Raw genomic sequence first — 140544 nt, forward strand, 5'->3', positions numbered from 1 at the left:
ATATTATTAGCACGACACAATCCCTTCTGTGCAATAACAATGTGCAATATCGTAGATTGTGCAATAGTTTAGAATTTACCTTGCCAGAACGTGACTTTTTAAATTTTTATATAACTTATTTATGTTTTTTTACTGGGAAAACGCACTTTGTGGAGTAGCACCACCAATTTCATTATACGCAGCTGTGTATGATGACAATAAAGGCTTTAGATTTGAATTTACTATATATCAGCAACATTTTGAAAGAATTGCCATTCTAAAAATGGTCATGTTCATACAGAAAGTAGGAGATTAATACAGTGTATATCGTAATGTAGCAACGTGTCATTTAGCTTTTCTTGAGGGGGGCCCAGTTTAATTCAAAGAATATTATTCACTATTTACTTGTATCAAATTGGATCGGTATCGGCAAAATATATGGCTTAGCAATGGGACCCAGCTAAATACCCCACTTTTGTAATCATCAAAATTCGTTCATTCATTTTCTGAACCCCTCACAAGGGTCGCGGGGGGTGCTGGAGACAATCCCAGCTGACTTGGGGCACCCTGAATTGGTGGCCAGCCAACCACAGGGCACAAGGTGATAAATGACCAATCACACTTATATCCAGGGGCAATTTACAGCATTCAACTAGCCTAGCATGCATGTTTTTGGAATGGGGGAGGAAACCGGAGTACCCGGAGAAAATGTTTCCTTATAATTTTCTCTCTTGTGTGTTTCCTCACATCTTTCATACAAAATTGGGACACTTTGACCCATTTTAAAGGGTTTAGTTGGTAGTTGTGTGAGAACTGTGGAAAGAATGAGATAATTTACATATAAAGTACACCTCTACTTACAAAATTTTCAAGTTACGAAAAAAGTCTGGAACCAATTCATTTCGTAAGTAGAGGTACAACTGTATGTTTTTGTTGTTTCTTCCACTTCTGCTCAAGATTTCAAAAGGTAAAAGCAAGAGACTTTTGCATCGTTTAGTTTCAACTCTATTCCATTCCGGCAGCTTTTCCCCTAAAAAAAAAAAATTCTTCTGCCGGGACGAAAGACCGAAAGCTCGCGTGAACACAAAGAAAGAGCCTGAAGAGCTTTTAAGCAAACGGAGATGGCTAACGAAGATGGAAGAGCAAAGAAAGGGGAAGAATGAGGAGTGGGGGAGTAAAGGAGGGAGGGAGGGAGGTTAGGTGGGAGGAGCTACCCCATAAGTGCCTGCATTTACTTACTTAACGCGACTTCCCCGCTCGGGCCAAAGCAAACACGCTGCGCAGGCGGCGGCTGAGGAACGTTGGGACCACTTTGGGAGCGCCTGGCCAAAAAGTTAAAGGCTTCTTACTACGTACTGACATTTTGATTTTTCGTCTTTTTTTTTGTTGTTTTTCTGCTCCGGACACGCCGACCTTCCGCTCGCCTGCTTTTTGCCTCATGGATAACCGGATTTGCCACCCGCCGACGACTCAGGCAGAATAATGGTAAGTCATACATAGATTTTCTACTTTTTGTGGTGTTTTCTTTTTTAATGAGTGAGTCGCAATTTAAGACGGGAAGACTTTTGGAAAAGTGGAGTGAAAATAGAAAATCAAATGGGGTTATTATACCTTGGAAAAAACAAAGAAAATTTAATCAGGGGAAATACAGATAAATACAGATAAAAAGAAAATTTAATTGGGGGAAATACATATTAATTTGAAAATTTAAGCGAATGAAATTTAGCTAAAAAGAACATTTATTTGGGGGAAATACAGATAAAAAGAAAATGAAATGAAAAGGAAAATTACAGCTAAGAATGAGGAAATTCTGTTTAAAAAAAGGATAAAAAGGGATAAAGGTTCAACAGTGAAAATGGATGACTCAAGTATTTAGAAAATAGAAAAAGTAGGCATTTATTAAAATTGTACTGTTATTTATGCATTTTTAATACTTTCAGAAAATTACTGAAATGTTTTTTTTTTCACTTTTAACTACATTTTTGTATTTTCCTCTTGATTTGGAGCTTTTTATGTTTTCAAATGTACAATTTTCCAATATTTAGCTTAGTAATTGGAATTGGGATGTTTTTAAGATAAATGATTTTAATGGTTTTCGATGTATATTTGTCAACTCAAACACCATCACCGCAAAAAAAAGGATTGCATTCGCAGGTGATGTGTGGTGGTAGTTAGTAAAAAACATAATTCCATGTATATTAAAAGCATCCATCGACGGCAATGGGCGTCCAATCCACTTTTGACCAGGTGGGATGAATTTGCCCCTCCCCGTCAAATTGGATTGGACATTTAGCAAGTTAGGGAGGAGTTGAGGGTGCCATTGACGGCCATAGACGTCCAAACCATTCCAACTTGGAGAACTAATTGAAATCATTGCTAACTTCACTTGATTTCATCTTAAAATATAACGCGAGTCATTGCACTAGTCAACAAAAATAGTTGCATAAAGTCACAGTTAATAGCAAAATAATATCTTTAATGGCATGTTTTAAACCTCCGCGATTTTTTTTGTACAATTTGAGAAACTAAATTTAATGTAATAACCAGAGTCATAATTCCACTACTGCTTCATATTTTTTAATATATAATCAATTATAGCAACAAAAATAACAACAGTGCTCATATGTATAGGATGTTAATGTAATTAGTAATCATAAAGAAAATGAGCTCATTGTTCATAACTATAGAAAACAACTAGTTTTTTTTTATTACTTGAACAGCTAACTTATATTGAATGTGTATAAACTAGCATTTCATCTAAAGCATCTTTTATTATTTTAATTATTAATAAGGAACCTACTTCTATCTTTTCTGATCCCACCACTTTAATAACACTGCAGAATAATTGGAAAGAAATATTCTTTTTACTTTCATTTTTCTTGCCATTGCAACCAAAATTGTCACGTTTGTTCCTTTCATATTTCATACGTGGATCATATTTGAGTATTTATAAAACAAGATATTAGGAACAGTATTTTATGATATTTTAAAGTAAATAAGTGCTAAAGTTCCAGAACTGTTAGCAAAAAAATAAGATCATTTAGTTAGTCAAATGTCTTAAATGACTTCTGAGTTAACTTAGCAAAAACATGGCTGCCTCTTTTCTACTTTATCTTATGCTGATATTTTAACATATCAACAAAAGAACACTTGTTAATGAAAGTATTTTTCATATAAATAAAAAATCCTGAAGTTCCAAAATGGATGTGAAAGCAAAAAACTTGGGTTAAAAGTGTTCCATTTTCTCAGTTTATTCTGCCTTAAAACCATTAAATCAACATTATTTTCCCAAGTCAACAATTCCCAAACATCCAATCGTCCGACTAAAACACCAATAACGGACCCCCCCCCCCCAACGTAATCTCCGTGCCATCGACGTCTATGCCCCCACCCAGAAAAAAAAAATGTCGCCTTCGCCTCACATCGGCGTGTTTTAACTCTCAAACGCAAATAGACGAGGTGTTACTCTTTGATTTGAGCTTGCGGTTTGTCTCCTAATAACACCCAGCCTCAAGTTTATGGACTCTGCAGCGAGACCCCCACTACAACCCCCCCCAAAATCCACCGTAACCCTTCACGCTTCTGATTGCCAGCTCTAATAAATGGTGAATAAGCCCCCCTCCTCAAAAAAAAAACGGCAGACGGGAGAATTCCCCATCCTGTAAGACGGCGGCCCCCCACCCCCGAAGAAAACACAAATTAATTCCGAAGCCGTCTGTAAGTCGACCCTTTGTGGAATGATAAATATTTTGGTAGGGAGCTGCCGCTTCCTCGTTTCTCGCATCGCCGTCTCTTTACCCAGTTACGGGTTTTTTTTAGGGGGGTTGGTTTTTTTTCCAATGGATCGGACAGTCGTGGATCGAGTGAAATTCACGTCAAAATCTCTTGGTTCGCGTCTGGTTTTTAGGAAGAGTAGGGTGGGCACGGTCACATGATTTATTGACGAATTTGGCGGTTGAGCTGGAAATTTGGACCCAAAAATTGGTTTCATGTTTCAAAGTTTGCTAGCATGATGAATATTGTGAAATGGAAAATCTTGCATCTTTTGGTTAGACCGATTTTGTGCTTAAAGCGTTTTTTTAAAAAGTCATCAGTTTTGGTGTGTGTGTTTGTTGATGAAACGTAAGATTTTTTTTAACAAACAGTACATTTGGATAGAAGTGGATTTAACTTACCAGAGTGTTTCAGTTTAATTTAGAAAAATGGAAAGTTTCAGATTCATTAAAACTTAATTTATCAATATTTTTTTATTTAGTTTTAAATAAAGGTCAAAGGTTAACTTTTTTTAGATTTTCGAAACGTCCCCGTCTGATAAAAAATCCTGAATTTTTAAAGATGTTGTCCTAGTATAATATGAGTTTGATGTAAAAAAAAAAGTAAAGTTTCTGATTTATTTAAACTTCTAATTTTTCAATATTTTTTTATTTAATTTTAAATAAAGGTCAAAGGTTAAATTTTCTTGACTTTCAAAACATCCCCATTTCTAAAATAAATCCTGACATGTAAAGATCGCTAGTTTGATTTTTTTTTTTAAGGAAATTTTCAAATGTATTTAAACTTTTAATATTGCAACATTGTTTTTTATTTAATTTTAAATAAAGGTCAAAGGTTAAATTTTCTAGACTTTCAAAACATCCCCATTTCTAAAATATATCCTGATATGTAAAGATATCGCTACAGTTTGATTAAAAAAATATTGCTATAGTTTGATGTAAAAATAAAATAAAATGCAGTTTTACATTTATTTACAGCAATTAAGGATTTAAACCTTTAACTGTGCACCATTTTTTTTAATTTATTTTGAAATATAGCTCACAATTGGCTAAAATAATCCTGCCTTATAATAGATCAGTTTAACCTAATAAGGTTTGCCATTAAAGAGTCCCAATTATGAAGCCATTTAATTGCATTTAAAATAATTCCCTTATTATTTATTAAGCGGCCTAAATATGAAAAATGAAAATAACAAAACACTCGTCTTCGATACGCTTGGAAGCGAGTCCCAACACCGCGTCGCTGTTAGCGAGCGTAGCCTCATATTTGGGAAGTTTGTGATGACGCTGCCGTTTTTTTGGAAGGCTCCTTTTTATACGGGTATTTTCAAAAATTGAACACGACAGCCGTGACGCCACACACGTCGCGGCACCCCCACTCCTTCACACGCGCGCGGCCCCGATAATAATCTCGACTTTCCACTGAAAGAAACGTAAGAAGAGGAACTGTTTTGTTAGGTGTGGCCATTTTTTGCTCGGGTGTTTTTCCATCTCGGGATTTTTACGGACGCTCGGAATTATGAATTATGATGTTTATGGATTCTATTTTGGGACGTCTTGTAGATTAGGTGCTTGAACGTTTATGCGTTGTGGTCGGGTCAAATGAAGCGTTGTTTGTGGAAGAATATTTAGAGGTATTCTTAGATTTTAGTATTGCTTTTATGCATGATTAGAGATGGGTATTTCACTGTTTTGTTAATTTGCAATCATTTTACTGCAGTTTTTTTTATATTGTGCACATTTTAGGAGTAGTTTTGGCATCTGAATGAACAGTAATTGGAATAATGTCCAAAAAAATGTACAATTCATCCATTTATTATGGCTGACAGGTTGTTAAAAAGTACAAGTCTGCAGCATTTCAAACAAAAATAATATTCAAAAAATATTAATATTTTCACAATTTAACAATATTTTATGTACTGATGAGTTGTGTTCAACTTTAATTTAGTTCGTGTTTGAACTTTCAAAACTTTGTTTTGAAAGTTTTTTTTACGAATGCCAAATTCCTGTAACTTGCACAGACAACATTTTTACTAAAAATGATGCGGCGGGCCAGATTTGGCCCCCGGGCCGGCACTTTGACACAGTGGGTTAGCGCGTCGGCCTCACAGTGGGTTTTCTCTAGGTGCTCTACTTTCCTCCCACAGTCCAAAAACATGCATGCTAGGCTAGCTGGCTAACGCTAAATTGTCCCTAAGTGTGAGTGGCTGTTTGTTTCCTTCTGCCCTGTGATTGGCTGTGTCCCACACCTCTGCCCCAAAGTCAGCTGGGATAGGCTCCAGCACCCCCACCCTTGACCCTTGAGCAAATGAAGAGGCACTGATCAGGTGACTGACTCCATCTGGTGTTAAATTTAAGAAATGCAACTGAATGTAGACCTGAATTTAACATTCTTTTGTCAGCCATATTCTATGTCAGGCCTAGTTGGTAGACTTGAGGTCCCTCGGAATTAACCCGCAACTACAATTTGTCTTGGACACCTGCGCTCTAATTGGTCCTCTCCCATCCTATCAATGCTTGGCTTTCTTCCTATGATTGGCTCGGAGGTTAATAACGGCCGGGCGCGCAATTTCAAGGGAATGGGAGCAGCGAGCGGGTTCTCCATCTGACTACGGCAGATGTTGTTCACCTGGGAGCGGGACCACCATCTGACAGGGGTCAGCCCGATCCCTCGGACCCTCCAGGCTGTTCGAGGGGGGGCGACCAGCTGGTCGGCCATCGCCGCCGGTGACCCCGTCGCCGGGGTGACGGTCCTGCTCTTTCACCTGGGTGTAGGTGGTCTGTTTTTGGGTGGTGAAACAAAGGAAGGCTTTATTTTGAGCTCCATTTTGGATGGAAAAAACTCTTATTTTGGAATTAAGATCTTTTGAAATTTGAAAGCAAGTGGCCTAAAATGATAGCACGCCATATTTTGGACACAAATCCGTCGCAAAAAGTGATAGAAAAGGCTTCAAAATGAAATTACATTCGAGTTTGTCTTCCTTTCTCATCTGTTTTGGCCCCGCCCCTTAAAATATTTCATAATATAAGTTGCGGTGGAAGTGGTTAGTACGTCGGCCTTACAGCTCTGGGGTCCTGGGTTCAAATCCAGGTCTGTGTGGAGTTTGGCTGTTCTCCCCGGGCCTGTGTGGGTTTTCTCTGGGTACTCCAGTTTCCTCCCACATTTCAAAAACATGCATGAATGGTTGTTTGTCTCCTCGTACCCTGCGATTGGCTGGCCACCAATTCAGGGTGTCTCCTGTATTTGGTCCGAAGTCAGCTGGGATGGGCTCCAGCACCCCTGCGACCCTAGTGAACATAAAGCGGTTCAGAAAATGAATGTAAAATACGAAGCAGTCTGCTAGCATGCTAGCCCTAGCTTTTCCATAATGACCTTGTGTCATTCTGTCAACGTGTGCTAGCTATTTAGCTAGCGGAACACTAGAAAGCTAGTCCTAGTTGTCAACGCTGGTTGTGATGTCACAACCAGAATTGCTGACAAAAAGTGGGTGTGGTTTGGATGGAAAAAATATGATAGAAACGTTTTAAAAACAGATTTGAGAACTAAATTCATTTTCTGAGTGCTGGCATTTTTGTTCGTTGTTATGGTTACCATTTCATATCAGCTGTAATTAATTGGCTGCCATTGATGACGATGGTAGTGGAATTTGGGACTACTTTTGTCAATCATTTTTGGCTTTTTATTTCAAGGACGTCGATACCAAAAGTAGTTGAATTTTGACGTTTTGAGTTTTCTTAGGAAGTGTTATTCTTTTTGTAAAAGAAAGTTTTTAAAGGCGTCTTTGACGATGGTGGCGATCAGCGGGTGTGCAAACTTTTTCCACGGAGGAAAGAAATGAAAGGAAAAGGAGGCCCACTTCTTCTTGTGTTTTTGAAACATGCTAGTACCAATTCAATACGCTCTAAGTCAATATATGCTTAGCAGTTAAACATATTTAAGGCCCAAATCCAACGGAAATGTTAGCTTGATGTTATCGGTGTCGAACCAAATTTTATACTTTCTCTTCAGTAATGTCTATTTTAAATTTTGGGAAATAGTATGACCATTCAACTTTGGTCGCTTATTTTTAATTTACCCCACAAAGCACCAAAATGACTTTTTCCTAATACTATTACCTGATTTAATCGTCCAATCGTGGCAGATCTGATCCATATGGTGAGGAAAAAAATGGCCTCTTTTTGACAAGAGATTTTTTTTCCAAGTTACAAAGCGCTTCTTTTAAGTCATTCATCATTTTGCATGCAGCTTATCCTCACAAGGGTCGCAGGAATTTATCTCATTGTTGCATTGTTTCATCGTTAGCTGATTGCTAACAGGCAATAGTGGAAGAAAAGGCCACTTGTTTTGTCCTTTGTTTCTTATCAAGCACACAAAGGAAGGCTGTGTTCGCATTGGGCAAGTCACCTTAAACGCACCTTTGCCCCTCCCACCCGAGACCCCCGGGTGGTCTTCCATACGACCCGACTAAAGCCGTTTTAAAAATCAATTCTGCGATATATTACCTTACACAATGCTGGTATGAATTGAAAATCCCTTTGAAAGGATCTGTAAATAAACACTATGTTGCTTCACTTGCACGTTTGTCCACTAGTAGGCAGCAGTCAGCTACCATGTCCTGACGTATGGTAAAGTAAAAAGTGCTGTCTCTCATCAAATTTGACTAAATACTTTATTTATTTAATAAGTTCGGTAATACCAAAACAAAAAGAAAAACTGTTCCACCTCAGTAGAATAAGTTATTTTTCTGTTTTGGGCATGTTTTGGTTAGTATAGCTGTTTTGACCTGCCATTTTTTAAATAATTGTTCATTATTGATGCAGTATGTTCTTTAAGATGTTTTTTTCCATATTTAGAATCCTGCATGTAAGCAGGTCGGCACTAAACATACAAAAAAATGTTATCTTAAAGGCCATATGTTGTTGAAACATAAAACCAAAACATGTTTACTTTAATGCTACAGATAAAGGCAGAAAGTGTTACCCGCGTTTCCCCCGCGGGAGTCACGGGTGACTAAAACCAGCAAGTCCGGGAACCCTAATAAGTCTGTGAGTGACAACTTATTGGAAATACGTTGACGGTAATTATGGAGTCAATATGCTTGATTTGAAATATTGTCAAGAAAGCCACGGTGACTTTGATTTGTTTCCACGGCAAAAGTCATCATTCATTATGACTCATAATCCAATCATCGTCATCTGTTCCAGTCGTCAAAAAATTGAAATAGCACTCCGTTCGTTCCGAGATTTTATGAATGAGTTTTTCATTGCAAATAATTCCAAGCAAAATCATTTATTGGAGTTCTTGTTGTTTTTTTCCCCAAAAAAATGGCGGCCTCAGAAGCATGAGTCTCGGGTGAAGCGTCGCCCCGGTTGCCCCGGTGGCCTGGCGTGACCCCAACCGCGACCCCTCTGCGCCTAGCTGCGTCCCCGCTGGGTTTGTTTTAGCTTGAGTTTCATCCCCTCTCCACTGAGCTTCCACTGGTCTTCCCTCCGGCGTCCCCCCGGCGTCCCACTGGCATCCCACTGTTCTCACGCAGAACTCGCCCTGTCGTGGCAGACTCTTTCCCTTGCCGTTTGGCGCCATTGGCGGCAAAATATGTCTAATCCGCTTCCGCCGGGGACATTTTTATTCATTTCCGTACGGCTTATCCTCACGAGGGGGTGCTGGAGCCCATCCCAGCAAACCCTGAAGTAGTAGACAGGAATGCTTTGTCTTGTGAGAAATGCATTTTTCAAAAGTCAATAAAAAAATAAGGGAATATTTACAGTTAAGTGTGTACAGTCATACCTCTACTTACAAATGCCTCTAAGTACCAAATTTTCAGGTTACAATTTTTTTTATATGCAAATGAGTGACTCGAGATATGAAAAAGATCCAAGTTACGAAATCCCCCCTGCATTTCCTTATCCGTTATTTTATTTGGAATTCCCCTTATTAAGCGATTAAAAACTACAAATGCAACGTAGCACATCTTTTCACACACACACACACATAGGGCACACGTAAAAGTCTAAAATGTACTACAAAGTGGACGGCTTTCTGCCCTGCTAGAACGGGCTCTTGCCGCCATCTGTCGGACAAATATGGGTATTGCATCTATGATGGCCGCGGAGGGACATATTTTAGCAGTGCAGGGCACATTTTCATATGCTTTATTTATTTTAAGACATTAATAAATAATTTATTTATAATTTTCTCTCACTTTTGTCTGTTTCCTCAAATCTTTCATACAAAATTTGGACAGTTGTGTTAGTTGGTAGTTGTGTGAGGACCGTGGAACGAATTAGAGATTTTACATATAAAGTACACCTCTACTTACGAAATTTTCAAGTTATGAAAAAATTCTGGAACCAATTAATTTCATAAGTAGAGGTACGACTGTATATTCAAACCAAAGCCTATTCATCCAAAAATGAGGATAATGAATCCATAACAAAAAGAAAATATCTTCCTCTCTCTCTCTTTCTCTTTCTCTTTGTTCCAATTTGGGCAAGCTGCCAAAAGTCTGCAACAAGTCATTCTGCAACGAGTCATTTCGAGCTAAAGCGTACACCAGCACGCCGTCCACGTGAACGGCGCTTCTATTTTGGCCGCCGCGTTTCCGCCGCCTCATTTCTTGGAAGTGACGACGCGTGCTCGGCACCCCGACAAACTCCGACCGGAGCGACTGGACCGGCAGGCGCGTGTCATCCAAAAAGTATTGCCCAGCACCCACGCTCTTTGTTTTATTCTCTTGGACAGGAACGCTGAGGACACCAAAGACGCTGTTGACGCCAGGCAGAAAAAGTGGACCTGATTGACTCTCATTTTTAGAAACGGGTGAGGATTTTAGTTTTTACTTCATTTCTTTGTTTACACGTCTATTATAGTCCTTGGCAGTATATTTTAATTTATTTTTTAACTTGATGGGGATATTCCCCAAATTTCTCGATTTCCCGTTTTTTGATACTATGTCAATAAAAATCCCAAATGGATTGTTATTAAAATCTTGAAAAACAGCAGCAAGAGCATAGAAGGCCTATAGCTAGCAAGCTAGCAGATGCCCAAAAACCTGGGGCACATTCTGGTTATGACATCATCTACGAGAAAATTTTCGTCGTGGGCGGGGCCAGGTTAGCTGGCATTTTTGGGTAACTTTTATTGGACAAAATTCCAAAACAAAGAACAGACACGTTATCTTGAAAGCCATCTAAAATAAGAATAGAGGCAACAACAGGAAACCAAAAAAAGTAATTAGAATTTTTTTGTAAAGCCCTTCTGGGATGTTTTTATAAGTGTTTTAATTTATCGCCATTGTTATCATCATCAACACAGTGCCCTCTTGCGTTTTAGTGTAAAAATAATATGAAATGTTATTATCATCTGTTAATAATTTCATACTTAAATCACTCCATAAAATAAGATGACTTTTTTTTAAAAAAATAGCGGCTCATACTCCATAAAACACGGTATCTAGTATTTAATTTAATTTTCCGTCAATTTTTTTATATAGATTGGTCCCCAAAATATTCTCTGCCATCATTTCAAAATCTCTCCCTCTTATATTTCATAACACATTTTTGTCATTTGCTATTTTTTGCAGGGTTCGATCATTATTGATTGGAAACTCCACCAAACCCGCAGCTGGTGAGATTCTGAGATTCTGCTCCTTTTTGTTTTCATATTAAAGTGACTGGTCACTAAAATGGACTTTGTTGAACGGTCTCCTCCAGGCTCACCTGATGGGGGACGGCATCATGGCGGCGTACGGACAGAGCCAGTACAGCCCCACCCTCCAAGCTGCCGGACCCTACGCACCTTACACGCAGGGCTACGCCGTCCCTCCTTACAGTGAGTGGTCGATAGGCGGAAAATTCGGCGATGGGAGGTCATGCACCTAAAAATTTGCTGTTTTCTCTCTGCGCAGACATTAAAACGGAGGAAGGTTTGAGTCACTCGCCGGGCCAGGCGGGACTTTTGGGCTACTCCAACTTCAGCGGCGCCCCCACTGGTCAAAGCCTTTATGGCTACTCGCACACGCACGGTGAGACCACTTGCAGTATTTTCGCGCACATACGCCGTATTTGTTGCTCCAAAAAAATGATGACTGAATTGAGGGTACGGCTTATATGCGCATAAATTAGACTTGACGTGAACAAAACGTCAGAACGCAAGAAAATGCGGCCGATACAGTCATTTATTTCAAAATAGAGAAAAGATAAACAGATAAAACGCTAAACGAAATTTATTTTGACGTCTATGAATGAAATTCATGAAGAAAAAACGTATCTTGCATAAAACGTGGAAAAACTGAATTACTATTCATGAAAAACCATGAATAAGGAGGTGAAAATTGTGAATCAGGGGGCTTATACGAGAGAAATTGTACAATTCAACGATTTTAAGGCCATTTTAAGGGTACGGCTTATACGCAGAGATGGCTTATATGTAAGAAAATATGGTAATACTTAACGGTACAAGTACAAAAACTTTTTGAGGAAAAATATCTCGATAAATGACCAAATGAGTGTGATGCGTGCTTTTGTCTCGCCATGCGGTTTTCAAGACAATTTTTTTTAATCACATTTAGTGTTTTTTATAAGAATATTTGTGTTCCTGCATAATGCCTGACACATACGTGCACGCTAAGCTAACTGAGGCCTGGGATAGGCTCCAGCGCCCCTTGTGTGAATAAGCAGTCCAGAAAAATGAATGATTTTATTGTACTCCATTATTTTAGTTCAGGGGTTGCCCTTTTGACTTGATGCTAATATGTTAGCACACTTGTATAGCCTTATTAAAAGCTTATTTTTGCTAAAATGATATTAAATGAAAGAAATAATGCATTTGCATTTAAGCGTGTTTTACCGAGAGCCCCCCGGTCAAACCCACTTTAACCCCAGCGCCCCCCGTCACGCACAAGGTCAATTTCACGCCGCTTTTCCAAGCCCGGCGCCGCCCACATTTTGACGGGCGCCTCTTTTGTTTTCCCCGCTAGTTTCCTCTCTCCCGCTCCGTCTGTTTTCTCACTTTCCCTCCGTCCGAGTGGGGAGGGGGCGTGGCCTGACCCTGAGAAAGGAGGGGGAGGCGTTTGACGCCAAGAGTCCAGACCGCAACTAATGGGGAACAGGTGTGAGGGGGCGGAGAACGGCGAGGTCACCCCAACAAAAAAAAACAGAGACGAGGACGACGAGAAAGACGGTCGACCCGCAAAAATCGTATTTTTGTCGTTTGGATTCTCAATATGAGAACCATGTGACCTATCCCGGCCAATCCGTCTTCAAAGGGATGTCCAATCCTGTTGGCGTGGGATGGAGGGCGGCAGCCAATGAACGATTTTCGTTGGAAATGTTCAGTGAGGATGAAAAAGTCACCGTTGATCACGTGGTGTCTTGTTTTTGGTTTTGCAGGCACAAGCATTTTCCAAGGCGGCCACGCCATCGCCACCGCCACGTCCACGCCGTTCAACCCGACGCAGCAAGTGAGCACACCTCAAATATGAATTTTAAAAAGTTTGGCTGAAAAAGGGGGAATCTGCCATGAACGGGATTTGGGGTTTTTACTTTGGAGTTATGCCATATACGGTATGCCAAATATTGAGGTTTTTTTAGTTTAGAGTTTTGAACATTTATTTTGAAAGAAATCATTGAATTTGTTTTTTAGGTGATATTTGGATGTTGATTTTTTTTTGTCAGTATTTTTAAACTTCCATTTTCTGGTGTTTAGCAGAATTTGAATCACCAGATTTGGAAAGATGAAAGAAAAAATGGGGACGTGTGATAGCAATATTTTAGCGTATTTAGTCAACTGGAGGTCTTAAATTTGATCAAAATGATCTTTAACAACTTGACGCTTTCATTTAAATGTTTGCGAGTATACTGGAGAAATGCAAAAGTACATCCATTCAAAAATATACTAAACTTTTATCTAAAATTGAAGAAATGATTTTTTTAATATTATTTGTTACATTTTTTTAAATATATCCTAAACACACACATACAATTTATACATATAGCTGTTCTATATATGTAAATACATGACAATATTTATATTGTTACACTAGCATATATATGTAGAGCCACTAGGCTCAAAGGTTTTGGGACGCTTCACCATTCATTCCGGATGAAAAAGTGTCTCAAAACTTTTGACGGGAAAACGGATTTTTCAAAATGTATTTTTAATGTTATTAACATTTTAAAATGCTGTTTAAAAAATCCGATGTGACACGTTTTCTGTGTTTGGCAGGATTTTTCCTCGTATTCCAGCTACAGCCAGTCTCAGTACTCTCCATACTCGCAGTACTCGCATCACTACAACAGTCCGTACCTGAGCGGCAGCAACATAAGCCCCGCCTCCATCGCCAACCCGTTAACCTATCAGCACCCAGAGCACCCCGTCATGTTACCCAATCACAGCCCGGAATCTCACACGGGTGCGTTTTTTTTTACTTTTACGTTCTGGTAAAATGAAGTTCATCCTCGTTAGCTAGCATTTTGCCAATTCGACGTCTATCCGTGTCGATGCTAGCTTTTTACAAAATGTATCTGTTTTATTTTAGGGGAGTACCACCCACCCCCTAGCCCACCCACACCCAATAAAGATGACGGCGAGAGGGGCACGGTGTCCATGCGGAGGGGCTCCGACGGGAAGCTAAGGGGCCGCAAAAAAGCCACTGACCCGGCGCCACCTTTGGATGCCGACATTGAGGTAACCCACTTTAGTTAGCGGCTAATCCCTAGCAGAAATTTATTGTCTTGTTTTTATATGAAAGACATGCAGTCATACCTCTACTTACGAATGCCTCTCGATACCAACGTTTCAGGTTACGATTTTTTTATATGCAAATGAGTGACTCGAGATACGAAAAAGATCCAAGTTACGGAATCCCCCAAAAAGTAAATATATTTCCTTATCTGTTATTCATTTTGAATTCCCCTTATTTAGCGATTAAAATCTGTAAAAATGCAACACGGCACATATTTTCTCACACACACACGGCACACGTAAAAGACTAAAATGTACTACAAAGTGGACGGCTTTCGGACCTGGTAAACGGGCCCTTCGCCCTCTGGCGGACAAACATGGGTACTACATCTATAACGGCCGTGGAGGGAGATATTTCAGCGGCGGAGGGCATATTTCCCTATGCTTTATTTATTTTAAGGCATTAATAAAAAATGTCCTTATAATTTTCTCTCATTTTAGTGTGTTTCCTCACGTCTTTCATTCCAAAATTGTGACACTTTGACCAAATTTAAAGGGTTTAGTTGGTAGTTGTGTGAGGACCGTGGAAAGAATTAGAGAATTTACATATAAAGTACACTTCCACTTACAACATTTTCAAGTTACGAAAAAAGTCTTGGAACCAATTAATTTTGTAAGTAAAGGTACGACTTTACTGTATTTTAAAGATTTTCTGATCCATCAAGGCGCGTTTAAACTTCATTAATTTAATTTAAATTTGGAGGGAAAGGGTCGTGTCAAGAGTCAATTATTAATAATTAAGTAAAGATTCACCTACTATAAAAAAAAGTATTTTTTATGATTTTTATGCAAATATCCACCAAAAGGCACACTTGAATGGTGAGTAATGCATTCAAAACAATTGGAAATGGCAAAGTTCAACAGTTGTGCAGTTCAAATGGACGAATCACCGAGTTAACTCACTTAATATTCGCACTTTGGACATTTTGTTTTGGACAGATGGACTTTTAAAGCTTTAAGCTGAGTTCAAAATGTGGAGCGCTCTCATTTTTCCATGGACTTTTGCTCCCAGATGTTTGAGTAGCACGCTACGCCAAAGACGGGAGGAGATGCTTTTGTTTTCTCTCCGCCCGGCGCGGCGCTTTCTGCTTTTCGGAGGTTAACGCTACAACGTGTGTTATTTCACTGCAGCGGGTGTTTATCTGGGATTTGGACGAAACCATCATCATTTTCCACTCGCTGCTCACGGGGACCTTCTCCTCCAGATTTGGCAAGGTACTGCCCACAAAGGCACTTTTTTACGCATGTATGGGGATTATTTTATTGGATTTTATTTTAAAGCCTTACTGGCCACTCATTGGCTGCCATTGATGCCACTAAACGTCCCATCCATTTGGACTGGGAAGGACAAATGTCAAAATGGATTGGACGTCAAGCACCACCAATGGCATCGCAAAATTGAACACTAAATATTTTGTTGTAATTCTTTGTCTATTTTACCTTTTTTTTTACTTAAAGCAATGATAAGAAAGGGAACACATACTAAATGTGATTTTTTTTTAAACTAAACTTAACTTTGGACCTCAACTATGGCCAATGGCATCACAAAATTTAACACTAAATATTTTTATTGTTTAATTTTTAAAGTAATTCTTTGTTCATTTTACTTTTTTTACTTAAAACAATGATAAGAAAGGGAAGACATACTAAATATGATTTTTTTTAAACTAAACTTAACTTTGGACCTCAAGTACCGCCAATGGCATTGCAAAATTTAACACTAAATATTTTGTTGTATTTCTTTGTTTATTTGACCTTTTTTTTTTACTTAAAACAATGATAAGAAAGGGAACACATACTAAATATGATTTTTTTTAAACTAAACTTAACTTTGGACCTCAAGCACCGCCAACGGTATCACAAAATTTAACACTAAATATTTTGGTGTAATTCTTTGTTTATTTTACCTTTTTTTTTTAACTTAAAACAATGATAAGAAAGGGAAAGAATATGAAATATTATTATTTTTTAAACTAAACTTAACCAAATTAAAAAATGTTCAATAAAATACAAAATTGGTATAAAAGCAGTAGATTTTTTAAAAATGTTCAACTTTCTTTTTTTAACAAAAAGTGTGTATATATATATATATATATATAGTATTAATTGGTAGCAGTTGTAATGTTCTAAATAGAAATAGGAATGAGTCCTTTAAAGGGTTAAATGTCTTAAAATAATAGTTCAAATTTCATTTAAATGATGAAAAAAAGTGACTTGCTTTATTAAGGGTGAAAGGCAAGCACCCCCATACCCGCAAAATGAATGAAAAGCCTGATTAGCTGTCAAGTGTCGTGACCGCGGTCCCTGAAAGGGTTAAATGTTTTATTTGGGGGGGGTAGATTCACCCCCCCGACAGGTTTCACACGCCGAGCGTTTTGCCCCGCGTTGTTTCTTTTCATTACGCGGCCGGTTTGTTTAGCTTCGCCGGCTTCCCGCCGCATGATTGACAGCCAGCGGGAAATTTTTACATAACAGCTTTCTGGCTTTTGACCGGGTTTCTGCTGTTCGGAATTCTCACGGTCCAACCACCCGCCGTCCGACACCGGGCTTAAAGGGCGAGCTTGGCGCACGCTGTTATTCTTCTGTATCCTTTTTTGTTTCTTAGGACAAAAAAAATCGGCTGGGCGAGTGTTGAAATATGACTCATGCGCCAAAAATTCCGGGTTTGTTCCCAGCGCCCCAACGCCTCGCCGCCGGAAGCAGGGAAGGGAGTCAGAACTGAACTTAACGGGAAGGATCGATAAGTTGAGCTGAGAACAAAATTGACATTCAAAAGGCCGGCCATAATTGAAGAGTATTTTCCCTGGCCGCTAGGGGGCGTTGAGTTCCGTTTCCAAAAGTTATTCTGTCAATCAGTACTTTCTTGCGAGGCAACAAGATAACATCATATTTATTCTGACGAGTTGAGCTAAGAACAAAATTGACATTCAAAAAGCCAGCCATAATTGAAGAATATTTTCCCTGCCCACTAGGGGGCGTTGAGTTCAGTTTCCAAAAGTTATTCTGTCAATCAGTACTTTCTTATGAGACAACAAGATAACATCATATTTATTCTGGATAGACGGGAATTCCGATGATTTGAAGTTAAGCCAACAATTGTTGATCATTTAGCACGCTAATGGCGTTCCACAGGGCTCCGTCTTAAAGCCCCTTTATCCTCACTCGTTTTTCACTAAGTCTAAATGTCATTTAACGACGGTTGATGGCCAGCCTTCTCAATATTTTTTTTTCACGGCCATCCTGCGCTTTTATCTTTTTCAAAACTGGAGTTGACTAAATTTCCGCACTAAAGCAGCGCTTAGCATGTTTTATAGACTGGAACAAAAAAACTGTGTGACTCGGGAACACAACAGGGATCCAAAATGGCGGCGAGTACGGCTGCAACGGCTCTTTGCTCTCCAGTTTGGTGTTTTGTTTTGTAGATTGTGCAATATTTTAGAATTGACCTTGCCAGGACGTGACTTTTCATATTTTGATATTACTTATTTATGTTTTTTGTACTGGGAAAACGTACTTTGTGGAGTAGCACCACCAATTTCGTTATACGCAGCTGTGTATGATGACAGGCTTTTAAATGATTGATTGTTTTTTTTGTTTAGTTTAGTTTTTAAACTGCAAACTCAAGAAAGGCTTTCTTAAGTCGACAGGGTGATTACAGACAATTATTCCAATTATGAGAGAACAGTGGTGTCCTAATCCTTCAACTCCTCCCCTTTTCATTTTTCTCTTCTTCATCTGCAACTCAACGTTATTTCCGCGTACAAAAGGCCTTTTAAATGTGAACGGGGTAATTATTGGGCAGACTCGTTTTTGTCAACGGGAAAACCTGACGGGTTAATCTGACGTTCACCTTTGGCTGACACTCCGCCCGCCGCCGCATTTGTGCTCAACGAGGGCTTCGGTTGGCTCGGGTGACGGCGCGCCCACGCGGCTAGTAAAGTTAAAAAAGCATGCCCAGAGTTGACTGAACTTGGCTGGTTGACTGATTTTGACTGGTTGGAGACAGTCGTGGATGTTTGGATCATTTATGCAGCACTTTGAAGTTTTGTTAGATGTTAGCGCCGGAACGTTAGTGGCAACCATATAAAGAGGCTCGACTGCAAAATGACTCAAAGGGAGTTAGCCCACTCTTGTTCATATTTAAAGATTTATTTGGATGCGGCAACTTGGACCACTGCATTTACAGTGGCCATCATATGGATGTTTTGGTCAGATCTTCAACAGTAAACAAGCAGAATCACATGAATGGAGTTGGCCCACACTTGATCACGAAATATTCATCCACGTCCGGTCTTAGAGCCCTATTGTACTCCACTCATGGACATCCTAGGCAGATTTTGTCAAATTTTCAATGGCTCACCAGCAAAATGACATGTATGGAGTTGGCCCACTCTTGATCATGAAATATGAGTAGGTTTACTCGATGTTTAGACTTAGACCTCTATTGTATTCTATTTTTATTGGCCGTCAGTAGGTAGAATTTGTACACGTTTCAACGACTCACCAGAAAAATGGAGTTGGCCCACTCTTGATCACAAAATATTCATCCACGTCTGGTCTTAGACCCTTATTGTACTCCACTAATAGACATCCTAGGCAGATTTTGTCAAATTTTTAATGGCTCAACAGCAAAATGACATGTATGGAGTTGGCCCACTCTTGATCACGAAATGTGAATAGGTTTACTTGATGTTTAGACTTAGACCTCTATTGTATTCTATTTGTATTGGCCGTCACTAGGTAGAATTTGTACACGTTTCAACGACTCACCAGAAAAATGGAGTTGGCCCACTCTTGATCACAAAATATTCATCCACATCTGGTCTTAGACCCTTATTGTACTCCACTCATGGACATCCTAGGCAGATTTTGTCAAATTTTCAATGGCTCACCAGCAAAATGACATGTATGGAGTTGGCCCACTCTTGATCACAAAATATGAATAGGTTTACTTGATGTTTAGACTTAGACCTATATTGTACTCTAGTTTTATTGGCCGTCACCTGGTAGAATTTGTTCACGTTTCAACGACCCACCATTAAAAATGGAGTTGGCCCACCTTACATCAAGAAATATGATTTCATTGATATTTGGACTTTGAGCACTATTGCCAGCCATCGCAAGGCATGTATCAAATTTGAAGGGCTCCCCTGCAAAATGACATAAGTGTAGTTGGCCCACTTGATCACGATATATTGCTCAAATCAGCAACAGGCCATCTCTATTTTTCACATGACCGTTGCAAACTATATCCTGTCAAAATGCCAATGTAACCGCTGTTTACGAACTTGGACACTCTGTTGTAGGATTCGTCCAAGGCCGTGTCTCTCGGTTTGTGGATGGAGGAGATGATCTTCAATTTGGCCGACTCGCGGCTCTTCTTCAACGATCTGGAGGTGGAGCTCAATCAAAATATATTTACACTCTGTAGGAACGGATTTAAACGGAGAACGCTTTTTTTGCCCGCCTCCAGGAATGTGACCAAGTTCATATCGACGACGTGGCGTCAGACGACAACGGTCAGGACTTGAGGTGGGGGAGACGAAATTCACCTTGGCCGTCGCCATTGTTTTTTTTTTTTCTAAATGTTGTTAAAAGTGTTTCTTTCCCGCAGCACGTACAACTTTGCCAGCGACGGCTTCCAGAGCCCGGCGGGAACCGGATCCCTCTGCCTGGGCTCGGGGGTCCACGGCGGGGTGGACTGGATGAGGAAGCTGGCCTTCCGCTACCGCCGGGTCAAGGAGATTTACAACACCTACAAGAATAATGTTGGAGGTGAGCTCCAATTCAACATTTCCCCAAAATACGACATCTAACAGGAAAATTCGTAGAAATTAACTGATGGATGAATTATTAATACAATTTAATTAACATGGAAGACACCTTTAAACATACACTGGTTACAACTTGCAAGGAGAATCACTCATAACTCGCCTTCGTTCAAGAGGATTCTGAAGAGCGGCATACTCTTCTCTCCATTTAGTCGCGCCATACTCAAAACATTTAATCTAATCTGATTCAAAACAATTGCATAAGCTAACCCAATAACACCATTAAGGTAAAAAAACAACTGCTCATATTAGATCGAAACCAAAACAGCTGCGTAAGAATTTGCAGTATAAGCACATACCTGTCAACCTCTGCCGATAACTGCCCTTATAAATGATTATGATTCCCCTTACAAACCCCCAAAAAACCTTACAAACACCGTACGAGTCGTACAATTAGTTTTTTTTGGGGGGGGGGGCTATAGTAAACCTTTATTTTAACAGTTACCTTCTTAGCCTGTTTTCGCTATTAGTCTATTGTTACTTTAACGTGTGTTTCTAATCAAATAAGAAATTGCCCTCCTAAAATTGCGACCTATTTTTCCGCCTCATTTGCCCGCAGCGACTCGTATTCCGAAAAATTCAGTCATTTGGCAGTCAAGGCGGAAACGAAGGAAGGAAATTTCACATTTTCCCGTACTTTCTTATTGTATTGTGCTTCAGATTTCACCTTTGGAGGTTGATTCACTCAAACAAAAGATGTCGTTTCGCAACTTGTTCTGTTTTCAGCAGCAATTGAATGAAACGCACTGTTGAGCAAGTTGGCCGAGCGCCAGGCCTTTTAAGAAAAATCCCCGACATGACAACTTGACAAACGACCAGCTGTCTAGAAATCTAAAAAGCCTTTGTTTAATGAACCGTCATAAACGCTAATTATACAGACGAGCTATCATGTTAAAAAAAAGATACCTCCCTCCCTCCCTTTTTGTGGGGGAATCATTTTTTGTAAGTCATAAAAATGTGAAAATCCACGCTGAAACTCGCAAACGGAAAACACTTGCAACTTGGACTCAGCAGTGAAGTAAATAATAAATTTAAAAAATAAATATATACAGTGGTACCTCGACATACGATCGTAATCCGTTCCGAGACTGAGATCGTATGACGAGCTTTTCGTAACTCGAGCGGACGTTTTTACCATTGAAATGAATTGAAAACAAATTAATTCGTTCCAACCCTCTGAAAAAACACCAAAAAGAAATTTGATTTTTTTCCACGACAACGCACTCGTAAACGGAACTAACTAATTAAAATTTACTTGGATAAATATATACAGACACACTCAAACATACATTTTATGTAACTTTACACAAAACTGAATTCTAATTTTGTTTTAATCTTTTTTTTTTTACCTTTGTTCTCTTTGGGTTAGCGGTTTGCCACGCCTCCACCCTCACGTTCGCTATCGATGGCCTGTTTGCTGTTGTACTATTCGCTTCAAAATATTCCGAAAATGATGCACACAAATGTCCTCACAATAGGATAACGCACGACCACTTGCCAACGAGAAGTAATCTTGAATGAGCGATCGCGGGAGCTAACAGGCTAAGGAAGGAATAACAGCCTACCCACGTATTGATTGTGGGTAATGAAGTTTTATTCTGCGAAAGAGTGCCATTGGCTATCGGCGTTGTGTGCACCAGTATACTTCATTACCCAGAAAGCCCTCTTTTTGATCGCGCATGCGCGTTGTGCGTTTCCTGGTCGATGCGTAGGAGAAACTCGTCTGAATTACTCGTTCAGTACTCGTAGATATTGTTATACACGAAAGAGATGCTGCAAAAAAGTGCGCTACAATGATAAACAGCCTCTCATGTCATGGCCACCTGGCTTGGTCGCATCTCGAAATTTTAATCGTATCGCGAGCGAATTATTCGATCGAAATGTTCGTCGTACCACGAGCATGTCGTATGACGAGCGGTCGTATGACGAGGTACAACTGTGTATATATATATATATATATATATATATATATATATATATATTTTGTTTTTAATACAGGGGTGACCCTACTTTGCGGTTTTTCGTTTATCGCGACCATGTCTGGTCTACATGAACCGCGATAATCGAGGGATTACTGTTTCCGTGAATGGTAACATTGTGGCGCTCTCTGGCTCCCTCTGGCGGCCACAGGTCTGCTGGGCAGCCCCAAGCGCGAAGAGTGGCTCCAGCTGCGGCGAGAGATGGAGGTCCTCACCGATTTGTGGCTGACGCAGGCCCTCAAGGCGTTGGCGCTGATCAGCACCAGGTGAGTCCGTCCCATCACATCCAGATTTTTCATTTCGAGAGTTTTTTTTTCTGTCCAACAACGGCGTCAGAACTTTTCGACATTAACCCCGACTAAACTAGATGAACTTTTTCTTTCTCCATATCCCTGCTGACTTGATTTCATAAGATTTTCAGATGTTTAATTTATTAGATTGGATCCCCTTTTAATTCATTCCATCAGAACTAAAGTAAAATTTACGACTTCAGGATTTATCAGGGTCGCTAGCAAGGACAGGGCGCTAACAAAAACTTTAATGACTGTGCCCGGATTATCCAAAAATAACAAAGACATTGGAATCAAATAAGAAAATTCAACCTGACAGGGAGGGTTTGGGAAAACAACAAACGCAGGTGATCCGACAGTGACTGACAAACACACAGGGTTTAATTAGACAGACAAGAGTTGATGAGACAATCACAAACACCTGGTTCAAACGAGGTGCAGCCACCAGGTGAATTCAATAGGCAATCATGGAATTGAATATGGTTGGTGAAAAGCGAAATGCTTCTATTGAGGGAGGTGCAAGGAAGAGGCAAGCCATTTCATTTGAAACGAGTGGCAATAATAACAAAGCTTGATGCGCGTCAGAAAGTGGTGAGCGTTGCATGTGAGTACAACTTGAATCGTTCGACCGTCAGTACCATTTCTAAACATAAAGATCGAGCAGCAGGACCCAAATATTGAACGTTGCACACAAAGTTTGCAAATCAATTGAATGATGCCATACAGTGCTACCGCATCATTTATGATGAAAAAAGGAAAACTGCAATCGTCATTAGATAGCTTCTTTCGGCCAGTTTCTAGTAAATCTCTCTCTCTCTAATGTATGTATACAGTACTGTATGTATTCTCTCCATTTTATTAAATGTTTTTTCTAGTACAAACCAGTGCGTGTTACTTATACAAGCCTTAAACATACAAATGCACTTATATAAACCTTCAATATACTTATATAGGCCTTAAACATAAATTATAATACAAAATATAGCACTGAGCAACTTACGAACAAATTCAACTTATGAACAATCGCTCGGAACCTAACTCGTTCGTAAGTAGGGGAGCGTCTGTACCTTTTTTTTTAATTATAACACCAACAGCTTGTTAAGCCATATTTTTTAGGATATAGTTATCCATAAACTGTGAATATGGTAATAGTTATCCATAAACTGTGAATATGGTAGATGAAGCAATGTTGCGTATTTTCCAATGAATTTAAAGTCTAATGTTTGCTCAATTTTTTTTTTCCAGGCCCAACTGCGTGAACGTCCTGGTGACCACCACTCAGCTGGTTCCGGCGCTCTCCAAAGTGCTCTTGTACGGTTTGGGCGCCGCCTTCCCCATCGAGAACATCTACAGCGCCACCAAAATCGGTCAGTGGCGCAGGAAAAAAGTCGAAAAGGAACGAGGGCGGCGAGGACGATGGCGGCCGCCAACTCTGGCTCTCTGCTCTTGGTCCGCAGGCAAGGAGAGCTGCTTCGAGCGCATCTCGCAGCGCTTCGGCAGGAGGGCCGTCTACGTGGTGGTCGGCGACGGCAGCGAAGAGGAAAGCGTGGCCAAAAAAGTGAACGCTGACCGTATCGCCGTAGGCCTGCCAGAATAAAGTCACCAGAAAAGTCAAAATATTATGAGAAAAAAAAAACGGAATGTAACCAAAAGTCATGGCATGACTTGACAGATTTTTTGTAACCAAGGCTTTTTAAAAAAAAAACGACATAGTATAGTAAGGCTTTTTTTTCTTAAAAAAAAAACGACCTAGTATAGTAAGGCTTTAAAAAAAAAAACATAGTATATTAAGGCTTTTTTTTTTAAAAAAACAACATAGTATAGTAAGGCTTTTTTGTAAAAAATGACATAGTATAGTAAGGCTTTTTTTTTGTAAAAAAAACGACATAGTATAGTAAGGCTTTTTTAGTTTAAAAAACGTCATAGTATTGTAAGGCTTTTTTTCTTAAAAAAACGACATAATATAGTAATGCTTTTTTTCTTAAAAAACAACATAGTATAGTAAGGCTTTTTTTGTCAAAAAAAATGACATAGTATAGTAAGGCTTTTTTGTAAAAAAAAAAATGACAGTATAGTAAGGCTTTTTTTCTTAAAAAACAACATAGTATAAATAGTAACTCTGTTTTTTCTTTAAAAAACAACATAGTATAGTAAGGCTTTATTTCTTAAAAACGACATGGTATAGTAAAGCTTTTTTTGTAAAAATGACATAGTATAGTAAAGCTTTATTTCTTAAAAAACGACATAGTATAGTAAGGCTTTTTTCTTTAAAAAACGACCATGTACAGTAAGGATTTTTTCTTAAAAAACGACATAGTATAGTAAGGCTTTTTTGTAAAAAAAAATGACATAGTATAGTAATCAAAAGTCATGGCATGACTTGACAGAGTTTTTGTCACCAAGTCGGCATATTATGACTTGACCTACTTTAGAAAATAGGCCTACAAAGTCAAAATATTACGAGAAATGAGATCAAGTCATGACATAACTTTTTTTCTAATAGCCTTCAATTTAAGCTAAGCTAAGTCGTCATAAGACGTACTTCAGAAATATTATGAGATTGAAGTTGAAATCTATACAAGAATTTTAAAAAAGTAGCAAAATGATATCAGGGTCACTTTATATCTATGGATTCAGCACAGTAATATTACATACGCTAGGCCTCAAAATTATTAATTTTTGAGTTGAAATAACGAGAACAAAGTCCGAATTTTAACGAGATACATGGTCGTTTTTTAAGAAAAATGCCTTACTATTCTATGTCGTTTTTTTACGGAAAAAAAGCCTTACTATACTATGTCGGGTTTTTTTAAAAAGCCGTACTATACTGTCGTTTTTTACAAAAAAGCCTTACTATACTATGTCGTTTTTTAAAGAAAAATGCCTTACTATACTATGTCGTTTTTTTAAGAAAAAAAGCCTTACTATACTATGTTGTTTTTTCAGAAAAAAATAGCCTTACTATACTATGTCATTTTTAAGAAAAAAAGCCTTACTATACTATGTCGTTTTTTAAGAAAAAAGCCTTACTATACTGTGTCGTTTTTTAAGAAAAAAAGCCTTACTATACTATGTTGTTTTTTAACTAAAAAAGCCTCACTATATATACTATGTCATTTTTTACGAAAAAAAGCCTTACTATACTATGTCGTTTTTTAAGAAAAAAAAGCCTTACTATTCTATGTCGTTTTTTAAGAAAAAAGCCTTACTATACTATGTCGTTTTAAAAAAAGCCTTACTATACTATGTCGTTTTTTACGAAAAAAAAGCCTTACTATACTATGTCGTTTTTTAAAGAAAAAAAGCCTAACTATTCATCACGAGATCAAATTCCGAATATTACAATGCAATACGTATAGATTCAGCACGGCTCATAATATGACATTACGGAAATAGGACTTTATTCTTGTAGGCCTTTTTTTATGTTCCATTTTAAAACGGCAAAAAACAATCCTAATTTCTCTTCATTTTTTGTTTTGTTTTTTTTCTCCTAGAAGAACATGCCTTTCTGGAGGGTGTCCTGTCGGGCCGACCTGGAGGCGCTCAGCCACGCGCTGGAGCTCGACTACCTGTAGGGGCGCCATTGGTAAATTCCATGAACTCTGGGACAGAAAAAAAGCCACCAAAACAAGCGGCTAGAGGACCAAAGCTTCGAGAAATGTTCTCAGTAAGGAACAAAAAAAATAGCATTCTAGTTATGATCTAACCATTCCCCGCCGGCCACGTGAGCTATTTATTGTCGGTCGTGAAATGACTTTTTAAAAGAGGAAAAAGGTTTGTACGCTCTGTGCTTTTTAACCCTATTTTTATTTTTTTTTGTAAATTAGTGTTTGATTTGTGGCCGCCGCGCATGTGCCAGCTTAGCTTTGATGATTTGTATATAAGGTGCTCCATTTCTTTTCACATGAATGGACAAATAAAACATAAGTTAATTACGCACCAGTACTTAATTTTAGTAATCGATGCATATTAAAGTAAGAATGAAAGAAAATATTCTACTCTAAAACCCCAAATTTCTAGCAGAAAAAGTTCCATTTCTTTAAAACGCCATTTTTTTTAGATAAAAGCGTTACTATACTCTGTCGTTTTTTGGGTCAAAAAAGCCTTACTATACATGGTCATTTTTTGGGTCAAAAAAGCCTTACTATACATGGTCATTTTTTAATACAAAAATAAGACTTACTATATACGGTCATTTATGCAAAGAAAAAAAGCCTTACTATACATGGTCGTTTTTTAAGGAAAAAACCCTTACTATACTTGTCTATACAAAAATGACCATGTATAATAAGGCTCCCCCCCCCCCCCCCCAAAAAAAAACGACCATGTATAGTAAGGCTTTTTTTCTTAAAAAACGACATATTATAGTAAGGCTTTTTTCTTAAAAAACGGCATAGTTAGTATAGTAAGGCTTTTTTCTTAAAAAAAACGACCTAGTATAGTAAGGCTTTTTTTCTTTAAAAAACGACCTAGTATAGTAAGGCTTTTTTTTTTAAAACGACATAGTATAGTAAGGCTTTTTTGGTTAAAAAAAAAAAGACATAGTATTGTAAGGCTTTTTTTCTTAAAAAACGACATAATATAGTAAGGCTTTTTTTTCTTAAAAACAACATAGTATAGTAAGGCATGTTTTTGTAAAAAACAACATAGTATAGTAAGGCTTTTTAGTAAAAAAAATGACATAGTATTGTAAGGCTTTTTTTTCTTAAAAAACGACATAATATAGTAAGGCTTTTTTTCTTAAAAAATGACATAGTATAGTAAGGCTTTTTTTTCTTAAAAAACGACATAGTATAGTTTGGCTTTTTTTTTTGTAAAAAATGACATAGTATAGTAAGACTTTTTTGTAAAAAAAAATGACATAGTATAGTAAGGGTTTTTTGTAAAAAAAAAAAAAATGACATAGTATAGTAAGGCTTTTTTCTTAAAAAACAACATAGTATAGTAAGGCTTTTTTTTCTTAAAAAACAACATAGTATAGTAAGGCTTTTTTTCTTAAAAAACGACATAGTATAGTAAAGCTTTTTTTGTAAAAATGACATAGTATAGTAAGGCTTTATTTCTTAAAAAACGACCATGTATAGTAAGGATTTTTTCTTTAAAAAATTGTGTCATTTTTCCCTTAAATAGAAGCAACCATGTGTACTCAAGGGTTTCCAAAAACTACAAGGTAAGGTGTGGCTACTTCATGGTGTAGAGGTTTGTTCACCTGACTGACATGTGGGTAGGTGTGGTCTGAATCCCAGTTGGGAATAAATTTTCCCTTAAATAGAAACAACCATGTGTAGTCAAGACTTTCCAATAATGACAAAGATAAGTGTGGCCACTTGGCGTAGAGGTTTGTTCACCCGACTGCAATGCGGGCAACTGGGGTTCGAATCCCGGTCGGGAAAACTTTCCCTTAGTTGTTTCTATATATTTGTAGTCAAGACTTTCCAATAATGACAAAGTAAAGTGTGGCCACTTCGTGGCGTAGAGGTTAACTCACATGACTGCCATGTGGGAGGCTGGGGTTCGAATCCCGCTGTCGTTTGACTGATCACTACACTATGTAGTTCAGTAAATGGATGATCCTTTTTTCATTAAAATAAAGACTTAGTCATTTTTTTCAGCAAAACAATTATATTCCGGTCAGCCTTCGGCTGACCGGAAGACAGTTGGGGGGGAGGGGTCCTGGTGGTGTTCGACAGTCGGCCTTCGGCCGACTGCCGACACCATGCAGTCGTTGACTGGCGACACCGGGACGTGAACCCTCGACACCCAGGTCGCAGGCAGGTGACTAACCCACTACACCACGAGGCGGCCCGCCTATACATGGTCATTGGGTGCTCTTATTTAAGGAAAGATGACTTAGGTAGTCTTTTTTAATGGCAAAATGGTTCATCCACCAGTCTGTTGCAAGTCAGCAGCCACCGGGATTCGAACCCCACCTGCCCACACAGTAGTCAGGTGAGTTAACCACTACACCATGAAGTGGACATACTTTACTTTGACATTATTGGAAAGTCTTGACTACACACACTTGTTTCTATTTAAGGGAAAATGACTCCACACCAGGAGTTGAACCCGACCTGCCTGCATGGCAGTCAAGTGAACAAGCCACTACACCATGAAGTGGACACACTTTACTTTGTCATTATTGGAAAGTCTTGACTACATATGGTTGTTTCTATCTAAGGGAAAAACAATTCTTAACTGGGGTGTGAACCACACCTGCCCACATGGCAGTCAGGTAAGGGAACCACTACACCATGAAACAACATAGGATGGTAAGGCTTTTTTCTTCTTCTTAAAAAACCACATAGTATAGTAAGGGTTATTTTTCTTAAAAAATGACATAGTATAGTAAGGCTTTTTTTTCTTAAAAAACGACATAGTATAGTAAAGCTTTTTTTCTTTAAAAAATGACATAGTATAGTAAGGCTTTTTTTTCTTTAAAAAACGACCATCCATAGGAAGTCTTTTTTTCTAAAAAAAAACGACATAGTATAGTAAGGCTTTTTTTTCTTAAAAAAACGACATAGTATAGTAATGCTTTTTTTCTTAAAAAACGACATATTATAGTAATGCTTTTTTTCAAAAAAAAAAAAACGACATTGTATAGTAAGGCTTTTTTTTCTTAAAAAACGACATAGTATAGTAATGCTTTTTTTCTTAAAAAACGACATAGTATAGTAAGGCTTTTTTTTCTTAAAAAACGACATAGTATAGTAATGCTTTTTTTCTTAAAAAACGACATATCATAGTAATGCTTTTTTTCTTTAAAAAATGACATAGTATAGTAAGGCTTTTTTTTGTAAAAAACGACATAGTATAGTAAGGCTTTTTTGTAAAAAACGACATAGTATAGTAATGTAGTACAGTACGGCTTTTTTCTTCAGCAAAGCAAAAGCAGAGATAAATACATTTAAATTATCACAGCTGAACAAATGACAAAAAAAGTCAAATGAATCAGTTCAAGTGCCGTTTATCATTCACATTTGACAGGAAAAACAATATTTTACGTCTAAAGATGCTCCACGGACACCATCTTGAATCCTCTGACGGTGGTCTTGTTGGAGAGCATTAAGGACACTTGTAGCATCTTCTGTCCCACCCTCGCCGGCACGAAGGTGAAGCGTTGCTCGCCGCTTCCTCCCGGACGCAACGGCAACATCCTGGAAAGGACGCAAAAGTCAGTCGGACGCGGAAACCGCCAGATTGAAATGCGCGTTTACCTGAAAACGAGGCGGGCCGGCAGGAGTCCGGCGCCAGAAACGCTCAGCACGCCGCTTACGGGATGCGAGAAGGGGTTGACGAAGACCACGCGGGCGCCATGCTCCCGCTTGAGCGCCACCTTGTCCTCGTCCTCGAGCTGAAGTTTCAAAGCAGACCGCGCCGGTCGATATCGGTTATTTCGTGTACACAGTTGCGTCTCTACTTACAAATTCGTACTTCTAGATACAAAATTTTCAGGTTACAAAACCCTTTAATATGCAAATTAAATCATTTTCCTTCATTTTAGTCTGTTTCTTCATTTTTCATTTAAAAAAAAGTGGGACACAGAATTTACATATAAAGTACTGTTCTGCTTACGAAAAAAAAAGAGTTTTGTAAGTAGAGGTACGTCGCTTTTTTTGTGATGACCCACCTCCACGACGAGTTCCGGCGCGGTCACGTGGAACTCCTGGACGGCCAGCACGTGCTCCCGCGTGGCGGCGTCCTCCAGCACGGCCGCCAAGTTGACCAGGTCGTCCCCCACCAGGTCTTCGTACTCCGTCGGAAAGATGCGCAGCTTCAGAGATTTGGCCTCCAGGGGGCCCAGTCGCAGGATGCCGTGCTTTTCCCAGAAGGTCTCGCCGGGGCTGTGGTTGTACTCCTTGGTCTGCGCGTTGAGGTGGACCTTCAGGGTCTTGGCCGCCCGCTGCCGGTTCACCACTTTCAAAGTGAGACGGAGGACGCCGCCGGACACCGGGGTTTCGTCCAGCGTCAGGGCGGCCGACATTTTGTCTGCGGGGAAGATTCGCCATGAATAGTTAGTGACTCAATATCATCAGGAAGTGACATGTAAAAGATGAACTTTAAATCAAGGGGGTCAGACTTGGGTTGGTTCGCGGGCCGCATTAACGCCAACTCCATTTCATGTGGGCCGGACCATTTTAGATATAATATTTAGATTTTTTTTTAATAAATGGATTAAAAACCCTGAATATTCAGTTTTTTTATAGATCTAAAACAATGTTTATTGGAGCTTTTTTTATATTTTAAATTTTACAAAATGATTTTTGAACTGAAAACACTGTTGGGTTACTGTACAGCAGGGGTGTCAGACTCGGTCGGGTTGGTTTGCGGGCCGCTTTAACGTCAATTTGATTTCACGTGGGCTGGACCATTTTACATATAATATTTAGATTTTTTTATTTTTATAAATGAATTAAAAGCCCTGAATATTCATTTTTTTATAGATCTAAATCAATGTTTATTTTAGCTTTTTTATATATATTTTTAGATTTTACAAAATGATTTTTGAACTAAAAACACAGAAAAAATGGATTAAAAAATGACAATTATTGATTTAAAAGGGGGAAAATCAGAAAATGTAATAAACATCTATACTCTTCATTTGAATTTGATCCTAAAACAGAAAGTCAGCACTCATGATTGACTTTCCCGGGCCCCACAAAATGATGCGGCGGGCCAGATTCGGCCCCCGGGCCGCCACTTTGACACCCGTGCTTTAAAATCTCCAGTTTTCTGGCTAAAATTTCCCGTGTCACTTCCTGTTCAGTGACCCAAAATGAACAGAAAGTCATTTCAATCAACAAGAAGTGACCAAAATGACAAAAACAAATTGAGGGCACATGCGCAGGTTACTTCCAATTGGGTTACTGTACAGGAAGTGAATAGCTAGTAAACAGGAAATGACCCAAATGAATAGCTAGTAAACAGGAAATGACCTGTAAAAGACAGGAATGCTTTCCAGGTATGGAACATTTATCTATCGGGAGATAATGGCGGAGCCCACCCCGAAAGGGAAAGGTCGCCGACTCGTTTTTCTCACCAGAACTCCGGCTTGCCGTCGAGCTGTCGGACCTGCTGGACGAGAGGCTGCAATACTGGCCTGTTCAAGGGAATAAAGAGCTTTTTAGTCATGCAAAAAAAAGGGATTAAAATGTTTTTTCTCCAAGAAAATGCTCTCTTACTTTTGACGTTCTTATAATCGGCGGTGACGTCGTGGATTCTGGGAAATCCGATCTCCTTGGTGCAAATGACGGGGCCGACCCGTTGCGTGTCCACGCTGCGGCTCACCACGCGACCCCCGCTGACCACCGCCGTGTACACGTCGGCGTTGACCTCGGCGTACACGAAGGAGACGTCGTAAGGCAGGTGGACGCGGCGTTCCTTGATGGCTCGGACCGGCGCCGGACCGCAGCAGAACACGCCTGTGGAGGAGAGTTTTAGGGCCAACGGACGGACGGACGGGGGGTGGGGGGTGCTTCGGCACCCTCGCCTGACCTCGGCTCCTCTCCTGCGGGGTGGGATCAAGAACCTGCCAGCCGTCCATGTCGCCGCCCAAATCCCGTCGAGTCATCCAACACTCCACCCACACGTGGAAGTTCCTGTTTGAAAACAGTCCGGGTTACAGGAAACGGTTATTTTTTTTAATTAAATCAAAAACCCACCAAATCTGGCTTGGAATTTGTCTTTAAATGCTCTGGTTTCCATGCACTTCCTGTTCAGTGACCCAAAAATCAACAGGAAGTCATCTGCAGGCCCTGACATCAATTGAAAGTACCTCAGAAATGGCCCAAAAGCAAAAAGGAAGTAACAAAAGAGAAACAGGAAGTGAGCGGAAAAAGGGGGAGGCATGCATAGGTCATTTCCTGTTGGGTTACTGTATAGGAAGTGACCCAAATCATCAGCAGGGCTTCACATCAACTGAAATCACCTCAGAAATGCCCTCAAATTAACAGGAAGTGACCGGAATGACAAGAAAACAAATGAGGGGCCATGCACAGGTCACTTCCTGTTGGGTTACTGTACAGCAGGGGTATCAGACTCTAATTGGTTCGCGGGCCGCTTTAACATCAACTTGATTTCACGTGGGCCGGATCATTTTAGATATAATATTTAGATTTTTTTTTAATAAATGGATTAAAATCCCTGAATATTCAGTTTTTTATAGATTTAAAACAATGTTTATTTGAGCTTTTTTATATATATATTTTTAGATTTTACAAAATGATTTTTGAACTAAAAACACAGAAAAAATGGATTAAAAAATGACAATTATTGATTTAAAAGGGGGAAAATCAGGAAATTTCGTATACATCTATACTCTTCATTTTAATTTCCTAAAACGGAAAGTTGGGACTCATGATTTACTTTCCCGGGCCGCACAAAATGATGCGGCGGGCCAGATTTGGCCCCCGGTCCGCCACTTTGACACATGTGCTGTACAGGAAGTGACCCAAATCATCTGCATGCCCCGACATCAACCGAAAGCCCTCCAAAAATTCCCCAAGAGCGATAAGGAAGTGACAAAAAATTAAATGAAGGGCGTGGCCAAGTACTCCGAGGCCCCTCCCCTTAAACAGAAAGATAGAATACTAACCAAATGGAGTCTTTGGTGCTTTTCAATTTCACGCCCATCTCACTGTAGAACTCCTCGATGACCAGGTTGCCGTTGGTGTCGTGCGCCGAGTTGAAATTGGTGACCACTCGGCAAGGGATGCCCAGGGCGCGCATGACTGTCGAGACAAACATTCCGTCGTCCAATCGCCGCCCAGATAAAAGCCCGGAAGAATTGGCGGGCGAGCCGGATCACCCGTGCACATGACGGCGGCGAACACCCAGCACTGGCCGTACTTGACCGGGTGGAAGCCGGAGCGGGCCCAGCTGGTCAGGATCTCGCCGCTGCCCGTCCAGGACGACGCATTGACGCCGCCGCTGAAATCTCCCGACCAGTTGCCCTGCAGGACGCCGCGGTCGTCCTGGCAGTTGATCTGCAAAAAAAAACGCCATCTTTAAAGCTTGAATCGTTGGCCAGCCAATCACAGGGCGCAAGGAAGACAAACAACCAATCATAGCTAGGGGCAATTTAGAGTCTTCGATTAGCTTAGCATTGTTTTTGGGATGTGGGAGGAAACCGGAGTACTGGAAGAAAACCCACGCGAGCCCGGGGGGAGAACATGGGATCGAACCCTCGACCCCAGAACTGCGAGCCCGACGTGCTAACCACTCAGTCTTACATCGGTGGTACTTAAAAGATGGAACCAAAATGACGGAAATGGACGTCCAATCCATTTGGACTGAAAAAATGTCTTCCAATCCAAATGTTTGGGACGTTCGTCGCCGTCCTTGGCGGCCATTTTTTTTGCGCTCACCATGGCCGAAACCACTCGACTGATGTAGACCGGGTCCTTGCGGTGGAGGTAGTCCAGTTTTTCATTGCGTTGGTGCTCCGGACTGACGTCCAATAAGTCGAGACACGCTTCCAGGACGTCTGGCTCAAACTACGACGGGAAAAATTATAATAATATTTGTGACAAATGAGAGAACTGTGTTTTTTTTTTTTTTGGACAAACCTGGTCCATGGACCAAGGCCTGGACACGATGTTGGTAGCCGTCCCCATGAAAAGCAAGCTGGAGTCGTTCTGGACGTATTCTTCTCGTTGGTCCTCGTGCGGGAGGAAGACGCTGTCAGCTGGGAAGGCAGTAAAACTACTTTTAATATTTCATTTTCATTTTGATAAGATTGATATTTGGTTAGATTTGTTGAAATATGCCCGTTTGCTTTGTCTGGGATCATATTTTTAGTTTATGCTACATGAGTAGCATTAGCATTGCAAAGTAGTCCTGACTTGATTTAGATCAGGGGTGTCAAACTCGGGTTGGTTCGCGGGCCACGTTAACGTCAACTCGACTTCATGTGGGCCGGACCATTTTAGATATAATATTTAGATTTTTTTTTTAATAAATGGATTAAAAGAACTGGATTAAAAGCCCTGAATGTTCCATTTTTATAGATCTAAAACAATGTTTATTTTAGCTGTTTTTTAAATATTTTTTTTTATTTTACAAAATATTTTTTTAACTAAAAACACAGAAAAAATGGATTAAAAAATTACAATTATTGATTTAAAAGGGGGGATATCAGGAAATTTAATATACATCTATACCAGGGGTGTGAAACTTGGGTTGGTTCGCGGGCCACGTTAACGTCAACTCGACTTCATGTGGGCCGGACCATTTTAGATATAATATTTAGATATTTTTTTTAATAAATGGATTAAAAGAACTGGATTAAAAGCCCTGAATATTCAGTTTTTTTATAGATCTAAAACAATGTTTATTTTAGCTTGTTTTTATATATATTTAGATTTTACAAAATGATTTTTGACCTAAAAACCCAGAAAAAAAAGATAAAAAATGACAATTATTTATTTAAAAGGGGGAAAATCAGGAAATTTAATATACATCTATACTCTTCATTTTAATTTGATCCTAAAACAGAAAGTCGGCACTCATGATTGACTTTTCCGGGCCACATAGCGACCTTGTAAAGGCCCCCAAAAGAACTCAATGCTTTGTTTTTGGATGCCATTGACCAATCCGGTCCAAGTGAACCCCCACACTTTTCCAGTGGAAAATGTTGTTAGCAACCTATTGATTCATTTTCTTTGAAACAGTGACACCTTTTGGTAACTTTGAAGTCCGAGTCGACTGGCGTTCGGGGACCGATCTTTTTGGAAGCTGGTAGCTATGTCGCACAGGTCACTCACTATCTTTTCATTCTTGGGGCCCCATTTTTTGTTTTATTTTTTGTTTTTTTGGGGGGGGGCTGTAAGACAGTTAGCCAGTATTGATAAGTTTGCATGTGAAAATGTTTTAACATGAATTCTTACGTTTGTGTTTTGTTTCAAAGTTTTTCATATTTTTTAAAAACGGTATGACTTGGAAAAAAAACATTCATTCAAAAGAAATTGGCCACCGGTTCAAGCACCCCCCGCGAACCTAGTGAGGATAAGTGGTTCGGAAATGAAAGAAAAATCAAGATTTTTTTTATTGGAAGCAGAATCTTCCATTTAATTTAATGTTTGTTGATGTTTCAATAATTACTTGGTTTTTTAACACGCGTTCAAGCCGTTTCCAACTGGGATTCCCGTCGCCGTGACGACGAGGACTCACCTCGACACCAAGGGTTGCACAGCAGGATGAATTTGCCCGAAGCGCGGAACGTCAACTCCTGGCGGGCGAACGCCGATATTCTCAAAGCGTAACGTCCCACCGAGGCCGAAACGGGGCTCCAGATGAAGACCGAGAGCTTGCCGGGGCCCCCCTCGGGGTCCCGGAACGCTACCCAACGGGACAGGTGGCGGCTCGGGGAGGGGTTGACGGGAATTCTCACGTACAAGCGACCTGAAAATGTTTAAAAAAGAGAAGCCAGGTGATGAAAATGAACCAAGACGAGAGATGAATTCCTTTTCTTACCCAGCGTGATTTTGACCGTCAAGGCGTCGAAAAGGCGAAGCGTCCTGGGCAGACTGACTCTGAAGACCGCCCCTCTGCGGACCACCAGGGTTTGGGAGTGAGCGAAAGCGTCGGTCCGGTGTCGCTGCAGGTTCTCCTCGATTTCCAAATCCAATTGTCGCATGCTGGAAACGAGCTGGCACGAAATTAATTGCGAATGATCGCACAAAATTAATTGCGAATGATCGCACGAGATTAATTGTGAATAATCGCACGAGATTAATTGCAAATAATCGCACGAGATTAATTGCGAATGATCACACGAGACGAATTGCGATTAATCGCACGAGACGAATTGCGATTAATCGCACGAGACGAATTGCGATTAATCGCACGAGACGAATTGCGATTAATCGCACGAGACGAATTGCGATTAATCGCACGAGACGAATTGCGATTAATCGCACGAGACGAATTGCGATTAATCGCACGAGACGAATTGCGATTAATCGCACGAGACGAATTGCGATTAATCGCACGAGACGAATTGCGATTAATCGCACGAGATGAATTGCGATCAATCGCACGAGATGAATTGCGATCAATCGCACGAGATGAATTGCGATCAATCGCACGAGATGAATTGCGATTAATCGCACGAGCGGAATTGCGATTAATCGCACGGGATGAATTGCGATCAATCGCACGAGATGAATTGCGATTAATCAAATGAGATTAATTGCTACGAAGCGTCCGAGATGTCAAAAAGACAGAACGAAATGTTGCTCACCTGAACTCGTTCTTTGGGCTTTGACTGCCGCGGCCACGCCTTCGTCGGCATTCCGTTCGACTGGTAACGCCAGCGATGACGCAAGGCCCACGCCCAGACGCCAAAATTCCTGCCCCCAAAAAAAATCTTACGCGTTGTTGCCATTTCTCAAATGGTGCCCGTTAAGATCGGAGCCTGTGTTTTCGGCACACTCACAATTTTTAGGTTGAAGGAGTGGTTAGCGCAGGGGTAGGGAACCTATGGCTCGGGAGCCACATGTGGCTCTTTTGATGGGTGCATCTGGCTCTTTGCTAACCTGTGAGCTAAAATATGGAAATCGATGGTGACAGAACTGAGATAATTACACCTAGAATTGCTTTAATCTTCTTTTTTTTTTGCAGTAGACTCTTCTGGAATGCATCCTCTCATTGATTAGCAACAGCATAGGAATCTTTTAAAAAATATTCAGTTTTTTCCACTTTAAAAGTGGTGAAATTACCCCCCAAAAATTGAAAAGGCACTCGTTTACATGTATGTATTTTGACTTTTAAATTTGTGGTATGGCTCATAAGGAATAACATTGGAAAATATGAATTGTTTTGGGCTCTCTTCGTCAAAAAGGTTCCCGAACCCTGGGTTAGCGTGTCGGACTCACAGGTCTGGGGTCCTGGGTTCGAGTCCAGGTCGGTTCACCAGTGTGGAGTTTGCATGTTTGCCTGCGTGGGTTTTTTTTCCCGGGTACTCCGGTTTCCTCCCACATTCCAAAGACACGTGTGGTAGGCTGATTGGACACTCTAAATTGCCCCTAGCTAGGAGTGTGGGCGTGAATGGTTGTTCAGGGTGTCCCCCGCCTCTGGCCCGGAGACAGCTGGGATAGGCTCGAGCACCCCCTTGCGACCCTAATGAGGATAAAGCAGTTCAGAAAAAGAGATGAGATCAATCAAAGCGGCGGTCCGGTGGGAAATAGTGGTTATCATTACTATTTGAAAATGAAAATGAAAATATATATATATATATATATATATATACATATATATATATATATATATATATATATATATATATATATATATATTTTTTTTTTTTTTTTCATTTTCAAATAGTATATATATATATATATATATATATATATATATATATATATATATATATATATATATATATATATAATGCATCAAAAAAGGCAATTAACATTTTAGATTTTAGTCTGTGGTCCCAGATTTATGTTTATCATCACTATTTAAAAATGTAAAAAAAAATATATATATATATATATATATTTACGGTTAACTATTTAGATGTGAAAAATGTATATTTAAAAAAAATGCATCATAAGAGTAAAAAAAAATATGAAAATTTTAGATTTTAGTCTATGGTCCCAGATTTATATGTTTATATTACTATTTAAAAAATGTAAAAAAAAAAAAAGGAAAAAAAAGAAATATTTACAGTTAACTATTTAGATCTGCAAAATGAATATTTTAAAAAAATGCATCATAGGAGTAAAAAAAAAAAAGGAAACTAAAATTTTAGATTTTAGTCAGTGGTCACAGATACAGACACTCCTCAACTTACGAACGCAATTGGTTCCGAGCGATTGTTCATAAGTTGAATTTGTTTGTAAGTTGATTTAGTGCTATATTTTGTATTATAATTTATGTTTAAGGCCTATATAAGTATATTGAAGGTTTATATAAGTGCATTTGTATGTTTAAGGCTTGTATAAGTAACACGCATTGGTTTGTACTGAAAAAAAAACATTTAATAAAATGGAGAGAATATGTACAGTACTGTAGAGAGAGAGATAGATTTATGTATTAGAAACTGGCCAAAAGAAGCGACCTAATGACGATTGCACAGTTTTCTTCTTTTTTTCATCATAAATGATGCAGTAGCACTGTATGGCATCATTCAATTGATTTGCAAACTTTGTGCAACGTTCAATATTTGGGTCCTGCTGCTCGATCTTTCTGTTTATAAATGGTACTGAATGTGCAACGCTCACCACTTTCTGACGCGCATCAAGCTTCGTTATTATTGCCACTCGTTTCAAATGAAATGGCTTGCCTCTTCCTTCCAACTCCCTCAATAGAAGCCTTTAGCTTTTTACCAACCATATTCAATATTGGATGCATGAGATATTTAATGATACAAATGAAAAAGGTTCTTTGCACACTGGAGATACATTCACGCACTTCTTCTTCGTTGCAATGCGGAAGGTAGATGCTGGGTGAGCTGAGCTCTCACAGCGCCAGGCGTCGGTATTAGCGGCGGAAAGAAGTACTACTCCGAAAAAGACGCGAAATACAAAATTGGACTTGCGAACATTTTTGGACTTAAACGCAATTTGCAGACATGTTCGTATGTACCGTTCGTAAGTTGAATGTTCGTAAGTAGGGGAGCGTCTGTATATATATATATATATATATATATATATATATATATATATATATATATATATATATATATATGGTTATCATTACTATTTAAAAATCTAAAAAAATTAAAATATTTACAGTTAACTATTTAGATGCCAGTCAAATGCAATGTTGTTGGATCAGTGGCAGCCAAAGAGTTCAATGACTGAACTACGAAAAACAATGACATTTAAATAGATATTATTTACAGTCTTTTAATATGTAGGGGGAGGGGCCTGACTTTGTCAAATGTAGACATCCACGTCCGCTTCAACGCCCGGACGCAAAATGCGTCAGTCGCCTCAAATGTTCATTTTAGGGCAGGCGGAGAAACCTTGTTGTAAAGCGCAAAGTCCCGGACGTCGTGCCACACGTCGCTGTCGTGGTAAAGGTACGTCATGGACGAGCGCAGCGACGGCTGGAGCGTGTGCGGGTGGTACTCGAAGAGCCACAGGACCGCCCCCCACACCAGGGTGGCCAAGAGCGGGAAGGGGTCCCGCCGGGGACGGGGGCAAAGCCCCTTTTCCACCGCCAGACGGGAAAAGGCGAACAAGATGCGGGAAAGCAGGTACATGTTGATCTGGAACCACCAAATCCGGAACACTTTGCATTAGGGCTGCCGCAAAGCATGATGGGAATTGAAGCGGTTCAGAAAATGAACGGACAAATGAGGCGACTGCCGGATTTTGAGACTTATAGTCCCGAGAATACAGTCGGTAATCAGTTTGTGGGTTTGTCTTGGAGATTATTCGGGAATGAATAGGGGGATTATTAATAAACTTGAAAAATAAAATGGAAGAGGCCATTTCATTTTGGGGTCATGGGGTTGAAGGTCAAAGGTCAGAGAGGGTTTTTTTGTAGGTTTATGTTCATGATCACTCAAGAATGAATGAAGGGATTATCATCAAATTTGCAGATGTTTTGATTAAGAAGGAGAAGAAGTGATTATATTTTAGGGTGATGAGGTCAAAGGTCACAGAGGTTTGAGTTCAAAATAACCCAAGAAAGAATAAAGGCATTGCAATCAAACATGCGGGATCTGTTTTAAATATGAAACGGAAAATGTGATTCAATTTGAGGGTGAGTGGTTGATTATTTTACTTTTGTTATTAAAAAAAGAGAACCAATTAAAATAGCAAACAGGACTGACTATTGACTTATTTGTTTTTCAAATCAAATTTAAAAGAATAAAAAGACTACTTTTACTGTTTGTTTTCTTTAAAAATGACAAAAAAAATCATTTAAAAAAATTGGAATAGAAAAATAAATAGCACAATAATATTAACAAGAGAATAAAAAGGATTCAGAGCATTTTCAGGTCAAAATAAATACATTTTAAAATGTGAGCGTCCTACCTGGCTGTTGATATTGTTGTTGTCACCAAACACCAAGCAGCCTCCGACGCAGGCGGCCAGGAAGGAATGGGACTGCAAACGGCGCCCTTGGAGCTTCGCCAACAGGGCTTGCAGTCCCTTGTACGTGAAGACGAAACACGCCAGGTTGCGCGAGTGAGTGTAGGTGGCCTTGAAAATGGCTCGCAGTTTGTCCGCCACGCTTGAAAAGGAGAGAAAACATCGGAATTAATCGCATGAGATTAATCGCCATTAATCGTATTAGATTAATTGCTAAAAGTAGTCAGAATACCCAGACTTTTCGGGTCAAATGGACTCGGTGTCTATGGCCATCAATCGGTTAAAAGAATTAACTGTGAGATTAATTGAGATTAATCGTATTCTGCCAAACAATGAATTGTTGAGCACGCTTTTATGATCGGAAATCGGGCCAGATTACATAGTTACCCCAAAAAATATCAGGGTTTTAAGATATATTTATTCATTCATTGTCCATACCGCTTATCCTCAAAAGGGCCGCGGGGGTGCCGGAGCCAATCCCAGGCAACTATGGGCATATTGTTAATAGCAGGTCATCAAAGGACAAAATATTGCTAACATTTTGGTCAGTGGAGGATAAATTATGCTCTGCAGAATGCAAATATTTTTATCTGATCACTACACCTGTCATTTGGGGTGCCATTGACGACAATCAACGTCTATCGTCGTCAATGACACTGAAAAATGCTGATTTAACCCATTTAAGATTCCATCTCTATCAATGTCAACGAAGGAGTTAAATATTGAAAACTCACCTTCCACTCCGGAACAGAAAAGTCATGACAAATGCATGCGGTGCTCTGATTTTAGCTCCATATCTGAGACACACAAAATGGCGAAGAGATTAAAGATACGTATTTATGATATGAAGCAGGCACATTTTCGGATAAAACTTTTTCAGGGAAGAATTTGAATTCACTCACACAACGCCATTTCGGAAGCCTTTAAGGACTGCAAGAGCTGCTTTGTATTTTTCTTGTTGTAAAAGGTGATTGACGGTGTAAAGTAAAGTTTTAAGAAGTTCTGGTACCGCCATGATTTACTATTGACATTTGAAAACTCTTAACCATTCACACCTGGGTGGAGTTTAATGATGTGTCACTCTAAAATAATACCGTTGAGGTACACATTAAAAGCATTACAGTTCCGTTATTAAACGTAGATTTTTATGATAACTGTATGCTGTTTTTTTGTAAAACCGGGTTTTTAAAATTATAAGGATTTTTTTCTGGAGAAATTTATTTTAAAATTCAATTTTTGTTAGCTTACCGTGTGCTAAATGAAAAAAGGGACAGCTGTCATCATGATACGTCACATCCGCTCGTCAACGCATTGCATTTTTATAATTATTTTACACTATGGAATAAATAATCTACAGCACTAAATTCAAAAACAAAATGATACTCTTGAAAACTGTATAGTTACTTAAAAACACCCTATTGTTTTTGTTGCTATATGAGCAACCAGTAGCTCTGTCCCAAAATGACCACCATGTGATGTTTTTTTTTGTTATTCAACACAATACAGTAGCCTTTTTGCAGTCAACGAGGAAACTATGAGACCATGAGAGTAAGTGCTTTTTAAATTAATATATTAAATTATAAAAACCCATTACTAAAAAAAATGTTGCTGCAGATACGCGACTACATAAAAAAGATCAGGCAAATAAGAATGCTTCTATTTCCGGGTTCAAGGTTCCTTTAGAGAGGTCCTTGCGGCGCGGCTTCTTTACTGTCAATTGAGGCGTTGCAATATTACCATCAAAACACAGACTTTTTCCACATCGCTTTGCTTATCTTAACTCGAAAAGATGTCTGGCAGGGAAGGTGAGAGATTATTTCATATCACTGATAACACCCGCTTTCATATATTTGTGTAATTATAATAATCAAATCATTGTGGCAAGGCTGTGTGCGTGGATAAACTAGCTTTAGCTGTTGCTATAGAGAACAACGCTTGTTGGCATAGTCATTAAAAGAAGTACACTAAAGGAAAACATGACATTTCTAGACTACTTTAACAGTTACTAACCGTTTTATGAACTTATAATCATACCTGTTAGTCAGATGTATCCTCCATTAACAATAACACATCCATGTCATCACCAGGAGGCAAAAAGAAACCGTTGAAGGCTCCCAAAAAACAGGCCAAAGACGCAGATGAGGTAAAAAATACTGCAATGTTTTGCATTTCTATTAAAGTAGATAGACATGCACGGATTGTGTTCAACGGAATTATCAACTGAACAATATGAAATGTGCGCAGGAGGACGCGGCCTTCAAGCAGAAGCAAAAGGAAGAACAGAAGGCTTTGGAGGCTTTGAAGGCCAAAGCTTCAGGAAAGGGACCTCTAGGTAGACCGTTATTAATTGTTATTTACGGTCAGATTATTCTGATTTGCATGCTCAATATGATATGAATAGATTATTGCAGTGTTTCCCAACCACTGTGTCGTGAGCAATGGTCAGTTGACACGTGGGAAATGCAAGAAGTCATACAGTGTAATATTTAGAGAGAAATATGAATATTTACAAAAAGGAAAATTCTTACTTGCATTTGGGATGAAATGAATTTTCTAATGCAGCTGTGTTGTGCTTCCACCAGGTGGCAGTGGCATCAAGAAGTCAGGGAAGAAGTGAGGCCTGACAATTTTCTTTAAGTCGATTTAAGTGTCGGTTTTTTTGGCGATGGCTCCCAAACAATGTCAACTAACTGGAGGACTCCAGTGTACTGTTTTCACATTGTGATATTTTCTTGTCGTAAACATTGCCCAGCCAAACAAGGTTGGTCACTGTTGGAATTGAAAACTCACTAACATGTTTGGGTTTTTATGACATTTTGTTGTAAGTGTGGGAGAGACTAATAAAATGTTTTAAAATTAGACCAACTATGGTGTTACCTTTTTTTTATTTTTAAATCTTTGGCTCTAGTGTTGTACTGATAAAGAAGTAAAATAACTTCATCGATATAGAGTCAAATAAGATAATAATGTGCCTTGTTTGAGAATGAATTCAACTGCGGTCGCCCCACCCAAGATGGCCGACGATTACGCATGTCACTGCAAAAGGAGCACTTTTTTTTACCCTGAAGCTGAATCATGTGGCGTCCAATCATCCTGCTGTGGATTTCAATCAGTTTGTCCCAAGTATGGTAGTTTTAATGGGAACATTGCCCCCACCAACATGGCTGCCTTGAGGGCATTTTCAGATTAGCAAAAAAAAACAGGCTAGTTTATCACTAGTAGACGTCCAATCCAACCTTGCCACCCTTCTAACTTCAAATAGATTGGACGTCTAGCGCTGTCAATGGCAGCCAACGCGGTAAAAAAAATAAACAAATGTTCTTCTGGCTAAGAGGCATCCTGACCAGTTTATCACTAGTAAATGCCCAATCCATTAGAAATGGAAGGGTGGCAGCAAATGTAGGTGGATTTATCCGCTGCCACCCTTCCATGGCAAATAGATTGGACGTTTAAGACAGTCAATGAGGTAAAATAAATTAAATTTCTTCTTCTGGCCAATATGCACCATCCTATTAACTACTGTTTACAGTCAAGTGAATATGCAGTCATTTCATAGAAAAATGAATGTGTATTTTAAAAAATCTGTACAATATTGAGATCGGCCAATATCTCACAGGGGTGCCGTATCAGGGGCCCAAAAAACGCTATCGTGCAATACTATTTCTTAGTACTACTTTATAAAGTCAATATACATGAAAAAAATAGAGCTGAATAGTGTTGAAGTTTCTGAGTGGCCTTCAGGGGTCCCCGGAATTTGGACGTTTGATTTTTTTAAGTAGTCTTTGGCAGGGTTTTGTAGTACCTCATTTTACTGCATTTTGCAGGTAGAGTTGCGCGACGACCGAAGCAGGGGTCGTCGTTCTCCACCTCTGGGCTCCATTTTGGACAGTTTCATCTGCAGGACTTGAATCTCCAGCTGGAGTTTCTCGCGCTCCAGCAAAAGGTTTCCTCGCTTCAATTCCAGTAATTCTCCGTCCAAAAGTGGACCTGCCGGGGGACAAAAAATATAGACGTACTTAGCCATTTTTTAGAGTAGATTCTTGCCTCACAGTGAGAACTTTTGGTGCAAAACAAAGCTTGGAATGTCAGTCAGCTTAGTTTGTTTTGTCTTTGTTTAACGTCTTATGTTCTCTTTGATAATAATTATCTTTTTACATGATGTCCACATCATAAGTGGACGCCAGGTCCTTGTAGTCCAAAATGTAACATTGTAGTCTTGTGACAACCAAAAATGTGATGTCCACACATAATGATGAATAATAAGAGGATTTTCCAGGGTCGAAATGTTTTGGGAGTTCCCCAAGGGTCTATACTCATCCCATTATAGTTCTAATATGTCCATCCCAATATCATATATCACATTAGAGACTGTATATTAGTCCAAAAGTCCTCACCTTGATTTTCTTGCGGTGGTGGTTTGGCGAGGGACCTCAACTCAACCTCTACTGGGTAATGATCGCTTACCTTTAGCGTCTGTAAAAGCAACAAACCCCAAACGAATCCCCCAAAATTTAGGGTGCGTTACATTTAACTTTTGTGCACAAATGATATTTTTCATGAAATTCCAATAGAAGATGGTCTCAAACCTGCGGCCCAGGGGTCAATTGAGGTCCACAGGATAATATTTTGAAGACTTCCAATTGCAGTATTAGTGTTTCCCCACATATATTCCAATGGGCAATAAAAATTGTAAAATGAATTAGTTAATTGGAAAATGATCTTTTTTGGGGGGTGAATTGTTGAAATATAATTTAAAATAACAAAATACCATATTTACTCGCATATAAGTCGCCCCGGGTATAAGCCGCACCCTTAAAATTGCCTTAAAATCGTTGAATTTTACAATTTCTCGCGTATAGGCCGCCAACTGATTCACAATTTTCACCTCCATATTCATGGTTTTAATAGGGAGTACAAATGTGTTACTTTGAAGGGAAAATCTTGAGAAAAATCATTGCACGTGGTATTTCTGAAATACTGTATAAATCAAAAGCACATTATTAGGGTCAATATCATCAATTCATCCAGTAATGGTTGTTTTCTTGCTGCAAAACAGTAAATAAACAACAAATAGTAAAAGTTACTTTGCCGACATCTACTGGTGAAAAAGAATATAGCAAGTCTTGTGCGCATATAAGCTGTACCCTTAATTCAGTCATTTTTTTTTAGTTACAAATACGGCTTATATGCGAGAAAATACGGTAAATCAGCAAATAAATTGGTAAAGGTCATGAGCAACGAAAATGTAAATTAGAAAAAAATATTACTACTGATTTCAAAAATGAACTTATATATAATATATTGTAATTACTTTAAACTAAGAAAATAATAAAGACGTAAATTCAAATTTGGAACCCGGAATTTTTTTCGTCAGTTCTTTTTTTTCACCTGCTCGATGCTAAGGTTGAACGCTTCCTGGAAGTTGAAAGGTCGGGCGGAGTTGGCCACGACGGCGGCCAGCATGTCGTCTCCGTACACCACGATCCTGAAAACGCCAGGTCATAACTTTGAAGGTCGCTAGCCAGCTAGCTAGCTAGCTAGTAGCGCTACGTTTTGTTCCAGTCAAACCTGTCGTACGTGTGGGTGTTCCCCGCGCTGGCCGTGGTGTCCACGTCGTCCCCGATCAGCCAATGGAAGTTCTTGTCGGCGCGGATGCGGATGCTCTGCAGTTCCCGCTGGGAAACGTAGGCGCCGTCCGCGTTGAAGTCGCCCAGAATCATCACGTTCTGTCGGGAGGAAAATGGCGTCCATTCGAGCACACGCAAAAAAAATGCCAAGGTGAATTCTAAACTATAAATATTCTTACATCCGTCTTCCACTTCATCTTGACGTGCTGAAAGACGTCAAAGAGCTCGTCCAGCTCGGTCTCAGAGTCCTCCGGTCTGGTGTGGACGGGAATCAGGACCAGATCCTTCAGGACTTGACGACCAGGGAAACGAGCAAAAGATGTTGAAAAGAGGCCAAGCCAGACCGGGCCAGGCCAGGCGACAGGCGACAGGCGACCGCTCGCTCGCACCCGTGTGGTGAAATCGGAATCTCAGGATGTAAGGGTCTCTGGCGAAGACGTCGCCGCCGTCGATCAGCTGGTCGTCGAATTGATACCAGTCCACCAGGTCCACCAGGTCGTCCCTGTCAATTTCAGAATCCCCCCCCAAAAATGAATCCAAATAGACATTACAAGTACATTTATATCCATTTATTTCTGAGATCTCATTTGTTTTATCTTTAGCCTTTATGATAACACTATTTTTTTTAATGCAAACCAGATTTAGTCCAAACCCTCTTAAATGTAGAATTCTAAATCTAAATGAAAAAAAAATTTAAAAGGAGGTGTAGCACTCAATGATGAACAGTTATTGTTTTTAAAAACATGGCAAAATGCAAAAATAAACCTATTTATGTTAAAACTTGCCACAATACAGAGGTTAGTTTGAAAATGATGATAAATGTAGGTAGTAACATTTAATATGGGATTTTGAGCTGTGAAACAGCACCCTCGTGCGTCCAACTACCGTTACTACATGTCAGCGCGGTTTGTACAATTATTTGGGCAGATTTCAAGGCACGGCGGCTGCTACCTAGCGGACGGGGGTGGAAGTACAGCCACTTGTTGTTTATTTTCACCACAAACAAGGGTAAAAATCTTTTCGTACAGTTTTGAATCAATCGATATGAGAATTTTGCAGCGTGATATCGCGATATATATTGCAAAATCCATTTTTTTTTTTCATTCTCACCTGTATAAGAACATGAACTGCTCCTTGTAGCGAGATCGTCCCAGACGAGTGCTGATCTTCAGAGTGTAGTGATGAGCCGCGTCGGATCTTCAATTAACATTTTTTTTGTCTTTTTATCGTTGTTATCATTAATAATTTAGCATATTTGGCGGAAACGTACGTGTTGAGAGCAGCCAGGAGGGTTTGGACGGACGTGCCGCTGACGTCCACCACCTCAAGGATCACGATGATGTCATAGCGGCGGATAATCTGCAGGGGAAATCATATTAACGGGTTATTTTTGTTCTTCTTGTGAACAGTAACTTTGAAGTCCGAGTCGACTGGCGTTCGTGGACCGATCTTTTTGGAAGTTGGTAGCTATGTCGCACAGGTCACTATCTTTTCATTCTTGGGGCCCCATTTTTTGTTTTATTTTTTGTTTTTTTGGGGGGCCTGTAAGACAGTTAGCCAGTATTGATAAGTTTGCATGTGAAAATGTTTTAACATGAATTCTTACGTTTGTGTTTTGTTTCAAAGGTTTTGATATTTTTAAAAAAAATGGTATGACTTGGAAAAAAACATTCACTCAAAAAAAATTGGCCACCGGTTCAAGCACCCCCCGCGAACCTGGTGAGGATAAGTGGTTTGGAAATGAAAGAAAAATCACAATTTTTTTATTGGAAGCAGAATCTTCCATTTAATTTAATGTCTGTTGCTGTTTCAATAAATACTTTTTTTTTTAAACTGTTACTCTTATTTAACTTTAATTCACTGCCAACCTTCCTAGTTCAAATGAATTGGACGCCTAATGCAATAAACTCATTCCAAATAGCCGTAAAAGGACAAAAAAATGGAATTCTTTTGAAATGATACATCATGCCTTTTATTTTGGTCATTTGAGAACATTAAAAACATTAAAAACATATTTTTTAAAATACACTTACGTCCACCAGGATCCGAACGACATCCGGATCGGACACTTTATTCCGTCCAAACTTCTGGATGTTGAACGCGGCTATTTTCATGGCACTTGCTGTAAACGATAGAAAGATAGAAATACCTGTTGAGACACGCTAAAAGGCACGTCAGGCATCAGTGGATTTACACAAGATGAATGTTTTTATGTTTTTAGTCCAACTATGCGGCTGTCAATCAAGCCCGAGGCTGTCTTTATGGGAGACAGATGGCCAGGGACGGATCTAGAAAATAAGTTTTAGCAGGGTTTCGGGGGTGGGGGAGGCTAGGAACTGTTTCTGGGGTGGCAAACATTTCCTAATGATTTTTTTCACTTGATTTCATTCGTTTTGTATCCGATTAATTAGCCTAAAAGCGGAGCGTCATTACACGACATTTTTGGAAGCAATTTATTATTGTCGGTATGTTGATTGACGGTCTGGATTTGAAGGCGCCGCAAGGCAGGTTGGCTCGCCCCGCGACCGCAGACGTTGCCCGAAGTCTGTTTACAACTCCCAAAATTCACGAGAAAAATACAAATGGAACAAAAAAAACAGACGTGGACGAAACTTCAAAAAATAGAAATCCAGTAAAAAAGGAAATACATGAATACCTAGCTGGCAAATCAAGAAAATACTAAAAAATACGACCCCATTTGATTCTAGATCACTTATTGTCTGATATATGTATTACCGAAAATAGAATAACATTTTCTTATGAATATCAACAGATTTTTTTTCAAGATTGGACAATAGTGGCCAATTTATTGCCGATAAAATAGATTGGGTTTGGGTGATTATCATTTTAGTGAAGTTATGATAACTACATATTATGTTTAAAGGTCGACCGATATGTCACGCATACAAAAAACATTAGAATAATTCAAAAAGTTGTTTTTTTCCAATATTGGGTGTCAAAATAAATAGCATGGGGCAACACTAGTATAGACATTACTTGGCAGTATTCGTTCCTCAATTCAAAAGAAGAAATTCCTTAAAGGGATTGTTAAACGACAGCCTATTGTTACGGAACATTCAGGTATTTTGTGACCAGGGAAATGCTTGCTCACCTGCAGGAAGTCAAATAAGCAGAAGAGGGAATAAAACCGTCCACTTGTTGTAAAGCCAGGAGATCCGGCAGCAATCATCTACTGTACAAAAAAAAAACAAAAGCAAGAAAAGTCCATACACAAAGCTCAGAAACACACGCACACACGATATGAATGTGGAGCTGTGATTGGACCACAGGAGGTTCTGTCGTGAGGAAGTGCTGTTGTGGGAGGGGCTAAGGAGTCAGATTGCAAGATAAACAGACAGACACAGGAAGTGGTAGCCCAATAAAACCGGTTGACAACTGCACACATCTTGTTTTGCTTAGAAAAAAATGTTGTCTTATTCTACTATTATTTCTGTATTTGAAAAATACATAAAGAATCCTAGAAAAATGAAAATGACATTGAATATTTTCTTCCCTTAAAATGCATTTTACCTGAAAAATCCCAGATTGAGTTTCTTGACTTGACTGTGATTGGCTGGCCACAATTTCAGGTGCGCCCATACTTGGCTGGAATCAGCTCCAGCACCCCCTGCGATGGAAAATGAATGTAGATTAAATTGAGGGAAAACATGAATTGAATAACCCTTGTGGATGAATAATCTAAGAACATTAAAGTGGACTATTTTTCAGATCTAGAAGTAGACTTTAAATGTCTTTACGCATTATATATTAATTTTTTTTCCAAATTAAAGACACGTCCGCTTTATAATTCCAGTTTTTATTGCTCAAATGTACAATGGAAATTAAGTGCGACGGCATCTGCGTTCCAGTCAAAACCAAAAAACTAAAATAAAAAATAAACCAAATCCAGACTGAAACCCACTTCAAGGAGGAGCAAAGGATTGTGGGAATTCCCAGAGCGGACCAGGACTTCAAACTTCAGTAGTGATGGCGAGGGTGTGCAAACGGCGTTTGAGGAGGAGGAGGGGTTGCATGTGATTGGCTAAAAGTGCCTGATGAAAAATCCCTATCTGTGCACCTGAATTTGTTAATAATGTCCATTTATTTAAAAAAAAAAAACGGAATTTTCAACCATGATAGGCTTGTTTATAAATGCTTATGTCGTTTAAAATTATTATTTTTGTCTTTGATGTTAACCAAACAAATAAGATTTAAGTTTTTTTTTTTTATTAACTCTTTAAAACGAACGCATTATTATTATTATTTTTAATCAGGCACTCCTCGGCCAAACGCAAGACCCTGAACATGAACAGTATGCGTCGCTACACCCTTGCTCAAAAGTTTTGGGACGCTTTCCTCATTCAAATGAATGGTAAAGTGTCTCAATACTTTTGAAAAAAAAAAAAAGAGGCGCACAATGAGAGAATCCATCTTTTTTTACGCTTTTGGCAAAACGCAACACAGTTCAGACGCTACGTCTTATTATGGAGGGTGACGACGACGACGACGACGAATGAAACGGATAACGATTTTCCCTGAACTCTTGACGAGGTGAAAGGTTTCGGGGGGGCGGGGCTTCAGGGAACGGTGACGCGGAAGGGCGAGCCGGGGATGTGGTCTTCGCCCCACTTGACCACCAGGACGTAGCGGCCGCGCTCGCGCAGCACGTAGCTGACGTTGTAGTGGAGGTCGCCCAGGTGCTTGACCAGGACCTCCTCGCAGGGGACCTGGGGGCCGTGCACGCCCACCACCAGCATGTTTTTGCCTGGCGCCAAATGAACAAAAAAAGCATTTTTGGTCAGAAAAGCGTCTCCATGATGCAACTATTTTTACATCTTTAAAAATGATTCAAAATTTAAAAAATAAATAAACTTTTTTTTAAAGGTTAGAAAAAAATACTTTTGTTTTTTGGAAATATTGAAATTAAATAATAGATAGCATGGAATCATAAAAAAAATAATACTACTACAAAATTACTACTACCACTACTACTACTACGAAAATACTACTACTACTACAAAATACTACTGCTACTGCTATTACTACTACAAAAATACTACTACTACAAAAATACTACTACTACTACTACAAAATACTACTACTACTGCTACTCCTACAACAATACTTCTATTACTACTAAAACTATTACTACTACTACTACTATTACTACTACTACTACTACTACAAAAATACTACTACTACTACAAAAATACTACTATTACTACTACTATTACTACTACTATTACAAAAATACTAATATTACTACTATTACTACTACTACTACTATTACTACTACAAAAATACTACTACTACTACTACTATTACTACTACAAAAATACTACTACTACTACTACTATTACTACTACAAAAATACTACTACTACTACTACTACTACTACTATTATACTTCTACTACTAATCTAACTTTATGTAGAATGATTTTGTTTGGTGAAAAGGAATGTGACTCATTTGCTAATTTGTCATTAGAATGCTACATCGATGAGAAAGTTAGTCATAAAAATACCTCAAAAATATCTTTAAAAATGTTACATATGTATCGTGAAAATGGACTTTCTGCATTTGAAAATGAGTGCGACCAATTGTTTGTTTTGAATGTACAATTTAATCTAAGGGCACTGACCGGCTTTGCTGCAGTCGACGGAGAAGCTGCTCTTCTGGCCCACCTGGGCCGTGCTCAGTCCCGCCCCTCGGCTCAGCACCTTGCTGGCGTCCGAAGCCTCGGGCAGCGTCAGCGTGGACGACACGCTGCCCTCCGTCACCTTCACCAGGGGGGGGCCTGAAAGCAAAGACCCTTCCAATGTTACAAGTCCAAATCAACGACTACTTGCTTCCAAAATAATATTGTCATGACGACTGTACTAGATAAAAGCTGTTGAGTTGAAAAAAAAAATGGTATCGTTACCGGTGACTTTGGCCACAAAGGGGCTGCCGGCGACGTGGTGGGGTTCGCCGTACTTGACGCAGATGAGGTAGCTCCCCGGCGCCACGGGCGTGTAGAGCACCTTGTAGCCCCGCTCCACCTCCAGACACTCCAAGTGGACCTTGGACGGACCCTCCACCGTCACCGCCAGCCGTTCCGACGACACGTCGTCGATGAAGAACTCCGACTGGACGCCTGCGAGCCGGCAAAGCGTCACGCTTGGGAGTAACTCCCTGAGAAAAATCACTAGAAAAGCGACAAACCTGTGGTGCCCCTCTCCAGTCCGTCGCCGTACACGACCACCTGCCTGCCTTCTCGTGCGGCGTGCTCCGGCGCCCCCACCTGGACGGTTTGATGCCCCGTGACATTGAGCCGTGGGCCACCGCCGGGCGCCACGGGGACCAAATACGGGCTATCCGGGATGTGGCGCTCGTTGAATTTGATGGCGATCTCGTAGTCGCCTGCGGGACGACGTCGGCGTCATGAAAAAGAGATGGCAAAGACGTCTCCATTTTTTTCCCTTACCGGGCTCTTGCGCCACGTAAGAGACGCCGCAGGATCCGTCTTTGCGGTCGTCGAAGGAGATCTCGGCCCGGCTGGGACCCTCCACGGCCACGGACAGACCCCCGGCGCCGGCCTCTCGGGTCCAGATGCTGAACTCGGCTGCGAAGAGCGCTCAACCGGTTAAGAATCGCCATCTACGTAATGGTCAAGGCGGGTCTTTTGACCCAAAATGGCGGGCGTCCCACGTACCCGGTTCTCCCACCAGCGCTCCCTCCAATCCGGGTCCTCCGGCTTTGACCTTGGCGGCGCCGCCCTCGCCCAGCGGCCCCACGGTGAACTGGAAGGGACTCCCCGGCACGTGCTGGCCGCGGTAGCAGACGCTCACCCCGTGCTCGCCCACCTCGGCGGGCACGAACTGCACGCAGTAGGCGTCGTCGCCGGCGGCCACCAAGCGGGCGGCCTGGACGGCGCCCGAGGGGCACGTGACCTCGGCAGTGACGTCGCGGACGTCCAGCTCTGTTGGCACAAGGGACGGCATTTTTTTGCGGAGCGAGCATTGATGCTAATGCGGAGCTAGCATTGAAGCTAATGCGGAGCGAGCATTGATGCTAATGCAGAGCGAGCATTGATGCTAATGCAGAGCGAGCATTGATGCTAATGCAGAGCGAGCATTGATGCTAATGCAGAGCATACATTGATGCTAATGCGGGGCGAGCATTGATGCTAATGCAGAGCTAGCATTGATGCTAATGCGGAGCGAGCATTGATGCTAATGCGGAGCTCGCATTGATGCTAATGCGGAGCTTGCATTGATGCTAATGCGGAGCTTGCATTGATGCTAATGCAGAGCTCCCATTGATGCTAATGTGGAGCTCACATTGATGCTAATGCAGAGCTAGCATTGATGCTAATGCGGAGCGAGCATTGATGCTAATGCGGAGCGAGCATTGATGCTAATGTAGAGCTAGCATTGATGCTAATGCAGAGCTAGCATTGATGGTAATGCGGAGCGAGCATTGATGCTAATGCGGAGCGAGCATTGATGCTAATGTAGGGCTAGCATTGATGCTAATGCAGACAAGGAAACCGTCGAGAACGGGGGCAGGCACCTGTCATCTTGAGGCTGAGTTCGCAAAGGCTCCCGACGCCCGCCACCGGCGCCGCCCTCTGTTTGCGGGTGACGCTCTCCCGGATGCGGCCCTCGCCCGTCACCTGCACCGTGAATGGGCTTCCTGTTGGACAAAAATCACACCAATTCAGACATTTTTTTAGCGCCTCGTCGCTGGCTTCCTGCCAATGGCGGCAATAGACATCCAATGGCTGCCAGTTGGACGTCTATCGCCGTCAATATGGTGTTGCAGAGTTTAAATCTTAAGAGAAAACAGTCAAAATTGTCCTATTTTTTTATAAACATTTTCAAAATATTTAATGGATTGCATTGATGATCTTTTTTTTTAAAGATTTGAATTAAAAAAGGGTTTAAACAGATACAGTAATGATACAATAATGAATCACTTTACTCTCAGCTAGCCTTCAAATGACGGATTAAAAAACACACAAAATAAAATTTAATTCATTTTTGTCTAATTTTAAATTGCAATGCTGTTTAAAATTGTGCTCCGTGTGTGTTTATGTCTAGTGTGTGTCATCGTTTATCTTGTAGCTACACAAAAGATTAGCCCTCGGCTACAATCTTACATATTTACATATGTTCATTAATATGAATATAAATATTCATTAGTATATGCTGTCCCTTATCAAATCAATCAATCAATAAATATACTTCTGTACATAATTTTTTAAATGTTCTGAAAAATGGCGACTTTTTGCAAGAAAAATAAATAATAATCTTTTTTTTTTTTTAAATAATAATTTTCTTTTTAATTTTAACTTAAACAGATTTGATGAATGACTGGAAAAAAAGGTGAATATGTAATATTGGGATAAAATAGAGTAAAATGACCCGACCTCAAAAATGCGGGGCGATTGATTGGTCGATACCTGCGATGTGCTTCTCGGAGAAGCGGATGGAGACGATGTAATTTCCGGGCTCGGTGGGGCAATAGGAGACGCGGCAGGTGCCGTCCTCCACGTCCTCCGTGCGGATGTCCACCTTGCTGGGACCCTCTACGGCCAGCCCCAGCCCGCCGTAACCTGAGCGAGAAAAAAAGGGAGTCAGCGACGCCCACGCTGAGGCTACAACAACAACAACAACAACTAATACGTCATTACATTTGTTGCCAATTAATTTAATGAGATCAGCGCATCAGAAAAATGTCTTCAAATTTGAATGATTATTTTTGCCTGATTTTTTTCTAAGAGAACTTTATTTAAGCAGACAAAATGTCAATCAGCAGCTTTTCAAATTTGAATGATTATTTTGCCAGATTTTTTTCTAGGAAAACTTTATTTAACCAGACAAACGTGTCAATCAGCAGCTGTTCAAATTTGAATGATTATTTTGCCAGATTTTTTTTCTAAGAAAACTTTATTTAACCAGACAAAATGTCAATCAGCAGCTTTTTAAATTTGAATGATTATTTTACCTGATTTTTTTTCTAAAAAAAACCTTTATTTAACCAATCAAAAATGTCAATCAGCAGCTTTTCAAATTTGAATGATTATTTTGCCTGATTTTTTTTCCTAAGAAAACTTTATTTAACCAGACAAAAATGATTTCAAATTCTAATAAACATCAATTTGGCGGTGGAAGGACTCACCGGCGTCACGCGCGTCCACCACGAAGCTGGCGTCGGCAAAGGTGGTCCCCCTCACTAGGCCCTCGCCGCGCGCCCTGACGCGGTCGGCGTCGCCTATCTCCGACTGGACGACCACCACGGTGACGGGGCTACCGGCCACGTGTCGTCCGTCCCTGGTGACGCTGACCCGGTGCTCGCCGGCCTCGCGGGGGACGAAGGAGATGCCCACGCGGCTGTCGTCGTTGGGCATCCGCTTGAGCAGGCAGGGCTCCTCGCGGCCCGACGGCGACGCCACGCTGGCGCTCAGGAGGCTCAGGTCCGTCTCGGCGATGTCCAGCAGGAAGTCAGCCGCCGAGCCCAGTTTGACCTGAGAACGCCGTTGTCTGTCCTCTGTCAAATTCAATGTATTGAATTTAATTACAAAAAATAATCAGTTTAGATTTGATCATGCCTGCAGTTTTAATGAAACTGTAACCGTTTAAAATAAATAATTTAATAGCAGTTTTTCCCCTTTTTCCTTTAACCCCTTGATTTAGCCAACATAAATAAAGTGTAGTAAAGAAAAAAATGTATTTAAATGTTTTCATATTTTAATGTGTATTTTAAAAATGCAAATAATCAAAATTTAGGCTTAAAAGATACAGCTATAGAAGCATAAAATTTTAAACTAAAGTTGAAAAATTGAAAAATGACTCATGCGTGCGTCCTAGCATGATTACTCGGCGGTTGGGTGCTGCCAACCAGTGGACGGGAGTGGAAGTGCAGCCCCACTATCATTTATGCCTACTACGTGTACAAGACACAGCTATAGAAGCATCAAATTTTAAACTAAAGTTGAAAAATTGAAAAATGACTCGTGCGCACGTCCTAGCATGATTACTCGACAGTTGGGTGCTGCCAACCAGTGGACGGGAGTGGAAAAGCAGGCCCCCTATCATTTTGGCCTACGACATGTACTGATTGTTTTAGACTGATTTTGAATCTTTACGTGAAAAGTGGAATGTAATATTTCAGAATATTTTTGTTTTTGTTTTTTAAAGACCTTGACACCAATGAATCTGAACCCGAACCCCAGAAAAAAGACTGACGTGTACCAACCGGCGATCCTGGCGGTGAAAGGGCTGCCGGCGATGTGCCGATCGTTGTACTTGACCAGGATGTTGTAGTCGCCGGGCAACGTGGGCAGGTACCCCACGCTGCACGTGCCGTCCTTGTTGTCCACGCAGCTGATCTCCGCCTTGGACGGACCCTCGATGGCCAGGTCCAGACCGCCTGCGGCCAAAACGTCATGATGTCAGCCAATGAGTGAAGACCATTGACAGCATTTATATATATATATATATTTTACCTTCCACCGCGTCCTCCGTGTTGACCATAAAGGTCGCCGTCTTGTTGGCCACGCCGTAGCTGAGACCGGCGCCGTAGGCCGTCACGCTGGGGCTGGCCGAGCGGTTGGCGTAGAACTGCAGTGGCGACTCTGCGACCGTACAGGTTGGTTTTTTTTTTTTATTTCTGGCCATTTTTTTCCTGTAAAGCGGCCCAATTTGGGCGTCGACGTACCGGGAACGTGCGCCCCGTCGTACAGGATGTGCATCTGGTGCAGGCCGGCCTCGGTGGGAGAGTATTGCACCGTCATGGTCCCGTCCGGGTTGTCCGTGATGGACGGTTGGGCAGATTTCCCAGAAGGCATCATCACCTCGCCTGAAAGAAGTCGTCCAGAATCCAATTTTTATTTTTTAAATGGTTAAAGACAAGGGCTCCTAAGGACCTAAATGTTTTGTTTTTTTTGTAAATTAATATAATTTTTATGTTTCGTACCCTTTTTGCTTTTCCAATGTGAAGACAGTGAAGTTTTTCACCTACTTTTTGACATTTATCGACATCTAAATTGTCAATGTAATTGTAACTTTGAAAAGGTATTTTAATTCATTTAACAAACCAACATATGAAAAAGTATGGTGACCGTTGATGTAGTTTTTTTTTTTAAAGAAAAACTATAATACAGTTTGGATCATATTCATAGGTTGCATCCATTTTTATCATGAAAGAGAAGCATTAAATTGCTCAAAATTCATGTATCAAATATGATAGGCTTTATTTAAACTAGCCCAAAACGTTTTTTGCTTGCCTTGCTCGCCACCAAATGAGTCAATTAAGCGAAAAATAATAATAAAAAAAGATTAAAAAAAAAAAAAGACTTGACCTTTTGTGGCTTCCAAGTCTTTGAAATCAGAATATTAGTCTAAAACCTTTTCTTTCTCCATTTTTGTGTGAAATACTTACCGGTGAGCTGTCCTCTCTTGAAGGAAAAGGGGATGAGCATGTGGAAGGGTCTGAAGTCACTCCCGTTGATGTTCGAGTCTTGGGACGGCGGCTAAGCGTGAGGAAGAGGAAGAGGAGGATGAGGGGCCGGGCGAGCCATCTGATTGGCTGTCGTCGTCCAGACGCCGGTGCGTACCCAGAGCTGTGAGCCCACTCCTGGCGGGCTGGCTTGTTGGCGGACCGAGGTCCGCTCTTCTCGCATGACCAGTCCCTCGTCGCTGACCTGAGGATTAAGAGTGGTTAGAGTGTCGGTGGCTCGCAGTTCTGGGGTCGTAGGTACGATCCCAGGTCCTGACTGACTGTGTGGAGTTAGCTTGTTCTTCACATTCACCCAAAAAATAAAAACAGGCAGGCTAGGCTGATTGGACACTCTAAATTGCCCCAAGCTATGATTGGTCGTTTGTCTCCTTGTGCCCTACGATTGGCTGACCAGCCATTCAGGGTGTCCTCAGTTAGCTGGGATAGGCTCCAGCACCCCCCATGATAAGCGGTTCGGAAAATGAATGAATGAATTGAATGCTGTTATTGTTATCATACAACTGCAATGAAATTTAAAGCTTGACCATAAAGTGTACACATAAATAAGGAGTCTTAAAAGGATTTACAGTGGTACCTCGACATACGAGCAATTTGAGATAGGAGTAAAATTTCGGGCAAATATTTATCTTGAGATACCAGACACATTTTGATATAGTTTTTCCAATCCAATATCCTGTTTTGGGTGTTTTTTTCAGAGGGTTGGAACGAATTAATTAGTTTTTAGTTCATTTTCTATGGGAAACGTTCATTTGAGTTACGAGTAAATCGACATACGAGCTCCGTCCCGGAACGAATTAAGCTCGTATCTCGAGGTACCACTGTTTTTACATAAAAATGAAGTGAGGTTAAAAAAAACAGACTAAAGTGAGGTAGCTCTGGTGTTTTAGTGCAAGTATTAAAGAGTGAGATAAAAAAAATCAGCATTACCTTGACCTTAAAGGGACTCCCGGGAACCATCTCGCCGCCGAAACGGACAAAAACCAGATAATCTCCGGGCGCCGTGAGCGTGCAGGAGGCGCAAAAGCTCCCGTCGCGGTTGTCCGTCACCTCGGCGTCCGTCTCGCTCCCGTCGGGGTGCATCACCACGCAGGTGACCCTGCCCTGGCCCGCGCTCTTGGCGTCCACCGGGAGGGAGAACTCCGTGTTGGGCCCACGGACGTCATGTCCTGAGGTCCAAAAAAACATTTGGCGTTTGGAATGTCGAAAATAAATAAATAAATAGAAACACCATCTCCGCTATACACGTCACGGCCAATAGGGGCGCACCTGGAGTCACCACGCACTTGCTGGCGTCCCCCGTGGCCGTGGCCCGGACTCGGTACGGCGAGTCCAGGATGTGATCGCCGCCGTACTTGACCACGATGGCGTAACGGCCGGCGCGGTCGGGCACGTACGTGACTTTGTACGTGCCGTCGCCGTCGTCCCGGATGTCGGGACGCTTGCTTTTTCCATCCGGGTCCTGCGAAAAGACCAAATAAAAAGGACATTGAAAAATAGTTTTTTAAAAAACAAGTCACTTAAATGAAAGACAGAAGAAAATATGTTAAAAGATAAAAACAAGGAAAATAATTAAAACAGGCAAAAGAGATACTGACGGTGATGAGCACTGCCAGTTGTCCCTGTCCCGCTTGCTTGGCGTCGATATTGAATTCCACGGGGAAGCTGGCCAGGACCTCTTTGGTCAGACCGGCTCCGCTAGCGCGCACTTTGCTAGCGTCGTGGGTGGGGAGTACCCGAACTTGGAAGGGGCTGAAACGCCAACAAAACAGACATTATGATATCCACTCGTCCACAACTACGTAGTGAACAACTATATACGGAGTCGATTAATTGTTTGAAGCAGGGTTGTCAAGCTAGCTTGGTGCTAACTATGTGCATTGACTTTGGTTTATTGTTAAAAGAAAGTTTCGCTAAACTTGGCATCATTCAGAATTTAGAGCTAGCAATTGTTTTTTTCCTTCATTTTAGATTTCTTTGCTGTTTTTCTGGATGTAAAAAATATTTTGTACCAGAAGCATTTGTAAGTAGAGGTAACACTGTATTTGTATGTATATCTACATCCACATCCATTTCTACACACACATACACACACATACACACACATACACACACATACACACACATACACACACATACACACACATACACACACATACACACACACACACACATACACACATACACACATACACACACATACACACACACACATACATACATATACATATATATATATAATTCAATTCAAATCAATTCAATAATTATTAAGAAAATAAATAAGAGAATATTCTTTAGTTTTCATGATTAAATGCAAAAAATAGATATGTAGTTATAGATATAAATACACACAGTGTTACCTCTACTTACAAATGCTTGTGATACAAAATATTCAGGTTATAAAAATGCTCCATGGGAATACATTTATTACAATAACAAAAAAATCATAACGTTAAACGAAATCCAACATCCCGCGGAATGTAAATACACTTGCCGCAAGCGTTATTTTATTTTGAAATTGTCGTGGTAGAGTTGATTTCCCATTGGCTCCCTTGCCAAAGCTGCGTCGAGATTAGCTTAGCGTGCTGTAGGCGGACCCAATCAAGTACGGGATACAGGAAGTGCATTTACATTTCAGGGATGTTTATTTTGGTTTGACGTTTTTGAAATTTGATGTTTTTCGTATCTTGGAACAAAAGGTTGCCCACCAAAGCTTCTCTAACCTGAATATGTTTGTATCTAGGGGTAGCATGGAATATGTGCAAAGGCATTTGGTTACCTTCTGGGGATGTCTTCTTGTGCATACTGTATGGAAACCAGGTAGGGACCCTCCACGGAGGGCGTGTAGGAAACTCTATGGGTGCCGTCCCCGTTTTCCAACACGTCCACATGTTCTGATGAGCCGTCGGGGTTCTTGACGTCGACGGCGAGGGGCGCCGAGCCCGCCTGGGCGCAGTCCACCGTGAACACCTGGGGGACGTGGGCCCGCACCCCCGCAGAGAGACCCGGGCCGGAGACTTTCACCATGCTGGGGTTGACCGTGTCCTCTACCGGGACTTTGAAAGGACTACCTGAAAGACAGCATAATAAAAAACAAATTAAAAAACGTCTTTTTAATCTGTGCTTTTTGAATCTTCTTTTTATTTGAAACTTTGCCAAAAGACAGATTTTAAAAAATAATAATTAAAAAACGTATTTTTAATCTGTGCTTTTTGGATCCTATTTTCATTTTAATCCTTGCCGAAAAACAGAATAAAAAAAATAAATAAAAATCGTATTTTTAATCTGTGCTTTTTGGATCCTCTTTATTTTAATATTTGCCAAAAGATAGAATTAAAAAAAAAAAAAACATTTTTAATCTGAGCTTTTTGGGTCCTCTTTTTATTTGAATATATTTGCCAAAAGACAGACAGAACAAAAAAATATATTAAAAAAACATTTTTGAAACTCTGCTTCTTGAATCCTCTTTTTATTTTAATATTTGCCAAAAAACTGAATCAAAAAAAATTAAAACCGTATTTTTAATCTGTTCTTTTTAGATCCTAGTTTCATTTGAAAAAAATAATAATTAAAAACCATATTTTTAATCTGTGCTTTTTGGATCCTATTTTTATTTGTATCTTTGTAAAAAGAATAAAATAAAAATAAACTTATCCCACCGGTAATGTGCTGGCCTCCGTAGATGATGTTGATGTCGTAGAGTCCCGGCGTGAAGGGGACGTACTCCACGCTGCAGCTGCCGTCTTTGTTGTCCTTGCACGCCATCTTGGACTCGGATGGCCCCTCCACGGTGATGCCCAGGCCGCCGGTGCCCGCCCCCCTGCAGTGGCGGCGTTTGCTTTACAAAAGGAGATGGCGACCAACGTGCCAGACGGCGGGCGGGTTGAGGGCTACCTGGTAATGATGTCGAAGTAGTTGGTCTTGTGGGTCAGGCCCTTCTGGAGCCCCGGACCCGCGGCCAGCACCCTGCCGGGGTCGCAGCCGTCGGACACCGAGACCCGGGCCGGGTTTTTGAGGACCGGCGTGTCCTCGTACAGGACCTGGACGCTGTGCTCGCCTGAGAGCGGAACAAACACCAATATATTTGTCATTTTTATCTCTCAAAAACATACAAGGGAAGCATTGTCTTTTTTGCAACCCACTTTTTTTTTTTTTTTTTTAAGTACAGAGTAATACAAAATAAAGGTTTCTGCAAGTACATACATTTCAGTTCCTTATTTAATTCAGCAAAGTTAAAAAAAACATTAAAAGGGAGCAATAATAATACGTTTTTTGGAAGATTTCACAAACTTCAATTCCATTTAAGCCCAATAAAAATCAGAAAACATGAACAGGAATAATGCTAACATTAACTTTTTAGCTAACAGTAGATAATAATGTTAAATTAAACACATCTCTATAGCTGGATCTTTTGTAAAAGATTAAATGTCATTTTAGCCCAAAAAATAAATTATATATTAAATATTTTCTATTTTGCTAATTATGTAAATAAATAAAAAATCTGTATTAAAAAATATACAAAGGGAGAACTACTGGGTAAACATTTTCTTTTTAGCTAACAGTAGATAAAAATGTTAAATAAAAAAAAACCTCTATAGCTGTATCTTTTGTAAAAGATTAAATGTCATTTTAGCCACAAAACACGATAAGAATGAGAGAAAATATTTTCTCTTTCGCTAATTATGTAATTACAAAAAATCTGTATTAAAAATATGCAAAGGGTAAACATTTTCTTTTTAGCCAACAGTAGATAAAAATGTTAAATTAAAAAAACCTCTATAGCTGGATCTTTTGTAAAAGATTAAATGTCATTTTAGCCCAAAAACAAGATAAAGATGAGTAAATATTTTCTATTTTGCTAATTATGCAATTTAAAAAAATCTGTATTAAAAAATATGGAAAGGGTAAACATTTTCTTTTTATCTAACAATAAATTATACATATCCATTTCATTATATTTAAATAATAATAAAATAAAATTTCTTTCTTGACTGCAGAAATGCTCATTTAGTTTCAAACGAATGATACTTTGAAGTACTCGATTTAGCGGACCACCAATCACGCGCTACCTACCGTTCTCGTAGGGCGTGTACTCCACGCTGTAGGTCCCGTCCTTCTGGTCCTGGACCAGGCAGTCCGTCAACTCCCCCGAGGGGTTCCTGACCTCCGCTTCCACGCGGCTCCCGCCCCGCCGGCCCAGGGGGCGAGCGTCCACCACGAAGGAGGTGGTGGCTTCCCGAAAAACGCCTGGCGGGAGGGGAGGGACGGCCCAAAGCCGCAGGTGGGCGTGGCGTTCGTCAACCCCGGCGGCGGAGCAACGGCTTACCTTGTCTTTCCACGCCGCGCCCGGACACTTTGATCTTGGAGACGTCGATGGCCGGCGCCGCCGTCACCTTGGCCGGGAAACCGGGGACGAGCTCGCCGCCGTACTTCAGCGTCAGCGTGTACGTACCCGCCGTGGGGGGAACGTAGCTGACGGTGTACGTGCCGTCTTTGTTATCCACCACGTCTGTCTCGGCTTTCGCACCTGCGGGCAAAAGTCAAAAATAAGGGTGTGACGATGGTACAGTAATCCCTCGCCATTTCGCGGTTCAACTTTTGCGGTTTCACTATATCGCAGATTTTTTGCTGGGGAAATTTCTTTTGATTTTTTTATGATATTTTTTTACTGGCGACTTCTTGTTCTTTTTGGAGCAGTTACATGTCATTTTGTGTTGGTTTTGAGTCTCTTTCTAATTGTGTACGCCAAGGGTGTCAAACTCGGGTTGGTTCGCGGGCCGCTTTAACGTCAACTTGATTTCACGTGGGCCGGACCATTTTAGAAATAATATTTAGATTTTTTTTAATAAATGGATTAAAATAACTGGATTAAAAGCACTGGATATTCAGTTTTTATAGATCTAAAACAATGTTTATTTTAGTTTTTTTTTTTTAGATTTTACAAAATTATTTTTGAACTAAAAACAGAAAAAAATGGATTAAAAAATGACAATAAAAAAAAAAAAAAATGAATATACATCTATACTGTTCATTTTAATTTGATCCTAAAACAGAAAGTCGGCACTTATGATTGACTTTCGCGGGCCACACAAAATGATGCGGCGAGCCAGATTTGGCCCCCGAGCCACCACTTTGACACCTGTGCTTTAGGGGATGTTCCTGGGTCGCTTCCTGTTCAGTGGCCCAAAGTCAACAGGAAGTTGTCATATGTGGAAGTAAGGAATTCACTTGGGGAAGTCGCTGGGTTCGGTACCTTAGCTAAAGCAGCCAAATTTTTCCAAAAATCTTTGCCTACCTGCAGGCGCAGAAGCCGAAGACGGGTCTGGAACGGCCTCCAGGACGAGTTGACCGTGTCCGGCGCGTGTGCAGTCCACGTCCACCACGCTCGCTTCCCCCGCCTGCGTCACAATTCCACACAAAGTCATTCCGAGCTGTTGACGTCACGTTTTTAAAAAAATACGACTGGCCGGGACTTTTCCCAAAAGCGTCTCTCTCACCTTGGCCTTGGTCAAACCCGCGCCGGTGACCACCACCTTGCCGGGATCCAAAGGCATGCGGACGTGGGCTCGGAAGGGCGATCCCGGGACGTGCTCCTCCTCGAAGGTGATGTTGACCAGGTACTCGCCGGGTTCCGTGGGCAGGTAGGACACGGAGCAGGTGCCGTCCCCGTTGTCAGAGCACTCGATCTTGGCCTCGGTGGGTCCCTCCACCGTCAGGCCCAGACCCCCCGTGCCGGCGCCTTTGGTGTCGATGGTGAACTCGGCCTGCCGGCCCACCAAGCCTCCCTTCAGACCCGGACCGTGAGCCTTCACCTGAATGGAAGGCAGAGTAGGTTTTTTTTTTAATCAACGCAGGCTACGAGGGCTCCCTCTAGCGTTGGGGAGTCAAACATGCAGCCCCACCAGCCACAAAATTTACTCTAGAACACAGGTGTCAAAGAGGCGGCCCGGGGGCCAAGTCTGGTCTGCCGCGTCATTTTGTGTGGCCCGAGAAAGTAAATGATGAGTGCCGACTTTCTGTTTTAGGATCAAATTAAAATGATAGATATAGCTGTATATTATATTTCCTTATTTTCCTCCTTTTAAATCAATAATTGCAATTTTTTAAAGCATTTTTTCTTTGTGTTTTTAGTTCTAAAATCATTTCTAAAACCTAAAAATATATAAAAATATTTTCTACTTTCCACTTTAATATGGAACATAATGATTAAAAGAGATTTTCCCTTACCAAGAAAAAAAAGCTCAAATAAACATTGTTTTAGATCTATAAAAAAACTGAATATTCAGCTCTTTTAATCCATTTATAAAAAAAAAAATCTAAATATTATTATTATCTATGTCTATTGACGGCGCGAGACATCCAATCCATTTGGACTGGGCAGGGCGAATGAACGTTGGGTCCGATGATGATACTAAAACATTTTCAGAACCATCGTAGTAAAAAATAAATAAAGCGGACGGTGTGCGTACCTTAGTGGGATCCGGCGGCAGCAGGCCCTCCACGGGGAAGGGGCTCCCAGGGACGGGGTGTCCGTCGTAGGACACGTTGACGGCGTACACCCCCTCTTCCGTGGGGGTGTAGCGCACCCGCCGCACCTGGGCTTTTCCGGGTTGCGGCTCCACTTTGCACGGCACGGAGCGCTGGCTGGGACTCAGCTAAGAAAAACGGGGGGTTGGCGAGGCCATTGGATGTCAAATAGGAAGTGATGATTGGATGGATACTCACCACCTCGACCGCGAGGCGTCCTTGACCACCCGCTCCCTCCATGTCGACCATGAAAAGCTGCTCTTTGCCCACCTCCACACCTATCACAACAAAAGTCTTAATTGAGATCCATATTTGGTATCAAAGTATTAAAAGTTTGATTAGCAAAATGAGACCGATTTGGTATTCACCATATTTAGCTTAGAGTAACAGGCGGCAAATGGAGACTAATGTTGGCTTTTTTTACTCCAGAGTAGCTGTTTAGCTTGATTAGCTAGGTTTACAGATTAATAGAAAAAACGCTGTGACGTGGCGTATTTGATATTTACAATGTTTAGCTTATTCACAAAAATGCAGTTGCGAATTAAAATGAAACTACTGACTAACTAACAAACAAAAATAAAGCTTTTTCTTAAAAGAAGCTAGCTGTTTAGTTCGATTAGCTTAGTTTAAAGATCAATGTTTTGACAGTTTATATATTTACAATAGTTAGCATATCCACAGTAGCAGGGTTGGATATTCATACTAATGCTAGTTTTATCTTATGTTAGCTTTTGAGTTGGATGATTAGCTAGGTTTAGCTTAGCATACAGAGCAATGGTAAAATGATCACCTTTTATATTTAATAACACAGTTGCAAACTTGTAGTGATAGCTTTTTCTTAAGAAGAACTTAGATGTTTAATTTGATTAGCTTAGCTTACGTAGCATGTTTTTATAACATGCTTTTATTAGATATTCAGTTTAATGGGTGGCAAGTAACAGATCTGTAAATATGTCTCATGTTAGCTTATTCTTAGACGTGGAAGCTAGCTGATTAGCTTTTGTAAATAAGCAATGAATTAAAAAAATATATACATATATAATATATATATTTCACATGTTTTTAGTCATACTTATTTAATTTAAAAACTTTTTTTTAGCTTGAATTAATTTCGTAAACTCTCGGTAGATGACTTACGTCCGTCCAAGTTGTCCACGCCCACTTGATTGAGGTCGAGGGGTTCGGCCACGCCCACCGCGAAGGGACTCTTTGCGACGGGGTCGCCGCCAAAAGTCACCGCGATGGTCATCGGGCCCTGCGAGTGCAATTGCATGTTTTGGCTTTGTCATCAAAATGGCCGCCGCCGATTCGGATGAAATGTAACGTTACCGGGGCGAGCGGCGTGTACTTGACGGTGTGCGAATAATCGTAGTTGTCGATGATGTCGAAATTTTGGACGGGAGACGAGAAGGTGACATCCAGCGGCGCTTTCCCCGCCCCTTTGGTCAGCGCCGTAAAATGAGTCGGGATTCCGCACTCCACCCCTGAAGGGAAAAAAAAGATGGATGCCGTTCGACGTGCTGACGCTAAATGACGTCGCCCCTCCGCGTGGGCGTCCTTACCCGCGGGGGCCAATCCGGGACCCTCGGCTTTGACTTTTCCCGCATTGTGGGAGGGGTCCACGTTCACCAGAAAAGGACTTCGTGGAACTTCCTGGGTGGAAAGATTGGACGCCGTTACTTTAAAGCACAGGTGTCAAAGTGGCGGCCCGGGGGCCAAATCTGGCTCGCCGAATCATTTTGTGTGGCCCGGGAAAGTAAATCATGTGTGCCGACTTTCTGTTTTAGGATCAAATTCAAATGAAGAGTATGGATGTATATTAAATTTCCTGATTTTCCCCCTTTTAAATCAATCATTGTCATTTTTTAATCAATTTTTTCGGTGTTTTTAGTTCAAAAATCATTTTGTAAAATCTAAAAATATATTTAAAAAAGCTCAAATAAACATTGTTTTAGATCTATAAAAAACGGAATATTCTGGGTTTCTAATCCAGTTCTTTTAATCCATTTATTAAAAAATATATCTAAATATTATATCTAAAATGGTCCGGCCCACGTGAAACCGAGTTGACGTTAATGCGGCCCACGAACCAACCCGAGTCTGACACCCTTGCTTTAAAGTATTTCTGGTGAAAAATGTCGCCATTTCCGCGCGGGTAGACGTTGTCCGCCCCTTGAAAATACTTTTGGGCGCACCTTGTCGTTGAAGAGTACTTTGACGGTGAGCTGCCCCGCGGCAGGCGGGATGTACTTGACGGTGAAAGTGTCGTTGGCGTTGGGGATGATGTCGAAATCCACGTCGGCTTCGCGGTCTCCCACCATGTTGCTGTGACTCTTGATGCCCACGCTGACGTCGCCTGGGAAAATATAGCAAAATTTGTTCGGGTGAACTGCAGTGGAGTCTACAAATGAGTTTTGGGGGCTGCTCCTTAAGTGATACATTGATCTTGGAAACTTCAAACCCGTGTGGTACGGCGATGGGCTTTGAATTCGGCGCCCTTTGTTGGTGAAGTTGAACTGTATAAGAATAAATAAATCTAGGGGTGGATCTGGCGTGATGAAAAAGCGCAAGCACCCCCGCTGCAAACATGTCACGGACAATCGGCATTCCGGTCGCACCAGAAGAATGAGTGAGAAACGAGAGAAACGGGTTTTAGCGCCGATTACCATCTCCCGCCTTGGAACAGTCGATGGTGAAATGCGTGGGTTCGTGAGCTTTAGGCCCCGCCTTCTCCACGCCTGGACCGGAAACTTCCACTTGGCTGGGGTGGCTGCCTTTACCCACGTTGACCTAAGAAGGACAGACGGCTCAGATGATTGGGTTGTACGGGGGGGTGGGAAAAAACTCATTTGGAGAATATATAAAAACGATTGGAATTAAAAGAAATTTCGAAAGTTCTGATTGGTGATTAGCACAGACTGATTTTTAATCATGAATTGGAATCTGTTGTCGTTTCAAAAATAAATGACATTCCACAGTCCATGTTGAAGCCATTTTTATTTTAACCGTTGTGAGTTATTTGACATTTTGCCAACAATTTTAAAATAAATTATAGACACTATAAATGGTCAATCGATTTTCAATTTTTAAAAAAACGTCCATTTTTTATGTGATAAGAAAAAAAAATGTTCTGCAGTACTGCACGGTTGCTGTGCTAATGTGAAATGTTAGGACAAATGTATCTTCAGAAAGCTAACCACTGTAGCTAATCAAGTTGATTTTTGAGAGCAAATTTGATGAGGAACAATGCAATTACATTTCGTGTTCCCGATGACAATATCGTCGGCCCTGCTCGGTGTGAGTGACGATGACGACGACGGCGGCTTTCTTAACTTTCCGGGCGTTTTCCGAGTGCCTTAAAGGCTCCCCACCGGGCTCCCCGCCTGGCTCCCCGCCTGGCTCCCCGCCTGGCTCCCCGCCTGGCTCCCCGCCTGGCTCCCCGCCTGGCTCCCCCGCTTCCGCCGGGGGGCTGGCGCTTACCCTGAAGGGGCTCCCGGGGACGCTGACTCCTCCCCAGGCCACGGCCAGGGTGTGCTTTTGGGCCGAGGCGGGCGTGTAAGAGCAGCGGTACTGGCCCTCCTCGCCTGCGCCGCGCACCTTCACGTCCACGGGACCGCCCTCGGCGTCCTGGTAGAAGACAAATGACAGCGGGAAGATGTTAAATGAGAGCAGGTCAGATTTTGGAACACAAATAGGGAAGCATTTTTGCTAACCTACGCAAAAATATAATATAAATAAGTGATAAGAACCAGACGTATGCCGACAGTTGACTGACAACAACAAGACGGCCTTGCGTCCAGTCAGTCGGTGGCGTCCATTCCTCAATGACAGACAATGATCGCCCTATTCTTTTGCTTCCGCGTGGCCGTTACTAGTTAGCGCGGCACTAGCAAGCTAGAAATGAACACCAATTCTGGTTGTGATGTCACAACCAGAATTGCTGAAAAAATAACAAAAGTGGGCGTTGTTTTGAGTGGAATAATCACAATGCTGTGAAAAAAACAGCCAGATTTGAATGCCAAATTTGTCAAATTGTACAATTTTGGTCTATCATTTTTGGATGTAGACGCCGTTTCATAGCACCTTTCAGTCCCAAATATATACCGCATTTTCCGGACTATAAGTCGCACATCGTTCGTAGTTTAGATGGGCTTCTGACTTATTGATTATTCTCACTCCAACTGCTAAAAAACAGCTTGTTGTATTTTTTAGACTATAGTTAATTTAAAAAAATGCTAAAAAGTGAAATCAACAGGGCCCTATTGCTCCTTTAATGAAAGTTAGCTCAGATAAATTGGAAAACCGCCCCCCAAAAATGCCACATTCTTCTCGATGATGCATTTGATGACCAGTCAGAATAATAGGACACATTCCCTCAAGGCGTCAGACAAGGTACCTGCGCCGTGATCTTCAGAGGTCCGCTTCCGGCGTCCCTGGCGTCGACGGTGAACTCGGTGGCTTGACGGACCAGACAGCCGCTCTTCTCCAACCCGGGGCCGAACGCCCGAACCTGGCCGGCGCGATTGCCGTCCCGGTCGGGCCAGACGTAGGCCATGAAGGGGCTGTGCTCGATGTCGTCGTCGTCGCAGGTGACGTGGACGGCGTACTCGCCGGGTTCGGTGGGCCAGTAACGCACGTCGCAGGAGCCGTCGTTCTGGTCCTCGCACTCGATCTTGGCCTGGGACGGACCCTCGATGGCGAAGCCTGACGGGTGAGGGGTGGGCGCTCTCAATCCAAATTCAAAATGGCGCGTTTCGGCAGATTTTCACGATCCACCGGTGTTCTACTCGAAATGTTGAATAAAATGGCGGGCGGGACTCACCCAGGACGCCGACGTCGCTGCCCACGGACTCCACGACAAAGATGGCGGGTTTGGCAACGACGCCCCCTTCCAGCCCGGGACCCCACGCCCGGACCTGCTGGTGTTCCGGCTCCGGGCCCACCGCCACTTCGAAAGGACTGAACAGAAAACCGGAACAAATACGATTCAAAAATGGGTTGATGCAAACAAATGGGTTTCATTCAAATGACTGATAAGCAAAAATATTTGAAATATTCCAAATTTTATTTTACACCCCAAAATGAAAAGATTACATTTTTTTTACAAAATTAATTATTTAAACCTACCTCCAAAAAGATTCCTAAAAAAAAACAGTACTTTTTCTTGATGGCATTAATTTTTACTTTTTTTCAATTCATTTTTTTAATTCAAAAACAAAACTGGAAAACAGTAAATATATTTTCAATAATTTTGTTATTTAAAACGAGCAAAATATATTTGGAAACACACACACATAATATTTGAATTGCCCTCCCCAGTTATATTTCATATTTCTTTAAAAAAAAAACAGTACTTTTTCTTGACGGCATTAATTTTTACGTTTTTCAATTCCATATTTTAATTAAATAACAAAACTGGAAAACAGTAAATATATTTTTAATAAGTTTCTGTTATTTAAAATGAGCAAAATATATTTGGAAACACACACACACACACACACACACACACACTATTTTAATTGCCCCCAGTCATATTTCATATTTCTTTTAAAAAAAACAGTACTTTTTCTTGATGGCATTAATTTTTACTTTTTTCAATTCCCTTTTTTAATTCAATAACAAAACTGGAAAACAGTAAATATATTTTCAATAATTTTGTGTTATTATTATAAATATGTATATTATAAATATATTTGGAAACACACACACACATTATTTTAATTGGCCCCTCCCAGTCAATTTGGATTGGACGTCTCAGTGCGTCAATGGCAGCAAAAAAAAAAACATCTTTAGCCTTGGCCAGCTTCTACTTCTACGTCAGCAGGTTTTCAGTCAAAATGGTCGCCGCCCCCCGCCCAGACCAAACGGCATTTACCTTTTGGGGATGTGCTGCCCCGCCCAGGTGATGGAGACGGTGTATTTGCCGCTAGCGAGCGGGTGATACTGGAAGGCGTGCACTTTGTCCTGAGCGGAAATCTTCTCCACGGCCACCTCGCCACCCTCTGAAAAATCCAGCGAGGCGCGTGACTAGGGGGAAGGCGAGCGCCAGCGTTTGGAGACCGAGACGGGCGCTTTCCACTTACCGGGGCCTTTGACCGCCACCTTCAGTTCTCCGGCGCCGGCGTTTCGGGCGTCCACCTTGAAGTCGCCCACTTGCCGCACCCTCATGCCCGTCCCCTGCAGGCCGCGACCCGTCGCTCGGCACGCGCTCGGCGAGCAAGCTGAGGGGAAAGATGTATAAGATTCACAAGGGTCTCGGAGGGTGCCGGAGCCTATCTCAGCCGACTACGGGCACCAGTGGCCGGCCAATCGCAGCGCACGGGGAGACAACAGCTAATCACTTGAAGCTAGGGCTAATTTAGCCTACAATTAGCCTATTATGAATGTTTTTGGGATATTAGGGGAAACCAGAGTACCCGGAAAAAACCCACTCAAGCCGGGTTGGTTCGCGGGCCGCATTAATGTCAACGATTTCATGTGGGCCGGACCATTTTAGAAAGAATATTTAGATTTTTTTTTACAAATTGATTAAAAGAACTGGATCAAAAGTCCTGAATATTCAATTTTTTATAGATAAAAAAAAATGTTCATTCGAGCTTTTTTTCTTAGTAAGGGAAGATCTCTGTTAATCATTATGTTCCATATTAAAGTGGAAAATAGAAAATATTAGTATATATTTTTAGATTTTACAAAATTATTTTCAAACTAAAAACAAAGAAAAAATGGTTTCAAAAAATTGCAATTATTGATGTTAAAGGGGGAAAATCAGGAAATATAATATACATCTATACTCTTCATTTTAATTTGATCCTAAAACAGAAAGTCGGCACTCATGATTGACTTTTCCGGGCCGCACAAAATGATGCGGCGGGCCAGATTCGGCCCCCGGGCCGCCACTTTGACACCTGTGCTCTATAGGGTTATACTTGCACACAGACAATTTCCTCACCTTGCGCCACGTCGACGGCGAAGGGGCTCCTGGGCACGGCGACACCCCCGAAGGTGACGGTGAGAGAGTGCGGGCCAGCCTGCGTGGGCCGGTAGGTGCACCGGAAGACGCCGTCGCCCTTGTCCTCCATCATGACCTCCACCAGGTTGTCCCGCCCTTGCGGGTCTCTGACGGCCACCGTCACGTCTCCAGTCCCGGCTCCTGTAAAAATTAGTTTTCAATCTCGAATGGGGGTTTTCGAAAAAGGCGGGGCGGGGGCGAGGAAGTAGGATTACCTGCCGTGTAGATGTCAAAGTAGGTGGGCTTGTTGGCGGCCACGCCCACGGGTTCGATTCCCGGGCCTTTGGCCGTCACCTTGGAGGCATCGGCCAGCGCTTTGTCCACGCCCACTCGGAAGGGGCTCTTGGGGATGGGCTGGCCCGCGAACAACACCGTCACCTGACGCAAAAACAGTCAAATAAATTAAATTAATAAATATATTAATTAAATAATTAATTAGAAAAATGAATACAAAAATTGAAGGTTAATTTGAGGTTTTATCTTTAGGAACATAACATCATTTTTTTTTCAGTTCGAGTTTCAGTTCAATTGTTATTTCCAGTTTCAAAGTCTTTTTTTTTAATTCAAAATTTTCGGTTTATTTTTTTAAAAATCTTTTTTTTTTTCTCCAGTTTTACACTGTGGCCTGGTTTGGACATGGGGGCGTGGCCTCGGCTGGGGATGTGTGAAAGAGCCCAAATGGTGTTGCCTTCAGGAAACGTGGGGCTTTCTATGACTGTGACTCGATTAGAAAAAAAACATTTTCAAGTCATTCAAAACCATTTTGGCTCCGTATTAATGAATAAAAATAGCAAAATACAGTAATCCCTCGAATATCGCGGTTCATGTAGACCAGACACGACCGCGATAATCGAAAAATTGCAAAGTAGGGTCACCCCTATTATAACTACTTTTTCACCAGTGTGAATTTTCACATTTTTATGAACGTACATTTTTTGTAAAAATAATTAATAGCAGAAAAAAATCGCAATACGTGAAGTCGTGATAATCGAGGGAATACTGAACTTCCGATTTAGCTCTAGACACGCCCACTAACCCTAACCCCGCCTCCAGTCTGTATTCTATTCCTATTCAGAAGCAAAAAGAAAAAATCCCAACTGAACCTGGTGTGTTCCCGCCACTTGAGGGACGTACGAGACGGCGTACGTCTTTTTGGCGTCGTTGGGCTCGACCTTGAGCTGAACAAAAACAAACAAAACATTTTTACATTTCCGTCGCTGGGTGGAAGTGTGCAAAAGGTTTCGGTCGGACGGGTTTACCTCTTGTCTGGAGCCGTCCGGGTGCTCCAGGTAGACGGTCACCTGACCCTGGCCTGCGCTGAACGTGTCCACCGTGAAATTGGCGGGGCGGCTCACCTGGTTGCCCGTGGGTTCGATGCCTGAAAACCAGCATTTTTTAGTATAATACACTTTTTATTGGGAGGGAGCAGATTTCATTTTTTTTTACTTCGAGGGCTGCCATTGACGGCAATGGACGTCCAAGCCGTTGGAAGCGGGAGGGTTGGCGGCAAATGAAAAAAACGTAACCCTACCACTTGAAAAGGATTGGACGTCTACTAGCGTTAAACTCATTCAAAGAGGATCGCTTAGCTTTTAAGAGGCACGTGATTGGCCGTCAATCATCGTCAATGGCAGCCAATGAGATGTCAGACTTGTAACGAGGTTAAAATGATGAGTAATTTTTATATTAACAGACTGAACTTCCAGAGTTTTTGGTATTTTTGCCAATTTTAAAGAATATGCATTATTCTCAATTTTCTTATTTTTTTCTTATTGCAGTTTATGAGTTTTTGACGGTCCTTAAATTGGAATTTCTTGACTTTTTGGCGTGTTTTCTTTGACACGTCTGGTTTTCTCGTTTATACCGGTCACCTCGTTCCTTTTTTTGAGCCCCTGGATTTCCTTCTCCGCAAGTCAAAGGTCAACATGGCAATTGTTCCCGCTTCCCGTCATTGTTAAGCGAGCAGCTGCGAGTTTTGGCTTTACGACGGAAGCGTCCGCTTTGACAAAAGCCATTTTTTTGGCGCTCCAGACGGTGGAATGAGGAGAAATATGACGCGGTACCTGGTCCGTAGGCTCGGGCCTTCTTGGGGTTGAGTTTGGGCTTGAGCGGCGCTCCGGGCTTCAGTTTGCCTTTGGGGAACTGCGACAAGTAGGTCATCACCGACATTTCGTCCACCTGAGGGTCGATGATCTCCTCTGGGGTGATCACCTGAAAGCAAAGCGGGGGTCCCGAGGTCAAAGCTACGTTTCCAGAGAAGACGGAAGACGGACAAATGGACGGAAGGGAAGGAAAGGAAAGGCCACCTGAGGGATGCCCAACCAGGCGTCGGCCAGCTGCATGGCTTCCGTGGCGTTCTCCACCGGTTTGACGGGATCCCACGTCTCCCAGTCGGGACACAGGCCTGAAACACAGCGAGGGATTGGACGTCTATCGCTGTCCATAACGGCGAGCAAGTTGAAAACAATCGGGTTTGGCCCAGGCGAGATCCCGGTAAGGCAAGGGTGTCAGACTCGGGTTGGTTCGCGGGCTGCTTTAACGTCAACTTGATTTCACGTGGGCCGGACCATTTTAGATATGATATTTAGATTTTTTTTAATAAATGGATTAAAACACGTGTCAAAGTGGCGGCCCGGGGGCCAAATCTGGCCCGCCGAATCATTTAGTGTGGCCCGGGAAAGTCAATCATGAGTGCCGACTTTCTGTTTTAGGATCAAATTAAAATAGATGTATAGATGTATATTAAATTTCCTGATTTTCCCCCTTTTAAATCAATAAATATCATTTTTTAATCAATTTTTTCTGTGTTTTGAGTTCAAAAATCATTTTGTAAAATCTCAAAATATATTTTAAAAAAGCTAAAATAAACATTGTTTTAGATCTATAAAAAAACTGAATATTCAGGGCCTTTAATCCAGTTCATTTAATCCATTTATTAAAAAAAAAACTAAATATTATATCTAAAATGATCCGGCCCACATAAAATCGAGTTGACGTTAATGCGGCTCGCGAACCAAGCCGAGTCTGACACCCTTGGATTAAAAGAACTGGATTAAAATCCCTGAATATTCAGTTTTTTTTATAGATCTAAAACAATGTTTATTTGAACTTTTTTTAAATATATTTTTAGATTTTACAAAATGATTTTTGAACTAAAAACACAGAAAAAAATGGATTAAAAAATAACAATGATTGATTTAAAAGGGGGAAAATCAGGGAATATAATATACATCTATACTCTTCATTTTAATTTCATCCTAAAACAGAAAGTCGGCACTCATCATTTACTTTCCCGGGCCACACAAAATGATGCGGCGGGCCAGATTTGGCCCCCGGGCCGCCACTTTGACACGTGCGGTAAGCCAAAGCGTTGTTTTGAGACCCCCGTGACCTTTGACCCCACCGCCATCAATTTAGAAACGGATCGCATTGTTATAGGTGCCAACGTTCAGACGCGGCACGGGCGCCGACGAGGACGGGCGTACCTGGCGCGCAGCCGTCCACCAGCGCCCCCAGGGCCTTGCCGCTCCGCCAGTCTTGGCTGAAGTTGGTGATGGGCATTTCGGGGACCTTGCTCTGGATCCAGCCCAGCAGGCGCTGCTTGGGGGTCTTGGACTCGGTCTGTGAAGGGGAGGGGCGTAAATTAGCGGGCGGGCGGGATGGATGGTTCGGAGAAGGAGGGGCTTACGTCCTCGTCGCCGCCCTCCAGCATGGGCATGGAGATGGAGTAGTGCAGGATGAGGGTCCACACCATGCCCAGGATCAGCTTCAGGTTGCCATCCACGATGGCTTTGGAATCTGGATGCCAAAATCAGATTTTATACAGGGAAATAATGATTCAGTCAAAGTAGTTTTATCATATTCATATTCCCAATGGCTCCAAAACACATTTTTACTATAAAAAAATAAAAATAAAATTACAATAAATAAATAAAATCAACCAATGACTCAATACACACCTTTACTATAAAGAAAAAAAAATAATAATAAATTAATTGAATTTTTATTTTTATTTTTTTAAAGTCAACCAATGGCTTTAGTACATTTTTTTGTTAAAATCAAGCCCTGAGAAACGAGAGCGCAAATCACGTTTGGTTCAAAAACAAAGTGTCCCAAGTGACCAGTGACGAATGAATGGCAACGGCAACAAACGTCACCATCAAACCAGGTGCGTGGCGCCGATAAGCGGCGGCCATTTTGTGTTTCGCCCCGTTGCCCGTGTTCCTTTTTAGCGCTCCCTCTGCCTGTTGCTGGCGTCGCCACGGCGACTACTCAAACACTGCTCGCGCTCGACGTGGCGTTTAATGGCCTCCGGCCACCTTTGTCCACGGTTCCCGCTGAGTGGGCCGGGTGGGGGTGGGGTTCTGACAGGGGGGGGGCTTACCACTAACTTCCAGACTCGACACATGTGCGGGTGATGACATCATGTCTTAATGACAGGGCTGCGCGCGCCTTACATTTGGCGGCAAGGTGCTAATTTGGCCGAAAATACGTGGGGATGCTTAAGTCAAGACGCCAGCATATTTGTAGCACCACCTAAAAATTGTGGACGCTTGCGCACGTCTGGCTCAATGTAGACAGGTAGACAGGTAAACAGGAAGTGCAACTACCACGGTGTGTACGACACGCGTATGCAGCCGTTCAACGGGGGTGACGTCGTACCAAGCACCGACAGCCAAAACTGAGCAAAATTGAGGAAAAAAACTCATTCATTTTATTTAAAAGAGAAAATAAAATAAAAATAATAAAAATACATTTAGGGACATATTCTAAAATGAATAAAAATGGAGGGAATCGTTATAAATTGGTATTTAATATATTTTAACGCAGGTGTGCAATTTTGTGGTATTGTTTGATATTTTTTATTTTAATTTAGAGTTGTATTTCTATACAAGTCTTTTTTATCTTGAAATATGACCGTTTTTACGTATTGCAGCGATGCTTTTGACATGTTAAATCCTAATTCCATGATCAAAAGCCTAAAAAAACCTCAGCTAGGGTTCGAACTCGCGAACTCAGCACTGCGAGCCAAAAATGCAAACCACTATACCTCTGCGCTTCCATTTCCGACCCAACCCACTTGTAAAAACTAAAAAATGTCAGTGTGTGCTAACGGAAGCAATTCTCCAAGCATTACCAACGTGTTGCGTTTAAGGGCCATACGACAAACGAACTCTAATGAACAGGTGACAAATACTTCACCTCCTTGCGGATGAATTGTCGACGCGTTGTCATCGCATTTTATAAAAAACCATTGAATGCCTCACAGGTATTTTTAGTGTGGCGTTCATGACAGCTCCGACGTTTGGAAACTCACCCTTTCCCAAAAAAAAAAAAAAGATTTAATGTGCTGGATCGCCACGGGACTGACAAAAGACACTTTAGCGCTGCGGTATTGTGAAATAATGTGCGGCACACATAAAACAGGGAGTTGTCGAGCACTCCTGGAGGCGGATGTGTTGCATCATGGTTCGATTATTTGACTCGGGCGTGCGCACAATAAGAGGAATAATGAACGTGACAATACTTGTTTGTGTGTGCAGACGTAGCGAAGACACACACTCACGCTAAAATAACGTCCAAGGTCATAAAGTTTCGATTCGCGTCGGTCAACATGGCAACCTGGGTAAACAAAGATTCCGATTGGTTGTTTGCTTTAACTTCCTGGTGCCGTAAAAAAAAAGTGGAATGAGGTGATTGCGGCCGCCATGTTTATCGTCGCCGGACTTTGCGCGGGTTAGCGTTAAAGCGCTAAAGTTAGCTTTGGTTGTTGGGTTTCCTTCTGAAACTTTTGAGAGCGTTCTTGCTAACTTATTAGCGCGTGCAATGCTATTCCTTTCATGGGACGTACTTTTTGGAAAATTCACTTATTTTGAAAATAACTGCAATGATAGCAATTGTGTCACTTTGGTTTTCATTTAAATTTATCATTTTTTTAGCAATTGTAGTGTCAACAACGCCAAAATAGCTGGAGGCCAATCATAGTAGAGGAACATTGTTTATGGAGGTTGTTTGTTTTTTAGTTAATTATTTTGAAAATCAATAAAAATCAGGTTGGGGAAAAATGCTTTTTTAAAAATGTGTATTACATTGGCTAGAATGGAACTGATTATGTAAAATGTGTACACAACACTACCATAAATCTATTTAGGGCCCATAAATCTATTTAATCACACCCTGGCAGATTTTGTAGTATCATAAAATATCAAATTTCTGTCCAAACAATCAGTGTCATACCATATAGTCACAAAATTGATGATTTAGATGGCTAACATGGTCTAAATAATATGTATTTGACTGGCTAATAATGCAAAATGGCTGCCATGTTTGACCAAAAATGATTGACATGGGCTCCGCTTGTTGAGAGTACAAACGCAACGCGTGTTGTTTCAACAACGCGCGACGACGACGACAAACACGCTCGGGGAAAACGCTTTTGTCTGCTTGGTAGTTTTGCACTTGTGCAACATGTCCAGAGTTCTCAGGTGTGCCCGAGCAAAGTTCACTTAAAATGGCACACACTCCTTAGTTGAGTGTCTACATTTTTGTTTCACTTTGAAAATGAGAGCGATTGATTGGCCGTAATAAATGGGAATAGGATTCAATCCATTTTGACAGGGAGAGTTGGCAGAAATCAAAATGGGTTGAACGTCGATTGCGGTCAATGGCAGGTAATAAATTGAATAAATTGAACTGAATTACTGAAATTAGCATGGCTTTACTACAAAAATGTGTTTTTAAACATCAACTACCAACTTTGAGTCTGTTTAAAAAAATTCTCTTAGCAACGTCAAAAAATAAGTTAGAAAATCAAAACGTTATCTTGATTTTAGCTAAATTGTTGAAGTTGTCGGCCATTGTTTAAAAAAAAATCTCTTAGCAATGTTAAAAAATAAGTTTGAAATTCACGTTATCTTGATTTTAGCGAAATTGTAGAAGTTGTCGGCCATTTTGTAGCGTAAGCATTAATTTAAAAAAAAAGATAAATAACTAAACTCAATCACTTTACGCTTATCCCGATGAAATGAAGATAAAAGTCTAAAAATAATAATTCTTTAAGACAAAATAAGCTTGTTTATTCTATTCAAGAACTCAAGAAACCATCGCTGTCCCTCCACCAATCAGCACGCTGCACTCAATCTTGCCCCGCCCCCTACCACAGGACAACGTTTGGATAAAATTAGTAGCTAACAACTAGCAAATTTAGACACATTCTCACAATACTATGATTAACCTAGTCTTTTTTTCCACTTGAGGGTAAAAAATGGCAACAAATATGAAAACTAGAAGCAACAATTCCAAAGTAAACGACCTTTTCCCGAGCACAAAAAGCCCCAAAAGCTCCCCAAATCTGTCGAAACTGACCACACATGAACCATTTTGGTTCAACACTTTCCTCCCCCGAACATTCAGCGAAAACTACAACGAAGGGTCTCGTTTTACACGCCCACCCGAGTGTGTACGTGTGTGTGTGTGCGTGTATGTGTATGCTCATTCATCAAAGCCCACCGTTCTGTTGTCAAACGTGCCGAACTCCATTTTAAAAAGTGCCAATTTAACGCAGGCGTAAAACATTGAAAACGCCCAAAGTACAACTCGTTTAAATGTCACAACGTCGTCGTCAAATGACTAATTTTACGACTTATTTCAACCCCAATCGACTATATGTTCACTCGGAGCTAATGACACTCGTGAAATAATGCTAATAACCGTCATTTTCTGAGTTTAAAAACAGGGCAGGTATGATTTTTTTTTTGTCGAAGCTTAATTGCGCATATGTTGTAATGCCGAATTAAAGCCCGAGAACAGCTGCGTCAAAACTCGATAAAACAGGACCGATAACTTCGACGTAACTAAATGAAATAAAAATAAACAAATAAATACTGTTGTTAAAAAACATATTCTTGTCACGGAGGTTCTGTGGTTGTGTATTGAACCGAAAATTCAAGCGCAACAAGTGACCGAACACGAGCAAAAGTTCTACCCGGGGATAGCGCAGCCTTACTCGGGCTCGCCCGGGGAGAACTTTCCGGAGAACTCCACGCCTCACTCACCAATGGAGACGAGCCTAATGTTCTCGTTGTCCAGGAACTCCAGCGCCACCGAGACGTTCTCCAGCTTCATCTGCCTGAAGTTGGGCCTGGGGTGGAAGCGGCGGTGCATCTTCTGGTGGCTGAGGACCTCCAGGAGGGCGATGAGCCGCAGGCCGTCGCCCAGGTCCAGCTGCAGGTCCACGATCCGCTTATTGACGCACTTGAGGTGCTCGTTGATCCAGCGCGTGAAGGTGTTTTGCTGGATCTTCTTCCACGGCGCGTCCGCGGCCAAGTCTTTCTCCGTGGTGGGCATGTTGCCTTTCGAGTCGGGAGTGGAACACACTGGGCTGGGCTAACCGGGGGCCGGTGAGAGCGAGGTGCTCCCTCCGGGAAAGCTCGAGTCGGTCTGAACTTTCCCCTTGGATCCTCGCTGGAGTGAGTGGCTCGGTGAGCTGCGTTCATGTGTCGCTTCCCAAAACCGGGAATTTGGGTGACTCTTATGTTTGCTCTAGTAAGGGCGTAAATATCGATGTTTTTTGGCGACTGTTTGTTCGGAGTTGAAAGTAGTCCAGTAATACGAATCGAGAGCAGGCGACGAGACTTTGTGACGAAACTGCACACGCTGCGGCGAGCGTCTTAAATGATTTCGTGATTGGTCGATTCTCGTTATAGCTGATATTGTGACGAAGCCGTGAATGCAACGTCGAGGTTGGCAGCCAAAGATCGTCTATAATGAAGGAAAACAACAGAACTAATGAATAGTTTTGTGGATTTTCGCCCTTGACAAAAACTGGCACGCGTGAGATATCACCATATGAGTTCGTTCATTGTGACGTCAAATTTGAGTTATGAGTTGGGGTTGCCCGCAAAGTTTTAAGGTTTACAAACCACACAAAATCCAATAAAACAAGATTTGGGTTTTCATCCAAATATTATTGTGAATGCATCCCTAATGTCTAAACATGACAAAGTTCCCTTGTTAACAAAGGACATTGATATAATAAATCGCAAAACTCCGAGAGATGATCCTAAGAATTAAATTCATTGCAAACCATTGACGGCAATGGACAAATAATCCATTCAAAATGAGAGGACTGGCCATACACACTTTAATTTCCCATCTTATTTTTCGCCTCGTGAACACAACATTAGAATGAATCATTTGTCAATTTCGCAAAGGTAGGAATTAAGACAGATAAGGTGGGTGAGTCAGCTTGCTACAACTTTATTCCAAACCTTTTCTTTTGTGCATATATATATTCATATTTATATATATTCATACTTGTATGTCTATATATAACCTCAATTCATCTACACAATTCCCCGCTCACATGGCTAACAACACATCTTTAACAAAATAATTCTAGAAGCACGTCATTCATTAGCATCTTTATATTTTTTTTTACAATTTTCTATCTCCCTTCGCATTCTGTAGTGTTTCTCTGATATTTGTTCCTTAATTTTTTTGAACACAAAAGTGACGAGACTATACAGTGAGACACGGTGCTACGCAACCCCACTCACACAAACGCACCACCACTTTCAAACCAAAACAAAAAAACAAACAAAAACAAAACGAGTGGCCGCGTTAATGCTAAGTGCTACGGCTAAAGGTCCTTTTGTTGACAATGGAATTTGGCGAAACATGACAATAGGACAGGAAATTCATGTGATTTTGATAGAAAGTTGCGGGGGGGCAGATTTTTCAAGAAGGAAGTTGCCAAAAAATACATATTGGTTAGCAGTGATTGAGTTCATGGAAGTTTGGAACACGTCAAAGTCGATACAAAGGTGATAAACTTGGCCAAAAAGTTTAAAAATGTCCCCTTTAACTGAAAAATTTCATATGAATTTCCACACGTTGACAAACGTTGGCATCAAAATTGACAGGAAGCCAAGAAACCTGACAGGAAATGCAGACAAATGCACTGTAACTTGACCAAAGTTAATGTAAAGCAGGCAGCAAGTTGAACATTCTGATGCCAAGGTGACTTTGATTGGCAGGAAGTGACAATAAAGGTGAGAGGAAGTTCGGTTAACATTAAAGTCATCGTGAAATTGACAAAAGTACGACTCAAACTGACAAGTTCTCGACAGCCTTGAAACTTGTTTTACAAAGTTAACGGAAAGTCATTCATGTTAAGTTGCCATCAAGTTGGCAGGAAGTTCACGTATAAAACAAAGTGAATTTCAAGATAAATCGACGTTGATCAAGTGGATGGTAAATCGACAAAATCAAAATCGGGTTATAAAAATGTGGCTGTGTGTACATACACCAAAAATTGCAGTGTTAAGTTACATGAGAGGCACTTTGACCCCCCTTTTGTGTGCCCTTAACGTTGACAAAAACTTTTTTTAACCATATTTAATTTGGCTTCAAGTTTCAAATCACCCCCCCCCCCCCCCACCACCCAAAGAAAAACCACAAAAACGAAACAAAAAGGTCATTAGAGCAGAACCGTACTTCCACATTTTTTTTTAATTTGGGCAAAATGTTAGCATTTGTGTTAGTAACCAAAATTATGGGTCATTACAATTTTTTAAACTAATTATAAAGTCATATTGTGTTGCCGTTGCAGCTCAACAAAAATGACTTACATTTTTATTAAACATGCTTGTGTTAGCATTTCTGTTCGCAACCAAAATAATTTTAAGGATTTTTTTAAGCAACCATCACAAATTCACAATCATGTCCAAAAATTATTAATTTTTACGTGGTAATATGTATAAAAAAATGAAAATAAAATAAAAAGGGGTGGGGGGGTGTTTTGTATAGAATACGGTCATGTAAACGTGACTTTTTGGTGGCTTCCATACTTGTTGATAACCATGTTAATGCATTTGGCAATGTTTATTTCCTGCAAAACGAAATTTGGGAGGACGTTATTTTTGGTGTTAGCTGAGATAAGAAAATAAAAAGTTAAATGAACAGATATGCGACTTGTTTGGGAAAAGCGGTTCCGTTCGACTGGCAGAAAAATGGAAGCAAAAAAAAACGAGTACAAATGATTCCAAACCAAGCAAAACAAAAAATATATATATATATAAACCACATTTCCCACCGCTGGACAAAAGAAAATCTGAGAAACCACAACCTTTGATAATTCCCTCTACAATTATGTACAATTTGACTTTATACAAGCAAAGCAGTGGCATGAGTGTGTGTGTCTGTTTGTGTGTCCATACTCTTGTCTTTGTACGTTTTTCTGTGTGTGTGTGTGTGTGTGTGTGTGTGTGTGTGTGTGTGTGTGTGTGTGTTAGGCCGAGCTGCTCTTGGAGAGGTTGGGGTAAACGATGGCGACCGTCACGGCGACCATCACGGCGATGAGCGGCATCCAAGGGCTCCAGCCGCCCTGTTAGCATATGCAAATATATCCAAGTTAGCTAGCTAGCACAGCTATTTAACAGTACGTGTGGTTAGTTAGTCAAAGGATAACATTAAAAACACCCATCGATGGCAATAGACGTCAAAGGGGCACCATTGATTGCAATCATTTAAAAAAAATGCAATCAATGCTTTAGCGGTCTTTTACGGTGATAGACGTCCCACCAGATTTGATTGGACGTCTAGGAGGGGTAAACACGAGTCAGGCCAGATTGGACGTCTAATGCCGTCAATGGCAGATTGAGTTGTGGACAAGGAAGCCGAGTCGGAGAACGTTTTCGAGCTTGTATTGTTGAAGCGTTGAGTCACGTTTAATGACGGCTTTGACACGAGGACGCACGGACGAATGGCGTCGCGTCTGCGCTTCTTGTTTGGACTCATTCTGATGATGTCATCGCGTGCGGTCCAGATTGCCACAGACACAAATGGCTAAAAATGTCATTTGTGGATATATTTTAAGAGTATTTCTGTGAAATGGTTTTTCAAAAAATGCATTTTGTTTGTGTTTATTTTTTGACCATATCAACGCCCTTTGATTTTTTTGACATATTTGTATTCATTTGAAATGAAAACTTAAATATGGAATGTATTTCTCATGTATTCTTTTATATATATTATGTAATTTAGTCATTGGGGATTAGCCTTAACAAAAAATTAAATAAAATGGAATAATTTTAAATTGGTGTTTTTGTTTAATCTCGAAAAAAGTAAACAAGAATGAGTGAAGAATAACTACAAAAATACAAGCTTTTGGACACGGAGAGTCGGTCTTGCATGCGGAGGACAATTGAAACATTTTCTTTTTTTTCTTTTTAAGGCAAAACCATCACAACATGAAGCTGCACATGCGTTTAAACAAAAAAAAAAAGAAGCCGAGTGAGCAGCTGTGATGGCGGTGGAATAAAAATAAACAACATGTTTGCCCACATGCCCTAAAAAGTTGCCAAATAGCATCTTTTTAGGGCTTTAAGGAAAACGTGGCCAGTGTGATGCGTTCAAGAACACTAACAATAATCAACTTCACGATTACTCTTGGCCATAACCAGAGTATTTCAGCTTGAACTGGTAAATCTAGTTTTCAATTAACATTTTGTTCACCTATCATTTTATTTAGTCAGCCCAAAAATATTTTAGCTAGTATCATTCTAACTGACAGCTGGCAAATGAGCAAAAAAAATACAGTAATCCCTCGAATATTGCATTTGCTGTAAAAATTGTGAAGTTTTATGCTCTTAAAAAAGATATGTATATATAAATAATTAATAGCGGAAAAAAATCTTGTAGTGAATTTGTGATAATTGAGGGATTACTATAGTCTATTTCTTAAGAAAAGAGGTTAGCAACAAGTGACCCTGAACGCATCACGGGCGAGAGGATTTTCACCATTTTTGCGTCAAAGCGGGCGGAGGGAAGCGTGGAAAAGACAGACGTACGAACGGACGGACGCACACGTCGGCGTGTACCTTTTCTACCACAACTGGCCGAAACACCAGTAGAGCAGAGCCAGGATAAGACCCATGAATATGGCTTGGACGGGCTGCAGGATGGATGGCTATTGGAGGGGAGGGGAGGGAAGGGGCGGGGTTTCGTGGGAGGAGAGGGATAAGAAGAAATCAGCTGGCAAATCAAGAAAAAGAAAAAAAACAACCGGGGAGGGAGGACCAAGCAGCGCTGGCGAGGAAGGAAGGCAGCAAAGCGGCATCTAGTTATCATATCATTTAGATTGAGGAATTGAACTATGGAACGATGAAAAATTAAGACTAAAGCTGCATTGAGTACCCTCGCAAAAACTCACTAAACTCTGTGATAATGAGTCTAGCCCAGGGGTGTCAGACTCGGGTTGGTTCGCGGGCCGCTTTAACGTCAACTTGATTTCACGAGGGCCGTTACCATTTTACATATAATATTTAGATTTTTTTAAATATAAATGGATTAAAAGAACTGGATTAAAAGCCCTGAATATTCAGTTTTTTATAGATCTAAAACAATGTTTATTTTAGCTTTTTATATATATTTTTAGATTTTACAAAATCATTTTTGAACTAAAAACACAGAAAAAATGGATTAAAAAATGACAATTATTGATTTCAAAGGGGGAAAATCAGGAAATTTAATATACATCGGACCATTTTAGATATAATATTTAGATTTTTTTTATGAACTGGATTAAAAGCTCCGAATATTCAGTTTTTTTATAGATCTAAAACAATGTTTATTTTAGCTTTTTATATATATTTTTAGATTTTACAAAATGATTTTTGAACTAAAAACACAGAAAAAATGGATTAAAAAATGATCATTATTTATTTAAAAGGGGGAAAATCAGGAAATTTAATATATATCTATACTCTTCATTTGAATTTGATCCTAAAACAGAAAGTCGGCACTCATCATTTACTTTCCCGGGCCACACAAAATGATGCGGCGGGCCAGATTTGGCCCCCGGGCCGCCACTTTGACACATGTGGTCTAGCCAATGGGAGTCCGTCTGGGAAAGGAACTCGACCGTGCCAATTTCAAAATAAAATACAGGAAGGGAGCATGAATAGCGAGTGCCAGAAAATAAATCCGTTCTGTTCTTTTATCCATCCGATAGGCCGGATAGCCGCCGTGGACGGCAATACACATCCGATGCGTTTGGACCGGGATCACCGGGGGCCTCTCCCGGTCCAAATGGATCGGACGCCCATGGATGTGGGAACGATTAGCAACTAAGCAATGGGCTGTTTGTTTACGGCGAGAGCGTCCTGTCGAGCTAAACATCCTGAAGCGGCGGTGGCGGGAGGGAAGTAGGGAGGGATGGCGGCAATCTGGCGTCCGTTTCCGTCATCGCTCGGTCTTTGTTTGGCGGTGCAATCACGGCATTTGCCATCATTGATTATGATTCGATTCAGTGGGATTCCATGGATTGGTTTTCTACCGTGCTGGCATTTGCATACATCCACATGTACACGCCAAAAAAACAAACAAAAAAAACACACACAAAAACAAGCAAGCACGCACGCATGTGAGGTGCTTCTGCTGCAAATGGAGAGTGCAAAACAGGAAGCAAAAAAAAAAAAACTGGATGATGTCGGGGGGCCCCGTTCCCACCTGTGTCGCAGGTGTGTGTACAAGTGTGTGCGTGTACTCACAGAGCCATTCTTGTCCTGCAGCAGCTTGAGGTTGCTCCTGCACTGCTCCAACTCTTGGTGGACGCCGCTCTTCTGCCGCTCCATGGTCTCGTAGCTTAGGCGGAGGTCCGACAGCTGCGACCGCGTGTCTTCGTACTGGGGCGTCAAAGATTCGGTGAGCAACGAGGTCCGGTCCGGTGGATATGTGGGTGTGTGTGTGCGTACCTCTTTCTGTAGGACTTGCGTGCGGTCCTGGGCCAGATCTAGCTGGCTCTTCAGCCGGCTCTCGTCCCGCAAGTGGCGGTCCTCCAGAGAACCCAGCTGGCCTTGGAGAACCTCTTCTCGCTTCTCCAGGGACTCCAAATTGTTGCTCAGGAGCAGGCTTTGAGCCTTGGTGCTGTCGGGAGAAACAAATAAATCAATTTTTTTCGCATGTAATCTTTTTTTTTTAATGGAAATTAATAGATTAGGAAATCCATTCCAACGGTTGGTAGTTTTTTGAAGACGGTGGAACGAATTACAGAATTTACATGTAAAGTACTGCTCTATTGACAAAATATTCAAGTTACGAAAATAGTTCGGTAACCAATTCATTTCGAATTACAGAATTTACATATAAAGTACTGCTCTACTTACGAAATATTCAAGTTACGAAAAAAGTTCTGGAACCAATTAATTTCAATTTACAGAATTTAAATATAAAGTACTGCTCTACTAACGAAATATTCAAGTTACAAAAATAGTTCGGGAACCAATTAATTCCGAATTACAGAATTTACATATAAAGTACTGTTCTACTTACGAAATATTCAAGTTACGAAAAAAGTTCTGGAACCAATTAATTTCGAATTACAGAATTTACATCTCAAGTACTGCTCTACTTACGAAAATAGTCCGGGAACCAATTAATTTCGATTTACAGAATTTACATATAAAGTACTGCTCTACTTACAAAATATTCAAGTTCCGAAAATAGTCGGGAACTAATTAATTTCGAATTACAGAATTTACATATAGAGTACTGTTCTACTTACAAAATATTCAAGTTATGAAAATAGTTCTGGAACCAATTAATTTTGAATGACAGAATTTACATAGCTCAGTAATACTGAGCTACTTACGAAAATGTCAAATTATTAAAAAAGTTCTGGAACCAATTAATTTCAAATTACAGAATTTACATCTAAAGTACTGCTCTACTTACGAAATATTCAAGTTACAAAAAATGTTCTGGAAGCACTTCATTTTGTAAGTAGAGGTACGAGTGTAAATGGGGTTCAACGTTAAAAATTCCCAATCATTCATCTGATGTACCTGCACAACTCGGCCTCTAGACGGTGCAACTTGTCAGTAAGAGCGCTCCTCTCCTCCCTCAGGCCGTCGCAGTCCTGCTGCAAAGACGTGCAGCGCTCCTGCAGTTCGACGCATTCCACTAAAAGTAGAAACTTGGTCAGGACGTAGGAATGGGCCAGTTTTTAAGCCAAAGGCGGCGGCGGCAAAAGGGCGCACCCTGTAGCTGACCGGCACGGCGGCGCGCCACGTCCTCCTGCAGCCGTCCGATCTCCTCCTGGTACTCGGCGGCGGCGCTCCGCCAGCGTTCCAGCTCGGCCCGGACGTCGCTCAGCTGGTCCCGCAGGTCGGCCAGGTCCCGCTCCCGCTGGGCGGCGGCGGCCTCGGCGGCGTGGCGCAGGACCAGGATCTCCTCTCGGGCAGAGTAGAGCTCCTCCCTGGTGCTGCAGATGGTGTTCTCCCTCTGCTCCCTCAGGGCCTCCATGTCGGCCTGAAGCTTCCCCAGCTGAGCTGCTCGGCGAGAAAAAGACGGCAAAGAAAAATTTATTAAAAAAAATGCTTCTAGGAATTATGGGAAATTTAATCATTGTCATATATTGACGATACATCTTGATATATAGATATATATATATATATATATATATATATATATATATATATATATATATATATATATATATATATATATATATATATATATATAGATTTTTTCTTTTAAAGTGGCATGAAGTTCTAATACAAGATCTACACAACAGCAATCGATTATGTTGTCATGTTATTCTTTTTCTCTAATACTTCGTGTTTTCATATTTATTTATTTACTTATATATTTATGTATTTATTTATTTATATCATTATTTATTTATTTACTTATATATTTATGTATTTATTATTATCATTATTTATTTATTTACTTATTTATGACCTATTTATTGATGTTTAAAACGTCTTTCTGTGTCTGTATTCTCACCCTCTTGCTACTGTGACAATGAAATTTCCAAAATACAGGATGAATAAAGCTATCCAATCCAATCCAATGTTTTTGCTATTTATATTCTTTTTTTAAAAACTATTTTACACATTTCCTCATAATTGTACTGTTAAAAATCTGTATCAATTTCCCCTTCCCCATTTAATATTACAAAAATAGACTTGCTATTGTCATTTTCATTGTTTTTTTCGAGCCAAAAGTATAAAAATATTCCATGGACATATTACTCACTATTATGATTCGTTTGTATAATATCCCTTAGCACAATGCCATTGTGTATATATATATAAATACTAACTTTGCAGGTACTGGATCTGTTTGGTTGACTCCTCCGTCTGTTGCGAGTTATTGCGTCTTTCCTCCTCCAGAAGAGCTACAACACACAACCAACATCATTTAGAATGTCAATTTTTATGATGGAAGACATTTTTTTTTTGGAACACCTTACCTTGAAGCTCTAGACATCTCTGTTTGCCACTATTGGCTAATTCCTGGGCCTCCAAAAGCTCTCTGTGGAGATGGTGGATGACCTGTTCCGTGTCGTCGGGCTCCAAACCGGCCCGGTGCAACTCAGCTACACCAGGAAAAAATAGGTAAACATAAATAATAAGTCGTTTACCAAGAGTACTGCTGCTTCAAAACAAGATTTGCTCTGAAATAGTTACCTTTGAGAAGAGCTACTCTGTTGAGTGGTTCGTTGAGCTCCTGGTCGTCCATGTTACCGTCTGCCACACAATTTTTTAGTCAAAACGTGTAAAACTCATACTTGTCACATTGTAATTACATAAGGCGTTTCTTTTTTGGAAATGATTCCGCGATATATTGATTCAAAATCCATCGGAATTCAATCTTTACATCTTTTTTTGGTGGAAATAAACAATGGGCGGCAACACTTTCGGTTAGCGTATTTTCTCGCATATAAGCCGTCTCTGCGTATAAGCTGCACCGTTAAGTTTTACAATTTCTGTCGTATAAGACGCCCTCATCATATGTGCTATTTCTGGAGTTTATTCCTAAAAAGTGTTTCCTGCACGTAAACAAATTCAAAAAGGAAGTCATGTGAGCAGTACAACCAGGAAGTGAGTCCGTAGCGGTCTAGGGAAGATGGCGGCGCCCTGAGCGAGCAATGGCAGGCACAAGTAAGTCAGTTTTTTCACGTTTTATGCAATATACAGTTTATTTTTTTCCTTGAATTTCATTCATAGATATCAAAATAATTATTTTTAGTGTTTCTCTATTTTGAAATAAACGTATTGTCTTGCATTATGGCATTTGGTCTTTGTCAAGTCCAATTTGTGCGCAGGTAAGCCGTACCCTCGATTCAGTCATCATTTTTTTGAGTGACAAATACAGCGTATATGCGAGGAAATACGGTAAGTCCACTAGTCGGCAGCAACATTTGAGAACCAATGAGGGGAAGCGTCAAGTTTGACTGACCTGAAGTGTCGTCACTGCTACGGTCTTTGCTGGGACTCAGCGTATCGGACATGTCCGACTCTTTGGCGTCCATTTGGTTTCCTGCGGAAGACGGGGGGAGTTAAACTCCAGTTCAAATTTGCTTTTTGGGCATATTTTACCGGTCAGTCGATCCGGGCTGGTCAGGATGTCGTCGTCTCCCGCCGTCTGGTTGTTCTGTAGTTGGGCATCTAGACGGACGGGCGCAGAAAATGGACGCCGTGGAGCAACGATTTATGGAATGAGCAGCGCAGTTACAATTTTTTTTTTTTAAAGATTCTCACCATCAAAGTTGGCCAGTTTGTGGATGGACGAACTGACGGCTTCCTTGAGCTGCTTCACTGCTGATAAAAAAAGAAAGAAAAGCAGGCAAAGTCAGTCAAGATATTTTCACTCCGGCAACTAATTAGCCAAACATTTACTGTATGTAAGAATGCATAATGAAGAGAAAAAAAATATAGGAAAATGACATTTTTGGGGAAGGTCTTTTTTTTTCCATTTTAGCGGAAACTAAGAACAAAGATACATTAAAGTGACATATTTTTCTGATTTTTGAAGTTTGATGAAGACTCGCGTGAGCATCTTGGAAGATGTTAGCATGGTCACGAGGAGGGGAAACTGTCTTAGCATAAGTTATTAGCACATAAGGTGATTTTTTGGGAGCATTTTCAGGTTGAAACAGTAAGAACGTGGAATGTGACGGGTGCAAAAACATTTTTTTACACGGTAGCATCCTCCATTGGCGTATTATGAGCGATTGTCACCGTTCCGATAAGCCACACGACTCTTGCAGTTTCTCTCCAAAATTTTGGGACAAAAAAAAGCCCTATCCTGACCAATGCCAAAAATGGCCCTCCATTTTTCATCCAACCCGCATTGTTCAGAGTAAAACACCCTGAGAAAAAGCATCATGATGAGCATGCAAAGAAGGTCAAAGAGCAGATTTGCGAATCCAAACTGGAGGCCGAATATAAGAAATGAATTTAAAGAAAAAAAGACGACTGGAACGAGAAAGCAAGTCCGAGGAAATGAAGAAAGATGGCAGGCCGGCACGTTGTACTCACACGGACACTCGATCAACTGTTGGATTCCCCCGCTGTTGTTAACGTGACAGTTGTCTGACAAAACAGAGATGGCGTGTTAATGGCGGCGCTCGGCCTTTCGCTCGAGATACGAGCACGGGCCACAAACATCGAGAGCCTCAACAAGGAATGGCGACAAACCAGAGGAAAACACAGAAGAACGGCGGACTGGAAATGGCGTCTTTTCAACCGAGTCGGAAGCAACAACAGCGAGCCGGATAGAGTCAAAGTAGTTTTTCAGTCAAAACATTCCTAATTAAAGGCCCCCCTAACCCTACCGCAACAATCCTGGATTCATATAACAATAAATAACATGATTACTACCGTATTTATTCATGTATAACGCACAAAATTTAGCACCCAAAAACTGAAGCCAAGTTTGGGTTCGTGTTATACACGAATCCCGGTGAAACACTGCTCTCAGCCGTCATGTATAATGGCAGACGTAAAACCGTCTTTGTCTGCCAGAGGGGGCGCAAGAGCCCGTTCTATGGGTCAGTGCTCACACTTAGAAAAAAAAGAACTTAAGAATGGAATCAATTGTTTGGTGAATCTGATCTTGAAAATTTTTAAACATTATGATGATGAATTAGACTTTAAGGATTTAAAATTGTAAATTCCATTTGAGAATTGTGCTGTTAGTAGTTTGTTTTACCAGCGTTCCGTACCATATGTTGTGAATAAATGTTTTGCCATGGCGATATGTATTCAGCATTTACCAGTTACCAGTACACACGCAAAATGGAAAAAAATATTGACACCAATTATTAGTCACAAATTATGGGTGCGCGTTATACTCGAATAAATACGGTATATGAGCCTATGAGTCGACGTGTAGCGAAAACAATCGGCTGGCAAGGCTTTTGGTGGCCAAGGCATAGAAACAATTGGAAAAACCACGGCTACCATCCACATCTCCTCCGACGGCCCCGTCGTCAGTGTCCGTATCCTCGTCCTCTTCATCTTCCTCCTCTTCCTCTTCCACCGGGCTCCCGGGCGACCGCGGTTGGGGCTCCTCCTCCAACGGGGGCTCCTCCTCCGCCGCCACCGCTTTAGGACACTCCTCCTCTTCATCTGTGGCGTGACCACATCACACAAACGCCGATATACGGAGAGGTCCGTGGCGCTCGTTCCGACGCCCGCTGCAAATCCGCCACCGTGTCCCGAAGCGAACCCCGTTTGCACACCGCACGCTGCCATCCTTTCGGCGGCCGAACCCGAGTCCATTTCACCCCAAATGTGCGCCACCGCGAAAAAGCAGCCAGTGGTAGGAAGAATTGTCCCGGAAAGCGTCGGACGAGCCGACGACGCAGACAAGACTGAACGGCATGCAAAAGCAGAGAGGAAGTGGACGGACGGGTGGTTTTCATGCGGGTAAAAAAGGGGAGCCGAGTGACAGCGGGACTCACCCAGACTGTTGTTTTCCTGAACGCTTTTCTCCTGGAGATGCTCTAAACGAACTGTGGACGACAACGGCAAGCGCGCGTTGACTGGCTTAACTCATTGGGGGACATTGACGGCGAGAGACATCCATTGCGTTCGTGGGTGAGGGTGAGGGTGACATTGACGAGGGGGGAATCCTGGATTCTAACCAGGTTACAAAATGAAACGATAGCCTTTTTGTCCGTGGAGTTGTTTAAAAATGTGCCCTTAAAGTGGTAAAAATCCTCATTTTGGACAAGGAGACCCATTATTTTTAGGGAGGAAAAAAAATCTGACCATGTCTGTAGACATTACGCAGTGGGTCATGTAGGCAACAAATATTATTTCTATAATATTTAGTTCATTACCTGGTAGTGGTAGCTAATCTGTTAAGAGAGTGATCTATTAAAGATTTTTAGATTTGTATATCTAATTTATCTGTTGGGAAAAATATTCAATTATACTCATTTGTGTTCAACTATTGCTTTCTCTATATTCAAAAAAAACAATGTGATACTTTGGATGGAGATTTGAGAAGTGGCGGGAATTTTTAGCTCTGTAAATGTTTGGTAAGTAAAATATACCTTTACTTACGAATGCCTCTCGATAAAAAAAAATCAGTTTACGAAATTCCTCCGAATGCAAATGCATTTCTTGTCTCCATTATTTTATTTTGAAATTGTCCTGGTAACATTATTGCGGCCTGTTTTACTTACGGTTGCTATTTTTTTTTAGGACTGTGGAACGAATGACAGAATTTACATCTAAAGCTACTTTCGAAATATTCAAGTCACAAAAAAGCACTTCATTTTGTAAGTAGAGGTACGAGTGTAAATAGGGTGCAACATTAAAAATTGTTTTTGGAGGACCGTGGGACGAATGACAGAATTTACATAGAAAGTACCGCTCTCCTTACGAAAAAAGTTCTGTAACCAATTCATTCCGTAAGTAGAAGTACGACTGTAATGACAGAAATGAAGCTTTTCATCCCAGCGTGCCCACAATTGTCACCATCACCAAAATGTTTACCTTGCAAAGCGGCGAGCCTCTCATTGGTGAAGTCGTTATCGGCCTGCAGCGCTTCGATTCGCGCCTGGAGAACCTGCTCTTTTTCTTCCATGGCCTCGATGCGCATCTCCAGCTCGCGCTTCTCCGCCACCCCGCGCTGCGTCAGCTCTTCCTGCCGTCCCTCCGCCGCCTGCGACGACAGAATCCCCCGTCGACACGGCGCTCGGACGGCGAGACGGGCAGGCGGCTCACCTTGATCTTGTCGACGAGTTCCTTGATCTCGTTGACGGCGGCGTTGTACTTGTTGGCCAGCTCCCGCAGCTCCTCCTGGCCGCGTTCGGACATTTCCTTCAGGTGGGTGCACTCGTCTTCCGTGTTGCTGAGCGAACGCTGCGGTGGGCCGAGCGATCGGGAAGTGAGCGGGCGTGGGAGCGAAGCGGCAAGCGAGCGTGTCGCACCTCCACTTCCGAAAGCTTCCTGACCACTTCGATCTTCTCCTGCAGGACCCTCCGGAGAGACTCCTTGGCCGTGGTCTCGTAGTTGTGTTTGTCCTCCTGCAGGGCCAGCAGCTCCTTACGGATCCCGTCCTCCGTCTGAGACTGCAAAATAGATTTGAGTCGCCGTTGAGTCATGGGACGAATATCGGAATAAAAAGCAGTTGTCGGTATGGGAGAGTACTGGGAATATGTCAACTTTGAAATTTAATTTCCAGAACCCAGTCGTCCTCCTACCAATGCTAGCTAACAGTTACGGATATTGCCCGTGAAGAAGAAAACGAAAAAAGTATATAGCTAAAAGTCGTTTAATTTTTGGGGGGAATGTGAAAAATAAAAGCCAGTCCAGTGATGTTTTTAACTTTAGGAAAGGAGTGATTTTTTTTAGCAGTCATAGTTTCAATGTTAGCGCCAATACATAAAAAATAAAAATAAAAATCAACAATGGATGCACAGTACACTGGTTTATTTTTGGCCCAAAATGTAAACTTACTGGCCATCAATGGGACTGAAAGATGAGCATCCACATCAGGTTGAAGCAAATTGAACTTCTATCGTTGTCAATAGCGAGCAGAGTTCATTTTGCCTCACTTTGTTTTTCACTTCCACCTATACATAGGTCACTTCCGGTTAATTTTGTATCATTTCCTATTGCTTTTGAAGGACCTTGCCAGAGGCTTCTTGTTCATTTTTCGCTTGATGCTGATTTTTTCCCAAAAAATGCCATCAGGCACAACAACGCTGTGGGCCGGATCGGACACCCTAGCGGGCCACTTTGACGCCACTGATCTACAGAGATGTAAGCTTTGTTGGAAGGAAGGGGAACGGTTGGATGGTGTACTAATGTGGTAAAAAAAATGCATTGAATGTGCACTAAATTTCTCCAAAGAAAGCTAATGTGAGCGTCACCTTGGAGTAGGCCTGCAGCTGACTGCCCATCACTTCCAGTCTGGACAGCAAACGGTCTTCGTCAATCATGGCCTGGACAACAAAGAGGGTTTAAATCCGTCCATCCGTCCATCTGTCCCACCCCAAAAGTCCTTTCCTACCTGCCAGCTGCTCTCCGATGCCTCCTGAGTGGTGGAGAGCAGACGCTGTAGCGTGGCTAGCTTCTGCTCCAGCATCTGCTCTCGGTGTAAGGCCTCCTGTACCAGAAAGGGAACACCAGTCATCATTTCAAAAAGGACCACAAGAGAGGAGTGCCTTTCTAAGCTAGCATGCTAATTCGAAGGCCGCCACAAACAGGAATTTACCGTATTTTCTCACATTTACGCCGTATTTGTTGCTAAAAAAAGATGACTGTATCAAGGGTACGGCTTATATGCACACATTAGACTTGATATGCACGAAACTGCAAGGTGACAAAGACGTAACGCCATAACGCATGATAATGCGGCCGATATGGTCATTTCTTTCAAAACGGAGAAAATAAAAATTGTTAAAACGCTACACAAAATGTATTTTGACGTCTATGAATGAAATTTGAGAAGAAGAAAAAACCTGAGACGTGAAAAAACTCACTTGTTCCTGCCATCGCTCGCTCAGGAGCGCCGCCATCTTACTGTAGTTTACCCTAGACCAGGTGAAAAGTAGACCGCTACGGACGGACACACTTCCTGGTTGTACTGCTCACGTGACTTCCTTTTTGAATTTGTCTACGTGCTGGAAACACTTTTTACGAATGTGCAATCCAGCAATCGATTTACACACTATCTCACTCGGGATGATTTTTCTCAAGATTTTTCCTTCAAAGTAACACATTAGTACTCCCTATTAAAACTATGAATATGGACGTGAAAATTGTCATCTAGGGGGAGTCTTATAGGACGGAAATTTTAAATTCAACGATTTTAAGGCAATTTTAAGGGTGCGGCTAATATGCGAGAAAATACGGTAGTAGAAATGCAAAGCGTCAAATGTGTGCGAGCAGAGTAGCGTGTGGTTTTGATGTGTAATTGCAAGTGGGGACCAATAGGAGCCACTGTATTACCTGTAGATACTGGGAGAGCTGGAACAGTTCCTGAGAATACATACTGGGAGTGTTGGCTGCAACCTGGAAGAAACCACGCCAACACAAATTGAAATGACTCAGAGTGAAGATCTTCTGATTTTGAATCTGTTACAGATTTTTTCATGCATTTTTGTCAGATCGACCCGATACGTCATTCTACCGCGAGCTAAGCTAACGTCATTTAATGAGGTTAATAAAATGTCGTCACGTGCTATACATTCCTCAGACAAGTTACACTGTTGTTCTGATGGAAGACCGACCGAGCCGGACTCGAGCTAAAAGTCCGTTCACGAAACTATGTGGCAGCATTCCTCAAATCAGGTGACCACTTCACACGTTGGTGTGCGAACTGCGGTCAAGTGTACGGTGGGTCAACACATCGACACAGATAGACGTCATAAAATGAGCCCCATTGCGCTCTTACCTTGTCTACAGGCAATGGTAGCGGAGCCTGGATGACACTGCAAAGATAAACAACAATACACATTTGGTTAGCCTAAAATAAGTGGCGAAAACATATTGTTCAGTTCCCTTTTTTATATATATTTTTACCCCGTGCAATCAGCATTTTTTATTATATTAACCTACTATATGCAGAGCACAAGTTTTGTATTGGCTTCAAAAGTTATGATGGTTTTTCGGTATGCTTAGATTGATATGTATGAAGTTTGTAGTACTAGTTTGACGGAATCCGAGACCTCTCCTTTAGGCGATCATTGACCAATAAGGAGACGAGCAAAACTTTTGAGCGTTGACACCGAGACGGATCTTAAGTGAAATAGCCCTACTACTCAGAACGGAATTTAACGCCTGTTCAAGGCATATCAAGGGCCATTTCCCTCAACTTGCATGGTCCCGCCTTTTAAAGTGACGCACACATTATTTTGGCGCATTCAATATGAAAATAGCCAATCCAAGACCGTTAAAATCCCCGCTTGATTTTCTCTCAAGCGCCCAAAAAAATCAATGCCACAGTATTTATCCATACTACAGCGACCAGCGTAAAAACGGGCGAAGTTGACGGCGTAACACAGGGGACTGTCCGCCCGTTAATGAATAACCCAACGCCAACAGTTTCAGAAACAACTTCGATAAAATACGACAAGCGCCAACTTACTAAGCGACTTCAAAATGGAGAATGTGGCACGGCGTATCCACCAAATAAAATCCCTTACATTGCCTGCTGGGTTTGTGGCTAATTGTTACCGGCGTGTTGTTCCTCGGGCATTGGACGGCTGGCGATGTCACACGGGGCAGAGTTCAAACGCTCTATCTGCTATTGACTATTCACTCGCCGGCCAGATTCTTGATTTCTCCTCACATAAAGTTGCCGGCGACACCTCTCAACACGTCGCTTGTTTGAATTTGTGCGAGCTCCGCCCCTTTAGCCAAGCGAGCGGCGTTGCACTCACTCGCTTCGTCGGCGTGCCTCCATCCCGTCGGGCAGGAACAGTTTGATGCTTGACACGATGCAGCCATGTGTGACTGAAACACACACGAAAAAATAAATTAAAATACCTATCAACTTATATGTTTTCCTGTATTTTACATGTTTTTTTATCATTTCAAGATAAAAAATGCAAAGCCAATGTTCACCGAAATGACAATTTGAAAGCTTTGGTAGTAGAGCTTAAAAATCTGAGCCAAATGTCCATATTATAAAAACTTAGGCGATCCCCAAATTGTCTTTTAGGGCAATCCCAAGTCTGACGATTCAAATGCTAACCGTTCCCAGCGAGATCGGGATATTAGCCTCGCTCGCCTCAGTCGATGGGAATAGCTCGATCACATGGGATGAAATTGAAGGACGATTTTTTTGTTTTTGTTTTTTTGGCGTAACACACCTTTGCGCGTGTTCTCGGTGACGTCCACGCCGAACTGGATGACGTCCCCGGACAGGACTTCGCAGGGCGGGCTCTCCTCCGAGCCGCGACTCAGCCGCTGGCTGTTTATGAAGGTGCCATTGCTGCTTTTAGTGTCCTGCAGGTAGAACTGACACAACAAAAGGAAAATCAGGCAAAAATGAAAACTCGACTTTCATAACGTACTTGATTGAAGGGGTTGCGAAGGTCCTCTCCTCTAAATGTTAAATAACAATGAGTTGTTTTGAAAATATTTTCTTGTTTGTTACAGAGAATTTTATTTTATTTTTTTAATTTTGGGGGTTTGTCTTTAAATTCCTGCAAAATAAATCCAGTCTGTTATGGGAAGAAAATGGTGTTGTCATGTAAATAGATTGAGGTTTGAAATGCAGGAAAGTGTCAATATTTTCTCTCTTCTTTCCTTTTAACTTTCATTTAATTATGAAAACAAGAAATCTAAATATTGTCCAAATCCTCTAATAATCTTCTAAATACATTTTAATTAAATAAAAATACCCATGAGTATTCAGAGCAAATCTTAATGTTCTTAATTTCTAAAAATCTTTACATTTCATGATTCAATCTACCTACATATTCATTTAAAATTAAAATAAAAACAAAAATAGTCTTTAATATAACACGACTTTGTTAAATAAAGAAGGAAAAAATTCCAATGACTATTCCGAGGATTTTCTTTGTAAAAAAAATGAATTTAAACGCCATTTTGCTTTCCAAAACAATCCTACACATCCATAAACAATCCCCTTTTTTTCATTTTTGGTTCCAAAACACCACCGGCAAAATTATCTGGCGATGAAAATAATCGTTTGGAGCATCCCTAATCTACAGGTGCGCTCCACCACCATACGACCAGTCAATTGTTTATCCCAAAAGTGCTTTATGAATGGCTTGCGACCTGTCTGAGCTGTGCACTTCCTGTCCAAATCATGAGGCAATCCTCCATATTTGTCATCGCGGCGAAAACGGCGCATCGTCGTGAAGCCAAAACACCTCGCCAACTTACTCGCTCGTTCCTTCGTCGGTCTGCGACGGCACGTGAATGTCAAGCGCGTGCTCACGGAGGCCAGCGGACGCATCGTACGGCGCCGCGCGCGGGCTAACGGGCCCACACGCTAGGACGCGGCGTGCCGCCTGACGTGTGGACGTCGTACGACGGAATGAAAACGAGGCGGCGTTGATCTAGCGGGCGCATCTTCTCGCCATTCAGACTGCGGTGCGCCATCCGCGGCGCGCATAAAAACACACGCAGACTTACCTCTTGTCGCCATGGTAACCTGGAGATAAGGGCGGGACATAACTTTACAGCGTACTGCCCAGCAAAGCCTCGCCAACGTTATGCGTCACAAAAAATGGGAGACGCAAATTTACACACATTTAAAAAAAAAAAAAAAATTTTTTAAAAACAGGACATTGTGGCGCTTATTTAACAAAATGGTGGCGTGATTGCGTTTCCCTTAATTCTGCACCAACGCAAAAAAAAAAAAAAACGGAAAAAATGCAAGGCTCCGCCCAGTCCTCGTAGATATCTTTATGCGAGGGAGATGTGGCAAGAAAGGAAATCATAAGCAGCCTCTCGCGTCTCGTATGCTCGTATCTCAAAATTTGTCTCGTATCTCAAGGCAAATATTTGCTCGGAATTTTACCCGTATCTCAAATTGCTCGTATGTTAGGGCATTCATATGTCAAGGTATTACTGTAAGGGGTCTACAGTTACTATATTTTTATTTAATTATTATTTTCACTTTTTTGTTAGTTTGCCCAAAAAAAGTATCCTCAATGCGTTAATCGCACATATTCTTTTTATATGTGTATTTTTATTTTAATAAATACATGTTTATTTATCTATTTTCTTAAATAAAAAGTTGCACAGGGATGAATAAATGCATTTTTTTTGTTTTACTACTATTTTATTAATTAGTTATTAGTTTTAAAGTAGTATTTAGGGTCATAACCGGAGTGTGCATCTGTTATACATTCACTTTTTTTTTTTACAGTATTTGATCAATTTATTTAGTTTATAAATACATGTTACTACAGCTACTACATTTTTATTTTATTATCATTTTAACTTTTTTGTTAGTTTACCCCCCAAAAAAGTATCCTCAATGCGTTAATTGCAAATATTCTTTTTATGTTAATTTTTATTTTTATCTCTATGTCAAGGAATTACTGTGCTGGTCACATTTGTTTTTACAGGTCTAAAAAAGGGGGGCAACGGACGGGTATTAGCAAAACATAGCTTGTAAAAAGCTTTAAAATCATCAAAATAAAACCAATGTGGAACTAAAGAAGACAAGTTTTGATTTCTACTGCCATGAATGCCTCACATACCTTATTTTATATTTCTCAGAGACGCAACAGGAAGAGCCAACAAGTGTCAAATCTTCAGGTTTCGCCGCATTCGGCCACACCTGCCGCCATTTTGTGACTCATCAAACGAAAGGTGTGTTCGCCACTTTTAACGCGGGTCCAAAAACACCAAGGTGTGCTTTTAATAGCTAAGCTCAACAGAAAAAACACAAAAAATGTGATGACCTGTCAACCCACTGTTGGCCAGATAAGCCATCTTCAAGTTTCAACCCTCACGCGCCACTATTTGTAAATCATTTACTTTAAAACAGAGCCACCTTTTTTTTTTAAAGTCAATGTTTTCAGTACGAGTCAGCGTAAGAATTCACGTGTCTCCAAACTAGCGAGCCGATAACGCTCGCAGTTCATTCATTGGCTTCTTTGCACGGCGCTTAGCAACTCGCTATTCCAAGCATTCCTCTCTCACATGACCAAAACATGCGCGATTTAGCCCGGTCTCGTCTTCGAAACTTTGGAACAGTAATACAGTAATCCCTCGAATATCGCGGATAACGTACACCAGACATGGCCACGATAATAAAAAAAAAACAGTGGGCTCACCCCTATTATGAATACATACCATGCTACGTTTTACTGTAAACCATTTCCGTGCTAATTTAAATGAAGTCAAGGTGGAGCCTGTCACAATATGGCCACTTATTTTTTCTTACGTCATCTTTGACACATGCGTTTTAAACTAGTGTTGTCCGAATGTCGGAATCTATTGGAAATCAGGCTCGATGGTGTCATTTTCAGGATGGAAATCGGGTTATAAAGCTTAAAAATATCTTTTTGCGACAGGGCTAGAAATAGTCAAATAGCATATTATTATTTTTATATACTAAAGCTTTAAAAAATCATTTGTTTTGGCAACAGGGCTAGAAATAGTCAAATAGCGTATTGTTATTTTAATATACTGTGTTTTATTTAAGAATGACCTTGCAGAACATACTGTCTCGTTAGGGGGGTTATTTATTCATTTATTTATTTTAATTGAACAAAATAATACATAATCGGCAAGAAATTGAGAAAAGATATCGCCCAGTACAATTTGTTTTTGCGACAGGCCTAGTAATAGTCAAATAGCTTATTATTATTTTAAGTGTGTGTGGGATTTTTCTAAGAAATAATTTTTTTTGCAGAATATATGGTCACATGGGTGGTTTATTTATTTATTTTTCTTTGAAATGGATAAAATGATCGCATATGGCCAATAAATTAAGAGACAAGATATCGCCCAGTACAATTAGTTTTTGTGACAGGCCTAGTAATAGTCAAATAGTTTATTATTATTTCAATATAGTGTGTATTTATTGCAGGTGAATATGTGCTTCATTAAAATACACTGTCACATTAGTGGTTCAATTGTTGACGTCTTTTTTTAATTGACAAAATGGTCGCCAATCGGCAATAAATTATGACAAGATAATTTAGTTTTTGCAACAGGCCTAGTTCTACTCAAATAGCTTATTATTATTTTAATATAGTTTGTGTGTTTTAGTCAAGAATGACTATATATATATATATATTGCACCTGAATGGGTGGTTTATGAAAATATACTGTCATATTTGTATTTAAATTGTTTTTTTTTTTAAATGGACAAAAAGATTGCAATACATTTTCAGACAAGATAATTGTGTTTTTGCGACAGGCGTGGTAAAGGTCAAATGACATCGTGAGCCCACTATAAGCCACCTGTAGAAGAGATTGGGAGGATAGTAAAGATTAGGGCATGTCAGCGTGACATTTTGACAGCCCAGGAATGAGGTAGCGGCCTTTTTGCTCAATAACCGTAGCTTCCTCTTGCACTAACAACTTGCTTTTTTCACGACTGTGCACGCCAGGCGGGGTTGGAAACGTCAAGGGCGACTTGACGTTGTAGGACGCCGAGAAATGCCGGTAGGAGTGTCGCACGGAAAAACCCGACTTGCTGCTGGCGTGTGACATTTGAGACGTGGCGTGTAAAAATCCAGCCAGTTAGGCCTCACACGCCTTTAACAGTTTATTCTGGGATAATTAAAACTTTAAATAGGGATGTGGCTGATCAGAAATCAAAACTGATTTTTTTTTGGTTGCTATGGCAGTTACGAGTTAAAATAAAATTATCCACAAGTATAATGTAAAAAAAGTATAGCGTAATCCCACGAATATATATATATATATATATATATATATATATATATATATATATATATATATATATAAATAAACTGTTTGTACACTATTAAAATGGTAAAAATGTGCAATAAATCCCAAATAAAATATCTCAATTCATGGCATTGGGTGACCAAGTTTATATATTTATAAAATACATTTACACAATTTGTTTGCAACCTAATTTTGGTGCTTCACAAATGAAAAAAGGGTTTTGTGATTTATTGATTTTATTTATATTTATTATTATTAAAATATTGTGATAGCGCTACATAAATTAGCTGGAGAAAAGACATTTGGGTAGATAGCACTTTATTACCCTACCTAAAATTGTCAACAATTTTGATCATCAATTGTGTTGAGAATTTACAGCAAAAAAATAATTAAAAAAAAAAAATCAACATTTTATCCATCCTATTTTTTTTTAAAACAAAAACACCTATCTTTTGCATTTTGGTACGTTTAATTTAATTCCTAAAATACATTTTAAAGAAGAAAAATATGAAAACTCTACATTTTGTTGACAGAAATGGTGCAAATTGTCCCCCCAAATATTGTCACTAACAGGGATTTTTAACGGCAAAAAAGACTAAATATCCTATATTTTCATCATTTTTTTCACCCAAAAAAAACCATTGTAAAAGGAAGGCAAACCAATTTATTATTAAAGCTTCATGCAACCACTTGGACTCCCCGCTGGTCCTCAACGCAAATGCGGCGCCCCCCACCCCGCTAATAAACCACTCAGCGTCGCCCTCAAGCCGATATGTAGCAGATTACAACGGATTGAAGACCACCGGCGTCATGGGCTCATGCGCACGTCATGTGACCGGATGGCAGCGGCTTTACTTTCTAGAGGACGCAAGTGGTCGTCACCTTGCGGTCGTCAAGTCTCAATATTTATCCATAATGACATAATCCCTTGTACGTTTGTTTGTAAATGGATCGTACCACTTGGCTGGAGGGAGGGGGGGGGGGTCGTGTTCCTCCCCTGGCAAATACGCCTGGACTTTGGAAGATTATATTTACATTGCGCTTGCCTATGCATGAACATATGTTTCTCATAGGGAGGTACATGTTCATTAACATTATTAATAATAATGTATTTGTAAACTAAATAAATAGATCAAATAGTGTAAAAAAAGAATGTATAACAGATACACTGGTTATGAACCCCAATACTACTTTAAAACGAATAACTAATTAATAAAATGGTAAAAAAAAAACATTTATAAATCCCTGTTCAAGTTTTTATTAAAGAAAATAGATGAATAAACATGTATTTTTAAAAATAAAAATACACATATAAAAAGAATATTTGCGATTAACATATTGAGGATACTTTTTAGGCAAACTAACAAAAAAGTGAAAATAATAATAAAAAAAAATGTAGTAGCTGTAGAGAAAGCCCTTACAGTAATACCTTGACATAAGAGTGCCCCAACATATGAACAATTTGAGATCCAAGTAAAATTCGGAATATGTATTTGCCCTGAGATACGAGACAAATTTTGAGATAAGAGCATACGAGATAGCTAGGTGGCCGAAACACAAGAGGCTGCTTATGATTTCAGCATGGCACTGTCTTTCTTGCCGCATCTCCCTCATGCAAAGAAATCCAAGAGCAATGGGCGGAGCGTTGCATTTTTCAGGTTTTTTTTTTGCTTTAGTCAGTGCAGAGTTAAGGAGAAAAAAAACAATGGGTCTAAAGCTAGCAGGAGCAATGAAGGGTAGTGAACGTTGATTTGAGATACGAGTAAAACAACATACTAGCTCAGTCCCGGAATGCATTAAGATCGTATCTCAAGGTATTGTTGTACAAGTCTTCTTAAAAAATGATTGCCTGCCACTGACAATAGATGTCATTTATTCAAATAACAAAGTGGACTGGACGTCTGGTGCCGTCAATTGCAGCCAACGAGCTCAATAAAGCCCTTTTAATGCGGTGTTGTCTAATGTGGCTAGGAGAGAGAAATAAAGGTGCCAGTTAGGACTTGTGTTGGGAGACAACCCAGCGGCTCTAATCTAATCCCATGACTCCTTGGGCCGGTCGAACCTGTTTTGCGGGAGAAGCGATGCCAGAAACGCTGCAATCCGTCCACCGTGCCTCCGACCCGTTTTCAATTTCAAATCCAAAATGAAATGCTAAGCGTGTGTTTCATCATTTTGATCAGATTGCTCCCCGCGGAATTTATACGTGTTCTCGTGGCTCCCCCGATGGGAGGATTTTGAGGTAAAAAAAAAAATCTTTAATTAGCTAATGAAGATTAAAGCATTACGCCATGAGACTTGACTTGTCTGTCCAGTTCAAGTTCAGGGGAGAACCGCCTCAGTACACCAGAATACAGTAATCCCTCGATTATCGCGTCTTCACTTATCGCGAATTCACTACTTCGATTTTTTCCTGGTATTAATTTAAAAAAATAAATATATATATTGATTGAATCAATGGTATGGCTTATATGCGCACAAATAAGACTTGGCATGCACGAAACTGCACGGTGACGAGGACGAAACGCAAGACAATACGGTCGTTTCTTTCAAAATAGAGAAAATATGAACTGATAAAATACTCAAACAAATTGTATTTTGATGTCTATGAATGAAAATCAAGAAGAAAAAACGTATATCGCATAAAACGTGAAAAAAACCTCACTTGTGCTTGCCATTGCTCGCTCATGGCGCCACCATCTTACCTAGAGATGACAAACCAAACCGCTACGCACACTTCCTAGTTGTACTGCGCACATGACTTCCTTTTTGAATTTGTTTACATGCAGATTTCCCCGTCAAAGTAACACATTTGTACTCCCTATTAAAACCATGAATATGGAGGTGAAAATTGTCAATCAGGGGGCGGCTTATATGGGAGAAACTGTAAAATTCAATGGTTTTAAGGCAATTTTATCGGTGTGGTTTATACGCGGGACGAGAAAATATGGTACTTTGTAAAAAAAATAGGTCGACGCAACCCGCTGTGTCACCGCCATTAATTAATTTGTCACAATGGTAAATATTTGGGCACCGTACATAAATCTGTTCTAACCCTTTCCTCCTCAGGCTGCGCAATAATGAGGGGAAAAAGCATAAGAGTGTCTTTATTTAACAAAGCATCCCTTGGGTAAGAAGGACATTTCCTGTGTCGTGCCGAGATGACTTATCGCTCCCAGGACACAAGGCCGGGTTTGTTTCTGCCCCAGGATGGCTTTAATGGACGGGCTCCCTTAAAATAAAGCAATTTGTTGGGGTTTAGTCAAAAGTTGACACTTAGAGAATCACAGGAAAGGATTTTTGGAGTTAGCGAGGGGGGGATTTGGGTGTCCCACGTTGAAGGACCTTCTTTTTTGCAGGATTTTAAGACTACCATGTTTTTTTGGATCCGAAAAATGCTACTTTTTCCTCTCTTTTGCCCCGCGGCCTTTATAACGACATGCTAACTCGTGGATATGTTTGCAGGTTAGCTAGCATAGTGTTTTGTTTTTGTTGTTATCATTTGTGCCCTTCCCTCATTATGTTGTTGACCACTTATGTTGTACTATGTTGACTACTTATTTATTAGTTTTATTATTTATTGTTATCTATTGATAATTTATTTGTTTTTGTGCACTGTTGAAGTTTTAAATCTCATACTTGTACATTAGCTAAAAAACATTCATTTCAATTTAAAAAAAGGCCCTGTTAAATACAGGCACGTATGTATCTACAATTTAAGAAAACTGCAGTTGGAGTCAGAAATAGTTTACTTTTGACGGCATTTTGGAATTTTCTAACTAAACCACGATACCCAAAGATGAACTTTAAGGGTTAGTCTTACCTTGCCAGTCTTGTGGTCGAACCAGACCAAGGCGTGGTTCCTGGAAAGCACCTTGCAGTCGAAGGTGGCATTGTTCTGCGCCGGACGGCAGCGAGCCACCGACCGGCCGATCTTGACGGGCTCATCCAGGTAAACATGCCTCTCCTGGAACGGGTGCGAGTTTGGTCGGCAGGTGAACACGGCCAGAGCTGAAGGCATTGATTTTGGCTTGAGAGTGTTACTCCAACCGGACACGAGGGGCAGGTTTTCTTGCTCCAGAATGGCAGGTGTCGCGGTCCAATCCCCCAAACGAATCGTCCGGTGAAAGTGGGGGGTTGTCTGTGATCAGTTTTCTGGTTTTCTTTGAATTTGTTCGAGAGGCTGGTCAGGTACTAACTCATGAACATTGTCCACTTTAGCACGGCTCAGGTAGAAAACTTGCTTATATACTTCGGGTGAGGGGGGCCTTGAGTCAGGACATACATGACGGTGTATTATAAGGACAGTCTGGCAAACAGCCCCACACGTCCATCAAACTATTCCAGTACTGAAGCACAGCTTGATTACTTTCGTGTGGCGATAATAAACCTGTCTCGGGAAAAGTCAATACACCTCTCGGTGCCTATTTTTGCTAGCAACTATCCATACAGTCACTCATTTCTATTCATTTACATAGGTGAATGAGAGAAGCGTTGTAATTGGCGTTGCTTCCAAAAAACAAGAAATAAACAAACGCCCAAACGCTGAGTTTGGGAGTTAAGAGGGAGCCTGGTTGAAACGATAAATCACTCCCGTCCTCTCTTCGAATTAATACATAAACACTCCCGAGTCGGGATTAGCAGTACGAACTACCGGGGGAATGCTAATTGGCTAACGCGGGTAGGCTGCTAATGAGTGCTGACAAACTTATCGTTTGGGCCCCGGAACGGTCTTCGCGCACCCTTCTCGACCAGTTCGCTTACCGAGTGGGAGCCAAATGCCATTTTAGTCACCCTCGCGAGGGGATAAACCGGGTTGTTTGGCCACTCACCACTCGTTGAGCCGTCTTAGCCTTTAGCAGCTAACCGGCTAAGTGACAGTCGGCGGAAAAAGAAGAAGCAGGGGGGAGTTTCTTCTTCGCCCCCCCTGCTCGGATCCACGGAAAATCCCCGGCTCGGGCCCAACGAAGCGCGCTGTCATGCGCTTCTCCGGCTAGCGTGTCCAAGTTATTGGTGTCGCCGCAGTGCAGTTTCCTGGTCGGAAGGTAGAAGTTGTCCTCCTTCGTGAGTCGCGGCCGCCATAGTGGAAGGAGAGAGCCGACTACTGGCGGTGTTGCATTCACGGACACAATGACATCAACTTCGACTGGCTCCTGACCTCATCAGATACCACCGCGCATTTATATATCGGATGTGAATTAAGTTTTTATTTTTAATCTATTACTTTTTGAGCAAATTTAATTCCAATTACAATGTTTTTTAAAAAATTAATTAATATTTTTATTATTTTAATAGAGGACAGGGGGCTCGTTAACATCCAATTGTAGCAATATGCTGCCTTCATGGTGTGTCGTAATAATGGTAAATACCACTTGTTGAGTCAAAAATTACACGTGAACGCCCCCTTAGGTCATATTTTCTACTGCAGAACTGATACGTATTTGATTATGATATCCAGGTTTCTGAGATAGGGTGACCTTTAACTTTTAAAAAGGCGTATCTTAAAAAATCACCTCTAAAACTAACCCTATGCATTTTAATGCATTGTCTTTTTACTGTAAAAGATAAATTAATAGGTCCATGTTTGCTATGTTTTATTTTGCTATGACAAATAAAACAGGAGTAGTATGACACACTTGTAAAATTGTAAACCAACCAGCAAGTGGTAAGGATCATGTTTCCTCGAGGAAATGACAACAGACATATCGCTTCCACCCCCTCACTGCAAATGGAGTGGGCATCTACTTGGAATAAAGTCATTTTAATTCACAGCAGATGGCTGATTAAAATTTGGATGTGTTTCATCACCATTGGAAGGGCAACAAGCACTTCTTTTTTTTCAAAGTGGCCTGTGTAGCTGGCAGCCATCTTGGGTAGGTTGGCCAGCAGTTGGAAATCAAATCTCGGACAGTAGTAGTCCTTGGTAGTAGTATAATTTTAGTCCTGTAGCAGCACTTGTTTTTAGATCCTAGTCCAAATAGACTTGACGTCTATTGCTGCCGGTGGCAGCCAATGGGTAAAATAAAAGCAGTGGATTTTTTAGTCAATAATTGGCTCGCTGTTCCATTTGAGCAAACATTTGGTATCTGTGGCAGGGAAACAAATTGCTAGTTTTATTTCAGGATCTCAATGCTGAAATTGTTGACTTCCATCCTGTACGAGTGATGAAATTCACAGCCAGGTGGGTGGCAGGTATCAAATTATGCTTGCAGAGATCAATAAATATGTGTGTTGAGATCCTGGAAGAGGAGCGGAAATCAATACCACTTGGGAGCATCGTATCGTCACAGCAATGTGAGGGTGAATGCATCAAGATCTCGGGGAGGGCACTTGAATTAAACCATTTTACCTTCATTTACTTTAAACATAATTGGTTCAGAAAATGAATGAATTGAATTAAAGTAGTATATAGAAAGCAATAGAGTAATACCTTGACATACGAGTGTCCCAACTTATGAGAAATTTGAGATACAAGGACAATTCTGAGCATTTTTTTTCCTGGAGATACGAGACAAATTTGAGATATGAGCATATGAGATGGTTTTCGATGCGGCCGTCCGGGTGGTGTTACTGTGAGTAGGTGGTGAATTTGAACAAATAAAAACATGAAAAACATGTTTTTCCATTGTAATATCCTGTTTTGGGTGTTTTTTCAGGGGATGGGAATGGATCAATTTGTATTTAGTTTATTTCTGTGGGAAAAAAATGGATTTTAGATACAGACGCTCCCCTACTTACGAACAACGGTACATACGAACATGTCTGCAAATTGCGTTTATGTCAAAAAATGTTCGTAAGTTCGATTTTGTATTGCGCACCTTTTTCCGAGTAGTGCTTCTTTCCGCCGCTAATACGCTTGGCGCTGTGAGGGCTCAGCTCACCCAGCATCCACCTTCCTCTGCCCAGTTCGTTGCAGTGCGTAAGTTGCCTAAGTGCGTGACATATCTCCAGTGCGCAAAGAACCTTTTTCATTTTTATCATGAAATATCTCGTGCAGCCATTATTCAATATGGTTGGTGAAAAGCGAAAGGCTTCTAGTGAGGGAGGTGCAAGGAAGAGGCAAGCCATTTCATTTGAAACGAGTGGCAATAATAACGAAGCTTGATGCGCGTGAGAGTCGTGAGCGTTGCACGGGCATACAACTTGAACGATTCAAGTTGAATCGTTCGACCGTCAGTACCATTTATAAACATAAAGATCGAGCAGCAGGACCCAAATATTGAACGTTGCACAAAGTTTGCAAATCAATTGAATGATCCCATACAGTGCTACCGCATCATTTATGATGAAAAAAAGAAGAAAACTGTGCAATCGTCGTTAGATCGCTTCTTTCGGCCAGTTTCTAATACATAAATCTCTTTCTCTCTCTCTATACAGTACTGTACATATTCTCTCCATTTTATTAAATGTTTTTTCAGTACAAACCAATGTGTGTTACTTATACAAGCCTTAAACATACAAATGCACTTGTATAAACCTTCAATATACTTATATAGGCCTTAAACATAAATTATAATAAAAAATGTAGCACTGAATCAACTTACAAACAAATTCAACTTATGAACAATCGCTCGGAACCTAACTCGTTCGTAAGTAGGGGAGCGTCTGTATAGCGGAAATTGACATACGTGCTCGGTCCCGGAACGCATTGAGCTCGTATCTCAGGGCATTACTGTACAACATTTTATAAAACGAATGTGGCATGGTGAACACACTGTGAGACACATGAGATAACTTCCACACTTTCTCCTCTAGTGGCTTATTGACCACATGACATGAAAATTAACTTTAGTTCAACGAGTTTAATGTGATTAAAGTTTAATATCGACTGCGGCTTTTCCATCTTCCGCGTGCCGCCCTTGAATGCAACTCCGCTCAGGAACGTCTGCGTGATGACGTACTCGCCTGACGTCACACCGGCTCGTCTGGAGCATCTCTGGTGGCTAAGCTAGGTGGCTAATCGCGCCACTGCGCCTCTTGACTTGTGTTGTTGTTTGCCTTCCCGCAAGAACAATAAACATTTATTTTTGTTTTCGCCAGTGGCGGAAACACTTTGTCTCTCTCCCAAAAAGTCCGCGTTGGGCCGCTCGTTATGGCTCTGCAAGGCCCGGAGGAGTTGGGGGAACCGGTGGAAGAATCGGACGACCTGGACGACCACGACGCCAGTAGTATATCCCCGGCCGAGGAGATAACGCTGCCGGCCGGGCCCGGGGGCGACGAAGAGGAGCCCGCGGGGGACACCGTTTTACTGCCCTGGGACCGCTTCTCCACCTGGCTGCATTGCATCTGCGTGGTGGGCTTCGACCTGGAGTTGGGACAGGCGGTGGAGGTGAGGGAAGACCCGCTGAGGTCACACGGCGCGCCGGGAGAACTAAGTCTCCAGGGAGCCGATCCAAAAGTTAGCTATGTTCTGGGCTCCGACTAATTCCTGGACGGCAAAACAACAACATTTCCTGAAGCTGTCTGCGTAATGCTAAATTGGGAGTCGAAAGTGGTGTCAAACGTACAAATTGGGATTTAAAAGAAAGAAAAATGGACTTAGCTCAAAAGTAATTGGCAAAATATGTACTAATTGAAGATCATTTTACCAACTACTATTCTGTGAATACTGTAGATTTACTCCCCCGAATTTGTCATTTGGGCTGTTTTTCCATTGGTAGCTGAACAACTACATTTTGTGACGAAATGTTTTTATTTTGGTGTTGAAAGAGCACTTTTCTATCCTCCAGGTGATCTACCCGCACCATTCCAAACTGTCGGAAAAAGAGGTGAGTGGAGACGTGTCCAATTTTCGACGTCCTGGACCGTCCACACAACGAGTCAATTCTGTCTTTGGTGTGGTTTTTCCTCGTAGAAAACCAGCATTTGCTACCTCTCCTTCCCAGACTCCAACTCAGGTAAGTTGTTGTGAAAAAACTAATTTTTTTCACCAGGTTACATTATATTTCATCCTCTTTTTTTTCTTAAAGAATGAAAATGATAATAGGTCTGTCTCGATAGAGATATTTGGAATTAGCCGTTAGCCTGATTGCACGTTTTCTGCCGGGGTTTTAGGTTGCCTGGGCGACACCCAGTTCTGCTTCCGATTTCGCCAAGGCTCCAACAGGAAGTCGTCGCTGGCTTTCCTCCTGGAGACGAGCGACAGGGACGCGCCGCCATGTCTCAAGGTCGTACCTCAGTCAGACAGCATAAAAGTCAAGAAAGTCACAATCAATAGACCTCAGTTCATTACATAGCATATTTATTTATTTATTTATGAGAACCAAATATTTCAACAAAATGTGTATTTTGTGTTGCACAACGGATTTACAAAAATATTGCTTTTTGCGATTGACAATCTAAAATGGTTTTCATGCCGGATAGCTTCTGTTTAAGGGGGCGGGGCTAATTGGATGCGCTATTTTTCCCTCCTTGATATATTTCCTCAGTATCGAATTTGGACTCGCTATTGGCAGATCGGGTGACTCTGCGTCGACTCACATGCTAAAATATGCCATTGGCGCACCCCCAAATAACCCATTGAAGCCTGAATATACATTTAACCAATGACAAACTGGGAAATCCTACATTGAAAAATCTCAAACAACAAATATCTTCACCCATAGAGATTTATCATTGACTGCAATGTTATTAAAAATGTATGCGCCGCACACGTGTGTGTCCACAGAGGGAGCAAGGACATTATTACGGCTACGTGTATTTTCGTCAAGTGCGCGACAAGTCCCTAAAAAGAGGCTACTTCCAGAAGGTGAATGAAAAAAGTGATCCGGGTGTATAAAAATCTTTTTTTTCCATTGAACTCGTGTTTTTTGTTCCACAGTCGCTCGTCCTGATCAGTAAGCTGCCTTACGTCACCTTCTTCCACTCGCTGCTCAAGATAATGGCTCCGGAATACTTTGAGAAGCATGAACCCTGTCTCGAGGCGGGTACGTAAGAAGAAAACAAAAACTGATGATTATAAACAGGGGGGAAAACGGTATATATTATACCTGAAAAGTATTACAGTAATCCCTCGAATATCGTGGTTAATGTACACCAGACATTCCCGCGATAAACGAAAAACCACAAACTAGGATCACCCCCATTATAACTATAATAATTTAGTACAATTATCAAAAAGTGTATTTTTTAAAAATATTGCTGCTATAAGCATGTCAAAAGACTATTAATATCTAAATATAATGCATAGATTTAAAAATGTAACTACTTTAAATACGGTACTCACAGTAAAAATACCGTATTTATTCGAGTATAACGCAGACATAAATTGTGACTAAAAATAGATTAGATTACAATTTTATTTCATCTCGTATTCGGAAAATTTACTTGGTTGCAGTATTAAGACAGACACACAATACATTGTAGACCTAGGTAAAAAAACTGGAGCCACACACAGGAAGTCCACAAGGTGGAGACATTCTGCAGACTGACACTGAATTGGCATAAAAAAATAAATAAAAATGCTTCAGTTTTTTGGGTACAAATTTTTGCGGGTCATACTCGAATAAATGCGGTAGTTCCTTTCCACTTAATATAAATAAAAAAACAGGTTTACAGGTTTTAGTCCAAGTCTTCTTACGGCCATGGGTCCATTGTCCGCGTTATCCGAGGGATAACTGTAGTGAAAAAATAAGGACATATGCCAGAAATGGAAAGAAAAAGTTGTAACCCAGGAATGGGGGGGAAAAAAACCTATCAAATTATTTCAAAAAATAAGTACAACTGTCCAAGAAAAACTTTTCTTTTGCCCTCTTAGCTTGTAACGACATAGACCGCTGGCCCTCGCCGCATCCAGGGAGGATCCTCACCCTGCCCATTATGGGCGTGGTCATCAAGGTTAGAGCGTAAAATAAAAAATTTATAATAATCTGCATTTTTTTTAACACAAGTGCGCCCCAATGCAGGTTCGCATCCCCACCTGTTACGACAAACCGGGGACGTCGCAGCTGGTCCAGTCCAATCAGGTGATGACTCTCACGCATCCATAACGTCCCCGGTCCAATTTATTTACCGTATTTCCGGACTATAAGTCGCACTTTTTTCATGGGTTGCCAGGTCCTGCACACTCAATTGCAACTTTTGTGGGTTTTTTTCTCTTTAACCATCGACAGGCTGTTATGTCTTTTTTTAGGCTATAGTTATCTGAAAAAAAACTGAACAGTTGTCTATTTAAACCTGTCCTCCATTTTAATACTGTTATTTTAACGCAAGGGTGTCAGACTCGGGTTTGTTCGCGGGCCGCAATAACATAAACTCGATTTCATGTGGGCCAGACCATTTTAGATATAATATTTAGATTTTTTTAAAAATTGGATTATAAGAACTGGATCAAAAGCCCTTAATATTCATTTTTTTATAGATATAGAACTGTTTATTTGAACTTGTTTTTCTTAGTAAGGGAAAACATCTAATAATCATTTGTTTTTCATTTCAAATGCAAACATTTAAAAAATATATATATTCAATATTAAAGTGGAAAACCGAAAATATTTTTATATATTTATTTTTAGATTTTACAAAATGCTTTTTGACCTAAAAACACCAAAAGAAAAAAATGGATAAAAAATTGCAATTAATGATTTAAAAAGGGTAAAATCAGGAAATATAATATACATCTATATACAGAAAGTTGGCACTCATGATTGACTGACTCGGGCCGCACAAAATGAGGCGGTGGGCCAGATTTTTGCCCCCGGGCCGCCACTTTGACATCTTTGCTTTAACGTGTATTTGTTTTTGGTTACTGATGAAATAGGAAAATTGCCCTCTCAAAAAATGTGACTTATGATCCAGTGCCACTGATATATAATATGATTCTTTGTGTCAGTGTTCATGTTCATGTGTTTTTGTCAACAGAGTGACAGCCTGGTGTCCATTGTGCTGCCCACCATCCACGAGGTGGACCTCTTTAGGTGAGAACCTCGAAACCGAAGACACGGTCCCCTCAGGACTTTCCTCGGAACGGAACCCAAATGAAATGTGGGCGTGTGCGCAGGTGTTTCGTTCCAGTCTTCTTCCACATCCAGATGTTGTGGGAGTTGGTGTTGCTCGGCGAGGCCCTGGTGGTCATGGCGCCCTCTCCCGCCGAGTCGGCGGAAACCGTTCTGGCGCTGGTCAGGTGGGTGCACTGCAAACATTTTACAGAGTGGAAAATAGTTTCAAACGTTGTCATTGTTTAACGCGAGACCGAAAATTCTCTGTGCACGCAGTTGCATTTCTCCCCTGCGCTACTGCAGCGACTTCCGGCCCTACTTCACCATCCACGACAGCGAGTTCAAGGAGTACACCACCAGGACGCAGGCCCCGTCAGTCCAAATTCAAAGCGTACACTTTTTCTAGCTTCAAAAATACGCGAGGAAACCGCCCTCCAAAAAATCCCATTTTCCGCCAGGGCTTCCGTCATCCTCGGCGTCACCAACCCTTTCTTCGCCAAGACGCTGCAGCACTGGCCTCACATCATCCGCATCGGCGACACCAAGCAAGCAGGTGATTCCAAATCCAATTGGGCCGTATGGAGTGATATTGATACCTTTTTTTTTTTTTTTTTTTAAATTGACAAAGTATATAAACTTATAACCACATTCGGCACCAACAGATCGGTCGTAAAGCGATACCATCGCGTGACGATCCATGTTGTGGATACTGTATTTGTGTTTCCGCATTGCATTTGGGGTTATCGTTTGCGAGACTGTGATTTCCGAGGGGACCCTAAACGCACCTGTTTGTCAATGCAAAAAACAAAACAATGAATGTTCATTCGCTGGCAATCCTCCCACTTTAAATGGATTGGATTGTCTACTACAGTAATCCCTCGAATATCGCGGTTAATGTAGACCAGATATGGCCGCCATAATCGAAAAATTGTAGTAGTAGGGTCACCCCTATTAACTTTTTTTTTCTTCGGTGCTGAGTCCTAGTCTCAAAAGTGCACGGATTTTCACATTTTTATGAACTTAAAAAATTAAAAAAATAAATAGTTAATAGCGGATTTTTTTTTTACAAAGTAGTAAATTCGCGATAAGTGAAGACATGATAACCGAGGGATTACTGTAGTGTTGAACTATCTGTTGGAAGGGTGCAACTCAGCCAGAGGAAGAACAAATTTTGTTTCTTCACTCATTGGACGTCGATAAGTGATAAACTCGTTGGTGGGAGGGCGCATCTCGGCCAGAGGAAGAACTTTTTTTTTTTTTCCTTCATTCATTGGGCGCTATTGACGTCCGATCCTTTTTTAGTTCCAAGCTTAAAGGTGCTTTTCCCATAGGTGACATGGCCAAGCAGATGAAAGTGAAGAAATTGAAGAATCTGAAAACTCTGGACTCCAAACCTGGTAAATTTCCGCTACCGGTTGCATTGAGATGTTCCTGGGCTGAATTCCGACTGCTTTCAGGCGTGTACACGGCGTACAAGCCCTATCTCAACAAGGATGAGGATATCATCAAGCAGCTACAGAAGGTCACCCTTTTCATTCTTTCCTTTCAATTTATATATGATCTCAGAAATACCACGTGCAAAGATTTTTCTTATGATTTTACCTTCAAAGTAACACATTTGTACTCCCTATTAAAACCATGAATATGGAGGTGAAAATTGTCAATCAGGGGGCGGCTTATACGCGAGAAATTGTACAATTCAATGATGCAATTAATGCAATTTTAAGGGTACAGCTTATACGCGGAGGCGGCTAATTTGCGAGAAATTGCGGTAATTCACTTTTTTGAAGTTTATTTTCTTTTGTGTCATTACCCCTACCGTCTCCATCGCGCTTTAAAATTTGATCATTTTTTCTGTCTCAGGGCATCCACCAGAAGCGTCCCTCGGCGGCTCAGACGGCCATCTTGCGGCGCTACTTCCTGGAGCTGACGCAGAGCTTCATCATCCCCCTGGTAGCTCGATCCGCCCGCCCGCTCCGTCAAAGATAACGGTGGGACGGATTTTTGAAGGGTGGCCCCGCGTTGTTTGCCGCAGGAGCGCTACGTTGCCGGCCTGATGCCGCTTCAGAAGTCCATCAGCCCGTGGAAGAGTCCTCCGGCGCTACGGGCCTTCGTGCAGCAGGACTTTATGAAGACGCTGGACAAGGCGGGCCCGCAGCTCACCTCCAGGCTCAAGGGCGACTGGATCGGACTCTACAGGTATGTCCTTCCCGTTTATCGCAACGACGGTGGCTAGCACGAGATCGGCTCCGATTCGCTGCTTTTCAGTGCCGTCGGCGTAAATCAAAAGTTGAAGATGTCCGCCTTCTCATTAGAAACTAAAGAATCCCAAATGTACCATATTTATTCAAGTATAACACACAGCCGTGGATAACGCGCACCCATAATTTGTAACTAAAATTTGTCGTCACCTGGCGGACAAAGACAGGTTCTACATCTCCCATTGTACATAACGGCTGCGGACGGGACTTTTTCACCGGCAGAGGGCAATTTTTCTCCAGGATTCGCGCACCCATACTTTGCTTCAGTTTTTTGGTACAAAATTTTGCGCGTTCTACTCGAATAAATATGGTAGAGAATAAATACCAAAATAAATACCAAAAGTAAACTGTAAGTACCCTAAAATTTCAACAAAGTGACGCAAAATGAACTCCTTGCCTGCAATTGACAACAATAGAAGTCCAATTCATTTCGTTCATTCAGTCAAAACGGATTGGACGTCTATTGCCATCAATGGCGGCAAGTAGGTTCATTTTTGGGGCCCTCCCGTTCTAACCTGTAATTCACTCCCCCCGCGTTCTGCCGAAGGCACTTCCTGAAATCTCCCAATTTCGACGGCTGGTTCCGCACCAGGAGGAAGGAGATGACGCAGAAACTGGAGGCTCTGCACTTGGAGGCGCTCTGCGAGGAGGTGAGGAGAGGAGGTTGTTTTTTAGCATGCCATTTACGCCACCTGACCGTTTGTCCCCATCAGGACCTGTGCCAGAGAGTCCAGAAGCACTCGGAGGTGGAGACGGTGGACCTGCTTCTCAAGTTGAAGGACAAACTGGCTCAGGCGGAGAGGGAACGTCTCCCCGTGCGCGCCGGCACGCTGGCCAAGCTGCGAGCTCACATCGACGCCGTCATCCTGGCCTTGCCTCCGGACCTCCGGGGGATCCTGCACAAACCCGACGGGCCCTGACCGAGGAGCCAGGATGCCGCCGCCACTCCGAGAAGAGCTTTTTTTTTGCTTTTAAAGTGCACTTTCTTCCTCCCGTTTGCGTACAGCAATATACAAAGGACCCCGGCGACCCATCCGGGCGCTTTTTATTTTCATATTTTCAAAGGAAACAGCACAACAACCACAACCACACCAGCGACACGCAGCGGCCAATCGGGATGCTGCATCCGTGTCACCTGACCTCCGGAGAATTTGAGAGACTGTGAAGGAATGCCCCACCCACAAGACGAGTCATTTGGGGTAACTTTGCAAACGCAGAAAACTTGGATCATATCAACTCTGTTCAATAGTTACCATATTTTCATGATATACCATATACTATATATATTATATACACGTATAGATGATATATATTCGGTTTAAAGTTTCAGCAAAATTTGGGGATCTTTGGGAAGTTTTAAAGTACGTTTAAAAAGTTTAGAGCGTACGTTTAAGAATTTTAAAACACTAGAGCACTAAATTTATTAATTTAAAGGCTCTTTTAAGAGACAATTCCAGTTCATTTATGAGTTTCTGCTCAGTTTTTAATCATTTTTTCCCAAATTTTGCTGAAAGTCTTCCAAATTTATAAGGAAAATTTCCCAAAATTTTGTCAAAATTTCTTGTTGCTATCAATTTATTTTGGCAACACAATTCAGCCAAATAGTTATTTTATGCCCACTAAACTGACGTTTTCTTTGATTTTTTTTAAATATGCCAGCAGAAAAGGCCTTAAATCTCAGGAATTCTCACTAAATTTCACATACACAATACAGAAACATATTTTTGCTTTGTTTATGTAGAATTGATTCATTTTGAAGTCTTTTTAGTCGATTTTAGACCATTTTGGCCGTTGAATGACGTCAATGGCAAGGAATGAGATGCTAGCGTTAGCATTTCATTCTTTTTGCATTGTGAATAATAACATTTTGTGTTACAGGTTTTGCTGCTTGACTGCATTAATGATAGTTTTATGTTCTGTTTTTATTTCATGTTTTTAAACTGTGGAAGGGGAAATTGGCAGATCATTTTTGGAAAATTTCCACACGGTGCTCGAGTTTATCCAACAAGCCCTTTTATTGCAAAATTTGTCAAACTGTACTCATGATTGTATTGTTTTGAAATTTTATTTTCTGTAAATCATGTGGATAAGGAGGTTTTATTTTTTTAATTCATTTTTTTGGCAGAAAAGTGTACAAAAGTTCCTGATAATTATCGTAGATTTGCTGTCAGAAATAAATTTTAAAAAATCCATGGAAATTTCCCTAGAATTGGAAAAAAAAATTAATTAACTCTAACCCTAAGAATGATTTGATGCCTCATGATTGGTTAAAATTTTAATATTTTAGAACATTCCAGTCCAGTTTTTTTAATGAAGTTTTGACAAAGTTTGTGAAAATTGTGTTTAAATAGCATTAATAACGGTATTATTTGTAATTTTATTTCAGACGATGCACACTTTTATATTTATAAGAAAAACGCATATTTTAACAATATATTTTCCTTGATTTCTGTGTATGTAACAAAGTTTTTGTACAAGGTGTCATGTACAAATAATTATTTTGCAAATATGAAATAGGGACGTTAGAATCTAACCACTACATAAAACCACTTGGATCATTTATGATGTAAAATGTTTGATCATTTCAATTAACAATACCTTTTTTTCCTTATTTTTAATGAAAAAAAATGTTTTCTTGACTTATTAGTAGTCTAATAAAATGTTTGACCAGCTATATGGAGATTTCCTGCCATTTGTATCTTTTCTTTATTTTTTTTTACTATTTAATTTCTTGAAATTAGACTTAGCTATTTCTATTAATGTCAAATAGTAAAATCTATTTCAATTTTTAAGACTTCATACTTAAAAAATCATTTTATTTTGGTTTTATTAATGTTTTATTTTATTGATATTTGTTTTGAGTCCTGGTTTTCTGTAACATTGTATTATATTTTGTTGAAATATGTCTTTTAGGACAAGTACATTGTATCAAAAAGACTAAACTTTCTTTCACGACGGCAGCCATTTTGGCTCTGCGTCGTCCTGTTCCGAGTTAGAGCCACAACGGCGCAGTTTCTCGTAAAACCGAAAGCCAATCAAAAGCTCGCACATTTTCTCCCTCCAATCATTATCTAAGACGCTCCCGTATGTCCAATCGGAATCCAGTTGACCCAAGGCGAATACATTTCTGGCTGTTGTGGTCAATTCCGCGTTGCCTCCCCTCTAAAAATCTCCAGAGTGGGAGTTGACGGGCTAATTTCTCGTCTTTTTTCCTGCTCGGTTGTCACCCATCTTCAAGCAGCAGCCATGCCCGGGATAGAGAAGCTACCCATCGAAGAGACTTTGGAGGACAGCCCGCAGGTGAAGGAGAAAAAAAAGAGACGCACTGACTTGTCAAGCTTGACGCTTACGTGCTAGCGCTAGCCGCTCTAGCTTGATGCTACGCTAATATTACTATTTGCCGACAGCTAGCCACATGCTAACTGCGGTTTTCATTACGAAGCTGCGACGAGCTAGCTAATTGTCACCCTTACGACAATGGTCTTTTCCTTATTTACGTTTTTTTTCTTATTTTCATGGGCATGTCATCCTGTTACCGTGTAATAAATGGGTGGACAAGCAACACCTGTGTCGGTGACGTCACGTAACTTCCTGCTTTTAACTAACTCATTGACTGCTATTGACGGCGTTATACGAACCATTGTTCATAAAATATAAATTGCTAATTCATTAGCCACACAGTAACTAGCATATTGCCACTTGAAACACTGAAACGGAATACCAGAAAGACTAGTGTCTCTAAATCAATAGGAAGTGACCAGAAATGTACAAATGAGAGACATTTGTGGATTTAAAGTGGGAAGACTGGCTGTAAATTGTAATTTTTCAATACCATTAATGACGCTAGATGGATTGGGCCAGTGAATTAGCAAGGAAGTGACTGAAAAATCTGTGAAAATGGCATCTTGTAGTTAACTTATTGTATTTTTTTTCAGACGCGCTCTTTGCTGGGAGTGTTTGAGGAGGACACGGCGGTCATGTCCGACTACTGCTCCATGCTTTATCAGGCCATGCACAGGATTTATGACGCCCAGGTAAACCAAAAGAGACACACTTGCACACACATGAGTACATTGCATCGAGAGGTCTTGCTAACGCTTTGCGCTTTTTAGAACGAGTTGAGCGCCGCGACCCATCTCACCTCTCGGCTGCTTAAAGAATACGACAAACAGGTTTGGGATTTTCTTAAAAATTAAAAACATGTATTTGCATTTTCAAACACATTTTTGTCTTAATTTTATTTCTTGCCAACATATGGTATCTGGCAAACACGAAAATGGGAAATATACTTTTTTTTGTAAAATATATTTATGGTTGGTGCAAATTTAACATTTATTTATCCTTAACATTTTAATTTTTTTGTCTAATCTGTCTTTGACGATATTTTCTTAACGTAACGCAATCATTCCGTATTGCTAGCGATTTCCTTTAGGGGGCGACGACGAGGTGATGAGCTCCACCCTGCAGCAATTTGCCAAAGTCATTGACGAGGTGAGTCATCTTTTTTATTTATTTTTTTTATTTTATTTTTTTGAACCTCCCGTTCAGGCGTCCAAACGTCGTCTTCTTCTCTCCAGCTAAGCTCCTGCCACGCCGTCTTGTCCACCCAGCTCGCCGATGCCATGATGTTCCCCATAACGCAGTTCAAAGAGAGAGACCTCAAGGGTACTTGCACGTCATATCTTCTCGTGACTTATTTTTACACGGGAAAATATCATATAATTCTGTCTGTGTAGAGATCCTCACCCTGAAGGAAGTCTTCCAAATGTCCAGTGATGGTAAATTCCTTTTTTTACTCTTACTTTAACGTACAATGTTTGTTTTTGGTTTCTAATCAATTAAAAAATAAAAAATAAATGCCAGGTCAGAACATTTTTTATTATCTATTTTATTTATTATTTTGACTATTTATTGATTACCTAAGTAATCGACGATTACTTAAGTAATCAATAAATAAGTAATAAATAAATGAGTAGTCAACAACATAAATAAGTAGGGATGTGCACAAATAACAACGACAAACAAACATTAATTATTAAATAATCAATACATATCTTTGTTTTTTGTTGTTATTTGTGCACTTTGTGGTGAAAGCTTTAAATCTCATTGTATTTGTTAATGATGCTTTCAATTTAATTCAATTTAATACCAAGCTTTTGACGTTGCTGCCCTCTAGTAGACGGGAGTAGAAGTGCACTCTTTTTTCCAGCATGTGAGCCGGATTGTAAATCAATGTGAGAATTTTGCAACTTAATATCTCTGTAAATTGCGGAATCCTATTTTTATAGACTTTTAAAAAGACAGGGATATATTTTTTAATCTAAATCTCTCAAATCACAAAAATGTCAAATCAAATCCCTAGAGGGAGCTCCTCACCCAAAGCGTTGTGGTCTCCGCAGATCACGACACGGCCATCAACCGATACAGCCGCCTGTCCAAGAGGAAGGACAATGACAAGGTAGCCCGTCAAAGCGCTCAAAGTCACCCGCTGGAAACCCACACGCTTGGCCGGTGATGCCCCAGATGCGAGCCGAGGCGGTGGAGGACGTGTACACGTCGCGCAAGAAGCAGCACCAGACCATGATGCACTACTTCTGCTCCCTCAACACGCTGCAGTACAAGAAGAAGACGGCGCTGTTGGAGCCGCTGCTGGGTTACATGCAGGCGCAGGTGCCGTCCCAAAATGGACGCCTGGCGTTTAAAAAAAAGAAATAAAGTAAAATAAAATAAAAACTTTTTTTTTCTCCGCAGATCAGTTTCTTCAAGATGGGCTCGGAAAACCTCAGCCAGCAGTGGGAGGAATTCCTGGCCACCATCGGCACCAGCGTACAAAAGTAAGGAGACCAGTTGTAAGCCGCCGTAGATGTCCAATCTGTTTGAAGCGGAAGGGTGGCAGCGGTTGACTCCCTCCCACTTCAAATGGATTGGACGACGAGAAACGGAAAAGTTTATTGAACTTCCCGGCAGAAGCACCAAAAGACCCGTCGTGAGCCCTAACAAAAAAACTTCACGGCGGCCATATTGGTAGGGGCGATGTTCCTATCAAAGTCAATGCGGCGAGATTTAAATGAAGTCATCACGATCTTATTTCTCAACTGTTTTTCCTCAGATAGTAATTTGATTAAAATTAAACTCATCAGCTTTTGTTATTCAGTGACACCAGACATCCAATCTTTTTCAAACGGATTGGACGCTTACGAGTGATAGACCAAAATGGTGGGAGGGGCCATCTCGACTGGAGAAAAACAAATATTGGGAACCGGTGAACGTTTCCTTCAAGTTTATTGAACTTCCCGGCAGAAAAACCAAAAGACCCGTCGTGACCCCTAACAAAAAAATTTCAGGGCGGCCATGTTGGTAGGGGCGATATTCCTATCAAAGTCAATGCGGCGAGATTAAAATGAAGTCATCACGATCTTATTTCTCAACCGTTTTTCCTCAAATGGATTGGACATTTACGAGTGATAGACCAAAATGGTGGGAGGGGCCATCTCGGCTAGAGAAAAACAAATCTTGGGAACTGACCAACGTTTCCTTTGCCGTCAGCGTGCGGCGCGAGATGGAGAGGGAGACGGAGCGCATGCAGGAGAGCGTGGAACAGATGGAGAGATCGTGCGAGGCGCTCTACGCTCCTTGCGACCCGGACCCGCTGCACTCGCCCGTTTGTCGCAACCTCACCCAAAAGCAGGGCTACCTCTACATTCGCAAGTAAGTCTCAAACACAAACTCGGTCGGTGGGACCATTCCGGAACCCACATCTGTCCGTCTCTCCGCAGTAGGACGGGCCTGGTGTCCACGTCGTGGGAGCGCCAGTACTTCTTCACGCAGGGCGGAAACCTGATGCAGCAGGGCCGAGGCCAGGTGGCCGGCGGCCTGGTGACCGACCTGGACAACGCCTCCGTCATGGCCGTCGACTGCGACGACCGACGCTTTTGCTTCCAGGTCACCGCCTTCGACGGCAAGAAGTAAGGCGCCAAAAGTGAAAGCGGGCATGCTTTTATCTTCGAGGTTCCCTTTTATTTAAAGGGTGTCAGACTCGGGTTGGTTCGCGGGCCGCTTTAACGTCAACTTGATTTCACGTGGGCCGGACCATTTTAGATATAATATTTAGATTTTTTTAAATAAATGGATTAAAAGCCTTGAATATTTCGTTTTTTATAGATCTAAAACAATGTTTATTTTAGCTTTTTTTATATATACTTTTAGGTTTTACAAAATTATTTTTGAACTAAAAACACATAAAAAAATGATTAAAAAATGACAATTATTGATTTAAAAGGGGGAAAATCAGGAAATGTAATATACATCTATACTCTTCATTTTAATTTGATCCTAAAACAGAAAGTCGCCACTTTCCCGGGCCACACAAAATGATGCGGCGGGCCAGATTTGGCCCCTGGGCCGCCACTTTGACACAGGTGCCTCATAAGTTCCCTTTTAAAATAGCGTATTTTCTCACATATTAGCCGCATCCGTGTATAAGCCTGTTAGGTTCAAACACCAAACATTTGTTTCACCAACCTGTGAAGAAGGAAAGCACAGAGAATTTGAGTTAACTTTATTTAAAAAATGAGAGGTTCTCAGGACCGTCCGCGTCTCAGCCCTTCGAAACACTCTGAAGAAAATCTCCCCTCGCCTATTCTCTTATTGTGTTTTGGGAGTGTCCAAGTTACAGGAAGTTTCAAGCTGATCAAGGGAGAGATAGTTCTCTCCCAGTTACCAAAGGTTCTTTGATCATGACCATATGCCCCTTCGAGATAACATCTTTACAGTCTCCCTCCTGATACCTTGCAACCCTCACAAAACAGTCCAACAGACAGGCGTCCGCCCCCCTGGGTAGTTCCTCTTTGTTGAATAAGGTGAAACTTTTCCCAGGGGGTCAAGACACTCTCATTCTATTAACTAACATTTCAACAGTCATACCAGAATCAGGATAACTTATATAAAATAATTCCAACATAACCCTCCTGTTTATCCGGATTCTGCTATAAAATATCATCATCCATAACCTCTTCTTTTCAGATTTTCACATTACAGGATCACAAAAATAACAGAAAAACGTTACACTCAAAAGTCAACAAGGCATAGTGTTTAGCATCTGGGAACATGTCAGGCAGTCCAATGAACTGCATTTCCTCCTCAACCCCAGATGCGTCGGCGTCGTCATCATCCCGTGGTTCGCCTCCAGATGTCAATAAGGCATACATTTCTGATTTGACTGGTTGTATAGCATTTGTTATTAACCTTTCACATAACGTACGAATACAGGGAATGCAACAACATCCACAAGTTGTGAGAATGGCAGCATAAACAGCGATTGACATTAAAACTGATACAATCAACTGTTTGTATCTGCCAAACATGCTACCAAATTCGCCCCACATTGAGTTGTCGATTCCAGAATGTTCTTTCATCTTGCTGTTGAGGGATCGAAGACCCTCCAGGAGGTCACCGACAACTGTTCATGGATGGCTGCAAACCCTTCCTCCGTCCTGTTCCCCAGTCGTTGCACATTGTAATGGATGTAGTTGATTCTGTCCACATTTTTGTTAATAGTACACCACCAACACAGGAATGATTCAAAACCAGCTGCCATTTGGTTAGCGAGTCTACACTCATCCGGCACACCTCGGGGAACCCCGATGCTGTCGATGTAGGTTGGGTCCCCGGCTCCCCATCCAGGAGCGGACCGCTTGGCTCTGCCTTTCCAGTGTTGAGGCAGGACGTTTCCTGCACTTGTTTTCCAACTCGAGGCTCTGTGGGCGGGGCGTTCAGATACGCCCAGGCTGTCACTGACAGTCCAGTCACTGTGATGTGGATGACAACAGCTTTCACTGTGGCTTCTGTATAGAGGTGCAAAGTCTATGGGAGGTCAGGGTTAAGTGAGGGGTGCTCGTGGCTGGTGAGTAGACGTCAGATGAGTTTCTTCACGGACAAGGGTTTTGACACCGTCCGACTTAGTCCACTCAGAGTCACCTGTCTCGAACTCTTGACCTGATGAATCGACTTTGACTTTTCAGTGATCTTTGCTGCTGTGGAGGTTGGTGAGTTGGGCCACGAATGGGTCTTCCCATCGTGGAGAGAACCAGGACTTCACTTTTATGACTCGGATCAGGATCCAGTCACCTGGCTACACCACCTCCTGCAAGATAGACAAAAAGATCACGGCACCTTACATGTTCTTTGAATGGTCTTCCAATAACTATCTCAAAAGGTGTTAATCTCAAGCTAGTTCTACCAGTTGTTTTGCCATGTTTTGCACTATGCTGTTTGAAAAATGAGCTCCATTGTCACTCCAGATGATTCTGGAGATCCCATGTTCTTTACAGATCAATAAAATAACAAATTAAACAGTTCCTACAAAAATTTTAAAATAGGTATTTATACCTCTTCACCATACCTCCCCCCTGTTGAGACATTTATGGCTCAATTATGGAATACATTTTTGGTAGGCACGGTAGGCCTTTAGCTTTGTACAGTTCGTCTGCTGACTTCTTGAGATCGGCTCAGTTTTGTTGTTGTGTATGCTGCTGTGTTCTGTCGTTGTCTTTAACACGTGCTTAACATTCATCATTATGTTTGTGAAAATTTAAATACCTTATCAGTCAAAATTAAACATGCTAGCTGATATTCTATTTTGAACACTGTTTCCTTGTTAAGATCAAAACCCATATTTGTTTTTTCCTCTTTCCTACAATTACACAAATTAACTAATCATACTAAGAATAGGAAAAATACAAAAAGCAAACCAGGCTGCTTTCTCCTCAGGAAAACAGCTTTCCCGTTCTCTGTAACAGTTTAGATTCACATCAATTAATATTCAGAAACAAAATGCACACATTTATAATTCTAAATAGAATTGAACCCAGTAAAATGTAATCACCCCTTGTTTGTCAGGGTCAATATTTTTAACATAATTGTATCCTTTAGAGCAATTAAAGCCCATTACTTTTAAAATGCATACTAATCAAGTCCCAATTCATTTAACAATGTGTATTGCGTTGCATATTAACCTCAGTGTTTTTTAATTTTTCAAAATATCCCAATCTAGTAGTCTTATTATCAAATGTAACATTCCATTGTCTTCGGAGTTTGCCAATCATCTCCTATAAAACTTTCTTAATCAATATTTTTCCAATATTCAGGCATAAAATTAAATTCTAGTTACATTTCTATCCATTGTAGTTTCTCTTTTCTCTCTAATTGTTTACTTTAAAAATATGTAAGAAGATCTAGTCACAATTGTTTACTTTAACTATCTGTAAGAAGGTGTAGTCTCAATTGAAACGCTTTTTTTTTATATGGAGACAATAAAACCAATATAAAAAGTTCCTTATGGCTTACAGCATTGCTCCCCGAGCAATAATCTTTCCAATCAATATTGGAGTGCTTGCCATTTTATCTGATTACGTCAAAAATTTATCTTACCTGTCTCGTCATACGTTTCAACTGAGAGAACCTTCTTACAGAGCACAAAATGGATCCGCTATTTTCATGTCTGCTGGTTTGGTCAGGAACATTTGCACTCTCATCCTGGGTTGCTCATCATGTTTCCTGTTGAGAAATGCAATCTCCCTCTGCCAACCCAAAATTAATGCGTTTCTTTAAAGTTTTTTCTTTTATGCAGACATATGTTTAGCCTCATCCTCCAATTCCAATCGTGTAGTTAATAATGGTGTTTGGTATATTCCACTAAATTAGATTTCCATATATTTTTTTTCTTTTTCGGAACGAAATATGGAAACTTTTGTCAATTCAGTCAATTATTCTGTTAACACAATTTGGATGCCATTATCACAATAAATCAATAGTACTTTGGAATTTGGTATCAAGCACTGTCTTTTCAGTGCTCCTAAATTTTGCATAGCAGATTTGTTTCTCCACTTCAAATTTCACGTTTGGAGTACTGCTGCTTTTACCATTAAAATTTCATTTGACTAAACAATTTTCCATAATTTTCATCAAAATTTGATTTCAAATTTCTAAATTATTTTCCACCTTGATATCTGATTGATTATATCTTGATGGTCGGCCAATTAGAAACACAAAAAGACAAACAAACAACCATTCATTTACACTCATTTTCAAAAATCAGTGGTCTGCAATTTTTCATCACTGGTGAAGAGCCATCCCCAGTCTGGGGCTTCTTGGCAGCTAACCACCTTTTTGCTGTGCTATCAGCCTAATCATTCTCAAAAGAAATAGGTTAATGTTGTTTGGTTGACATCAACTGTTTGATGCTAATGCAATTAATATTCTAATAGTCATTAATATGAACCACGCTAAAGCATATTCACCTGTTCCGGGCAAAACAAGGAATGTTTTCCTGTGCACCGAAAAACATTTCATGCCTCTTCCGTCCTAGGGAAATCATGCCTATCCTAAATTAATTATTTTATCTAAATTTACCTAATAATTTGGATAAATGCCATTTCTGCATTGTTTTCATGTTTGATATCATTAATAATTTGGATGATTCTTAATACTTAAGTCTAAATCGCAAATCACTCTCATATTTCTAAAACAAAAGTTAAAGCTCTGGCTGAATTCCTATCCGCTCTAAGAAGGCGGTTTTATTTAAAATAAGAGCCATTTTCTGTGCTCACTATTACCTCAATTACAATTTAGGGAAAATAATCTTTCACTAGGCATTTCCTAATATAAATTTTAGTGTTTAATAAAAGACCCATATTTTTTTCACTAATATATCATAACACTATCAACTATCTCTGTCTCTCTTGTGGTAGTCTTTCCTGCCCTTTGTCTTTGGTGTGAAGGGAGCAGTAAACTGTATGGGCGACCCCCCCCCCCCTCTCCTTTTGTTTGCAAAGAGTGTGCTTATCTTGAGGGGGGTCCGCATCTGTGAAGGGGGGTTTCACCACCTTTTTTATCTATCTATCCCCTTACTTTTGTTAACCATTTGTTTTGCTACCTCCTGTTTTAGTCGTGCGCTATCATGTCGTCGCTGTGCGCGGGGAGGGTTGCCCCCGCATTCCCTGGCTATGTGGCCCTCTTTGCCGCACGACCAGCAGGCCCCCTTTCCCCCCCCTCGTCGTCGTGCTCCCCGCTTGCGTGTGGAGCCTCGCACGAGGAGAGCTGAAGAGGGACCACTGTTTTTTAACAGGCCTAATATAGTTATCTCTTCTCTTTTTTGTTTAGCTACTTTCTCAACCTCTTCTATTTGCCCTGCTATTCGCAACCACGCTTTGGTTTGATCATAACCTTGTTTTTGCATTTTACTTCGTTTTTTGTTACACGATTTTTCGATTTTTTGTTGTAGTTCACGGATATCTTTTATTATTAGTCTACCGGTGAACCCATATTTTTTTTACCCAATAACGCAAGGATTCCACCGCGTCGGGATCCTCTCTATGAACTATCTTCCAGTCTTTAGACGCAAGTTCCGAGAGGAATTCCTCTTTTTTACTTGTTTTACTTTGTACTTTACCCATTTTTGAATAAAATTTAGTCCCAGTGGGTCTTTGCACCTATAGTGCACTAACACTGGGTTTAGACAACAGGATGTCGATAAATTCCTTTAGTGGTAAACTCACTTCAACCTTTTCAGGCGGAGTCTCATGTCTACATACATCCACTAAAAGTCGACATTTGTCTCCTGTTGTTTGATATGAGATACAAATCACCAAATGGTAAAATGTATTTCCATACACACTTTTTTGCACGTTCACTCCTTTTAATTCGCAACCAAGGCTCCGCAAACCTTTACAGAGTTTAATTAGTCTTTTGCAACTAAGGGTGTCTGTTACGCCACGAATTTCTGGTTATTGTTTGTTCAATACAACTTGGACTCCGATATCCTTTACAGAGTTTAATTAGTCTTTTGCAACTAAGGGTGTCTGTTACGCCGCGGATGTTTGTTGTTTGAATTTTACCTGATAGGGCCTAGGATTCTCAGGGTTTATTTCTTTAATTTTACTTTTACAGAGTTTAATTAGTCTTTGCAACTAAAGGGGTCTGTTACGCCTTCATTCATTCCTTTTTAAACAAAATTTTACTCACGATTCTCTGCGTCCTCGGTATCCCTTCAACCTTTGGACCCCAGCCCGTAAGGAAGAAACAGTCCTGGAAAAAGGATCTTTATGCTGTGGCCACAGACTTTTCTGGATCTTGCTCACCCGCTGGGATCGTCCGGTATCTTGGAATCCGGCTCGAAGGACCAATTAAATGTTAGGTTCAAACACCAAACATTTGTTTCACCAACCTGTGAAGAAGGAAAGCACAGAGAATTTGAGTTAACTTTATTTAAAAAATGAGAGGTTCTCAGGACCGTCCGCGTCTCAGCCCTTCGAAACACTCTGAAGAAAATCTCCCCTCGCCTATTCTCTTATTGTGTTTTGGGAGTGTCCAAGTTACAGGAAGTTTCAAGCTGATCAAGGGAGAGATAGTTCTCTCCCAGTTACCAAAGGTTCTTTGATCATGACCATATGCCCCTTCGAGATAACATCTTTACAGTCTCCCTCCTGATACCTTGCAACCCTCACAAAACAGTCCAACAGACAGGCGTCCGCCCCCCTGGGTAGTTCCTCTTTGTTGAATAAGGTGAAACTTTTCCCAGGGGGTCAAGACACTCTCATTCTATTAACTAACATTTCAACAGTCATACCAGAATCAGGATAACTTATATAAAATAATTCCAACAAAGCCGTACCCTTAAAAAATGTTAAGCTTTTTATCTGTTTATCTTTTCTCTAGTTTGAAATTAATGAGCGTATCGGCACATTGTCTTGCGTTAAATATGGCATATATCCGAGAAAATATGGTCATAAAATAGCATCACTGATCTAACAATGTCAACACGAGCATTTTGTAAAAATGGGTGGCAGGCAATGAGGGAATTATTGGAGAAAAATGCCCATGGTTTTGATTTTATGTTTTATTTTTTTTCCAGAACGGCGATCCTGCAGGCAGAGAGCAGGAAGGACTGCGAGGAGGTGAGTGTGGAGGGATGAGACCACACCGCTTCCTGTGGCGGGACCTTCTCCCATTGCCATTTTATGCTCCTTCCAGTGGATCGCCACCGTCAACAACATCTCCAGGCGCATTTACCTGAGCGAGAACGCCGAAGAGGTGGCGGCCAGAGTCAACCAATCGGCCATCCGGGCCGTCACTCCCTCGCCGTCCTTCCAGCAGAGACACGACGGCGCCCGCCCGGCCAGGTCGCGACACCCTCAGTGACCATATATATGTCCAAATATGTCGCCGTACTTTGCGAACCAAAATCTGTCTTTGTTCTGTCAGTTGATTTTTATTTATTTATGTTTTTCTCTTTGCACCGCAGGATCCGCGCCGTGAGAACGGGAAGCATCAGCTCGGCGGGTTCCGAGTCGTCGCCCGCCCTCAGCTTGGACGCCCTGGTGGCCCCGGAGACGCCCATCCAGTTTGACATCATTTCCCCCGTCAGCGAGGAGAACGCCGGCCACGGCAAGACGGTGCCGCCGACCGGCAGGTACGCCATCAATCCATTTGTGGACCAATTTTCAATCAAATTCATTCATGTTGAGAGCCCTTATCTTCAAAATGGGAATCGCAAAAAAAAAATCTTTCTCATTAAAAAGCCTTGAGTCATGGTCATCCATAAAAACAGGTGTCCCAAAAATTGACAATTTGAATATCAATTCAAACAATTTGGCATGCATTGAAAAAAGAAGGAATTCAATGAAGTTAACTTTGCTTAATTCTTTGGGTTTTTTGCATGTTTTAAAATCGAGAAGTCTTTTTTTTGCTATGTTTTGTCTCTATCTGTAGTATTCTTCATATTGAGCTGTCATTTTTTTAAATTAATATTTCCAGGTTTTGCGGTCTTATTAATTTTTTCAAAGAATTCTATTATTAGGTTTATCATTATTATAGATTGTATCAATATTATTATATTATATGTGCTTGCAACGAATAGTTATTGACATTAATACAAAGGGCATTTTAATACATCTCTTGCAAAAGTAATGACTGTGGTTCGCATCAAGAGGACTGTGAATTGCTATGGACATCAAGATGGTTCACATCGAAATGTGGATTGTTTTGAACATTCAACATTCTCTGGTTGTCCCCGCAGAAGAAGCAACCCGTTTGGCGAGTCCGGCGACGGGACGGAAGACGACCAAGGTACGCTCGTGATCTCGTTGTCGCCGCCTGTGGCCCGGAGAAGCATTTCCATTCTCTTTTTGGTCGCTTTCAGACTCCATCCTGCACCAGCTGTTCATCGTCCGTTTCCTGGGCTGCGTGGAGGTGAAGAACGCCGAATCGGCCGACGTCATCCCCGAGACTATGAGGCAGATCTTGGCGGCGCGCGCCATTCACAACATCTTCAGGATGACCGAGTCGCACCTGCTGGTCACCTGCGACACCCTCAAGTAATTCCCTCGCCGGCGCCATCCACCTTTAAGCAAAAAGCTCCGCCCCATTCAGGCCCACTCAATCTCACATGGGTCAGACTCGGTTATTTTTAACATATACCGGAAAATAGGGTAAACATTTGCCATTTCCACACACTGATGACAAACATACCGTATTTACTCGCATACAAGCCGCCCCTGCGTATAAGCTGCACCCTTAAAAATGCCTTAAAATGGTTTAATTTTACCATTTCTCGCGTATAAGCCGTCCCATGATTGACAATTTTCACCTCCATATTCTTTGTTTTAATAGGGAGTACAAATGTGTTACTTTGAAGGGAAAATCTTAAGAAAAATCATTGTATGTGCGATTTCTGAGATACTGTATAAATCAAAAGCACTTTATGAGGGTCAATATCATCAATTCATCCAGTAATGGTTGTTTTCTTACTGCAAAACAGAAAATAACCAACAAATAGTAAATGTTACTTTGCCGACATCTACTGGTGAAAGAGTATAGCAATTCTTGTGCACATATAAGCCTTACCCTTGATTCAGTCATCATTTTTTTTTTGTTAAAAATACGGCTTATATGCGAGAAAATACAGTAATAATAATGTTGATGATGAGAACGAGAAGAATTTAAAAAATCCCCGCCCCCTTTTCTCCAGACTCATCGACCCCCAGACCCAAGTGACCCGACTTGGGGTGAGTCCAGGAGATCCGGCGCAGGCGGATGGTTTCGCGGCCGGGTTCCCGCCTTCCAACCGATATGTTCTTGCAGTTCCCCGTGTCCAGCGTGCTCCAGTCGTCGTCCCATCAGGACAACAAACGGCTTTTGGGCTTGGTCTTGCACGGCGCCGCCGGCCGCGCCGTCTGCTACGTCCTGGAGTCCAACGACGACGGCGAAAAGGTTCGACCCGTTTGAACTCTTACCATGGAAATGGACGGAGCGAATGAATGAAGACGAATGCATAATTTCCTTTCAGATCTGCGACAGCATCGAGTTGGCCAAGCAGATCGCCCTCCACTCTGCCGTGGTGAGTTTCAAATTCGCCATCGAATCCACACCACAGAGAGCACAAAAATCTACGTTCGAGACAAGTAATCGTTTTTTTTTGTCCTTAAAAAAACGGCCTCATCAAAAAACGTTCCCACCTACGTAGATATTTTAACATTGGCTTTTTTCTTAGCATTAGCTTGATGCTATTCTTCCGTATTTTAGCATAGCGGCTTTGTCAACGCTTACTGTAGCCATCTTTTTTTTCTTCGCGTTAGCTTGATGCTATACTTCCGTATGTTAGCATAACAGATTTTCAACGTTTACTGTAGCTATCTTTTTTTCTTAGTATTAGCTTGATGCTATTCTTTTCTATGTTAGCATAGCGGCTTTGTCAACGCTTACTGTAGCTATCTTTTTTTCTTAATGTTAGCTTGATGTTCTTCTTCCATATGTTAGCATAGTAACTTTGTCAAAGCTTACTGTAGCTATCTTTTTTTTCTTAGTGTTAGCTTAATGCTATTCTTCCGTATGTTAGCATAGCGGCTTTGTCAATGCTTACTTTAGCTATCTTTTCTTTTTTTTGCGTTAGCTCGATGCTATTGTTCCGCGGTGGCTAGCTCGTCTGTTTCGGAACACTTCGACCGACTTTTGCAGGACCGCGAGGCGGCGGAGAAACGCAAGGAGCAGGACAAAGCCAAAGAGAAGCAACAGGAAGAGCTGAGCAAGCAGAGACAGATCGAGAAGGTGCCGTATTTTTTCTAAATAAAATATTTAGAAGCATTTCAAAGTAAGACTGTCAACAGACGATTGGTTTGATCCTGGCCGATTTGTTTATTTGTGGCTGTACTCCAGGACTTGGAGGCGCAAAGCCGCCTCATCGCCGCGTCCAGCCGTCCCGCCAACTCCTCCGGCGCCGACGGGCAATTTGTGGTCCTGAGCAACAGCCAATCGGAAGACGACAGCGACGCCGGCGGCGGGGAGGAGGGCAAGAAAACAGGCGAGTCGGAAGCCTAGCCACGGCGGCTAAAGAACGGGTACCAACTCAGGAATCGGCGCCCGTCCATCCGTCCGTCCAGGGATGAGTTGAAAAACCACTTCCCTATTGACTTTTATTTTAGTCCATGTATCCAAAAATGCTTTTTATACCGCTGACTCTAAATCTATTTTCCCCCCTAATTTTCATGTACAGGTTAAACGTCCATTTTGCTTTCCAAACAGTTTTTATTGATTTTATTATTATCATTGCAGGGACATATTAGAAAATAGCAAGAATAATGTCGCAGAAAATTAGGGCTGGGCAATCGTGGCAAATTTTAATCTCGCGATATTAGTTTCAGTTAATCGCATCGTCAAGTGAAAAATGTGTTTCTTTTGGATAGTACTTTTAAATAACATAACATAACATAACATAATAATAATCGGACCCTGTCGTCATCATCAACAACAAAAGCCTAATTGTCGTCACACCCAGAAACTGTGTATGACGAAATTGGTAGTGCTTCTCCATAAGGTGCGTTTTCTCGGCAAAAGACCCAAATAAGTGATAATTTCGGACTCGTAATTTGGCATTCTGCCGTTATGGGTACATTTTTGGTGCCCTCTTGTGGCAGATTCGGCCAATTACTGGACACCTGAAACTTCTCCCCAAACTGGTCTGCCGATAATAATATTTTTTGGGGGAAAAAAAACATAAAATAGCAAATAAAACAAAAATATATAATAAAATTGAAATAGTTATTGTACAAATATATACTCACAAATATTTGCAGAAAATACCATAAATAATAGAACAAAAAATAATTGCTTGCTTACATATTAAATAAGAAAGAAAAATATTTCTGTCAATTAAGATACATTTAAAAATTATTACGTCCAAACAGGCACGTGGTAAGCACGTTAAATTTTAAGACTTATTGATTTAAGTGATATTTGACGGTTTTACAGCTCTGTTGAAATAAAAAATAAAAATAAAATAAAAACAAGTTGCTGAAAGTAGGGAAAAAAGTTTACTGATGATTTCATTGGTGTTGAAACTTGGGCACTTTACCTTTGACGCCATGTTGTTGAACTGTAAAGATATGCTTCATGATTAATATCTCACGTTTGTCATTTTGACAAAAAAAAGTTTTTAAAGACGAATAAAGCACTAACTCCATCCGTCTGGCTCAAGCGTTATAAATTTCTATTCAAATATTTGTTTTTGTTTTTAACTTTTTGATTCTTTCAGTTCTTTTATTTGTATATATTTTAATTATAATCAACTTTTTTCCATTATAAAAATTGACAAATTTATTTTTAAATCCATTTTTATTTATTTCCATTCAAATATCATATTTGAACTTTTAATTCAGTTTTTAATTAGATTAGCCTTTTTTATTTCAATTCAAAATTGATCTATTTTGCTTTTTGGCCATTTGTGTTTACGTCTGTAGTTTGTTGACAAACTTTGCTTCTAGATTTTAATTTTATTCATTTCCGCTTCTACTTAGACGAATATATATTTCAATAGTATTTATTACTCTTAAATTATAAATTAATTAAATGAATCTGTTTATATATATATTAAATTATTGTTTTTTTTCAGCCTAGTATTTATCCGTTCCAAATGTCATTTCCTGTAATATCTTTGGTTAAAAAGCATTTATTTCCGTTTTCGTACGTTCATGTTTATTTCCAACCCCACAATACGCATGCGCACAGTTTTCGTCGTGCGCAGGCGCAGTACGCACGGCATGCCGGCGCATGGGTCGGCCAAGCATTCGCGCTTCTCCCTCAGAAGTTGTCTCCCGAGACTCCCGAGAGGAATGGCGGCTCCTCGCTCCTTCTTCGCTTACCTCCCCGCTTTGCTCGTCCTGTGGAATGTTTCTTGCGGGGCCACCTCGCTTCCCAGCAACAGGAAAAACAACCCGGAACGATGCGGCTTCAAGGTAAACAAAAACAAAACAAAAAACTACAACTAGCGACATTTCACAATTGTTGTCGTCAATTGTCAACCTAGCTAGACGTCAACACTTCAGGTGTCAACGCGTTTTTTTGCTCCTGGTAACTTTTTTGTTTACTTTTCTTTAGTGTTAGAGTCATTTCGTGTAGAAAAAAAGTAGTTAAACTTTGATTATCTCGGTTGAATCGGAAAGTTATCTTCCTCCGCCCGGGTCGGTTTACCTGTCGGTGCCTTTGAAGTAGCTTCACGCCGAATTCCGTTTTTGTGAAAAATGGCCATTTAAAGCTAGCTTGTTCCTGTAAAACAACGTGTAGATTTCATGGTTCTGTTATAAAATGGTCACTAAGTTAGTTTTGAGCCTTGGTTTCAATGCGGCTTTGTGTCATTCGTGTTTTAACTCTGTTAAATCGATTATAATAAAGCACGACGAAAGCAAATGCCGACGGAACTTGTTTTTTTCAAATTCCTCCATTTCATCTTTTTCAAAGTTGTCGACCCAAATATATATTTTTTCCTTCCAACATTCTAATAATGGTACGGTTTATGAGGGATTTGGACACTATTGCTCGGATTTTGTCCACTATCTTTTAACTTTGATTCGTGTCTGCGTGCTTGCTGATTTCCAAGATTGGTCGCCGCTATGCAAATTTGTTGTTTGTCATTTTTCTGGTTTAATTCCCGTCGTCTTTCTTGCCCTCATTTTTTTCCTTAGTGTAATTCACCTACTGTTTTAACTCTAAACATTAGCTTTATTACATAATATTGATTTATTACCAAGAGAACCAACTACTTTCATAGAATAAACTAATCAGATTTTCTGTTTTTAATTAAAAAATGAAGAAAAGCTTTACTTTTCTGATTAAATATATGTTAAAATGTGTTTAAAACTCTAAAATAAGAGCGTACGTTTGATAATCATAATGTTTTGTTATCTATTGTTGAAAGAAATACAAATGTTTTTTACTAAATGAGGTAATTGGATTGGTTATAACTCACGATTTATTCCTTCCTGTAGCCACGCCTGAACACGCATTAAAGGTTGCCAAAAGCAGGGGTTTGAGGCTGGGCTATTTTTCAGGTGTGAAGATGTGTGTACATGTAGGGCAAATGAAAGAATGGATGTCATTGGCATGCCAGGCCTGTAGGGGGCGACGTGTGTTAGTTCGACTCGTTACTCTACCAGATTTAAAGACATTGATGACCTAAAAAAATGGGAAAATCCTCCTTTTTGCCCTTCTAAACCCGGCACGGGATCGGCGGCTTGACTACCACTCCATTTCGTGGGAAGTCGACCCTCCCGGTCAAATTGGATTGGACACCGAGTGCGGTCAATGGCCGTGAAGCCAAAAATGAGCAAAAAAACAGCTTTGTATAGATCGCCAAATAAATTGGAAAATGCGTAAAACAGGTTTAAAAAGTGCAAACGATGTGAAAACGTGGAAAAAAAACCACAACAAAAAGAAAAGAGAAATTATTGAGGTATGGAATTGGAGTAAGTAATCTTTGTAGTGCATTGTTGTTTTTTTTCTGGGAAAGCTTCTCATCTTTAAACAGGCCCCCCCGCTTAGATCCCGTCTTGGATATCCCGCTTCCTGCCTTTCACCTGTACCTGTACCGCCGGCCCCCACCCCACCCCCCAACCCCACCGGGGGAAAAAAACCTTCCCTTTGTGTTTTGGGCGATCCCATGTCCACCCACTCCTAAATCCAAAAGCCCCCTGAAACACCCCCTTTCTCTTCGGCATGTGTGTAAAACATCTGGTGGTCACCCGGGGGAAAACGGCTACGCTTCCTCCCGGCCGGAAATCGCAACTTTTCCAGCCAGGTACCGGGTACGCCTGCGTGGGCTTCTCCCCTCCCCCTCCCCTAATATTTATTTATTTATTTTGTCATGGGAAAACTGAGCGCCAAATATTATTATTTATTTTTTTGCATTTTTCTCCTTGGCTCGGCACCATGACAGACAAAATTAGTTTAGGCCACAATTTTTTCACTGTTAAAAGATTATCCTCACAAGGGTACCAAGGGGTGCTGGAGCCTATCCCAGCTGACATGTGTCAAAGTGGCGGCCTGTGGGCCAAATCTGGCCCGCCTTATCATTTTGTGTGGCCCGGGAAAGTAAATCATGAGTGCCGACTTTCTGTTTTAGGATCAAATTAAAATGAAGAGTATAGATGTATATTAAATTTCCTGATTTTCCCCCTTTTAAATCAATAATTGTCATTTTTTAATCCATTTTTTCTGTGTTTTTAGTTCAAAAATCATTTTGTAAAATCTAAAAATATATTTTAAAAAAAGCTAAAAAAAAACATTGTTTGAGATCTATAAAAAATGAATATTCAGGGATTTTAATCCAGTTCTTTTAATCAATTTATAAAATAAATCTAAATATTATATCTAAAATGGTCCGGCCCACATGAAATCAAGTTGACAGTAGACAAATGACCAATCACACTCACAATTTAGCTTAGCATGCATGTTTTGGTGATGTGGGAGGAAACCAGAGTACCTGGAGAAAACCCACGCAAGCCCGGGGAGAACACTCCAACGCCACACAGTGAGGCCCGACCTGGGATCGAACTCAGAACTGCGATCATAAATAACAATTTCTCGGTCCCAAGCGCAAGGCCATTTCCTCTTCTGTGGGTGGAAGGGATTTGTCCCCAGATACAAGGGGGGCGTGGCTTTTTTGGGGGGAGTTGGAGGAGTTCAGCAGGAGCTGGCGGTTGGGGTGCTGTTATTGAGGAGCACTCAAGCAGGAGGTGGAAGCTGCAGGTTTTGTTTCTGTTGGTGGGAAATCTCTGCTTGGCTGAACACACATACACACACACATACACATACACACACACACACACACAGGCGCACAGACACACACTCGCTAGCACACACTCCTTTCTTCAGGTTGCTTTGTCGCACCTCACTTTTGTGTGGACTAATTCCTCCTGCGCAGCTGCTGATCACACTTTTTCTTTTATTTTTTGGCCGCACACATCCGCGTGCACCTCAGGTTTCAAATTGGCGGGTTGCGGGCCACAACCGGACCGGCGCAGCACTTTGTACCGGCCGCCTAAATAAATCCCGTCTGTTGACTTAATGCTTTGTGATCTGAATCTTGAGGGATTTCCCTTAAAATTGATAACTTCATGTTTAATGATCAGAATCTTACCCTTAAAATTGTATAAAAAAACTTGTTTTCTGTTTTTATTTAAAAAATGTAAAAAATGACTGAAACAGAACATATCCTGTTTTAAATGTACCGTATTTACTTGCATATACGCTGCCCTGCGTATAAGCCGCACCCTTAAAATTGCCCTAAAATCGTTGAATTTTACAATTTCTCGCATATAATTTTCCCCTCCATATTCATGGTTTTAATAGGGAGTACAAATGTTTTACTTTAAAGGGAAAATCTTTAAAAAAACAACAACAAAAACAAATAGTCTCAACAACCAATGCCCAAAACTGAACAGAAAATAGTCCAGATGAGTAGCAACCCCAAAAAATCACCCCCAAAAATGGATTTCAGCGATAAATTCGGGAGACCATTCCTTTATTATGATAGGGCTCAGCAAAAGCTTCCTTCCCCTTGCCCAGAATTGAACAGGAAGTGGCTCATTTTGGTCCGAAGCAGGCCTCCTCGGCCCTTAACAATTAGCCCAAAGAAAATGATTCGGATGTTTGCCCGCCAAACGTTGCCTGGACGCACACATCTGGAAGCGAGTGGGCAAACAAAATGGACGCACATCATTGAAGCACTTCCTGTTTAATCAGATTCCCCTCCCCTCCCCCGTCGCATCCTCCGTTTGATCCGACTCGGCCTTTCCGACAATTGCACCCGCAATTAGCTGCGCGATTAGCTCAGGAAGTTATTTGGGGATTCCCTTGGGAAATTCCGCCTAGCTTTAGCTTTCGTTAGCTCGGGGCGTCGCACCCCCCACCAGACCCCCCACCCCCATTTTAGCTTTTTATTTCTACTAATACTTTTTAGGGGAAGAAAATATCCATTCTTTTGTCATTATGTACACATTGACATCACAAACATAATAGTATATTCTTGTTTTTATTTGTATTTTTATTCCGAA

The 140544-nt window shown here is 41.0% G+C and overlaps 10 protein-coding genes across 18 annotated transcripts in view; 5 read left to right on the top strand and 5 right to left on the bottom strand.

Moving 5' to 3' along the window:
* Positions 1-10322: 10322 nt before the first annotated feature.
* eya2 (EYA transcriptional coactivator and phosphatase 2) lies at positions 10323-26533 on the top strand. Of its 2 annotated transcripts, none has more exons than XM_077602874.1 (15): positions 10323-10572; positions 11336-11379; positions 11466-11583; positions 11660-11776; positions 13143-13213; positions 13978-14164; positions 14291-14439; positions 15628-15711; positions 19803-19892; positions 19970-20028; positions 20111-20271; positions 22458-22572; positions 23842-23963; positions 24054-24154; positions 26094-26533. In XM_077602874.1, the coding sequence occupies exons 3-15, from the start codon at positions 11475-11477 to the stop codon at positions 26169-26171; spliced, it is 1443 nt and encodes a 480-aa protein (XP_077459000.1). In that variant the 5' UTR covers positions 10323-10572; positions 11336-11379; positions 11466-11474; the 3' UTR covers positions 26172-26533. The 2 variants fall into 2 exon arrangements, with proteins under 2 accessions (XP_077459000.1, XP_077458999.1); XM_077602873.1 differs by having other exon boundaries at positions 10325-10572; positions 26091-26533.
* Positions 26534-29547: 3014 nt separating this feature from the next.
* On the bottom strand, positions 29548-37780 carry tgm5l (transglutaminase 5, like). 4 transcript variants are annotated; one of them, XM_077603775.1, is made up of 15 exons: positions 37473-37780; positions 37034-37140; positions 36839-36947; positions 36070-36233; positions 35767-35997; positions 34164-34282; positions 33963-34091; positions 33404-33581; positions 33191-33326; positions 32092-32195; positions 31779-32018; positions 31637-31696; positions 30227-30585; positions 29814-29950; positions 29548-29753 (listed from the first exon to the last, which is right to left on the bottom strand). In XM_077603775.1, the coding sequence occupies exons 4-15, from the start codon at positions 36230-36232 to the stop codon at positions 29603-29605; spliced, it is 2007 nt and encodes a 668-aa protein (XP_077459901.1). In that variant the 5' UTR covers position 36233; positions 36839-36947; positions 37034-37140; positions 37473-37780; the 3' UTR covers positions 29548-29602. The 4 variants fall into 4 exon arrangements, with proteins under 4 accessions (XP_077459901.1, XP_077459899.1, XP_077459900.1 ...); XM_077603773.1 differs by having other exon boundaries at positions 36070-36244; XM_077603774.1 differs by having other exon boundaries at positions 36839-37140.
* Positions 37781-39433: 1653 nt separating this feature from the next.
* On the bottom strand, positions 39434-41802 carry pxmp4 (peroxisomal membrane protein 4). The gene is made up of 4 exons (XM_077603387.1): positions 41549-41802; positions 41381-41443; positions 40590-40788; positions 39434-39814 (listed from the first exon to the last, which is right to left on the bottom strand). Exons 1-4 carry the CDS (start codon positions 41659-41661, stop codon positions 39545-39547), a joined length of 645 nt encoding a protein of 214 aa, XP_077459513.1. The 5' UTR covers positions 41662-41802; the 3' UTR covers positions 39434-39544.
* A 504-nt stretch (positions 41803-42306) lies between these two features.
* tma7 (translation machinery associated 7 homolog) lies at positions 42307-43505 on the top strand. The gene is made up of 4 exons (XM_077603381.1): positions 42307-42451; positions 42734-42789; positions 42891-42978; positions 43229-43505. The coding sequence occupies exons 1-4, from the start codon at positions 42436-42438 to the stop codon at positions 43261-43263; spliced, it is 195 nt and encodes a 64-aa protein (XP_077459507.1). The 5' UTR covers positions 42307-42435; the 3' UTR covers positions 43264-43505.
* A 915-nt stretch (positions 43506-44420) lies between these two features.
* On the bottom strand, positions 44421-49554 carry dnase1l4.1 (deoxyribonuclease 1 like 4, tandem duplicate 1). 2 transcript variants are annotated; one of them, XM_077603199.1, is made up of 10 exons: positions 49386-49554; positions 48307-48402; positions 47544-47632; positions 47384-47470; positions 46663-46775; positions 46453-46565; positions 46215-46372; positions 46035-46131; positions 45041-45119; positions 44421-44633 (listed from the first exon to the last, which is right to left on the bottom strand). In XM_077603199.1, the coding sequence occupies exons 1-10, from the start codon at positions 49461-49463 to the stop codon at positions 44455-44457; spliced, it is 1089 nt and encodes a 362-aa protein (XP_077459325.1). In that variant the 5' UTR covers positions 49464-49554; the 3' UTR covers positions 44421-44454. The 2 variants fall into 2 exon arrangements, with proteins under 2 accessions (XP_077459325.1, XP_077459326.1); XM_077603200.1 differs by having other exon boundaries at positions 48307-48395; positions 49386-49545.
* Positions 49555-50074: 520 nt separating this feature from the next.
* Positions 50075-80973, bottom strand: LOC144076139 (filamin-B-like). Its single transcript, XM_077603768.1, has 45 exons — positions 80365-80973; positions 75999-76108; positions 75796-75931; positions 74617-74714; positions 74374-74521; positions 73570-73688; positions 73414-73488; positions 72526-72688; positions 72251-72451; positions 71385-71522; positions 71177-71303; positions 70124-70260; positions 69698-70005; positions 68782-68928; positions 67968-68091; positions 67497-67657; positions 66864-66954; positions 66631-66785; positions 66439-66556; positions 65500-65579; positions 65244-65429; positions 64272-64586; positions 64070-64172; positions 63101-63301; positions 62848-63021; positions 61669-61831; positions 61434-61594; positions 60554-60845; positions 59373-59526; positions 59044-59236; positions 58705-58943; positions 57875-57961; positions 57700-57790; positions 56977-57117; positions 56765-56893; positions 56515-56688; positions 55438-55806; positions 54719-54871; positions 53827-53949; positions 52967-53233; positions 52739-52876; positions 52477-52674; positions 52196-52408; positions 51914-52069; positions 50075-51038 (listed from the first exon to the last, which is right to left on the bottom strand). The coding sequence occupies exons 1-45, from the start codon at positions 80654-80656 to the stop codon at positions 50851-50853; spliced, it is 7536 nt and encodes a 2511-aa protein (XP_077459894.1). The 5' UTR covers positions 80657-80973; the 3' UTR covers positions 50075-50850.
* A 579-nt stretch (positions 80974-81552) lies between these two features.
* On the bottom strand, positions 81553-108120 carry slmapa (sarcolemma associated protein a). 3 transcript variants are annotated; one of them, XM_077603770.1, is made up of 25 exons: positions 106796-108120; positions 98439-98586; positions 98007-98079; positions 97019-97055; positions 96574-96636; positions 95633-95728; positions 95493-95564; positions 94548-94688; positions 94342-94479; positions 94111-94279; positions 93069-93119; positions 92566-92733; positions 91642-91695; positions 90862-90921; positions 90700-90768; positions 90560-90640; positions 89788-89847; positions 89571-89696; positions 89421-89495; positions 88351-88641; positions 88156-88273; positions 87067-87238; positions 86863-86997; positions 85192-85280; positions 81553-83696 (listed from the first exon to the last, which is right to left on the bottom strand). In XM_077603770.1, the coding sequence occupies exons 1-24, from the start codon at positions 106991-106993 to the stop codon at positions 85197-85199; spliced, it is 2679 nt and encodes an 892-aa protein (XP_077459896.1). In that variant the 5' UTR covers positions 106994-108120; the 3' UTR covers positions 81553-83696; positions 85192-85196. The 3 variants fall into 3 exon arrangements, with proteins under 3 accessions (XP_077459896.1, XP_077459895.1, XP_077459897.1); XM_077603769.1 differs by lacking the exon at positions 85192-85280; XM_077603771.1 differs by lacking the exons at positions 85192-85280; positions 92566-92733.
* A 2770-nt stretch (positions 108121-110890) lies between these two features.
* Positions 110891-119345, top strand: dennd6a (DENN/MADD domain containing 6A). The gene is made up of 19 exons (XM_077603632.1): positions 110891-110924; positions 111013-111301; positions 111702-111740; positions 111827-111869; positions 112027-112139; positions 112640-112720; positions 112793-112898; positions 113729-113808; positions 113877-113936; positions 114829-114884; positions 114968-115090; positions 115182-115277; positions 115364-115458; positions 116237-116302; positions 116363-116427; positions 116769-116858; positions 116941-117104; positions 117714-117816; positions 117880-119345. Exons 2-19 carry the CDS (start codon positions 111065-111067, stop codon positions 118084-118086), a joined length of 1824 nt encoding a protein of 607 aa, XP_077459758.1. The 5' UTR covers positions 110891-110924; positions 111013-111064; the 3' UTR covers positions 118087-119345.
* A 925-nt stretch (positions 119346-120270) lies between these two features.
* Positions 120271-135679, top strand: appl1 (adaptor protein, phosphotyrosine interaction, PH domain and leucine zipper containing 1). Of its 2 annotated transcripts, none has more exons than XM_077603641.1 (21): positions 120271-120466; positions 121102-121200; positions 121279-121338; positions 121586-121657; positions 121744-121831; positions 121903-121944; positions 122566-122624; positions 122690-122836; positions 122918-123000; positions 123713-123874; positions 123946-124131; positions 131076-131118; positions 131195-131343; positions 131466-131633; positions 132240-132289; positions 132363-132537; positions 133191-133227; positions 133304-133432; positions 133509-133559; positions 134177-134266; positions 134375-135679. In XM_077603641.1, the coding sequence occupies exons 1-21, from the start codon at positions 120413-120415 to the stop codon at positions 134534-134536; spliced, it is 2106 nt and encodes a 701-aa protein (XP_077459767.1). In that variant the 5' UTR covers positions 120271-120412; the 3' UTR covers positions 134537-135679. The 2 variants fall into 2 exon arrangements, with proteins under 2 accessions (XP_077459767.1, XP_077459768.1); XM_077603642.1 differs by having other exon boundaries at positions 120272-120466; positions 123943-124131.
* Positions 135680-136220: 541 nt separating this feature from the next.
* il17rd (interleukin 17 receptor D) overlaps positions 136221-140544 on the top strand; it is a 15823-nt gene continuing 11499 nt past the window's right edge. Inside the window, exon 1 of the mRNA XM_077601901.1 lies at positions 136221-136449. Coding sequence (XP_077458027.1) covers positions 136255-136449 — 195 coding nt within the window. The 5' untranslated portion in view covers positions 136221-136254. The remainder of the gene's footprint in view (positions 136450-140544) is intronic.

This window comes from Stigmatopora argus, chromosome 6 (genome assembly GCF_051989625.1).
Source record: "Stigmatopora argus isolate UIUO_Sarg chromosome 6, RoL_Sarg_1.0, whole genome shotgun sequence".
NCBI lineage: Eukaryota > Metazoa > Chordata > Actinopteri > Syngnathiformes > Syngnathidae > Stigmatopora > Stigmatopora argus.

Coding starts and splice junctions, on each gene's coding strand:
- dnase1l4.1 (XM_077603199.1), bottom strand. CDS start 49,463: ATGATTGCTGCCGGATCTCCTGGCTTTACAACAAGTGGACGGTTTTAT. Junction 48,403..49,385: donor GCTTATTTGACTTCCTGCAG/GTGAGCAAGCAT, acceptor ATCTTTCTATCG/TTTACAGCAAGTGCCATGAA. Junction 47,471..47,543: donor CTCCTGGCTGCTCTCAACAC/GTACGTTTCCGC, acceptor TGTTAATTGAAG/ATCCGACGCGGCTCATCACT.
- slmapa (XM_077603769.1), bottom strand. CDS start 106,993: ATGCCTTCAGCTCTGGCCGTGTTCACCTGCCGACCAAACTCGCACCCG. Junction 96,637..97,018: donor TACCATTGCCTGTAGACAAG/GTAAGAGCGCAA, acceptor GGTTTCTTCCAG/GTTGCAGCCAACACTCCCAG. Junction 89,697..89,787: donor CAGAGTAGCTCTTCTCAAAG/GTAACTATTTCA, acceptor TTCCTGGTGTAG/CTGAGTTGCACCGGGCCGGT.
- tma7 (XM_077603381.1), top strand. Junction 42,790..42,890: donor AGGCCAAAGACGCAGATGAG/GTAAAAAATACT, acceptor AAATGTGCGCAG/GAGGACGCGGCCTTCAAGCA. Junction 42,979..43,228: donor TTCAGGAAAGGGACCTCTAG/GTAGACCGTTAT, acceptor TGCTTCCACCAG/GTGGCAGTGGCATCAAGAAG.
- dennd6a (XM_077603632.1), top strand. CDS start 111,065: ATGGCTCTGCAAGGCCCGGAGGAGTTGGGGGAACCGGTGGAAGAATCG. Junction 115,278..115,363: donor ACCACCAGGACGCAGGCCCC/GTCAGTCCAAAT, acceptor ATTTTCCGCCAG/GGCTTCCGTCATCCTCGGCG. Junction 115,459..116,236: donor CGGCGACACCAAGCAAGCAG/GTGATTCCAAAT, acceptor CTTTTCCCATAG/GTGACATGGCCAAGCAGATG.
- appl1 (XM_077603642.1), top strand. CDS start 120,413: ATGCCCGGGATAGAGAAGCTACCCATCGAAGAGACTTTGGAGGACAGC. Junction 122,625..122,689: donor AGAGGAAGGACAATGACAAG/GTAGCCCGTCAA, acceptor GTGATGCCCCAG/ATGCGAGCCGAGGCGGTGGA. Junction 133,560..134,176: donor TCGCCCTCCACTCTGCCGTG/GTGAGTTTCAAA, acceptor CGACTTTTGCAG/GACCGCGAGGCGGCGGAGAA.
- eya2 (XM_077602873.1), top strand. CDS start 11,475: ATGGGGGACGGCATCATGGCGGCGTACGGACAGAGCCAGTACAGCCCC. Junction 11,584..11,659: donor CTACGCCGTCCCTCCTTACA/GTGAGTGGTCGA, acceptor CTCTCTGCGCAG/ACATTAAAACGGAGGAAGGT. Junction 24,155..26,090: donor AGGAAAGCGTGGCCAAAAAA/GTGAACGCTGAC, acceptor TTTTTCTCCTAG/AAGAACATGCCTTTCTGGAG.
- tgm5l (XM_077603772.1), bottom strand. CDS start 36,982: ATGGCAACAACGCGTAAGATTTTTTTTGGGGGCAGGAATTTTGGCGTC. Junction 33,582..33,962: donor GTCGAGTGGTTTCGGCCATG/GTGAGCGCAAAA, acceptor TTTTTTTTGCAG/ATCAACTGCCAGGACGACCG. Junction 32,196..33,190: donor AGCACCAAAGACTCCATTTG/GTTAGTATTCTA, acceptor GTTTTCAAACAG/GAACTTCCACGTGTGGGTGG.
- LOC144076139 (XM_077603768.1), bottom strand. CDS start 80,656: ATGCCCACCACGGAGAAAGACTTGGCCGCGGACGCGCCGTGGAAGAAG. Junction 73,689..74,373: donor GGCCCGAGCCTACGGACCAG/GTACCGCGTCAT, acceptor GCTGGTTTTCAG/GCATCGAACCCACGGGCAAC. Junction 52,409..52,476: donor ACTGGAGAGGGGCACCACAG/GTTTGTCGCTTT, acceptor GCCGGCTCGCAG/GCGTCCAGTCGGAGTTCTTC.
- pxmp4 (XM_077603387.1), bottom strand. CDS start 41,661: ATGGCGGTACCAGAACTTCTTAAAACTTTACTTTACACCGTCAATCAC. Junction 41,444..41,548: donor GGCTTCCGAAATGGCGTTGT/GTGAGTGAATTC, acceptor TGTGTGTCTCAG/ATATGGAGCTAAAATCAGAG. Junction 40,789..41,380: donor TTTCTGTTCCGGAGTGGAAG/GTGAGTTTTCAA, acceptor CTCCTTTTCAAG/CGTGGCGGACAAACTGCGAG.